A 139,349-nucleotide genomic window follows, 5' to 3' on the forward strand; every position below is an offset into this window, starting at 1 on the left:
AATCATGTCAGACTTGATTTTCGGGTGGGATTGTGGAATGTATAAACTTGGGATTTTCTCATACGAACTTAGGCTAATCTTTGAACTAATGATTGATAGTTCGTAAGTGGCCTATGCTCGTACTTATATGATTGATTAAGATTGAATTGTAGGATTTCAAACTTGAATAAGTTGCCTAGCTTTGAAAATTATCAATGTTGGCCATTTGCCACATGATTTGGATTTTTGTTGGAAATGTTTCTTGAGCCAATTGTCTTGTGAGTTATTGTGATTATTCTTATATGACTAAGTGAAGTTGTATGAATGAATGATTGTATTGGATATGATGATTATCATGAGATATGTATGTTATCTTACTTGGAATATGAGAATGCTTGAAATGGTTAAACTATATGTGATAGTTGATGTTGAATGACATTGTTGATTATTGATAATCATGTTAATGTGGTGATGATGAATGCTATGATTTATTTGTGTATGGGCATGTTTTCTTGATAATGCAAATGTTGTGGAGATAATCAATATAATTGGGTGTTGTCCTATATATTGAGGTGAAAATTGTGATTGTTGTCGCATTATCGAGTCCTTATACATGTCCATGCATCATAGTCGTGTTGAGATGATGTTTTATTCATCATAGGGCTTCGGCCTGGCAGAGATCTTTTGAGATCTGGATACGATGTTTTATTCGTTATAGGGCTTCGGCCTGGCAGAGATCTTTTTGAGATCTGGATATGGGTGACGACCCTGAGGTGATTTGGTACCACATGCATATATGTGTCAATATGTGCATATCATGACATGAGTCTTATTGATAAATGTGGTTGGTGGTTGTTCATAAAATGTGATTAATGATTGTTCATGAAATATGATTGAGGATTGTTCATGATATATGTGATTGGTGATTGTGTATGAATAATTGTGAATTGATATTTGTTCATGACACATGTGATTGATGATTATTGATGTGAGATATTGGGGTTTTGATGTAAGTATATCTATGAGAATATTATTATTGATCAAGTGCATGATGTTTAAATTGAGATATTCATGTTAACTGTTATTTGGATTATGATGATGTAATACTTACCCCCAGTGGATCTGTGATGGACCGCCTGCTTATCTGTATGGATGGGTAGACGTTGTGCAGGTGTAGATGCTTGGTGAGTTTTGCGCTTGGTGGATATCAGGAGCTTTCTCCGATATCGGTGGTTAGATGTTTAGTCGGCTCTGATCTAGGCTTGTGTTGTCGGTCTAGATTAGTTTATTTTGGATTTTGTTATGTTTGGAGATTACTCGTTTGTTGGGATTTTTGAGATGCATCATGTTGATGTAATTATTGATTCATAACATGTATATGTTGATTACTCTGGTTTATATTCCGCTGCAACTGTTGAGGTTTGTATACATGTTTATTGTTTTTTGAATTTTGAATGTGGCGTAGCCTCTATTTCTTGAATAAATGTATTATTCGCATGTTTAATTGCTTTAATAGAAATAGGAGTGTTACAGTTTGCTCTACATGTCCTCAACTATCAGGATAGGGGTCATCCAGTTCCGGATAACCAGTTGTAGGCTCATACTAGGGGGTACATGAGATGGTTCATTAGAGTATCATATCCTATTGTGAACCCCCCTACGGCCATTCCTGACTATGCAGCTACTGCCCCTCCTCGTCCTGTCCCTCCTTACGAGGAGGTTATTGTTGAGCAGTAGTGGGCCAGACATCCTCCAGCCCATAAATCATCAGCAACATCAGAGCCAGAGTGGACGGTGCAATGGGACATCCTGCTGTGTTTCATAATCCAGAGGAGGTTATGACTTGTGTAGTTTTTTTTGTTTGACATTTTGTTGGGATTTGGTTGTAATCCTATAACACTTGCGCTTTTTAGCGTTTTTATGATATTATTCGTTATTTTATTCCGTTGTTTTATTCCGTTATTTTTCGTAATATACTTATGAGTTAATGCTTGATTGAATGAATGTTTGAATGAATGATGAAAAATGTTTGCTTGAATGAATGTATGAAAGAAGGATTGAAAAAATAGGGAAAATAGAGGTTTCTGCCTCTTCTGGTTGTATGCACAGATTGTGCGTGAGTTAACTCACGCATGTGCTAATGGTTGTGTGAGTTAGTTCACGCAGTGTTTTACACTTGTGCTCTTTAAGTTGCGCAGCGTTAGTTAAATAACGCATAGTTTTACACTTGCGTGAGTTAACTAGTGCGAGGGTAAATTTGGAACGGCTGCAGGACGCGAGCAAAATGTGTTGGGTGAAGAGCAGAATTCTAAGAATTCACCTCCATCCTAATGGCCGATCGTGAGAGGGTCCAAACTCCAAAAAGCAGGTTCATCTAAACGTGAGAACTTTCGTTAATTTTTTTTATTGGGTGCTTGTACAAAGTTCTCCCAAAGTATGGCATTTGGTTTGTACCACTAAATAGAATGCCTCAACTTACACCACTAAAATAACCCTTTGTAGCAGCTTTTTCATCATAAGATCCGATCCGTTAGAATAAATTTAAAATATATCAATGGCTTATATTGAAATTGAGTAAGTTAGAGTAATGTAAAGTCAAAACTTGACTTTACCGATCTTGGTGAAACAACTTAAGATGGTTGTTTGTATAGCAATCTCTGAGGCTTACTAAGCTTTTATAAAGGATAGAGAAGTTCTAAAAGAGATCTTAATAACAAATGAAATGATGGTGGAATCAAAATAGCTAAAGATAAGAATTATTGTTTTTTAAGGTTAATTTTAAAAGGCATGACTTTATGTTGGAACATTGGTGTTTTTGACGTAATTCAAGGCCAAATCATGGAAATTGACAAAGCAAAGCATCATGCGAGGATTTGAGAAGATAACGAATGAAAATTCAAGACGCCTCTAAAAACATTTCAAAGAGGGGAAATTCTATTCCAAGTTCCATGACAAGTTTCATGGAAGAAAACACTCGAAAAGACGAAGACACGACATTTATGCGCGACAAAAACACAGTGACATGCGCCCTTGGGTGTGAGCTAGGCGGCTCGGGAGCGGTCTATGCACCCTCGTGCCAAGAAAAACCTCGGTAGTTAACTGCCGAAAAATATGTTATAATAACATAACAGACATCGGAGTTTCCAAAACTCCATTGTTGCGTTTTTGATTCTCCTTGGTGCGATTTTGAGCAATTTGAAGTCATTCCAAGCCAATTTCAATCACAAAAACAAGTAAGTTTTTTGAATCCTATTGCATTGTTGTTTTGTGGTCAAATTGTTTGTATTTTTTTGTTAAATTTCAATTACATAGGTTCGATTATATAGGTTTTATTGATTTTATGATTTAATGATATGTTAGGATAGTTTAGGTTAGAATGGTTAGAATTGTTAGGTTTAGGTTTTGATGAATCGTTGTAGAATTGTTAGAATTGTTTAGGTTTAGGTGTAGGTTTTGATGATAGTTTAGATTTAGGTTTAGGTTTAGTTTTTGATTTTACGATTTTATGGTATGGTTGTTTAGTTAGGTTTTGATCACCATTTTTTTTTAATGTAGATATGTCTCAGAATCAGGGTAACGTTCAGGGTGATGAGAAGAACAAAGAAAAATCACCTATGACGTGGCACATAATTGTTTGTGATGGTTCCGGAAAAAAAAATGTTCGACGGTTCCGGTGTAAAATCACTCGAGGTTGAGGAGGAGCGGGAGGAGCGGGAGGACATGTTATTTCGGTCCTCAACCAAAACAAGGTGCCCTAGGGACTGTAGTGGCAACCCGATTGACTTGTGTGACGAGGAAGAATGAATGTAATGGTTTTTAATGCCTAATTGTTTTGGATTTTTTTATGTTTTATTTTCGAGTCGTCCACATTTTGTTTGACATTATGGTACCTAGAATAAAATCGCATTTGCAATAATTTTGATTAAAGTCGCATTTTGAATAATGCGTATTCGAATAAAATCTTATTAAATCTAACGTGAATCCAACTAATTAAAATTGCGTAATGAATAAATAAATTCGAAAAGTGAATAAATAAGATAATTATTGTTCCATTCAAAACAAAATATATGTTATCACATTACATTGCATTACATTACATTCCGGAATGTACCTTCCAACTGCAACAATTATCTTACCACTGAATGGGGAAAATTCAAACTTGCTAAACAGCAGGACTCCGGCATCCGATGAGCATCTGCAACGATGGTATTCAAGTGTTAAAAGAATGAGGTGCATTCCTTGACGCTTGAATACCATTGTTCAAGATGCACATCGCATGCTGGATTCCTGCCGTTTAACAAGTTTGAATTGCCCCATTCTGAGGAAGACAATTGTTGCAGTTGGACGTTTGTACCTCCCAACTACAACAATTGTGTTACCTTTGAATGGGGTAAATTCAAACTTGACAAGCAGCAGGACTCCAATATTCGACCGGCATTCCCAATGTTCCATTCAAAAGATTAAATTCTTGTTAGGTTGGGATTAAATTACGGTATTCAAATGTCAAAAGAAAGAGGTCCATTCGTTGACACTTCAATACCTTCATTTAAACCAGCCTAACAAGAATTTAATCTTTTGACAGGAACAATGGGAATGCCGGTCGAATATTGGAGACCTGCCGTTTGACAAGTTTGAATTACCCCATTCAAAGGAAGACAATTGTTGTAGCTAAAAGGTGCATTCATTCCGTACTTAATGACGATCTTCTGGCGGAATCAAACTTTTGATGATATCTTCAGTTTTCCTCGGCAGTTAACTGCAGCCGGTTTTTGAATTCTTCCGCATTTAACTGCCGAGGGGGCAAAAGTGTATTTTACTCGTGTTTCTCAGCCATATAAAATGTGTCAACAATAATTCTCATTTGTATTTACTAATGAGAAGGTGACGAAAGAGTCTTTTGCCTCCTCTTTGTGATAATACAACTCTTTGCAATAATACAACTCTTCACGAAATTTGTAAGTAGAATTTGTGATAATACAACTCTTTGCAATAATACAACTCTTCACGAAATTTGTAAGTAGAATTTATGGAGAAAAAATTACTTTAACACGTTTAATAAACACTAAATCATATAATTTTTTTTATCTAGTTGGTGATGGATATGTCAGTCTACAACATCTTCAATTTACTTGGTCTGAAATTCAAGAAGCAACCAATAACTTTTCAAGGGAGAATGTTATAGGCAAGGGCGGGTTTGGAGATGTTTACAAGGTGAGTAAATGCAAGATAGCTTAGTGTGTATTTACTTATATATAATATGATAATTCTTGTTTTTATTTTCAAAGATAAACTAAACAATAAAGAACAGGTTATAAAAGTTTTTGAAAAATGCATTTGAAAAATAGATTAAATATTTCTGAAATTTTTGAAAAAGTTAGAAATTGTTATAGTGTTTTTGAAAATGCATTTTTTTCTAGCTAATTAGCACGCTTCTTCACTTTGTCACATAGAGTAAAATTTGAAATTTTTGTTTAAAATTTAATGAATTCTTATTTTTTATAATCTCATTTTGTTTAACAATTCTATTTGCTTCTGGTTAAGCCGTTGCAATAAAGAGAATGACAAGACCTCGCATGAATGGTGACAATTAACTTATATATGAGACCACAACGATAGGATTAGGGTATAAGGTTTAAGATTTAGGAAATCTCCATCACCGCAATTTTGTGAAATTAGTTGGCTTTTCTATTATAGAAACGAAAAAGGTTTTAATTTATGAGTTTCTATTTAGGTAGAAGATTTCCCTTTAAATTCTTTCATTTGTCAATATTTAGTTAGATTCACACATATAGCTTTTTTTATGTGAACTTAATTTTATTTCATTAACAACCATTAACTTGGCTTCAAAGAGTCAAGGCGTGTGTATATATATATATATATATATATATATATATATATATATATATATATATATATATATATATATATATGTGTGTGTGTGTTTTTTTTTTGTATTTGTGTATGTGTGTTGCCCACGTCACTCGTGCATGTTGAAAATAATATTTAATATAGACATTATCATACCCTAATTTTTGACCTAAGATCCCATTTCATTTGTCTTTTGGCCCGGAATATTTTTTTCCTTAAAAAAAAAATAAAATTGGCAGAGGGATTTTGAAATACCTCATTTTTGGTTTTTTTTTTCCACCTTTTTTAGTCATTTTATTTTAGTCCTTTTTCTTTATTTTTATTATTATTATTTTCTTTTTTATCTTGTCTTTTTTTAATTTTTTATTAAATAAAAAAAAGGAAACACAAAATGAAATTTTGTCAAGAATGATCTGGAGGGTATAGAACGTTCTGGTCATACTACAAATAAAATAAGATGACATCATCAAAGTGACATAACCAAGATGACATCTGATAATTCATCAATAGTTAGTATTTTTACAGTCATTTTTATGTAGTTTTAAGTTAAGTTGAATCAATTCAGAGTCTTTTTGAAAGTCAAATTGATATAAAAGAGGATTTTAAAAATACTTGATTGTGTTGGTTATTCTTGTTCTAATCATTTTTAACCAAACAAATTCTTGAAGTTTTTGTTCTCTATTCGTTTTTGACAGGTTGAGTTAATAAAGTAAACTTAATTTTGAGAAGTCATCAATGGTTAATTCAAGCACATAATCAAAGTTGTGAAGCATGAAAGATCAATGAACAATGTTCAACAAGAGAGTTAATTTCCAACGTTGGGCTGAACCTGTCTCTCTACAACACTTTTGGTGAACTCAATCAGCTTGATGTGGTCCCCACATTTTAAAATACATACCCAAAATTACTCACCTCATATTACCAATGTGGCAGGTTACATCTAATTTTAATTATTTGGTCCCACTATAACAAATTACCTTGAGATGAATGAATCAAAGCACGTGACTTGGAGGATGCGATATGGGCTTCTAAAATGTGGTATAAAAAGCCAACGCAAAACAAGAAGAGGGGGAGGAAGTTGGAACCGAGAGGAGAAAAGAGGGTTACGACACAAGGGTTACGGCTGCACTTTTGGGAGATCAATTGGAGGTGATTCAATTGACTTTGATCATCATTCAACTGTAATTCTATGTGCAATTCTCAATTCTTTTTTAACTTTTGACAAACATCATGAGTAGCTAATTTTTTTGTTGTTAGGGATGAGATTATCTAGATGATAACTTTTGTTCTATGACTTTCTTTTGATTATTGAATAAGTTTATTGAATCATTTTTCTTATCTCTGTTCTTAATGCTTTTATTGCTTGGCCGCCTTTAAATTGATTTACAGTTTATATTGTGAAACGGAAGTTGAATTTATAAATGCTTGAGATAAGAAATTATTGCCTTTGTAATCTAGGAATAGATGCAAACCCTTGAAACCAATTACGAATTCTTGTTCCATCATGCTTAATTCTAATCTTAAATTCACAAAGGAATTAGGGATTATTTTAGGATTAATGATTTTGTCACTAAGGAATTAGGGCAAGAATAAATTAGAGAATTCGGTAATGATTTGATAAGTCCATTCAATGATCATATTCAAGTTGTTAACTCAAGATAGTCATCTAGTGAAACTCATCCCTGACAATTTTCTTATTATAGTTCAATCCAATTTTACTTTACTTAACTTTCATTATTGCAATCACACACAAATTCAGTAACTTTTTGTTCAATTAAATCACAAATATTATTCGACAGTATAACGCGATCCTCGAGTTCGACACTCGGTCTTACCGTTTTAATTTTACTACTTGCACGATTTCGTACACTTGCGAAAATCGCTATCAACATCACATGCCAACTTTCTTCTATTTGCTTCAAACTTAATCTCCAAGCTACAATTTTGCCTTGAGCTCCAAGTGTCCCAACTTCTATAAATAAAGGGAGTTTTGGAGAGAAAAGGGGGAGAAAAAAAATGAAAAAGTTTTAGATAGAGAAAAAAATCAGCAACACACCACTACAATTTTTTTTTAGTCTTAGCATCTTTCTTTTCTTCATCATCAACAACACAACCACCATTAACAAAAACCACCATTAAAACCACACAAAAAAAAAAAACCACATAAAACCACAAAAAAATCACACATTCATCACTACAAATCAACATAAAACCACCGTAAATCAACACAAAAAAACACCATCACTACCAAAAATAAAACAACCCTCATCTTTTTGTCTTTCTCTTTTCTTTTTTTTTGGTACAATTTTATCTTTCTCTTATTCTCCTCATAAAAGGTATATCATCTTCCCTTTTTCTCTTTCCTCTTTCTTCTCCTTTTCTCTTCCTCCTCTCCTGTTTCCCCTCTCTATTTTTTTTTTCATTTATTTTACATTAAATACACACATCTTAATCCAGAGTGCTCAGGTCTTAAACTAACTTTTAATATTATATTGTTGTTTAATTTATTTATTCTCCAGAACAATATGGTCCTTATTAATTAAATAAATCCAGAGTACTCTGGTCCTAACCAAATCTTAATATTAGCTTGCAATTAAGTTAAATCACTCTCCAGAATAATCTGGTCCTAATTAATAATTAAATTAATCCAGAGTTCTCTGGTCCAAAATATATCAGTGATATTGTTCTACTTTTTTTTATCTTTATATTTCTCCAGAATATTCTTGTCCGTGTTAAAATAACTTCATAATTCAGCTTAATATCATTTTTTTCATTCTGCTTATATAATCGTTCTCCAAAATATTTTGGTCCTATATATTTTGGTCCTATATATATAAAATACTATTTATTTGTTGGACTAACATTAACCAAAATTCTTTTTTTTGACGCCCGTGTTCGTTTAATTTTTTCTCAAATGGATACCGTCGCACAAGTGTGAGTCCGCCCCTTTTTAAGCAAAACTTTTTTCACGCCCATGTGCGTTCAATCTTTTTCTCAAACGGATACCACCGCCAAGTGCGAGTCCGTCTCTCTCTCTTTTTAAGCAAATTTTTTCGCCCAAGCACGACTAAATCATTTTCATAAATAAAATCAATCAACACACAAACATTTTTTACCCAGAACTACGTAGCTTTGATTTCTCCATCGCACCTGGAGATACGTAGGAGCAAGATGAAACTCTTTTCAAGCACAATAATAAATCAATAAAAATGTAAAAAACAATTTTTCTGTTTTTAAACAATGTAAAAAACATTTTTTTCCCTCTATTTTTAAACATTGCATGTATAAATCAATAAAAATGTAAAAAAAACAAATTTTCTGTTTTTTTTTAATTCACTATTCTTAAATTCCTTCTTTGTCGATAAAAAAAAACAAGCAAGTTTAAGCACAAAAAGTTAAATAAAATCAAGAGGTTCTCGTAGAGTACTACGAATATTTAGGATGCTAACACCTTCCCTAAATATAACCAACTCCTGAACCCTCAATCTTTAAAAATGTGGTATTTGAACCTTTTTTCATTTTCTTTTGAAAAGAATTAAAAGTTCAGTCGTGAATAAAAATAGTGACTCTATGCTAATAAAATACCTTGATCTCCGAAAAATGATGCGACAAACATTATTTACTAATTGTTAGAGATCTTAAAATAACAAAATAATATTGAAATGATACAAATATAAATTAATTTTTTACTTTTACAAACTTTGATTACACACTACTTGTCCTAATATATTTAGAACAACCGACATCGAATTAGATTGATATTAAATCTGAAGACAAAAAGAATTCGAAGTTTAAATAACCAATAAAATAGTTAGGATTGAAATCGATGTTGGAATATGATATTATTAAAAATATCATATTCGATGTTGTTTACTGAGTAGTATATATATATATATATATATATATATATATATATATATATATATATATATATATATATATATATATATATATATATCCAAACATGGATATTTAATCACTCCTAAGCAGTGGGGGCCAAGGATTTTACAAAATGATGCATTGAGAATCTACAGACCCTCATTATCACAAACCATTAATTATCGAGTGCATTTAGATTACATGTAAAATATGAGATTTGAGGTCATTTTTTTTTTCTCTGGAGGGAATACTAGATTGAAATTATGAGATTAACAAATGTTATTTGTTTTGTGTAGAGAAGAGAAAAACTATCCTAATTGTTGTTCCTCTTGTTGGTTTGGCGATGCTATTGGCTATCTATTTTTATTTACTAGTGAGAAGGCGACAAAAGAGTCTTTTACCTCCTCTTTGCGATAATATTATAACTCCTCTTTCACATACCACTTGAGCTTCGAGTGAACATGTTTACAAAATTTGACGTACGAAATATGAAGCCTAATACAAAACCTAAAAAACTCAGGGGCTTAAAACCCTTGCTTTAGTGGCAGACCCCTTAGGTCGGCCCTGTCGTCGCTCACAACCAAACATGCTTGTTTAAGAATATAAACCTCTATTATGGTTCGTATCCTTAGGTCGGCCCCTTCGTCGCTCACAAAGTTCGTATCCACAAGGAACGTTGTTAATTTCTACTTAACAAGTTCGTTAAAATAAAGGATGTATTAAATTTATGGGTTGCCCTAGGCAGTTGGATTTGGTTGCAATAAAAAGTAATAACGGAAAATAAAATGGTTTGATAATTGGATTAAAACAGATGATCAAGCCTTTCGAATCCTCTATTGCTCACTATGAGTAATTTGCCTCTCTTCTCTCTCAAAGAAATTAACCTAGCTTTACGACAGATTAACTAAGTGGTTTTGATCAATCTCTTGACTCAAAACCCTTTCCTAAGTTATAACCTTTTAATCTCTTAAACCGATTGAATAACCGCGGAACCATGGTGAGAACGTTAATTCATAAGTCATAATCGTCAATTTCCTATCTCTAGGTTCCTATGTTGAATTAAACAGAATTACTATTTCAGGATTAAAAGCTAGGGTTAGTAGTCATTCAATTCCTAAGATCAATTTATGTGATTGAAAGAAGCTAGGGTTAGTAGTCATATAAACAATCATAAGAAAAGCATTAAGCACAAATAATTCTGAATAAAGACTAGGTTTTCATTGAAGTCAAAGAGAGTTCTTAACAAATTACATGGTTCACAGATCACAAAGATTCATCTCATGGCTTAATCAATCTAAGAGCTTAGCTACTCATAACTAAACAATCAAACACATAGAAAATAGCGAACATACATAAACCAGAACCAACTATGAGATGGGTGAGATCCACTGCGTGTTCTTCAGCTTCCTGGTGCCGTCTATGCTCTGTTTAGGTCTCCAAAATCGCAGCTTCTGGTCGCATCTGACTTTTATAGACAAAGAATTAGGGTTTCAGAAAAGCCCACCATCGTGCCACGTTTCACGTCCATCGTGGCAAGATTCCTTCATTAATCTGACGTGGCAGCAAATTTACTAAATCATCGTGGCACGTTACATATCCATCGTGCCACGATTTTTCCAGTATCTTCAAGTAAATTCTACGCTTCAAACGTGCCACGATTCAAGTCCATCGAATCTTGAGCAAAACTTCTCTTTTATGAATCTTGAGCTGATTTAACCATGTATACAAGTATTGGACTCTCAAAACATTACAAAAAAGACACAAATATGACTAAAAAAACTAGTAATGATGTACTGTCATCATATAGTATCTATCATAGTGCATGTTGCAGCAATTTGCATTTATCAACTTGACAACAAGCGACAATTTTTGAGATCATGTATTGGCCACTGAGGACCTATTACATCATGTGTTGCTCGAGTGGGATACATCAACGAGTTACATGAAGTGGTATATCAGGATATATATATATGATACATTTGTATGTTTTACTGACTCTTTAAGTAATCCCTCCTAGACAACAGTAGAAAAAGTACTTGTAGAGATTACGAATACCTGCATGTAGACTTAGCACCACATTTAGATTTCATTAGGACATTAGAATCTGAGTTAATGAAAAATGGTCATGTGGAGTCGGTGACTTTGATCTGAGAAGTTTTTTAGCAGATATTTAGAAAGTACCGAGGAGGGATGTTGTACCATCGTAAGAGGAGGGATGTTATGTGTTATATGTTGATGTATGTCTATAATATGTTTTGGTGTGTGTTGCAAGTAGGTATAAAGTTGCAAACATGTGTACTCTATATGTTGATACATTTTAGATTATATAGACTGAACTCATATTTTACACATTCGATTTATATATTCCTAAATAATTCAAAGTAAATATGATTTACCAACAAACTTTTGGTGTTTTGGATTTTGATTGATTTTGGATTATATAATCCAAAATTTCGTAAATATGCTTCAAATTATATAACCCGAATAAATGCAAAATGAAAAAACTTGAGGGTCACAAAACACAGAAAGGGTGGGGGTAAGAAATTCCCTTTTGGCCGCCATGTCTTATTACCTTTATCTCTTAATATGGCCGCATACGAAATTGCATAATCCTTAAGCCAGGACAATGTGTTCTTTTTTGCGTTGACTCCCAACATTCACTCTAACAATCACTCTCTTATCAATATATATTTCAAAACATAAATTATACTCCTTTCATCACATAATAAAAGACTTGTTTGACTATTTCACACATATTATAAAAATGAATAAAATAAAGAGATTACAATTTACTTACTATATTATTCTTATCAAATCTTTTTATAAGTATTGAGTTTCTACAACTGTTTAATTGTGACCGATCTCCATCAAAAAATTGGACACACAAGAAGCTCTCCTCACTCATTTTGTTGTTTTGATTATTATTACTACCATAAATGCAAAATAAAAAATATTAACCTGAGAGTTGTATATCTATATATTGTTATATAGAGGATATAATTTAAAAATATAATTGTTCTTAACTTAAAAATTGAAAATGTCATTCTTGAAAAATTATTTTTCAAAATAATTTTCTAAGAACTTTATCCAGACTAAATTTTTATTACTGACACCTTTATTAGCATCATATAGCACTCAAATTGCTACATTGCGTGGAAGTGGAATAAATTTTTCACACATTTAAATTTCCTTGGTCATTTTAAGATAATTTGTACATTGGTTACAAGTGATATGAAATCGATCATAGATCACACATTTGTGTGAAATCAGAGTTGATGTTGGGTAGAATTGATATTCAAGAATCAGAGAAGTTTCCATGGATTACCCGCATCCGTGTTGAATTTCTTGAGTCTTCCAAGCAACATAACAAGTATAAGAATGATCTTACCCTCATCACTCCATTTTCCAACAAATCCAATCCACTTGTTTTCACAATTTGCCTCTCGATGCAACTGTCGTTCACAACTGTATCCCATAGTAAATCCTACGTTCTGATATGCACTGTCACACAAAACATGCGTTAGTGTTTATATTATCCGTGCAACATTTAAAAAGTGTATTACATCCAACATTATTAACGTTCAAAAAATGTTTATGGCATCAAATATTATTACTTACATACATCTTCTTTTTATTGTTTTTCAATTCAATATTAATTTTACAGATAAATATTTCATCAACAACGTTATAAATAAATTAATTGATCCAATTTTTTTTAAATTAAGACAGGGTAATAAATCTATGAACCTTAGTTTCAAGAGCAGTGAATTTCGACTTACCAACTTTGAAATAGACATCCACATACACACTTTTAACTGAGTTTGATGAAAAAAGGATAATGGTGCATATATATCATGATCTAAAGGACTAGGTGTACACTTTTAATGACTTAATAGACCAATTTAAACTAAAAAAACCAATATGATACAAATGTTAAACTTAATAGACCAATTTAAGGGAGCTTCTATGATCAACACACAAATTAAAAGTATATATTTGACCTATATTATAAAGATACATATGAGTTAGTTTTAATCTTTATATCCTTGTTTATAGTTTATGTTATACTATCTCTGTCGCAAATTATAAATCGCTCTATAAAAAACAAATTGTCCCAAATTAAAAGCTGTTTTACAATTCCAATGAAATATCAATGTTACTTTTCCTATTATACCATTAATTATTTATTACTCTCTTTACTTTCAATTCTTTAATTTATCTCTCACATACCATGTATTAATGAAAATTTCATAAAATAACTCATAATATATATTTCTCATACGTAATTAATTACATTTTTTAATATGTGTAAAATGTCCAAAATATCGTATAATTTAGAACGAAGGAAGTACTTTCTTAGATTTACCTTTGTCTCTGGTATAATAATTATCTTCCATGTAATCTCACTTTTCATTACAATATCTAAAATACAACAAAATATAAGAGAGAAAATATGGATAGATGGACATGTAGAACTTGACTTTTTCGATGGTAGTAATAATTACTATAATAATCCCTCTATTCTAAATTACATTTCATTTTAGCAAAATTTATTTGTTCAGAATTATATGTCATTTTACTATATCATGATTAATTAATGTTTATTTTTCTATTATGTCATTTACTATTTATTACTTTTATTTTCACATTCTTTAAATTTGTGTTTTTCATACCATCAGTGAATTATATTTTTGTAAAATAATTGATAATTACTTTTTTTTATACTTCCTCCGGTCCTATTTATAAGAGAATTTTGGGTCAACAAAAATTGATGTATCTAGTTAAAAATTCAGTCCAAATACATTCACTTTTGTTGACCTAAATTTTTCTTATAAATAGGACCGGAGGTAGTATAAAATTAATTTTATTTCTCAATATATGTGAAATTATTAGAATGATATATAATTTAGAACGGCGAGGAGTAATTATTATAAGAAGTTTTTTTTACCAAATTATTATAAGAACCGTTTCCTTACAAGAAAAAGCGTTAATATCGTGACATCCATCTTTTTTGTTTTGCTAAATAAATTATGTCATCAATCATTTTCGTTGTTGTATTATTAGTGATTTTTTTCCTAAAAATATTAAGGGGTGTTGTGATTTGTAGTCCAACAAGTAGCTAGCAAGATAATCTTTATATTTTGTAAAAGAAAAAGCATGAGAATCTCAATAAAAAAACAAGTAACATGATATCTTGATGTTTTTCTTTAATATATTAGACACACTTATATTCTAACATATTCTTCATGAGATCTTTAAAGTTGCTCTTCTCCTTTTGTTTTTAATGCTCTATTACTATTAGCAGATTCTACATGTATTCATTTTTCTAGAAAACTTCTTTGTAAAATACAAGATCATTGAGATTACTCTCTTGGAGCGACAACCTTATTATTTTTTTACAATAATACGTTCATGCATGTAATTAATTATTTAAACTATTAATTTTTAATGAATACATTATAATAGTCAACCTTTCAATTATGATAATTACCGTGTAAAAAGTAAAAACAACTTATAAATCAAAATTAGGTTGTTTTATCCTTCTAAACAAAACCAGGCTACATGGATTAGAATGTATGGATATAAATGACACAAAGTGGGCATATGCATGAGTTGTAATCCTAGTTGTCTTGTTTTGGTTGATATAACTCTTGTCTGCTAAGATGAATATCGTACACGCACTTGATATATATTCGACTCGATATTTGCCATGTTGATTTTAATCATATTTTGTTTTGGTGTAAATGGTATCTTCTGTGTGTGCAACTGCAAAGATTAATCATTTAAATTTTGTATGAGTTAAATAGACTGCAAACTCTCCACTTAACCTGAATTCGAACTCAGGTTAAACTAGAATGATTTAAATCATATTTAATTAAGAATACCCGCACTTTTTAATAGTCGTATATTCTTATGAATATCTGCTATGTGGATTTTAAATAGATTTTGTGATATATCAATGTTATATGTTAACTATCCTCCCGATTATCTAGAAACCAAATTTTAGTTTTGCTGAATGATTCTTCTCAGAAAAATTTATTTGAGTTCAATCACTTTATTAAAAATTCTAATGAAAATACAAATTTGGTTGAAGGATTTGTCTTAGAAAAATTATATTTATGGTGTCACCTATCATTATAATTTTTTAACATACCCACTTCGATCATAATTATTAATAAAAGTTTACTTTTCACCAGTTTAATTGGATAATTAATGTATATAGTCTACAATACATATTAGATACATAAATTACTTAATAAATTTAAGAAGTAAATTTTATAGTAATAATAATAGTAATAATCGGAGGAAGTATATCTCATTTAAAGTGAAGACAAAACAAAGTAACTTGAATAATTATAAACCCAAAAAAGATTTTTTTTTTTTTTTAATGTTGGAATTAAAGAGGTGATATTTAATATAAATCTAACCTGACAACTTCAACAGCAATATTGAAGACATTGAAATTGAGTGGATCGTCCTTCAATTGTTTCCTCTCAGTTATGCAAACTAGTATGATGAAAATGACTAAATAAGATATTCGAGATAATATTTTATTCTCTGTTACTTTTTCTCTTCTCTTATTCTGCTTTCTCTCACTGCTTTCCGACATTTTCCCATTGTCTTCCCAAGGGAGGAATGAGGTGTAAGGTGGAAGGTACCTGTACAAATTATCATGATGGTTATTATTTGCTTATTTATTAATAACTCAGTAAACAGTATTATATACTATGCTAAATTTTATTTTGGTCATCTAAATTATACTATTTAGATTTTACTTTTGTTGTTTGGAGTCTCACATCGAGTTGATTAAAAAGTTTGATATGATATTTAAGTGAGGAGGTTCTCTCATCTAACAGACTAGTTTTTGGGTTGGACTCTCATCATTGACTTTAAGTCCTAACAATTGGTGCTTTCGTTGAGAGTTGGACCATAGAAATGACTATCTATAGGCTAATTTAAGGTGTTCCACCGAATACTAACATGTGAGTGAAGCCTTCAAAAAGGAAAGAGCTACGATCAGGTCAGTGTCTCGATAGAGTGAAAGCATCCGTGAACGTCGGCTCTTAAAGGGCGCGACAATGTTAGGAGTCTCACATTGAGTAGATTAAAGTGCTTGATGTGGTATTTTTTTCTCTCTCCATTCATGTTTATTAATTACAAACACTACACACTTTAAAAGTCTCCTAACTTGTTTCTTTTTATTTTTAAGGAAATGTTAACTTGTGTCCTCAAGGCACATGTTAAGGAACTTAAAATAGAAATTTTATCAAGGAAATTGTGCCAATTTATTCTTCTAGAGATTAAAAATTAATGTTTTGTAATACATATTTACTGTTTATAAAATCTTTAACATGTGCCTTAAAGTCACAGGTTAGCATGATCCTTATTTTAATCCCTTAAATTATACACATTATACACTTTTCAGCTCTTAAAATTTAAAGATTAGAAAACTATATAGTGCTCTAAGTTAAATGTTAGACATTTTGATCCCTTAGTTACAAACAAACATAAATGACTAGTCAAGCTAAGGACTTAGATGCTCCTAAGAGAATCCACATATAATTCTCTACATTTGTGTATTTTAGTGGGTCACACAAATGAATATCCTTCAATTGTAATTTTTTTGATATTATCATGTAGAAACATTCAATCTCTTCAATTCAATCCCTCAATTTTTTTAATTAAATCTTTCTATGAAACTCTATATCATTATAATTGAAATAAAAAAGTATTTTAATGTAAAAAATATGTGGATATGAAAAGAAATATAGTAGTGTGTGTGTTTATTAGTGTTGTACATTTGGAGTGCCTACCTATTCAACACACTTATTGTGTTAGGTATTCCCATTCAAAATGGCCTAATAATAATAATAATAATAATAATTAGTGGTTTAAAAGAAAGAGAGAGTGAGAGAAACTAACATCATGAGGACAAATAGTACCAAGATTGCTTGTGATATAATTGAGAGGTCCACAATAGTTTCTCCAGCGTGTCTTGAATTTATGCTTTGGAATAACACACCAATCAATTTTTGATAATAATTCAACTCTTTCAAACCTTCTGAATTCCAATCCATTAGACAAAACAAAGTAACTTGAATAATAATAAACCCAAAAACAGTAGCCATAAGATAAAGAGTGTGTTTCCAATGTAACAAGTGTTTGTAACCAACCTCCTCTACATTGTTCAAAAGATACCTACACTCTTTCTTCTTATAGAATTTCCCCAATACCCATATACAAAATCTCAAGCATGGAGGGTATAATGTGTTCCCAAGAAGTAGTTGTGGAATGAGGATAAGAAGAAGACCTGAATTCTTTCTAAAAACAACCATGTTTTCATTTGTTGGAATAAATCCACAACTTGAAAATGTTGAAACTATAGTAAAAAGAGAAAATGTGAACATTTTTAGACCCTTGTTTTCTAGTACTTGTTTAGCACTAGGAATCATTGCAAGGTAAAGAGACACCCCAAATACACCTATAATATGTAGAATTATAATGTAACCAAGAACTATATAACCCAAATATTTCATAGACAAATACCTCAAATTTTCACTTGTGGTACTCAATGGTTCATGTGATTTAATGTTTGGATTTGATAAGGAAGTTATGTGAGGGTTAGAATTTGTGACCATTTCAACTTCAATCTGAATTTGATCAACAATGATGGGGTTTGCAAAAGCAAAACGTGCATGAGAAGAATCGATTTTACCTAGATCAGTTTTGAGCTTTAATCTAATGAAATAAAGCCCTAACATGGAGGTAAAGATTTCACCACCTATGAACATTAAGATGGTAATGATGATTAATTGAGGGTTAGAAAAAAATTCCATTTCAACCGTGGACATGCTTGAAACTGTGGTGGATGAAACGGATGTGAAGAACAAATCTAAGTTTTTAGGTGATGTTTGATATAAAGGGTTTAGAGCTTTGAGAAATCCAAACCCAAAAAAGGAAATAGAGATGAAATATAGAATTTGAACACATAATGGATTTGCTCTTAGGAGGATGAAGCGATAAAAACATATTCCTAAGAAAAAAAATGATTTGGTTAGACAAGCAAATTTTTGAAATGAAGTGTTACAAAGGAGTTGAAACTTTTTCATATAACAACCTAAGATCTCCATCTTGATTTGTTGCAATGATTGATTTCCAATGCAAGAGTGTGTGTGTATTTAAAGAATAATTTCCGTGTGGGTAATGCTACACTTTATGTGGCTATCATGTGTTTATTTAAATGTCTTTTTATTTATTTTTATAATAATTTGTATAGACTTTTGTCTTTTCCTATAATAATTAATTTGTATGGAGTTTTGTCTTAGTATATCTGATATTTAAGGTCCAACACTGAACCATCATCCATTTTTACCTACTATAGCTGGTTAGTTTGATGCCCTAGAGTTTTAATGAGTATGTATTAAACATTCAATCATTTAGAGTGGCAAAGAATTTTTCATATTAGAATAAAAGTATATATGCGTCAAAAAAAAATTAGGATATAATCCCTCTCAAAAATATGCAATTGTAATATAACCATCCCGTGTAAAACCCGTGTCCAGTTATTGGTTATACTATTAGTTATGCACTGAGTCTGACTTAAAGAATAAAAGAACAAGACCAAGAATAAGTAGTTTTTCTACCAAATAAAAATAAATAAATAGTTTTGGCTTTTTCATATATAACAGATTTTGAGTACTTCTTTTCTCTTCAGAATTGAATAATAAACATTTACATATGTACTATGGGTGCATAATGCTTCTATGTCGCACATGGGCATGAGAATAGCCAGACAGAGCAGAATTTTTTTAAAAATAATGACACTATTAAAATTGTTTCTGGCGTTTGAAAATTGTAAAGAATTTCTCCAAAGTCTTTGTGCGCTATTGATTTTAACAGAATAAGGACACTTATAAAATTGCAGAAGTTAGGTTCTCATATGAGAGAAAATCTAAGAGTCGTTACTGAAGAAGCGCCAACGCATCAAATTAGTCATCGAGAAGCTTGATCCGAGACGTTGAGTCTTTACTCAAATGGATAATGTCGTTGAGTATCATTCGATATTCATTTGCTTATAATTGAATGATTCATTACATTATCTTTGCCTTTAAATTTCTTTGTTTGTTTTTGCACGTGATCAAAAGTAGACAACTGTGGTACTCTGAGTCCGAAAGTAACCTTCCTTCAGAAGATGACAAACTGAGTCAGAGTCTTCATATGCTGATGTGGTCTTCAAATGCATAATGTCTTTAGAGTCTTCATTCCTTCAGATGCTTCTAAACGAAAATTCTCTTCTGATCAAGATGTTGACTATCTGGTTGACCTTTAATTTCTTCAAATCTTGTTCTAAGTCTTAGTAGCTTCTCATATATGCTTCGGATGCACTCTTATGTGTTCAGAGTCTTCACATTTCAGGATGCACTCTTATGGTCCTGCACACTTGAAAGTTTTTCTCTACGGGTTTGACGAAAAAGCCCAATTGAAAATTAGAATGAAACAGCTCAAGAAGAAAGCAAGCACTAGGAGCTTCAAGGTAGGAGTCTTTTTCCTCAAGTCTCTAGGGTATGTTTTATTCTTTAGTAATTTTGTCTTTAGTTACCATATATGAGTGACTAAACCTTGATTCAGTAGGATTCTAAGATGAACCTCTATTCAAAGTTTTAAAAACTAGACCGATCATCGAACCGGTAAGGGTAGTGGGCCACTGGGTCATTTGTTGAACCACTGGATCATTGGTCGAATCGCATGAAAAAATTGGATTAAATCGGATGAGTCAGTCATATAACTCGGTCGCTATAAAGTTTTTATCTTTATATTTAGATAGGATCACCCAGGCTATACAAAATAAATAGGCTTAATTGGTTTTTTGGTCCTCTAATTAATTTTCAGTTTTCATTTTGGTCTCATAACTCATAAAATCAACGTTTTGATCAAATCACATAGATTTGTTAGAAATTAGTATTATGGAATGACTGCTCAATTATATTTGAAGCATAAATATTAAAAAATAAAAAAAAAATTAAATTAACTAAGAAATAGTGTTAAAAAATGAAAAACAACAAATAATATATTTACACAATATATCATACTAATAAAATAAATAAGAACTAACATATTTGCATGTGGTTTGATTCAATTTAATTGGTTTGTTTGGTTTTAAAAAATGAATCCAAAATTCAATTTGAATAGATTTTCACAAAATAACATCCAAAACTTGTACTTACATATATAAATGATGAGTTAAAAAAAAAAAAAACTTAAATCAAGTGGCAAGAAGGGAAATTCTATGGTACACTCAATAATTGAGTGCACTGATACAACAAATACTTAAATTAATAGTTAAATGAGTTGTTTTTTCAAAAAAAAAAAAAAATCTATCATTTATAATTATAATAACAAATCATCTCGTCGATAAAAAAAAATTAATTAAATTTGTAATCCCTATAAATATTCACTCCTTAAAAAGAAATCTCTATAAATATTCACAGTTTTGTTTTTAGTCCTACAAAATAAAATCACACTTCTTTCCTATAAAGTCCAAGTTTTTGGTTGGAGACTTCTTTCAAAACTTCCTATACCATATATCAATTAATCAATGAGTTTTATGGGGCCCATAGAATGTGTGTGCTCTTTACTTAAAAAAAAACAATAAATCATCTTCTTAGTGAATTTAGGGCGGGAAAGTCATCATGACATTAACATAATTTTGAGTGTTTTATGAGAGAAATAATCTCATCGTCTATTGTTGTTATGAGGTGAAGTTGTGACAACGTGTATTTGCATTGACGTGGTCTGTTTTTTGTTGTATATGTTGACAATATTTTCCTTTCTTTGCAATACAATGAATTGCTCACAAATCGACAAGGTTAAACATCTAATTTGGTTGGCAATTCCATACATATGAATTGACAACAAATCAAATTTGATTTTTTCAAATTTATTTTCTAAATCACAGTGTTCACATTGAGGTTTTTATCTTCCATATAAAAGAATTGAAGTATTCCTTAAGCTCTCCTATTTCATTTTGTTCATAAAAAAAAGGTTTTATTAATAAGTTTTTTAGCCTTTCATTTTAGAATCTTTTTAATACAACTAAAATACATAATAAGAATTAATTACTAATTAAAAGTGATTATTTTATATTAAAAAAAAAGTTGTAAAGATGACATGCTTTTACTAACAAGGAAATATTCTGATTTGGAAATTTAAATTCATGTCTAGTTCATGGTGTTGATAGTTTTACAACTTTCTCTCTTTTTCCTTTCTCAAAACCTAGTCGTCACAACTTTTCTTTTTCTTGTTCTACAAAAGAGGGGTGATTGTCAATTTTGACTTGAAATCACTTCTCTGAATTGTTTTTTTTTTTTTTGGTCTAGTAGTGTAGTGGTTGGAGCTCGCACAATTAAATGTAGAGAAATGGGGTGTCCGGGGTTCGAACCCCGGCCCCTGCATAAATTACTTTTAGTTGAATAAATGATTTTCACATATTTTCAGTTTTTGTTTGTTTTAGTGATTCTCTCGTCTCACACGACTTTGTTTATTTAGATTTTCCGTCTTTGTGCGGTGTAAGTATTTTTTATTTTTCGTCTTAGTCGGTGTTTATTTCATTCAGGTTGAAATATTAGCTTTGAACAAATCAATGATTTTTGCATCGTCAACATTGAAGATCCGAAAACATAGTATTTCAATGGCTTGAATATATATAGCCGTATTTGTAAGCATATATATATTTTGTTGTTTTATGCTATTAACATGGATGTTGTGAGTTTGTTCGCAGATTTATCATTTTTGTTTTTAACGACTTTGAATTTGTATCTACTTACTATATTATAAAATTAAATGCCTATGATATTACCATTTTGCCCCTAAAAGGGGCATTTTTGTAATTTCCTATTGATGGGGTGTGGTTAGTGCCACCTAATCATTTTTAAGGTGCATTTCCCATTTTGCCCCTCACCATTTTTTTTAATTATTTTATAATTTTTATATTTTTAATAACTTTTAACTATTTTTCAATTTTTTCACCCTAATTCAGTTGCTTCTACATTGTCGTTGTGAGAGATTAATGTATCGTTTGATCCGGCTTTTTTTTCCAACTTCTCTACATTTTTAAGGAGAAGTCAGGTCAAACTAGGGGTGTTCAAAACCGAACCAACCCAATAGAAAAACCGCAAACCAAACCAATCCAAACCAAAACTGCAAAAAACCGCACTTGGTTCGGATGAATTCGGATGACTTTTGCGCTGAACCGCGCGGTTTGGTTCGGTTTGCGGTTTGCATCTCAACAACCAAACCAAACCAAACCAAACCGCAAGAATAATGAATGTTACTTAAACATGTACTAGCCCAATTACATAGCCCAAGAATAATCTCTTTTGATTCGATTTTTCCATTGTTGCACCATCAAATTCAATTCTAATTCCTTTCCATCTCTTTTAATTCATTTCCAGTGATGAATTTGTTTCCTTTTCTTCCCAATAATTTGTTTCATGCTTATGTTTCTTCTTAATTTTACCTATTTTGATATAAGTTTTACCTAATATTTTATCATATACTCCCTCCGTCCCAAATTGTATGACGTTTTGGGCATTTCACACATATTAAGAAATGTAATTAATTTTGTGTGGGAAAGAAATATTATGAGTTGTTTTACAAAATTATCCTTAATAAATGATATGTGAAAGATAAATGAATGACTTGGAAGTAGAGAATGCAATAAATAGTGAAGGATATAATAGGAAATGTAACATTAATGATTCATTGGTATTGTAAAGCGACATACAATTTGGGACAATTTTTTTTTTCAAAGTGACATACAATTTGGGACGGAGGGAGTAAACAACAAAATAAAATGCCCTATGTTTATTTTGTAATAAGTTGGCAATATTAGAGTCAATGTAATATTTTTTATCTCGCGATAAACCGCACAAACCGAACCAATCCAAACCGCATTGGTTTGGATGACTTTTTAAAAATCAACCAAACCAAACCAAACCGCATGCTTTTTTATCTCGCGGTTTGGATGACTTTTATGCTCAAAACCGAACCAAACCGCACCGCGAACACCCCTAGGTCAAACACACTATCAATTATTTTAATTTCAATATTATTTAATCATCACAACCTCACAAATATTTTTATTCACGCTGTCATTTAATGATACCAAATATTTTTATTTCCTTTCTTCAACCTCGTGAATATACACACACGCACATTAACGTTTAAAGTAATATTTTATGTCTGTCTCTCTGTTTTTTGTTATGCTAATGCATATTTTTTTTTTAGTATTGCTTGGTTGAGTGCTACCTCTCCGATTTTTTTTTTTTTAACTATTTTCATATTTTTTAAAACTTTTGACTATTTTCCAATTTTTTTATTTTTAACTATTTTCTAATTTTTTTTCTCTCCCAATTTCAGTTGCTTCTACACTACCGTTGTAGGAGATTAAGATACCGTTTAACCCGGTTTTTTTTCAATTTCTCTACATTTTTAAGGAGAAGTTAGGCCAAGTACAATATCAATTAAGTACTTACTAAAAAAGGTATTTTTTTTTAATGCATAAAATTGAATGGAATGAGCTTTGGCCAAAAGTTGTTGAATGCTACTTCAAAAACCTACTTCTCGACAATTTATTTCACAAGCATCTCTCTTCAAATAACGAGTGATGGAAGAAGGTGGTAAGCTCATATTTGATCTCGAAAAGTCAGAGAAGAACTTGCAAATCCGAGTTGTTCCAAAGTAGATCTTTGTTGTTGAACTATTTGAACTTCTACTATTTTGACATACCGCTTTGGACTGTAGTCGCAAACTATCTTGACTTTGGGATGTCATTTGTTCTTTTCATTTTGTCTAATGTAAATATTGGCAAAAATCCCTTTTTGGTTAGTCAATGAAACTTGCAATCTCTTTTATAAACCTAACTATTATGTAACGTTAATTTGCACATTGATTTCAATTAGTATCATGTTAATTGTAATGTTGTTTTCCTAATCTCTTGAACAAAATAAAACATGCTCTTTTCCTACAATAAATCTTTATAATGCTTTGGTAATTGTTAAATGTACATATATATAACTTCTAATTGACACTGCAATTTGTTTTGTACCTTGCACTTCTCAAATGAGATATCAATGACATTTCTAAAAGGAATACGGAAACAATCACACTCATCGACAAACAAGCTCAAAAAATGTATAAGTTTCACTTGATAACGGCAAAGAGAGCAAGTTACAAAAAATACTTAGGTGGCCAATGGTTCAAATTTTGTCGTGAACATATGTTAGAGGTGGGTGATAAGTTAATTTTTGATCTAGAGAAGCCACCTAAAAATATGCACGTTCAAATCGTTTCCAAATAAAGATTTGGTGTTCATGATTCGCACTTTCAACAGATCACCTTAACTCTAATCCTAGACTAGATTATCTTCACTTACCAATGTTACTTCTTTGTTTGATTTCATTTGATGTGAATATGGGTATCAATTATTTTTTAGTAACTCTATAATAACAACACTCTTTTTTATAATTTTGGATAATATGTAAATTCACACATCATTGGTTCCTTTATTGGTTCCAATTGTTTCATCCTAAATATTATGTCAATTTCTAATCTCATAAACTGATTATATGCTCTCTTAATCAGCACATACATATTTTATGATGAATCACAATCTTCCGTCGTTTTAACATCTCTTCTTTCAAAGAATTTTTTTTATCAAATACGTTATTGAACCCGTGCGAAACACGGGTTTGTAACTAGTTATATTATTAAAATAAATATCATTTATTTTTGTAAAAGAAGAAACTAGTTCATGGTTTACAATGGTTCATGGATCACCCATGTAGGGTCTCTGCAGTACTTCACTAACATAAAACTGAACCACAAAAACATATATATAGATACACAGGATCTACATGGTCCATGCATGTGTAGCTTCTATGACCATATCTTGTCTTGATTAATTCTAGAACTACCTTATTATACAAGCACATGGAGCTGTTGGAGCACAAACATGGGTCCCAATTTTAACTTGGGTGCCACCAATTTCATATTTATGTGATTGGAGCCTAAGAAATATAGAGGATCTTGATCTATCATTCTTCAAATAAAAGTGTATATTAAATGGAGAGAATTTTGACCCTGTTAGCTAGGACAGGTGCCATGCCTTGCCACCATTCATATTGAATTTCTTGAGTCTCCCAAAGAACATTACCAAGATAAGAATAAGCTTCCCTTCTGTACTCCATCTACCTGAAAATCCAATCCATGAATCTCTGCACATTAAATTAGGTTTCAATTGTCTTGAGCAGCTATATCCTGTTGACAACCCTACGTTCCCATAAGCACTGCACAATTTAATCATCATAATGTTACCCATTAGTACGTAATATACCTTGCATTTAATCCATAATATAGTAACTTGCAACTCAAGTGAACGGTTGGATTGAACTCATCGAATTAATCGTTTCTTAGATAGATATTGATTTACATCAAATCTGAACCGTTGTAATTCTTTGATCCCCCAACAAAATAAAATTATTGAAGGATCACACCTGATCCACTTGAGAAAACAGACACGTTTCTTTGTTTAACACAACTCATGATTTACATTTTTGTGACTTATAACAATTTGTCGTTTTCAATAATTAATTGAATAATCATGCTGCAGTTTTGTGAGAGTCAGTCAATTCTTATATATATCCTAATTGGTTGGGGATCTTAATCTCGCAAGCCACTGAGAACATTTACCATAACTAATTCGCAGGGCTTTGTCACTAAATAATCCCAATTGTATATAGGGATCTTGATTTCAACTCATTGAACATAGCTTTCTTATAAGCATTATGAATGCATAAGTTACACCTAATAATGTTTCTAAATAATGAAAATTAAAGGATAGCAAGAAACGATAAATGATTTTAATGTAAATACGAAGCGAGAAAGAATCAGGTGTGATCCTTCAATAATTTTATTTTGTTGGGATAATAGGAGTAATTGGATCAAAGAATTACAACGGTTTAAATTTGGTGTAAGTCAATTCACTTACAACTGGTGTTAACAGAATCTGCCTATATATATATATATATATATATATATATAAACATCGTTGTTTTTTTATTTTATTATTTCATCTATGTGAGACTTCTTAATTTTTAACAAATACAACAACAACCAAGCCTTATCTCTTTAAGTGGGATCAGCTACATTGATCAAATGACGTCATAGTGTTCTATCAAAAACCATATTTGGATCCAACACATTGACCTCTAAATCCTTTCTAATGGTTTCTCTAATGGTTTTCTTAGGTCTTCATCTACTTCTTTTAACCTGACTCTCGTCCATTTGATCTACTTTTCTTACAACGGCATCTACGGGTATTCTCTCTACATGTCCAAACAATCTAAGCCTATTTTCAACCAACTTTTCTACTTTAGGTACTACCCTCACTCTCCCTCTAATGGTGTCATTCATAATCCTATCATGTCTAATCTTACCAATCATCCAGCGCAACATCTTCATCTCCGCTACACTTACTTGACTCTCATGTTGGCTCTTAACCGTCCAACACTCCGTACCATTTGATAGAAAATGTTTTGTATAAAAAAAATATGGGAAATGCTAACTGGTGTCCACGGGACACTGGTTAAGGATATGAAAAAAGAAATTATATAGTAGTTAATTCATTGAAATTGTGTATTAATTTATAATAAAGTCAAAAACAGTTTTCTTTTATGGTAATAATTCTCTTTTATGGTATGCTTAACCAGTGCCCCGGGGCACCGGTTAACATGACCCAAAAAATATTATAGATATATATACGAGTTTAACATTGTTGGTGTAAATTAATTTTTAAACGGACGTTGAATGACATCCAATAAGAATTCATGATATTGCCACATAATTTGAGAGAGAGAGAGAGAGAGAGAGAGAGAGAGAGAGAGAGAGAGAGAGAGAGAGAGAGAGAGAGAGAGGAGAGAGAGAGAGAGAGAGAGAGAGAGAGAGAGAGAGAGAGAGAGAGAGAGAGAGAGAGAGAGAGAAGAGAGAGAGAGAGAGGAGAGAGAGAGAGAGAGAGAGAGAGAGAGAGAGAGAGAGAGAGAGAGAAGAGAGAGAGAGAGAGAGAGAGAGAGAGAGAGAGAGAGAGAGAGAGAGAGAGAGAGAGAGAGAGAGAGAGAGAGAGAGAGATACTTGCCTTATGACTTCAAGAGTTATGGTCAAGACGTTGAAGTTGAGGGGATCATCTTTTAAGCTTTGTCTCTCAGTGATGCAAATGAGAATAATGAAAATAACCAAATAAGATAGCTGAGAGAATATAATACGATCCACTAGGCTATTTTGGTCTTTTTTCACATCATTTTGGTCCCTTACTGGTAAAAATGTTGTGTACGGTGGAAGATACCTGTTGGAAGGAAATTTCAAACTAAGCTTTTTTGGACCATCAAAAGAATAATTATATTATATGTATAATATGTAAAGAAAAAAGGTTAAAAGGAGTACCAAAAAATTCCAATTATATTTGAACACATATTATTTTCAAATATTCATTGAACACTTTTTTTTTTCTCTTTATCTTTTTATTTTTATCACATCATTAACATATCACATTTGAAGAAATCGGTGGAATACACGAGTACGCAACCTTGAACAAAATAAAACATCAATTTCCATTAACAGTTGATGCCCATGAATAACTGATTTGATTCTAGGATAACATATTTTTATATAGAAAGTTGCTTGATCTCATAAAGTAAAGTAGCATAATTAAACTTTTGATTATTATTATACAAGGAAGATATTCCATAATTCGTATTTTGCATTCACACATACGTACAACTTTAAAATTCCAAGCTACTGAGAACACATAAATCAGAAATTAGAATTTATTTTTGTGAGTAGTCAAATCTATTATCATATTCTAGTTCCGTGCACCATGTAAAGTGGTAAAACGGAATTTATGCAAAGCAAATTTTGGTTAATGCATATTGAAAGAGAAATTATAAATTATACTATATAGAAAGAAAAGAAAAGGGAAAAAGAAAAAAAAAAAAAAAAAAAAAAAAAAAAAAAGAGCTAACAAAGGTCTAGACATAAATGGTTAATGCATTTTAATTAAGGCTATTGTTTGGAAAGTATTAGTTTGATCTCTAAGTTAAATAATATGTAATTAGGTTTATCTTTCAAAAAAATATATTTAATTAGGTTTAAATTATGTCTCAACCAAATTTTGAGTTAATTAGCAAGGTATTTTCATTAGGAACAATAGCATGAAAAAATGTTTTGTTAACAAATGTCGCAAGTGCAAATGTTTTTTCCTTAAAATGGAAATGTTTTAAACTTTTAAAAAGTTAAATAGACCACTTCCATAATTGTATTTCTACCTTCGATTCATTAACATATGCTCTTGAGATATTTATAAGCATTTTTTTTCCTTAAAAAAACATTTAGATGATGAATTTATGGGAATTAATGTTGTCAAAGACAAAAACCAGGAGAAATGTAAGCAATGACGATAAAAAAAAGACTAGTGCTGAATAGTATGAGACGAAAGCCAACCCCCGTATATATATAACCGTACAATGTGTAGTGGATTTATTTTTGAAGGGTGCAATGTATAGTGGATTGTCTACTAAGAAAGAAAAAAAAATATGCATGCATATTGTCATGAAAAACCAATAAGCTTTGTCGCCATCAAGGGTACGATAATATTTGCTATTTCTTCAAACTCGGAAAACAAAATAAAAAGAGCATGTAGCGGTTAAGGACCACAAGAAGCTTACACAATACATGATGTTTTATTGAGTAATTTTTTTTTTTTTTTGGTAGATTTTTATTGAGTAATTTAATTTACTAACAAATTGAGAACTAGTTTTATTTAAGTAACAAATTATATTATGGTGCTCCCTGAAATAAGTGGGTTTAATTAAGTATAATATTTACATCGGTAGTGAGATCAACCATTGGAATGTTTATGGGTTAATGGTGGCTAGTCTTTTTTTTATTTTTTTATTTTCGATCCTACATGTACTTTGAATAGATTGTGAATATATTGTTAACCGTATAAAAAGGTTTGTAAACCAAAACAACTCATTTATATATTTTTCAACATCCCTAGTTGCATCGTTCCATTTTTATTCACACTTGACACTAACAATATATTCTTACTCAAGGATAAGTTTTTTCATGAAACTTTTGATATATGGTGCCAATCACAAATTTATAGTCATTATTAACTCTGATACCACCGTTGGATCAGATTGGATCGGATCGCGGGGATCTTAAATCAACATGGGGAACCATATAAATAAATGTTTGGACTCTACATATTTTATATATGACCTAGCAACCATATTAATAGCAACTATTTAATAAATGTTATAGATACAACGTAGCATTAGGGAAGAAAGATAGTAACTTACATCATGACAATGAAGAGCACCAATATGGCAGAAGAGATGGAGTATGTATCAAAAACAGATTCACCAGAATGTCTAACATTTGTAACTTGAAACAAAGATGCAACTAATTTCTGATAGATATTTAGTCCCTCCATAATCTTAGAACTCCACTCCATACAACAGAACAATATAAATTGTATCACATTGAAACCAAAGACAGTGCCAACAAGGTGCCAACAATGAAGAGTAGAGAGCAAATGATCATAACCCATTTCCTTTGAATTATTCAGCAAGTAAGAGAATTCTTCTCTTTTAGTAATACTTTTCAAAAAAGTTATTATTAGCCTCAAACATGGTGCATATAGAGCATTACCTAAAAGTACATGTGGAAGAACAAGAAGAAGAAGTCCTGAATTCTTCTTGAAAACCATCATGTTCTCATTGGTAGGGATATAACCACAACTTGCAAATGTTGAAACTATTGTAAATAAAGAAAATGTTTCAATATTGATGCCTTTATTTTGGAGAATATTTTTAGCACTTGGTATATAGGTTATGTACAAAGTGACCAAACTAAAACCAAAAAAATGAACCACAGTAAGATAACACAAAACTACATAACTTAAATACCTAAGAGAATTATACTTAAGTTTATCTTTATCGTTAATATTATTTTTTTCAATTTGATCATGATTTTCTGATTGAGGCATAGAAACCGAACCAAGTTCCATTTGATGGATTTTATGTGAGAGAGATGTACTACTAACACAACTACTACATTCATTTTTGACACAATCTTTTTGGGTGAAATTGAACCTATCAAGAAAAAGTTGAAGCATGGAAGTAAAAACTTCACCACCAACTAACATAAGAAAAGTAAGAAGAATAAGTTGGGAATTAGAGAAAACTTCCATTTCTATTGATGTCATGCTAGAAACAGTGGAAGCAGAAACAGAAGTGTAAAATAGATCAAAGTCTTTTGGTTTAACAGAAGTTTTTGGCTTAGAAAACTTGAGACCCAAGTAACCAAAAAAAGAAAGGATAATGAAATAACATAGTTGAATGAAAAAGTTGTTGAATTGGAATTGGAATTGGAATTGGAATTGGAAGGATAGAGCATGAGGCAAGGAACCATGGAAGAATTTTTTTCTTATGAACAAGAAACCATGAAAAATGTTGCGAAAGAAAATACAAAGATTTTGTAACTTTATACCAAAGTTCTTCATTCTTGTGTTTAGTTTAATTAATTCAACAACAATCTTGGCTTGAATGTAGATCAAGTGGAAAGGCATTTATATAGTAAAGCAATAGTGAGTGGTATATGCACATCAACTTCATAGGAACATATAAAGAATATAAAAAGTTTTGTTCCACTTTTAGTACTACGGCCATATTGCCAATATTGTTCTTTGGATTAAATAATATTATTTCTATAAATATACTATTTTTTATCTTTCCATCCTTCAAAAATATTCTTTCCCCCCATACATTTCTCCTGATAAATTTTAGTCGTGATTCTCACTCTCCATGCCTTATGCGAGATGAGTCACTAGTAGTTCTTAATATATTTTATTTTGGCTTGCTAAACAAAATAAAAATCGTCACTTTTTAGTATAGCAACATTTGTCTCAATTTTTTTTTTGCAAGTATTTTTTATTACAGGAACACATTCTGAGCGTGCTCAGCTGATTTGAGTTAAATGTAAAAAATTTAAATGAGTCAAAGATCTAATAAAAAACCAAAAAAAATGAGAATTTGTAATAAACTAACATCTAATTACTATTTACTAACATTTGTCTATCTTACTAACAACATACTTTTTAATACATAAATTTTCAACACACCATTTTTATTGATTAGATCTCACTAAATTTATGTGACTCATATGATTTGAGAGGTCAATATCAATGTTAAAGAAAGAGTTTTTCAAAACATGTGTTAGAAAGAAAAAAAATCGAGTGGATTAATCCTCAAAAATATATTCAACTATCTTCCTCTTGTGTATGATTGTAAATTTAAGTCTACAAATAATTTATTTGTGCATAACACAATACTTCAGAGACCAAAGTCATACTTGATCTCGTTATTATTGCATAAAGGAGAAAATGATATAGCCAATTAGTCATAGTAAACAAAAAGTAGAATAGAACTAAGAAAAATATAGTGAGATTTATGGGGAAGAATCTAGAGAATAAAATATTCCTCTTAGCTGATACACATACGTGTTTGTATTAATTATAAATTATTTATAAATGCTGAAAGTAAGCATTTTGTGTTTCTTCCTCTTTTGACCCACTAATTGGACGTATACCTTTAGTGTTTGTCCTCTCATGCTTAGATTTGAAGGCTTGGACTCTTTCTCCCCATTTTTGTCTTTATCGTGGTAGTTTTCATTAAATAAGATATTCAATTATATATTATTTGTGTGGCATCGTGGTAAGTAAGAGATGAGTTAGAAATTTACTATTCAAATTTTTGTGGAAAGAAATTTAACATTAAATAAAAAATTAAATGTTGAACAATGTTTAACTCAATGTTTTAAGATTTGAAAATTATTATATAAGTCCTTAGATTGTTCATGGGTCCCCTCGAAAATCCCCAAATACTCTCCTCAAGTCCTATAACTCCGTAACCTATCGAGGCCTAACTTCCGATCATTGTAGAACGAAAATTATGATATGAAAGTTACCGAAACTTATGCTTCATTTGAGTTTTAGTTAAATCAAAATTTTCCAAACATTTTCCTTAATCCAGCAAGTGATTTCATCGAACGATATCAAAGATATTGCATTTGTTGTGGCATCCTTTTAGGTTAGGGTTTTTGTGGAATGTAGATGTAGTTTAGAAACTTTGTAGTTGTTGATTAAGCAAAATGTGATTGTGAAGTATATGTATTAGTGTAATGTGGTATTGAAATAATAATTACAAAAGTGAATGTTATTTTTGTGATCGTCGAGTTTGATGAAATACGTACTACAATAAATTATTGATAAATTTGCCTTTTCTTGTTGGTTGTTCTAGATATAGTTGACGATGTTGGTAAGACGAGACTCGGTAGGGAGGTATTGCACAACCCCGTACATAGACGGTGTACATTAAATAATCCTCATAAAAAGGTCCACCGTATGAGGGTTAGGGATGACGCTAGAGCCTTCACTACAGGTTTTATTTTTTAATGGATATGTATTATCAAGTGAACCAAACCCAAAAGTACAAATATAACACAATTAAAATACAGTGAAGGACGCTGATATAAGATGTGGTGGTGGTCTTCGGATAGCATTTGAGTGACATTGCGGTTGGTGATGTTGACCAACCACAATATTACAAGTGGCTTTTCTTCTTTTTCTTTCATAAGGTTCTTTTATTTTTTGTACACTTGTGACATTGTGGTTGGTAAACGTCACCAATGTCACCTATGTATTATCCGTGGTCATTCTAATATGTCACAACGTCGAATTTGTGTAAGCACATTGTAGGAAGCATAGGGGTTGGAGAATTAAGTATATTTGTATAATTGCTTTCTTTACATTAATGTTTGTAAATTTGTATTTATTTTTTTATTTTTTTCAGGGACGTGAGAAATAACTCAAATGTATCAACAATGAAAAGAGGGTAATCGACATGAATAAAGACACCTTTTAGATGGTTTTTGGATGTAGTACATGATTCCAGTATTTCACCCATTCTTGATATCACAATTGTTTTAGATCAATGCAAGTAGAGAAATGATATTTGTACACAATAATTTTGATACTTTTGTATAATTTTCTCTTTCATATTTACATTATATTTTTATTTTCTCTCTCTATTATTTTTAACCAATGTGAAGATAGAACAACAAAATTATCTCAAAAGTTTTACCAAAATAGTTGTCAAAATACCACTACTCATACAAGTATGTGTGTACGACATTGACACTGGCATACAAAGATTAGTAGCTTTCATTTTCTCTCTAGTGAGATGACATCACATCAGATCAGATGATGTCTCATGTATGTTACATTTGTCTATCCACGATGATTTTTATGACAAATATAACTTGTGAAACAAATGATAGCATGAAATCAAAAATGGGGTAATGAGAAATATATTTTAAATATATAATAATTTTTTGGTTAAATTACACTAGATCCTTTAAGTTTGAAGTTCGTAAGAGATTAGTCCTTTAAGTTATTTTTGTCACACATAAATCTTTTAAGTTTATAAACGTTTTCGATTTAGTCCTTCTGCCACATCATCTTAAAGGACCAATCTGTTACAAATCTCAAACTTAAAGAACTTATGTGTGATCGAAATAACTTAAAGGACCAATCTGTTACAAACCTTAAACTTAAAGGCGTGTTACCTAAATAACTTAAAGGACCAATCTGTTACAAACTTTAAACTTAAAGGACTTATGCGTGACCTAAATAACTTAAAGGATCAATTTATTACAAACCTCAAACTTAAAGGTTCCCGGATGTAATTTAGCTTTTTTTTTTTTATGGTGTTAGGTTTAATGGAATTAAATTGTATATTGTGTCATAATTAAGAGAGGAAAGGAGCAAAATAGTGGAATCTATCAAATGAGAAGAATGAGGTTTACTCTTATATTTATGGAAAGGTACCATATAACATTCACATGCTTATGGTAGTCTATATATGGAGCTCGTAAAAAGGATCCAAAGTAGACCACTACAACTTTTAGTAAAAAGCGATTTTATAAAATAAAAAAACCTTATTCAAGAAAATATAATAAAAAACAAGAAGTGATTTAATAATTTATTAAATTTTACTAAAATAGTAGGTTTAATTTTGGACCAAATTTTTAGAGGTTCATATCAATTCGACTTAAGTCCTCGTTTGATGTTCCTCTATTTTATGATGTCGTAATAACACAACTTGGAGCAAATTATTTATTTGATTTCAACAAAGGATGATCGTGGGTATTTATTCAACAACCAATCACAATTAATAACATAAATAAATAAATTAGCAAGTGGTATTTACTCCCACAAACTAATTTTCATTACAATTGTAAATTTGTGTTTATGGTTAATGTTGATTGGTTGATGTTTGATGGGTAAGTTACTCACAATTATTCAAAAGTAGAAAAAAAGATCTTATTTATTTATTTATTTTTATTTTTTTTGAGAGAAGGATCTATACTTCTATACCTTGGCATTTTGATTCCCATTCTGCATCCACCTTAGTTATGTATGTGTACGTGGCTCTATCTTAACCAATAAAAGAATCAAAATAATTTTCATTTTTTTGGATAATAACATCAAAATTAAATTATATTTTTTTAGGAGACAATAAAATTTTGGCTTAAGTGCAGTTTTGTCCCCCTATTTTGACTGAATCGGAATTTTACCCCCCTATTTTAAAACTTGGAATTTTACCCTCCCAATTTAATATTTTTCGGAATTTTGGCCCCCCTATTTTTAAAAATCTGAATTCTACCCCTTCAATTTAATATTTTTCAGGAGTTGGCTGATGTGGCTTAAACAATATTAAAATAATATCCACCTATTTAAATTATTTATATTAAATATTCTGAATTAAAAAAAAAAAAAAATAGTTTAATATTTTTTTAACTCAAGGGTCACAACATCCTCCTCCAACCCAAGATTCCAGAGGATAATAGTTTATTAATTAGGGGATTGTTTTTTGATTCAACTGTTAGACATATATTATTGCAACATTCAGCTGTTATGCTTGTTTTTTTCACTCAATTATTAGGTGTATTATTGCACTCGTATAGAGCCGTTGTGGCTCTTTTAAGTATGTTTCTTTGATTAAGTTGTTAGGATTATGAACAACTTTTAGCCTTGTATTTTGGGATATAACTATGCTAATGATCATCCAAATATTTACAGGTGCATTATATTTTTTTCATTTTTTAATGGGATTTTTTTTTTTCCGTTTATATTGTTTTTCCAAGTACTTTTAATGGAATTTTTTTCTTTTATTCTGGTTTATTTCCTATATTTTATCTTTATTTTCTAGAATTTTTCTGCATTTTAAGGTATTTTTTAAAGTTTTTTTGATTTTTTTAAAAGTTATTTATTTTTTGTAATTAAAAATTATTTAATTTAAATAATTAATTAGGTGGATAATAAGATAATATTTTAAAATTCAAATCACCACTGCCACATCAGTCAAAATGCACTCAAATGTGGTGGGGGAAATTCCGAAAAACATTAAATTAGAGAGATAAAAATCCAAATTTTAAAATAGGAGGATAAAATTCCAATTCAGTCAAAACACCTAAGACTTAAATTTCTTATGATCATATCTTTCTTTACGAGATATTAGTTTAGAATTGTAAGAGACTAGTCTTACGAGATAAAGTTCAAATTTTGTCATGAATAGTTGTAAAATGATTAAGTTTAGTTAATAATGATTTCTTTTTTCTTATCTTTCTTATGACCATAAAGATCATATGATAAAATCAACAAATATCAAATATATCTATCAAAAGATATTAGACGATCACAATGTGACTTATATGAATATCAACCAATAGATGTATAATGTTAGTCATATTTTAAATATGATTACATTTAGTAGAGGGAGCCTAAGAAAAAACAGATGACAATACCATATTTTTCTATATAAAAAAGAATCAACATAATTTGGAAGATGTATATTTTATCATGCGTAAACGCTGCAAGTTGGAGCCCCACTGCACTTATTATATATAACCTATAGATATTTCCACGGACCATATTTCCTAACAGCTCGGGTCTTGAATAATTAATGCACACATTATACGTGTTAAATTTCTTTTGGTTTTGGAAACAAACAAGAGGGTCCAAGTAGCAAACAAGCTACAAGAATAATTGAAGACGAATTTACTGATGTAGCTATCTCTGTTCATTGTGTCACTCTCATGCTACTCCATCTTCAATTGGTATGGACAAAATAGTATTGCTATTCCTAAAGTAAATATTTAAAATGCCTCTGCGTATGTTAAAATGCGTTAGTGTATTCTGAGCATGAGTTAATCTAAGCTACGTGACTTAACTTGCGCTAGTGTATTCTGAGCGTGAGTTAACTCGATCATGCTAGTTGGCCAATGCAGAACTGAAGAACAAACGTTTGTTGGTCTGTGGTCAGTTTTTCAACATTCAATCCACACGTTTTTAACACTATTTTACACGTTTTTTGACCATATTAATGGTGTTTACAACCTATACTACCATTCCCACCTATAAATACCCCTCCATACTTCCCTAATTGCTCACACCATATCACTTTCTCCCTCTCTTCACTCTCTCCCTCTATTGCTCTTCTTTCTTTCTTTTTCAATATTCTCTTTGGGGGCAAAGGTGATCAAACTTCTTTGGGGTAAAATAGTGAAAAGCCGACATGGGGAAGTGATCGACCCTTGAGTTAAGTTTAAATTTATTTTTTTGTACTCCATAAACTTTTTACCGTGGGTAAAAAGATTCTTCTTGGGGTGTAAAAAAAATCAAATTTAAATTTAGCCCAAGAGTTGATGATGTATTTTCCCATGAAGGCTGCTCACTATTTTACCCCAAGATGATTGGACACCTTATACCCCAAAGAAGATGAAAATAAGTAGTGAATTTGAATAAATTATTGTAAGAATTATTGTATTGTATGAATTATTAATAAAATGAGATATTGTTATATGCCTCAATTTTGTTCACTCCTTTTTATTTTATACTTGCTTTTATATTCTAATTTTGTATTTAATGAATAAATATTAATTTAGTTCATTTAATTTTATTTATATTTGTATTTATTTAATGAATAATATCGAATCAATATTTATTTTAAGTGCATAAATAAATTAGAATAATGTAAATCAAATAATTTGAATATAGTAAATAAAATAATTTAGAATAAAGCAAATAAAATAATATAGAATAAAGTAAATAAAATAATTTAGAATAAAGTTAATAAAATAATTTAGAATAAAGTAAATAAAGTAATTTAGAATAAAGTTAATAAAAAAATTAGAATAAAGTTAATAAAAAAATTAGAATAAAGGCCTAAATGTAACCAAAAATTAAGAATAAAGTGTTGAATAATCAAACAAAGTTCAAAAAACGTGTTCTTGACCACCGGCTAAACTGGCGTAAGTTAACTCACGCTCGTGTTAACATGGGCGTGACTTAACTCGCGCTAGTGTTAACCTGGACGTGAGTTAACTCACGCTAGTGTTAATCCTGGCCTCAAGAACACACTTTTTTTGACTTTGTTCAATGCATTTTTATTGTTTTTACACGTTTTTGTTAAGATTTAACACGTTTTTTTACCTTATTTATGGTAGATATAACCTATGTTACAATCTCTCCCTATAAATACACCTCTAAACTTCCCCATTTCCTCACACCAACTCACATTCTCACTCTCCTCACTCTCTCCCCCCATGAATCTTCTTCCTTTCCTTCTTTTTTTCCTTCTTTATTTTGGTGTAAAAAGAGAACGAATGATAAGTACTGGGAATGCTGGGGAAAAGATAAGTAGTGAGCAGCTTTCCTGGAAAAAGAATCAGATTGGGTAAAACTAAATGTGCAGATTTAGTTTTACCCCAGGAAGCTAGGTTTTCTGGTGGTTTTCTTTTAGTTTTACCCCAGGGAGGTCGGTTTTCTAATGGTTTTCTTTTAGTTTTACACCAGGGAGGTAGGTTTTCTGGTGGTTTTTATTTTTTCGCAGATTTAGTTTTACCCCATTGTAAATGTAATAAGAATTATATTAATAAAATGATATTTTATATCTATTATTTTTGTTTCTTTAGTTTTGTTAATTGTTGCATTTATTTTATGATTGATTGCGTGCGTACTGAATTAAAAATTCGAGTAAAGTCAATAAATAAATTAGAATAAATTCATCGTGAATTCGACTAAAAATGCGACAGCGTGAATTCGAATAAAAATTGCGACAGCGTGAATTCGAATAAAAATTGCGACAGCGTGAATTCGAATAAAAATTGGGAAAGCGTGAATTCGAATAAAAAGTCTAATTAAGGTCGTTACATTACATAAACAACATGTATGTCAACAATTACATTACATTACATGTGTAACACCCCGTTTTCCCAACATATAAATAATATAAAATAAATCATAGTTCATTGCAAACAGGATGTCACATTTCGTTCTTCAAAATAATATTTAACACAAATAGAGTTAAATTCACTATTTATTTAAACAACTGCTTTTAAAAATTCAAAATAATGTCGCAGCGGAAATATTTAATCTTTAAGCATTACTTGGCACTAAGGCCTCAACGTCATCAACATAATTAATTCCATCTAAAAATGGTTCAACAATAAGTTCATAAAAAGAATATATAACAATGGAAAATAAAATACAATTAATCCACATCCCGTTACGTATCAGAGCGACTCCTAAGACGACACGAGGAATCAACTCACATCAGCGGTTACTCCTGGTTATCTGCACGTTACCCACGTAGAGGCAACATTCAAACAGAAGGGGTGAGATTTCACATTCAATAATAATAAGCATATAATTCTATAAAAGAATTTAACAACATGAGACAACAACAATTTGTCATCAACAATACTAATAAACAATGAGTCCAAGTAAGAGAATTTAACAATACAAAACAACAGTAATTCATCATCAACAATACTAATAAACAATGAGTCAAGTAAGAGAATTTAACAACACAAAGCAACAATAATTCATCATCAACAATACTTCACATAATTTCAACTACAAATCATCAATTAATTTTGCTCAACAATATAGCAACAACGACCCAACAATGCACAACGGCAAACTCAAGGATGCAACAACAACGACAACTCAACGATGCAAAAACAACGACAACTCAACAGCTACAATATGCATGTGGTACCATCAAAGCATCAAGCCCTCTTCGTTTAAAATCAACAGAGCATCAATCCCTCTTCGTTTAAAATTAATAGAGCATCAAGCCCTCTTCACTTAGAATTAACAGAGCACCAAGCCCTCTTTGTTTAAAATTAATAGAGCATCAAGCTCCTTTCGATTAAATAACAGAGCATCAAGCCCTCTTCACTTAGTATTGACAGAGCATCAAGCCCTCTTCTTTTAAAATTATTATGCACTGACACTACCAATGCAACAACGACGACGACTTCGCATTATGACTTCATAATTCATCAATCATGAACAACATCATATAACATCATATTCATCAACATATACATTCATATAATAATTCATCAATCATGAACAACATCATATAACATCATAATCATCAACATATACATTCATATAATAATTCATCAATCATGAACAACATCATAATCATCAACATATACATTCATATAATAATTCATCAATCATGAACAACATCATATAACATCATATTTATCAACGTAATACATTCATTCTTAGATCTTCGTAAAAACATATTCAATCATCCACAAGAGAATTTCACAATTTAACAACATTAATCTTCGCAAATAAACAATGATTTCATTCACACACTTATAATTACGAAACTCAAGCATGCATACCTTAATTAAACTCCTAATGCTCAAGTTTCGGAGTTTGGGAACAAACCATAAGTTTTTGGTTGACTTGGAAATAGTTATGCCAAGTTTCCTTAAAATTTCTCCAAGACCTACTTGGAGTGTTTTCATCATAACTCAAAATCCATAAAACATTTTCAAGTCAAACTAAAGCCATTGGAAAGCTAACAAAATTATCTAAAACTTTCATGTTTACACCAAAGGCCAATTCAAAACAGAAACGTGTGAAAAAGACGCAAGAACATGAAACAGGGTATGCTGTCACTGTGCAATTTTGCTAATGGCGAAAATCTGGCTATTAGTGAAATTGTTACAGAGGATTTCGCCAATAGCGAACTTCTAGCGAGTTTTCCCCTGCTGTTACAATTTCTAAACACTTTTTCACCCAAAAATCCAAATTTCATCTACCCAAATCCCAAATTTGATAGAAAACTTAACTTAAGATTATTCTACAACCTGAATAACAATTTTCACCATGATTCATTGGATTACCTACACTTTCAACAATCAAATTGAAATTCAAAACCTAATTTCATTAACATCATAATTTCAACAACAACAATGGTAAACCCCTTTTCAGAATTATGAAACTTATGATTATAGAAGATTAGTCCCACCATTACCTTAGATTGATTGAATTTGGACTCTACAAGTTTGCTCCTCTTCTCTTCTCTGACTTCTCACTTTCTCCCTTTTTCTCCCAAAAAAACAGTTTGCACGTATTCTAATTCGGACTCTCCCCTTTTTATAAATCCTTAACCTACTTATTTTTCCTTATTTCCAATTCTGCCCCCCAAGCCTCATTATTCTAATTAATTATATTCTTCCACTAAATAATAAAATAGGGGCTACTAATAAATATCAATACGCAACAAAAATATCACTCATTAAATAAATCATAAATTATAAAAAGACTCTAAACTCAATCAAATAAATAAATAATAAAATAGGGTGTTACAACATGCACCTTCCAGAGTAAGAATAAAAAGTCTAATTAAGGTTTCGTTACATTACATAAACAACATGTATGTAATAAAAATCTAACACAAATAGAGTTAAATTCACTATTTATTTTCGAATAAAAATTGCGACAGCGTGAATTCGAATAAAAAGTCTAATTAAGGTTTCGTTACATTACATAAACAACATGTATGTCAACAATTACATTACATTACATTACATGCACCTTCCAACTACAACAATTTTCTTGCCCCTGAATGGGACAAATTCAAACTTGCTAAGCAGCACGACTCCAACATACGATCAGCATCTTGAATGATGGTATTCAAGTGTCAAAAGAATGATGTGCATTCCTTGACACTTGAATACCAGCATTCAAGATGCTTATCGAATGTTAGAGTCTTGCCGAGTAACAAGTTTGAATTGCCTCATCCAGAGTAAGACATTTGTTGTAGTTGGAATGTGCATTCCAACTACAACAATTGTCTTACCTTTGAATGGGGTAAATTCAAACTCTCCAAACAACAGGACTCAGGCATTTCACCCCGCATTCATGTTTTTCTTTGAAAAGAATAAATTTTTGTTAGGCTTGCTTTAGATGATGGTATTCAAGTGCCAACGAAATGAGGTTCATTCCTTGACACTTAATACCTTCATCTAAACCAGCATAACAAGAATTTAATCTTTTCAAAGGAAAAACATGAATGTCGAGCGAAATGCTAGAGCCCTGGCCGTTTGGCAAGTTTGAATTACCCAATTTGAGAGGTAAGACAATTGTTGTAGTTGGAATGTACCTTACCCTAACTAATGACGATCTTCTTGTGGAATTAAGATGTTGATGATATCTTTAGTTGATCTCAGCAACGTTACCCGCATATCGATCCACTGGAACATGTTGTGCTCCCAAAACATGCTCGTAACGTTTTCGTCGTTCTTTAACTCCACCCAAGTGAATGATACTCTCCCCTCGTCGAGCGTTGGACGTTTATAACGAACGTATTCCTGATGAGTCATTTATTGACTATTTTAATATGCTTTTTAGTTTAGTTTTATTTAGATTTTATTTGATTTTATATTAGTATTATTTCCTTTTTAGGATAGTTTACTTTAAATTGCATTTTATTATATTTCAGGAATGAATATTGGATGGATTGAGTCTTGGAGCAAAAGAAAGGAACTTGGAGCCGATTGGATGCAAAAATATGAAGATTGAGAGACAAAAATATGTCTCCCACAAGTCAGAAGCTTGGCACGGCCCGTGCTAGCCTTGGCACGGCCGTGCCACCCTCCAGAGTCGCTTTTGCTGCTTTTGCTTAGATTTTAAGCTACTCTATTTTTAGCCCAAATGTAATAGCTTAGATTTTAAGTCGATTGAATGCTATAAATAGAGTAGCCATCCATCACAAACATTCATCTTTTCTGGGAATACAATATGTGACAATTGTATTTCTAATAAAAGTTCATTTACTTTATTGTTATTTACTTTTATGTTTTCTCTCTTCTTCTCCTTGTCTACGATGAACATTAGTGAGTAGACTTCTCTTGTCTTGGGATTGTTGGATAAGTCTAATAACATAATCCTAATCAAACCAAGCTTTAAACATTAATCTTATGTAACCCTAATTCCTTATTTGAATTCACCGCTTTAACATGGATCAACCATTATCAAACTGTGGAAACGAAAGTGGAGGGTTTGATAATTGTTTATCCATCATCTCAAATATCAATTCATAAAACGAAAGTGGAGCTTTGATATTCGAACAAGTGAATTTAGACAAAGATTGTAAAGGCAGCGAAATAGTCTTTACAATCTTTGAGACATATAGTTTCGATCTTCAAGGGAACTAATAATGATCAAGTCAGCGAAATAGGCTTGGTTGTTAGAGGAACCAAAATCTAATAGTAATCAAGTCAGCGAAATAGGCTTGGTTGCTAGAGGAACAAAAGAGAAACTGTCTTGAGAAATTAGGTCTAACATAAGGTTATAAGTTTAATAGTTTGGTTTGTGAAGGACTTGTCATTAGGATGAACCAATAATTCCAAGACTTTTATCTTTTCTTTTATTATTTGCTTTTAATTAAAAATACAAACCTTTCTACCTTATAAAATCTTCAGTCTAATCATTATCTAAAGTTAATTGAATTCATAACTCCTTGTCGGAACGATACTCATATTTTTACTACTTCGGTAAGACCGTGCACTTGCGGTTTTATCCCATCAATTCCACCCTCCTTGCGTCTCTGGGGTTAACTCGTTGGTTGAATTCATTCAGTTGATCCTTGAGACCTCTTAACGTTACATCAAGACACCGAACCTTCAACCTATGAGGTTCTCCGCCGTTGAATTCTGCATGAACATCGATCCACCCGACCATTGCTTCAAATCTACACAATAAGAAATTAAACACAATCAATGAAAAACTCATTCCAACATTTTATCAAACACTTGGAGTGCAACTTATACATAAACCCTAAAAATGATAACTACAACATAAACATGCAAACATCTAAATAATTAAGCAATATTACTCATTTGCATGGTCATATCTTGCAACAAAAAAAAAATTAAACAAACCCTAAATCTCAAAAAATCTAATCTAAGTGTAAAAAATCTAACATAGTATCTAAACATCATAACAATTAAGCACTATAAGTCATTTGCATGTAACATTTTATCATTTCTTGCAAAAAATATTAAAATTTTAACAAAACAATAAACCTAAAAAATTCTAGATTAAGTTAAAAAATCTATCATACCAACATAATTTAAGTGAAAGTTTACTTGTTCTTGTTGTTGGAGTGTTGGAGTGTTGTTTGATTTGAAGTTGAAGGAATTATGGAGTTGGGTAATTTGAGAGAAAATTGAGATTTGTGTGTGTGTTGTGTTTGAAAATGATGCAGAATGAGGTTCTGCTTGGGCTAATAACAGCATGTAGCGTGACTTAAGTCACGCTACGCATGTTAACATGCGTAGGGGCATTTTGGACATTTACTTTGGAAATGAGCGGAATCATTTGGGTAATGAGCAGAATTCAAAACATAATATGTATATATATATATATATATATATATATATATATATATATATATAGAGAGAGAGAGAGAGAGACTGAGATTCAAACTCGTACACTCTATTTCTCCATATTAAAATGTATGAGCTCCAGCCACCAGACTACTTGATCAAAAAACTCGCGCACTACTCCAAAATAAAGTCATACTAAGGTCGAAAAACATTCAAGTTGAAAATCATGCATCTTAAAATAATTTTTCATTAATGGAGTGTCTAATATATATGAAGCTAGTCCATAAATGAATCTTACTATTTTTAATAAATTTTAAAAAAAAATTATGGAATAAAATATTATATTTGTTTTTCTCAAGGATTATATTTCTTAATCATTATAAAATTGAGTTTTTACTAAAAATAATAAGATTCGTTTTTAGACCATTTTTAATAAGTTCATATTTGATGTAATATATCCTCGTAAACTTAGCTCAATTGGTAGGAACAATACATGATATATATAAGGTCGGGGTTCAAACCTCAATCACCACCAAAAATAATATATTTGATGCACCATTTCATCAATATGAAGCATAAACACCATAAATTATACTTTTCTCTCCCTTCAAATTAAAAATGATTTTCATTTTCAACATAAAAATAATTTTTTTCAAAAAAAGTTTAAAAAGCACCTACACAAACATAACTCCAATTTCAAAAACATTTTTTATGAACCTATAACAAACAAGTCGTTAATTCATTCCCACCCTGAAAATGATTTTGCGAACTAAACTAACAAACTAACGGCATAGACTTGTACAAAGAATAATTTTAACAACACACTTTTTAACACAAACACATTTTTATGATTGATTAAAATTTACATATACTGTTAAATTTATATGAGATCTACGTGAATTTATGGGATTAAAATGTTAAAAAGTGTCTTGCTCACACATCTCACAATGAGACATCTTTCAACAATTACTCTCCTCTTTGAATCCTTTTTGCCAAGCAAAATCAGTGCCAATAAGTATATGACACATTTTTGCCTAAAAGCGTCACAATTGTCCAATCTCTAGAAAGCCTTTGGTCCAAGCATTAGCCCCCAAATATTGAAAATATTAGTGAACAGTTGTTAATGAAGTTACTACATATAAACAACATATTGTTATAAAATAAAATTGACTTTTTAAAACAACAAAAATTGGTTGAATATTTTAGTGGCAAGATTCGCACGCCTTATTATAAAGGAAGATTCATACATCTTAAATAAAAAGAAATGAGAAATTTCAAATTCAACTTAAACGTCTGTATATCAACGTCATTGCAGATATATATATCATCTTTTTAAAAGCAGATGTATATCATGTACTTACATAAAGTTTTATTATTTATAAATTTTATTAAAAAAAAATAAAAAAAATACTCATTTACTACCATATTAACCAACAAAAACAGAAATTTGAAAATCAAATCAAGCATTGGTCACAAGGACCAGATGGTAAAATCATAATCGACTAGTGTAAAATCAGTTGATGGCAAACAAATATTTTGATAGTTCATATTCCTAATTGCGATCAAAGTATTTATTTTATCATATCTATATATAAACGCATATATTTCAATCGTTCAACTAAACAACATTGCAATACACTTTGATAAAATTCACAAATAATTAGACGTGGGAGATTATGTTTCATTAGTTACTTACTCTTGATCTATAATAATGTGTTTTGGCGTGTTGGCTAATGGGGATGTGGTCATTTATTCAACCAAAACTTTAATTGAAAGATAATTGTAGAAAATTAGTACTACAAGGACATATTTTATTACTAGTGTGACAAGTGAATGGACAAATTGGGTGGCCTTGAACCAATCATATACAAAACTCTTAGTAACTAAACATATATTTGTTTTAATAGCAATATTATGTATGCCTCCACTATCATTGACACTACCAATTTGAAGATCAATTGCATGGCTAAATGACTCCAATTATAAAGATGATCACTGGTTGAATGTGTTGTCAGTTATTCACTCAACAAGCTCATTTGGTGTTTTCTTCTTTATAAGTCAATCTAGACCATATATACGTTGCATTTTATTTTATTTTATGATAATATTAATGTATCAAGAAAAAAAAATGGCACTTTCACTATCATTACTCCCATCAATTAATCAAGGCCATATATATAAACGATGCCTTTTATTTAATTTATATATGTATGATAATAACATATCAAGAAAAAAACTATACTACCACTATATCATTTCCCTATCAATTCATCACTTATCACTTATCTTCAACCCTAGACATTCTCTCATTTAAAGTAGTGGGAGTCTTTATCTATCAATGTAAATTAGTGCTATTCTTAAAATAAAATAAAAAATGTAAATTAGTGGTTGCATTAGATTTTCTAAAGGGTCTTGTTAATAAGTGTCCCGTGACATTTTTTAAGAATCGTAAATTTAAAAAATATTTCATAAAAAAATCATATGTTGCAAATTTCAACGGCCCGAGCGACCAGACTTAACATAAATGTAGCCACTGGAGCCATTCTAAAAAGGGAGAAATTATTACACATATTTTCGTAAAAATTTACTATTAAAGGTGCTTGAAGAGTGTCCTAGAGGCATTCGTTAACATTTCTCTTTCTTAAAATAGCATAAAATATAATTGTGGATATCCCATTTAATTAAGGGTCGTGGATATCTCCCATGAAGTGGGCGGCTTTACTTCAACTTATTTTGTTTCAAGCGTCTAACACATGCTCAAATTATAAGTGACATTTAAAGAAGTGATGATCAATTTCTAGACCTCTTGAGAAAACACTTTTTCTCTTTCCTTTTTTGATGGAAAATAATTTTAATTATGGTAGTCACGGTCGGTTCAATGGTTAACGATAATCATAGTCTATGTTGGAATTTACATATATACTATAAACATATAAATTTTAAATTCTCTCTAAAAAAAAATATATAAATTTTAAATTTAAATCCAAATAACTATTACTGCTAGGCGCTAGCAGAGTATCTATCAATTTGTCATGTGAACTTAGGGAGATTACATAATATATACAAAGACCGGCATTCGAACATGAGACATCCTACTTTTCCATATTTAAAATGTGTGAGTTCGGCTTGACAAAAAAAGAGTTTCTATCAATTTGTGACAATTTGTTGGCTATCATTTTGGAGAAAACTCTTGACAAAACGATAAACCCCTCATAAATAATCAAAGCCAAACTTAAAATTATTGTTCAATTGTTTTTTTTTTGGGATTTTGTGTCGATTTATATAACTTTTTACAATAAGTGTTGATTCTAGAATCTGAAGCATAAAAACTTGTTTAGATTATAAATTCCGAACTATGTCGATATAGAAAACAAGTTCAACTTCTTTCCTAATTTCTCCATTTATGTTTTTTAACCTAAAAATTCTCAAAAAATAAGACTCAAACAATTGAATCTTCCTACATTACGTCATCTTCCAACTTAAGTTGCTCAACGTTTCTAATTACTACTCAAGATGTTTTTTTTGAACAAACAAAAATTACTACTCAAGATGTTAGTACATATTTACTCAAATCTTTGATGTTTGATTTATGTTTGATTTTCTTCTGAAATTTTGGTTTTGTTTGGATTTTAGAAGATATTTGTTCTTCATCCTTTCGTATTCTAAAATCTGAATTGTTCAAAGATTGCAAAGTTTTAAATTCTCTATGATTTTGTCATTGTTTCATATGTTGATTGCCTTCAAGGACCAAGAAGCCCCCTATCATCAAGAACGACGTTCACATCCCATCAGTTGAGCATCTTGATCATTTGGTAGTAGGTCCTTCAATCGGAGCTAAGAACCCGAAGGTCAATCGAAAATACCATAATATGATGAAACCTGCTACACTCCATCTTCCACCCCCTCTTTTGAAGGTGGGTCGTTTCTCCTGTCTTGAGAAAGTAAAACCAATTTCCCTTTGATTTTCAATACTTTCTTATGTTGAGGATAATATTGTTTTCAATCATCTTCCATTTATGCTCCTATTTACTAGTTGATATGCTCCTCCATCATTAGCTTAATTTAACGATAAAGACAATCATATTTGAAATAAGGAAGCAACGATTGAAAATCAAGCAATCATATGTGAAACAATGCTAATATATTGAAAGATTTGATGCATTTCGGATTATAGAATCTAAAAGGCTTAAAACACGATTCAAATTTTGGAATCCAATCATAAGTAAAATAGGTAAAACGTAGTAGGGTGCGTGAGAAATTTGGAATGAAGGAAATAATTTCACTCAATTTATTTAGCTAAAGCCCAACCCAATTTTTTGTATTTTAGAAAAATGTTAAATGTATGTTATTATTTTTATTTTGGTAATTAAAAATAAAGAAACCCCTCAAAAAAAAAAATAAAGAAAAGAAAAAAAAAAAAGCTTCCTCCAAATGCTGAAGGACTCTTGATTTCAAGTGTAACTTGCACCTCTCTCTGCTCTTCATTTTTTTTTTTTTTTTTTTTGTCAAGCAGCTTAGCGGCTAGAGAAATTCACTTTAAATGTGAATAAGTAGAGTGTCCGTGGTTCGAACCCGGCCCCTACATAAATTATGCATTATCCCTTACCAAATTAATGAGCTAAGCTCACGGAGAACATTTCTTCTATTTTTTATCTCTTAATCTTTTGCTCATTTTTATGTCGACTGTGTGTGTATTAGTTTTAGAGATTTTATATATTGTTTCCTTTTGTTTTTGTTTCGTTTATCTCTTAACTTTTTGTTAAAGGCATAAACCCATCTTTTATTCAGTTTCATTAAACTAAACCTCTTTATTTTCTTCTTGCAATTTTTTTACGTAAATCAAAATTTCTTTGTTGCCATAACTATTTTAATACTAAACTTAACATCTTGTTAACTCTTAGTCTTTAGGACACCTCAACTGTAACAGTTTGGTGAGCCTAAGAATCGCAAAGATATTTCAACAATAAAAAAGAGAATAGCTTAGATGTTACATCTTGTTTAAAGCATGAAACATATAAGTATTTTCTATTTAGAACTACATAGCTTTAATTTCTTTATTGCATTGTGAGTACACGTAGAAATAGGGAAGCACCATCTTAAGCTTAATAATGGAGCAAGAATTAAGCACCATCTTAATTCTTACACCATCTTTATTGCATTGATGGAGCAAGAATTTAGCTAAGGCTCAACTGATGTCTTTAAATATAATTCTTGTTTCTTCGAGTGATTAATTTTGAGCAAGAAACTTTGTCCCTCAAGGTTTCCTAGTTTCACCAAGAGAGTGTTAGATACGGTTGTTTTTTGGGTTTGTTGAGCTACACTAAGAAATGTGTAAAAAAAAGGTAAAGGCATAATGATAAAATGGATAAAAATGTGAAATAAACTTGATTAATTGATTGGATGTGTCAAATACAAAGTACGAATTGAGTATTTAGAGCAAAAACTACGTCTATTAACCAAATGACGTGGCTTACAATGTCAAGTCTTTGTTCTTCTAATTTTGGACGTAGTGTGTGGTTTCCCTCCTTGAGGGGATTGTGGCACCCCCTCGTTCAGATGTCGGTATCATTGTTAACAAGATGATTCATTGATACAATTCTTTGTGCCTAGCTCCACAAAGATTGTGTTTCATCCATCATCTCTATTTGCAGTTAGTGGTGCTACAAACATGGATTGTTCTAACGCTCGCCTAACCTTCCATCAACTGAGAGGTTTCCTCACCTAAAGTTCAATTGTCTATTTGTCGATGTTGGCTAACATGATATTCATTTAGAGGTGTAAACACTCCTATATATTTTATATTATTTTCCTTAAAAAAAATATTTTATATTATTTTGTAAATAAATTATCTTTTTATTTTAATATTAATTTTCATAATAAGGGGTAAAATAAATACTTTAAAGTTGCAATAACGTGTGTGTGTGTAGTTAGAGGTACCGTTTTTTAACAACGTTGTTGGATTCTAATACATTCTCTATGCATAGTCGACTCTCGAACTCATTATATGATGATTTCATAAACCTTTCATTCTTTTAGGGGGTTTTTCAACGTTTTTCCTAACAAATAAACAATGATGGCGATCAATGGTTGCCTTCTTTTGATTTATGACTCTCGAACTAAGAATATTGATCGAGACCCTTAATTATGAATGAATCTTATGCAAGAAAAAATGTAAGAAAAAAGATATTCAAATAATTAAAATAACATAATTTTATTGATTCGCCAAAGACGCCAAAAATCTTAAGAATATGGACTAAATTAGGATCTTTGAGGAGGACCCGAATGAGATGTTGGAGTCCGAGGATCTATGGTGGAGCCACAAGGCTAGGTCTCTATGTTTACAACATGTGATAATAATACGTTCTTTTAACTAAAAGTTAATCGGAAGAGAAATATGAATAAAATATCTTCTGTTATGCTCAATGATAGAAACGTCTATGATAATTTCGATCATATTGATATAAATTTCATTAACTATTTCTCCAATATTTTTTTCCCTACACCCTTGTATTAGTCTATCTTTGTTTGTCTCAAGCAGAGACGAGGAAAAGTCTCTCCATGACCCTTTACAAGGTTTGCCAGATTGGAGCAGTTTTTTCTTAATCAAGTAGTCTAGTAGCTAGATTAATAAAGTGTGGAGAAAATCTTATTCGGAAAGATATTCCGCAGCTCAAAAGAAAAATCATGGCGTTAATGTATTCCAGGCCAGACCTATGGTTCCTACATCCGACGATTTCACGCTATTACTTTGATATTCTATCAAAACAAGACTTGTGAGATATGCATAAAGGAGCCATTGCCATCTTTTCTTATTTGGTTTGGGAACAATATTGTAATGCTAATCTTCCTCGTGTACATGCTTCCCTGTATTTTTATAATTGTGTGAATCCAAGAATTAAATCAAACACATGTTGAACGATCCCAAATCCCTTTTTAATCAAACGTATTCTTGGTAGATGGTACTATTAGTAGCATGCTCTAGTCATATACAAGTTCCAAGATAAGAGGCGAGTTTTCTACGTACACTTTTTTCCTCAAATTCTACATATTAAAAAGCATCTCTGATAAACCCTCTTTTCCATAATTATTTTTGTTTCACAACTACATTATAATCCCATGTAAACTGGTCAATATAAAAGTAGTACTACTACCTCAAATTTCCTAGTGAATAGTGATATGCCTGTTCATAGTAAACAGAATTCTTTCACTATTATGAAGAAGACACGATATGGAACCAGATATCAAACCCTAATCGGTTCATTGCTCAACAATTGAAACACACACACACCTTTACACGGTATCCATACTTGATTTATCATTACTTAGTGATTAGAAGTGTTTCCAAGTTCAAGATTTCTTTCTTATAATATTTTCTTGTGTTTTACACAATCAAAATCAAAGCATTTCATTGCTGATATGAGTAATACAGCAAAAAAATATAACAAAAGTCGCAGCAAAGAGCATAAGGTAGCTACTCTTGCAAGAGTATAAACAGTACCATTAGATTTTCACCTAGCAAATTCTCAAACTCATGCATTTGCTTTCCATATATATTATTAATTTTGAACCATGGTTGCAATTTAAAATCACAGAAATATCAACGAAGACAGCCAAACATGGAGTGGTTTGATAGAACCAAACTACATAAACAAACAACCCTTGGTGGGTTAAGAAAAAATACATGTTGTAGCCTCGTATTAAGGTCTAACTTTCATAACCCCGGCTTATTACAAAACATCTTACTTACTTAAGGCTTGAACTTCCTGTATGGTCGGCCATTGTCTTCATCTTGCATATGCTGTAATCATAAAATCATGTCTAAGTGCAAATAAAAACATTCATACATACATACATGAAAAAAGGTAAAAGTGAAAACAGAATGGTTTAAAAACCATATCACATCATTTAACAATTAAAGATTAAAAATACATTACAACTAAATGATCAGACAGATTTAAACTGAATCAAAAGGAATTCATCAACAAACAACAAAATGAATCATGGAGCGACACAAGAAAGTAAGGTCCAATTGCTTGTTTGGATTCTCATTTTCCTAGCTTCGCTCATGTTACAAAGCCATGGTTTGTGAGAAGCTGGAAATTTAAGCTTCATCTTGGATGTGTGTTCCGTCACTTTTGAACGTATAATGTGTGTTTGGTTGGTATCACGGTGGATTTATCAAAATCACATTGAGCCACTGTGATTTTGCAAAAGCTACACCATGATACCAAACATACACCTAGTAGTTCAAAAATCCAGTAACAAATAAATCATTATCATGTATGAGGACAAAAACATTCAATTTATTATAGATAACAAGGTTTGTGGACAGTGATGAGCAGCCATCTATGAGTCATCTTAAACTCCAACTTCACAATTTAGATATTGCAACAAAAAATTCAAGCAAGCATAGAAAATTACTGTCTGCTCATTTTGTTTAAATATAATAAACACAAACGTTAAATAGGCCCTGTTTTGATAAACAACTTATTTGCAGCTTATAGCACAAGCGTTTATCATGATAAGTGCTTATGCATAAGCTATTTATATAGCAAAAAAATAAAGGGCCTGTTTGTATTGGCTTATTTGAGCTTATCTACTGACATAAGTTTTGTAAGACTGTTCGGAAGAAACAATAATACATCATTTAAGTACAATACATTACTACTGAGTACTAAAAGATCAGACCGATTTTAAACTTAACCAAAAGGAATTCAGCAACAAACAACAAGACCAGGCATGAAGTGAGTCCGAAAAGTCTAGGGTTGTCAATTGCAAACTGCGGAAAATAGTGGTTTGTTCAAATTCCACAACGTTACACAATGCTTCAGCGACAATATCGTGGTTTGTTCAAATTCCACAACATTACACAGTGCTTCAGCGACGATATAGCCATTATTTAACAAAACTACAAACTAAATAGCATATAACGGAACAATGTGACTTGTTCTTATTTCGCTTGGGATAGTACTATAGCACCACTATTTGAGTTTGACAACCCATAGAAGGTCTAATTGCTTGCTTGGATTCTTGTTTTCTTAGTTTGGCTCGTGTTTCAAAGCCACAGTATGTACGAAGCTGGACATTGGAGCTTCATTTTGGACTTGCACATTTGGAACGCAAAAACAAACGTATATTAAGTTCAAGAATTCAGTGACATAAATTAATCATATTATCATGTATTAGGACTCAAACTTCCAATTTACTACAGCTAACAAGGTTTGTAGACAGAGCGGAGCACCCATCTATGCTCCAACATCTTAAACTTCAAATTCACAATTTAAACATTACAACCAATAATTCAAGCAAGCATTTAAAATTAATGTCTGCACGCATCTTTAAATAATCATACTCAATTTGTTTAGATCAAAACACACACAATCATTAACCGATTCCAAAAGCTGGAAAATCCAACTTTAGGACTTGTTTGGATTTTCTTATTTGAGCTTATCTACTAACATAAGCACTTGTGGGACTGTTTGGGAGAACAAATGAAAACAGCTTAAGGCAAGATCATAAGCTGTTTTCAACTTATTTTCATAAGCTCTCAAACATAGCTTACAAAAACAGCTTATAACTTGTACAAAAACAATTAAACTGTACTTTGGGCCTGTTTGGATTGGCTTATTTGAGCTTACCTACTGGCACAAGTCTTGTGAGACTGAGAGAACTTACGAAAACAGCTTATGACAATTTTCACAAGCTTTTTTGGGCTTGTTTTCATAAGTTCTCCAAAATAGCTTATAATAAAACAATTTTATTTTATTTTATCTTTTTCTATAAAAATAGCTTATGTAAGCTTATAGCATTAGTGCTTATCATGACAAGTGCTTGTGCTATAAGGTGCAAATGAAGTAGATTATGCAAACAGGACTTAATCAAAATCAAATTGTCCAAGTCAATGCATTCACAATAAAAAGCACTCAATCACACATTCAACATGTAGCAGCTTGTACATTAAAAAGAAGCACAATTCTCATGATGCAACATTGTGATGGCATAAATTGAAGTTGTAAATATGAAAGTTCAGCTAATCATCACAAACCTAATAAAACCCCTAAATTCATCTGAACTGTAGATAAATTGATCAATCATCACAAACCTCATAAAATCCCTAAATTCATCTGAACTGTAGATAAATTGATCAATCATCACAAACCTAATAAAATCCCTAAATTCTGAATTGTTAATAAATTGATCAATGATGGTAGACTGAGATAATCAAGTTTTATAGCATCTACAAAAATAGCTTATGCAAGCTTATATACAAGCGCTTATCATTATAAATGCTTGTGCGATAGCTCGCAAATCACGTGTTTATCCTAACAGACCCAAAATAAAGTTAAATTGTGTTTGTATAAGCTATCTAAGAGCCTGTTTGGATTGGCTTATTTTTTAGCTTATGAAAAATAGCTTATGCAAATAAATAAGCTTTTATGTTAATTCATAAGTTCTCACAAAAAAACATTGCATCTTCATAAGCTATTTTTTTCATAAACTACCTTGACAAGCTTGATTATTTGCATAAGCTAAAAAATAAGTCAATCCAAAAGGTCTCAGAACTTTTGAAAATAAGTTGAAAACAGATTATGAGCAATGTAATAAGTTGTTTTTTCATAAGCTATTCCAATCAAGGTCACAAAACTTATGGCAGTATATAAGCTGAAATAAGTCAATCCAAATTCCAAACAGCCTATATTCCCTAAAATCTGAAATGTGGATGAATCAATCATATAGTAAAATTGAAAAAGAGAGAAGAAGATGAAAATGGAAGTGGCTTACGAATTCTTTGACGATGCCTTTGTAGACGAGAACAGGAAGAGCGATACCGAAGATACCAACGAGAAGAAGATTGCGACGACTCCAACGGAAATTGTGTTCAAGATTCTCTCTAGCAGTTCCCCAATCTTCAATGTATTTGTTTTTCTTTGCTTCCATTCCTCCACCCATTTTCGATGATGATGATGATTCTTCTTCTTCCTTCAGATCTCTCTCTCTCTCTCTCTTGTTCTCTTTCTCTCACACCTCACTCACTGTATTTACCTCTCTCTGAATGGGCCTGGGCTTGGGCCTAACCCACCCAACTCTATCATCTGAGTCTAAAAATATATATTTTAATACATACAAAATTTTCAAAAAAATAAAAGGATACGATGCAAACGTACCTGGAAATTAAAATGGGTCAATTTTTTTTATTTTTTTTTGGAAAGAAAATGAGTAAAATATCAGATTTTTCTGTCTTTGTACCAAATTTTCAATTTGATCACTGACTCTATTAATAAATCAAAACGATCTATGTCTTTACCAAACGTTTCTCAGTTAGGTCCCTCCGTTAGTTTCCTTCAACACCGAGTCAGTCGGGCCTGCGTCCTCCAACACATAATCAGCTGGGCATGCGTCCTCCAACTCCAAATCAGCCTTGATTGCGATTAAAAATGGTAATTTTATTCTATTTTTTATAAACATTTGACAAAGATAGAGATCATTTTGAGCTATTAATAGAGTCAGGATCAAATTAAGAATAATTTGGTACAAAAATAAAGACCAATTTTGTGGTTCATTAGAAAAAAAATGGGTGAATTTATTATTGACTTGACTATATAGATGTATAAAAAAAATTAATTACATCAATTGTGAGGACTACAAACTGAAACGCAGTATCGATTTGGAAAAAAATAAATGAATGGAAAATAAACAAAAGGGTATGAAAAATTACATACATCTGTAAAGATTTGAGTGACAAATATTTATCTAGCATTCATCTCCAAAACAAAACAAAAACAATATATATATAGGTTAGGATCAAATGGCATCAAGGTGTCAAATTAAATATGACACCAAATCTCATCCATTCAATTTGTTTAATTCAAAGGCTTAAAACAAACACTAAAACAATTAATGTAATCAAATATTTCTTGATTTGTTTTTCTCTATCTTTCCTTTAATGGCGTATTTTTCATTTAAGTCTGAATTTATTTTCTCACATATGCCCTTCATTTCAATTTCAAAATTTTCTCTTGTGTCCATCATCACTTATATTATTTCTTGCCTTTTTTTTTATCACATAATTTTCTCAATTTCTGTATAGTTATAAGTGTCTGAATCTCACTGCAAATCGATGGATGGTAAAATTAAATTAAGTGATAAATAAATTTCAATCAATTTACTGGAAAAAACTTGTGTTATTAAAAAAGAACATTAGCATTGTTGCAAATAAAGTTTATACAAAATATCTATTTAAAAAAACTAAGTGTGGCAGCAACAGAAGTGATGAAGGAAAGCGAAATACTCAAAAATTGAAATGAAGGGCATATATGAGAAATGAATTTCATACATGAATGCAAAATCAAACATTAAAGAAAAGATATAGCAAGACAAATCAAGAAATATTTGATCGTTTTAATTGTTCTAGTGATTGTTTTAAGCCTTTGGGTTAAATAAATTAAATGGATAAGATTTGGTGTCACATTTAATTTGACACCTTGATGTCATTTGATCTTATCCCTATATATGTATATATATAGGGGATATTTTGACTCCAAGAGTAAATTTGTTCACTTACTCCAAATCTTAGTCTTTAATTGTATTTTCAATTAATGGTTTAGATTGATTAATAATAAGTTGTATGGTAGGCTATAAATTTCTTCTCTATTGAAATTAACTCTCATCACCCTAAAATGGCAAAACATTCAATGACTTTGAATTGATTTTTTTTTTTTTTTGACCAAAATTGATTTTTTTTTATTCTTTTCCCTTTGCTTTTTTTCTACACGCATGATAAACTGCATAGTTTTTCTTTTTGAAGGAAAAAATTGTATTTTATTAAAGGAAAAAGAAAAACTATATAGAGAGAGGGGATACATACACGTCCTTAGTGCTAATAATTTAAAATAAATTAATTAATAAAATGTAGTTGTATGTATCAATATCATATCGTAAACACACATATTTCTAATAATCCTACATGTTTTAGTGAAGAAAACATGTGATATATATATATATAATGAAGAAAGCAACCAATATATGTCCTCTTATCCATATGTGGTAGTTTTTTTTTTTCCTCTACACAACTATATACAACTTTATTGTTTGTTTTCCTTATAGAAAAATATACAATTTTTTTTTCCTTCAAAAAGAAAGACCAAGTAGTTTATTATGCGTGTAAAAAAAATGCAAAGAGAGAACAATAAAAAAAACAATCCATTCAAAGTCATTAATTGTTTTGCCATTTTGGGGTAATGAGAGTTAACTCCAATAGAGAAGAAAATTATAGTCTACCATACCATTTATTATTAATCAATCTAAACCTTTAATTGACAATACAATTAAAAATCAAGATTTGGAGTAAGTAAACAAACTTATTCTTGAAATCAAAATATCACCCCTCATATATATATAATATTTTATTTTATATTTATTAGCAATAAAAGCCACTGTTATAAGCGATAAAAGCCTCCCCCGTGCGTTGTTATATTTATCAGTTACAAATTGTAGGGTTATATTATCATTATGTTCCTTCAAAAAAAATCATTATGTCACTAGCTTAACCAAAGTCCTGAGTTCGAATCTAGCTTTAGATGTGCAACACCGTTCAAACTTTTAGGGAAAGTTTGTCGTCCATCTGGGTCCCACAAGGCTCAAGATTTTAAAAAAAAAAACTATATAACTGAAAAGGCCAGACTCTATGTCATACAAAAAGAATATGTACATTTTGTCAAACAAAAAAGCATATATACATGTGATTAAGGTTGGAATAAATTAAACCGAAAATCACGGATTTATGTCCAAACCTACATTAGATCTATGCCACGTTAGATTTCTTTTTAAATGGATAAGGCTAAGATTTTTTTACAAAACCTATATAACTGAAAAGGCCAGACTTTGTGCCACACAAAAAAGCATATATACTCGTGATTAAGGTTGGAATAAATCAGACAGACAATCAAGGATTTACGTTCAAGCCTACTTCAGACCTATGTCACATTAGACTTTTTAAAAAAAAAAAAAAAAAGATAGATAAGACTAAGATATTTTTCAAAAACCCATATAAATGAAAGGGCCGGACTTTATGGCACACAAAAAGCTTATATACATGTGATTAAGGTTGGAATAAATCAGACCGACAATTATGAATTTACGTCCAAGCCTACTTCAGACCTATGCCACGTTAGTTTTTTCTTAATAGATAAGGTTAAGATTTAAAAAAAAACTATTTAACTAAAAAGGCCAAGCTCTATGCCATACAAAAAGTCTATATACCCGTGATTAAGGTTGCAATAAATCAGACTGACAGTCATGGATTTACATCCAAGCCTACTTCAGACCTATGCCACGTTTGATTTCTGTGTAAATAGATAAGTCTAAGATTTTTTTTAAAAACTTATATAACTGAAAAGGCCAGACTCTCTGCCACACAAAAAGTTTATATACCTGTGATTAAGGTTGGAATAAATCAGACCGACAATCATGAATTTACGTCCAATCTTATTTCAGACCTATGCTACATTATATTATTTTTTTTATAAATAAAATAGATAAGGCTAAGATATTTTTTAAAAACCCATATAACTGAAAAGGTCAGACTTTATGCCACACAAAAAGCCTATAAATTCGTAATTAAGGTTGGAATAAATCAGATCGACAATCATGAATTTACGTCCAAGCCTATTTTAGACCTATGCCACGTTAGATTTTTTTTTTTAAATAGATAAGGTTAAGATTTAAAAATATATATATATATATATATATATATATATATATATATATAACTAAAAAGGCCAAGCTCAATGCCATACAAAAAACTTATATACATGTGATTAAAGTTGTGATTAAAGTTGGAATAAATCTAACCGACAATCATGGATTTACTTCAAAGTCTACTTCAGACCTACGCCACATTAGATTTCTTTTTTAAAAAAAAAAAAAAAAACTATATAACTGAAAAGACCAAACTCCATGCCACACAAAAAAGCCTTTTTAGGCCTAACAAACTATCATACTTTTTCAAGCAAGCAAACTTAAGACATTTTATTAATAATAGTAGCAGTATAACTTGGAGTTACATCAAACGTGATGCGAGAAACATGTGATGAAATTGCCATTGCAAAAGCATGAGTGCTTTCGTTTGATTGACGCCTAATAAACACAACTTCACGGTTGTTAACATTTTGAAGTAAAATTTTGCATTTATCAACAATTAAACCATACTTCGAATGATTCACCTTGTTAGAATGCACATCATCATCTAATAACATTTTGTACTTTATGTTAAACATTTCCATCTTTTTGTTTTATATAAAAGTATTTTTATTAATTTAAGCATACATCCTTGCATATATCATTGTAAAATGTAACTGAAATAAGTTGTTCTCCTCCACAAGAAAAACTCCTAAAAACACTAAAATAAGTTATTATATAAAATCATACTCTTTAACTCATCTAAAAAAAATAATTTACTCTCTAATTATCATGATAAATATCAAGATATAACTTAAATTTGTTGACATATTAATTCAAGTCTTTTTTTTTTTGGTAAAAAATTCAAAAGTCTTTTTAAATATGTGTAAGATTACATATTGAAAAATGTTGAAATGAAATAAGTTTTTAAGTAAATATACATGTCATATAGACGTTAAAAAATGTTAGACTCTTCCAAATAAAAAAAAGAAGAAGTCTATAATAGATAACAAGCCATACTTGTTTTTGAAATTTTCTATCATGCCACGTTTATGCCCTACATAGTTACATAGTATAATTCGGCCCGACATATTTTCATCCTTACATTTAACTAATTTATCTTAGAGTTTGTTTCAAACTACGTCAAAACCCGTTTCCTCAACGGATCAGATCACCTCTAATTATCAACCCACATAAGGACTATGATATGGATGTGCCCTAGAAAACACCAAATTAGGACCACTTTCGCTTATCTAGACCATTCATTTCATATCCAAAGCCAAGTTACTCTAATCTACATAGTGTGTCCTCCCACAACCAAATAGTAAGTGCTAGAGTCACCAAAAACCCTACTTCAACGCTATATGCTAACTCATAATATTCTCTTCGCATACATTTTTCTACCTTAAAAATATTATTTATCTTATTTTATCGCCCCTTCAAAAACAAGGAAGCTACTAATCAAAATCCGACAATCATAAATAAGAAATGATATTTGAACAACAATTTTTTGACAACTTTTATAACAACTTTATCTTTCATACTCACATTGTGTTTTTACTTTTTTCATTATTGTTTTAGTTTTCGTGCCAATATTATACTTTTTTTTTTTCTTTATCTTTGGTAATCTCAATGGTTGTCTCATGAATAGTTTGTTAAAATAACATACCTTATGCTAAATTACTCAAAATCTTCTTAGGTTTCACATTTATACTTTAACCTTAAATTAAATTTGATTAACCATTGTAACGATTTATGTGGGACCCTATGAGTAATATAAGGGACAACAAATAGAGTTAGAAGTGGAATGGAGAAAGAGAAGAGAAGCTCCTTCCTTACATTGATTTGTGTGACGAAATTCTAAGCAACAAACTCTCTGTCACATAAATCTTTCACTCTTTCGTACGTTTTTCTTCTTCAACCTTCAAAACCTTCTCTAGATCCCCTTTTTAGATCATACATAAATTTCATCATTATGCTTCAAAAATGTTAGATTTTGTTTCATGCAACCTTTTCTTTATTTAGATTTCATCAAAATCTTATCTTTATATGCTCAATTGTTGATCTGATTTTGTTACCACAGGTTTAAGCAACAAAGATCTTAACTTTGCCTCTCGCTGTGTTCTTTCATCTTCCTCCGACAAGGTTCGTCTCTGTTTCATGTCTACCTCGTACCCTACATTGTTTGTGTTTTTTCAATAAAGTTTGTTTTTTTCTTCATAGGGGATAGCCCTTTTACTGCCCTAGACCGTTATTTATTGTTGGGCTGTGTTTGGTTGAAATGGGTCATTTTGTTTTTGCCATGTGTTAATGGTAATCTAGCTAATTGCTACGAAAGGGTTAAACTTGAACCAAACCACCATAAAATTGATATTTTTTCATGTCATTTTCTATGTTATACCTTTTTTTTTTGTGTGTAAATTGCGTGCAACTGCAGAGAGTAATCCCTCGAGTTGGGTGGCAAAACTCTCTCTGAAGAGATTTATCTCTGCTGCATTCCTAGAGCTTGATTTGAACCCATGACCTTCTTGGGTCTATGTGATACCTTTTGTGCTATGGTCTTTATGATGTACATTTCTAATTTAGTAACTTGGTTTTATAATAATGATTAGAGCTAGGTATGAAACAAATCAAAATAGGTGAATCTAGGTCCTTTGCCACTTTCTTTATTTGGTTATGAGATAATAAATGATTTTGAATGTCTTTCTTGGCAAATTAAACTTGCATTCTGAGAGGGTTAAATTTACACTCCAAAACAGTATTTAATTTTTTGGCTATTTATGATTTGTTATGTGGAATCTTGTTTTGAGCTTGGTTTAGCTGCTTTTATACTGTTTCCAAGTTTGCCACCCAGTTTTTCAAGGTCCTAGATGGGGTTTCCTAACCTATGTCTAAAACTATTCATTTTCCTTCTTTGAGGGTTTTGGATGTTGTGCACAATGTTGTTACTATCGGGCTATTCGTGCGACTCGTGTCATGATTCGAAATGATATTAGATGCAATTGATACATATCGAAACAGTAATCTCCAAATTTTTCCGCTTCATGATTCAAAAGAAGATATGCATAGCTGTTGAGTCGGTCGATATACAGTCTCAAGAAACATGTCAATAACAATCTCTGGGTGTTGAATTTATTCAAGAATGTGATTTTGCCTGATTAAGTATATTTCATAATGTTTGTTGTTTAACAATATTAAGGTTTATTGTTTTATTATTTATTTGATCCGTTTTTTGAATGTATCAGGTGCTAGATTTCTAGGAAAATCAAATGCATCGTGCTTCATTTTCTCTTACACCTAAGAATCAAGTAAAGGACCAAACAGGTTCAAGTTTGCCCAATAATCAACATAGAAGTCTTCCAGATCCCATATATGTTTCTTCTTCAGATGATGAAAATAACCTCTCTAATGATGACGCATCTAAGCAGCTAGTGCTTTATGACCCTGAGACAAATGTAGACAATGCAAATCAACTTACCCCTGATCCTATTCAGTGTAGACCTCCACGTCCGCGAAGCAGACCTCCAGGCTCAGCTCCTAGAGTTTTGCCAGCAGTTGGTGCTTTCACTGTTCAATGTGCTAACTGTTTTAAATGGAGGTTGATTCCAACCAAGGAAAAATATGAAGAAATTCGTGAATATATCCTTCAAGAACCCTTTGTCTGTGACAAAGCTCGTGAGTGGCGACCTGATGTATCCTGTGATGATCCAGAGGATATCTCTCAGGATGGCAGTAGGATTTGGGCTATTGATAAGCCAAGCATTGCACAACCTCCAGATGGATGGCAGCGACTGCTACGAATCAGAGGTGAAGGAAGCAGCAAATTCGCAGACATGTATGTATCCATTATTATTGGTCATTCTTTTTTTCTGTTATTAGAAAATACATACAACCTTATAAAATGATACAACACCACTGCTCTCCCATTCATTATGAAATTTTTCTGCTAGAAAGTCTACCCTCATGGAATTTATAATTTGTTTATCATCATTTTGTCACTGTTCTGATTTTTTTAATATTTCAGATACTATGAAGCACCATCCGGAAAGAAACTGCGCTCAATGGTCGAGGTCCACAAGTATGTTCCTGCCGCTTCAGCTTTACTATCTCTGCAATGTGACCTTGAAAGCTACCTTGTCTTAATTGAATTATTGTTATCATCATTATTAATCATCGTCTTTCATCTTTCTTACATTTTGCTCCTGGTGCTTGTGTTTTAAGATTCTTGGCGGAACATCCTGAGTACATGACAGCTGGTGTAACTCCTGCACGGTTCTCATTCCAAATTCCTAAGCCATTGCAAGAAAACTATGTGAGGAAGCGCTCTCATGCTAAATCTATTGAACCTGAGCAAGGTACATAACATTTTAACCAAATCACAAGGGTTGTATGATGTTAAACTTGATGCACCAAAATTTTATCCATAGAAATTTTAGGGTGGTAAAGTGTAATTTGTACATTACTTTATATATATTTTTCACACTTACTCGTTCCCGCTTCTGTTTTTTGAAGACATCCATTTTATGTTACTTTTTAATTCATCTTCAGGTCCTTATAAAGTATTATACTATTGATATTCACCATGTATTTTTTTTCCAATAGCGAACTATGATTTGTACATGGTGTATAGCGTATCAAACAGTAAATGTTAATCTAGCACCCTCTTTTTGAATGAAATGTTGGTACTGAGGATTTTTGTGGATGGTGATATCTGTGATGCAGTGAGTCCTTTAGCTTGGGTAGGTCCAGAAGATGGTAATTCGAATGAGGAAACACTGGGGCTTCCTGATCCACGCATGGAATCACATGTTTCTGACCCTGCTAGCCGTCCTGCAAAGAAGCAAGCAACTGAGAGTTCCCTATATAAAGATGCAGTTTAGTAAGAACATTCGTTCATATGTTAAAGCAGAAGGAAGGACCTGATCAGATCTCTTAATCCCCTTTTTTTGCGTTACTTTTGGGTGTAATATTGCATCTCACTCTGTAATGTCTTGCAAATAGAGAAATGTATGATTTTTTGGATTAGTTAACCAAGTGTTGAAAATGAACTACTACAATGGATGGAAGGTATAGCTTGGCATGTATTTTGAGGTATGAACTGAGCATGCCAAAAACAATGTGTATAATGATATATTATCAGTTTGGGTTTAAAAGTATTTATCCTAGTCTTTTGAGTGCACTAGAAGTTAACTTAGAATATCAAATATCTAATCTATATGTTTGTTGTATTCTGCAAGGTAGTTAAACTCGCGATCCAACTCGTAGGATCGTCCGACTTTGTGATCTTGCCACCCTTTCGCGTGCTGGAACATGGCCGGAATCGAAATTTGGTGGGCGAGGCCAGGATCGCCGCGAAAAGTCGTAAATATGGTGAAATCGTACGTGTCCGCCGTTTTTGTTCTTGTTACGCAGAGTTGTTGCTCGCAGGTCGGATCCATGACCCGGTTCATTAAAACGACGATGTCAGTAATTGAACATGTGAAACGCAGTCGTTTCTTTATTTTTTTTGTTACACGCTGACGTTTACTTTTTTATTTCTTTCGCTTTGCCTTTTGTTTTTTTATACGCTGTCCTTGTTTTTTTGTCATACGCTGAGGTTTCTATCTTTTGCTAACACATTTTCTGTTTGTTTTCAATTATTAATTAATTTTTTAAGGTGGTTTCAATAATTAGTTAATATCCGATCATTTAAAAAAATTATACACACAAACAAAATAATATGAATAATAAGAGAATGTTTTCGGTCAAAAATAAATAAATAAATAAGAAAATATTGTATACATCTCAAAAAATAAGAAAATATTTAAGTTATATATATATATATAGGGGAATGATTTATTATTTAATTTATTTTTGAATTTATTCCCATACATACATAAATTTGTCCTCGATTTTTGTCAATTTGTGAATTTGGTAGGATCTTACGATCCTTCGATTCACGATCTTGTGACCCCTCTCCGATCTTGCCTAGGATCTCGATTTTCACTAACTTGGTATTCTGCTATATTCCGCTAGTATTTTGCCGGAATATTTGTTCCAGCAAATCAAAATTTGAGTTTGCCTGAATAGTTTTATTTGAATTTTTTTTGAATGAATTTGCTTTTCTGACAAACCCAAATTCAATTTTTATCACTTCTATTCTGTGATAAACTTTTTCAGAACCTATTTCTATTTGACAAACTTAAATTTTGAATTTTCTGGAAGAAATTTTGGTTGGACATTTTTCTGTGCAAATTTATCCATAACAGCACAGTTTATCTCCAAATTTAAATTTTGAATCACATGTTTGGAGCATCCCAACAAAGTTAGATGTGTATGAGAAGCCAGGACATGTTGTAATATTTGGTCAAGTTATTCTCAATGCTTTAGAATTATTTAATTCAGTGTATTATAGAAAGAAAGGTTTTACATGACTTGATAGTTTTGGTCTGCCTATAGATGTTACTGACTTTTTTCCTAGTTTACATGGTAATGCTTTGAAGATAATATCTTTTGAAAGTCTCAGATTATTTTCAGATTGCAATTTTCTTTTCTTCAATTATATCAAATAAATTAAAGGAAGTATTACTATATAGAATTGGGATCAATCATAGCCAGATGACAAAGTTTTACATTTATGTGACTTGCTATATAGAATCTGGATTTCATTTAGAGATAAAATTCCTGGTACAAGTATAGTATCTTTATTGAAATTTTGAAATATACATTCAAGTCAAGGGGGTTACAAATTTTGGCTGGATACTTAATTTTCCCAACGATGCATCAATCATGCATCCATTACAGTCTTCCCAGTGGTGATGACGTGCTTGAACGGCTTTCATATCCGGAGCTACCAGACAAAGAACTAGATTGACTCATAATGTCCTGCAACAAAACATACATATTTATAATTCAATGTTAATAATTTGATATTGTCGAAGTGATATTATTATATAATTAATGAAATCACATGAAATGCCTCACTTGATTTGTTGAAGAAGTTGAGGAGTTGATGAAATAATTGTTGTTACTTCTAGGATTGAATGCTGCTGCACCACCTCTAAACATCATCATAGGCATGTTTTCTTCGGCGAATATTCTGAGTTTGTTGAGCTCAGGAAGCACAATTTTTCCAAGATCAGGTCTATCTTTTCTCCTCATTTCAGCACACTGAAGGCAAAGTTTGGCGAAATGCAAGGTGTGTTCCATAGGCCAGTCTTGAACAGCAGGATCAAGCATGTCAAGAAAAGTTCCCTTTTCAATAGATCTACCAACATGATGAGTCAAACCCATTGGAGGTTTGGCGGTAATCACTTGTAAAAGCATGATTCCAAGTGAGTAAATATCAGATTTGATACCAAGCATGCCGGTTTGCTGGTATTCAGGGTCAATATAACAGAAAGTTCCAGCAGTCGAAGTCATGCGATACTGAGTGACAGTGTCTTGAACAGAAGGAGGAACAAGCCTTGCTAAACCAACATCACCAATCTTGCTCACATAGTTTCGGTCAAGCAAAATGTTTCCAGGTTTTAAGTCACGATGCACAATCGGTTCTGGTTTAGTCTGGTGAAGGAAAAGAAGCCCAGTGGCTATTTCAGCAGCAATTTGGAATCTCAACTGCCAAGGAAGAGGTGGTTGTTTACCTCTCCTAAACAAACAATCATCCAAACTTCCATTAGCCATGTACTCGTACACTATGCAACCAAATTCCGGACATGCTCCCAACAGAAGGACCATGTTTGGATGTCTTATACAACTCAACACTTCAACTTCCTGGTTAAATTGTTGCCTTCCTTGAGCTGCATCTGATTTCAACACTTTGATAGCAACCGGTGTATGATCAAGTTCACATTTGAAAACAGGACCATACCCTCCTTCACCAATTTTAAGACTATCGGAAAACCGGTTTGTTGCCTCTTCAATTTCCTCAATACTGTATCGTCTGTATCTAGCAGTGGTATAAGAATCTTCCGTCTTTTTCCTCTGACTTGCTTCCATTTCGCTTTTCTTCTCTACATACATTCGTTTTTGTGCTTCCAACGTTGCGATCTTCTGAGATGCTTCAGCTGCTTTTAGTGCAGCTTTACATTTTTCTTGCTCCATCTCTACCATAGCCATAGCTGCTCCTTCCCCTTCTCTTGCCTCTTCCAACTTCTTTTCTTCTTCGGATCTCCAACGTTGAAGCTCTATTGCCTTCTGCTTGGCTGTGAGTGCTTCCTTGCAAGCTGAACTATACATTTCCATAGTCTGTTTTAGTTCAAGCTTGAGCCTCCTCATCTCTGATTCGACTTCATCGGTGGCATCAGATAACCTTATTGAAGAAGGACCATTAGAGCCTTGGGAGCTGAATGAATAGTTATCCAAAGGAGACGACAAGTCAATCGACCTTGGTCCTCCACCAGAATAGGATGAAGCGAAGCTGTTTCTTGCATCGTATTCGGATGAAAGCCTACCAGTAGGATGTCCATTACTAATACTACTATTGGAGTCTAGATCATCATTGTTATACAATGAAGGAAATATTCGATCAATACTCGGTCTTCCACTGCTCACAAATGATATATCTGATTCATTAATCGATGACTCGTAAGCTTTGTTTCCTCTCCGGTTGAATGGTGATCTGATCAAACATGTCATCATCAACATCATTAATTAGTATCAACGAATGAAATTATTATTATTATTAGATTAAATTAAGTGAATGTATATTGTAACAACATACATCATTTCTTGGTCATCATCCAGCCCCTGCCTCATCCCATATGCTGCATGCCTCTCTGCTGAAGCTGTATATATATTTCATTCATACATACAATTAATCAAATTTGTTGTCACCATATATAAAACCAAATTATTAATTATTAAATTAATGTAGACATACGTCGTGGTGGGTAGTTACGCAACATTTGAGGATCTGATCGTTCGGGACTTCTCGTTGGCATTGCATGTGGCTGTTGAAATTGGTTGCCACGCTGCGGTATAGTTTGTGGCGTCGCCACGACCGCTGGTTTTGGAATTGGAGCTGTTGCAGATTTAACACTTGATATTTTGCCTTTAGATATAATATATATAGTGCAAAATGGTGGTGCTCCTTTTGAAACTGAGGTTGGAACATCTGTTGTCCTGAACCTTCTGTCATAAATTGTTCATCATATCACACCATTAAATTATATATACATCATTTAAATAAACAAAATCAAATTAATCAATAGTACTTTGTTACAAAATATATTCTTATATTAACAAAATATAAGAAAAAACGAGCCAAGGAAATTTGAACCAAATACGTCAACTTTCTTGGACTAATTTTTGTTTATATTTTGTTACAGATGAAATATTAACGTACCTAACAATACCGCCTTTTGAACATGCCCCAAGTACAAGAAGCTCAATAGAATGAGTGGAAATACATTCTGTTAATGCCTTTGGTATATCTGTATCTTCCAACAACAATTCATTGCATTGTATCTGCAATTTCAAATCATATTTTTTTAATTACCCTTATTATTGAATTAATTACAAAAATTAATAAAACATATATGATAATGTCCTTACATTTTTTCTATTGCAGAAGACACGAAATGAATCAAAAAGATCTCTGGATTCACTATCCATGACATCTTCGTCGTTGGCTGCACCATATTCATTCAAAAACTAAAATTAATAAAATACATTTTTATGGAAGAAGAATTAGATGATGCATTTCCGGGAATATAATGAAAAGCCAGGTACAGAAATAAATGAGGTTAATTAATTGCAACATATTTTTTTTTTTTTTTTTTTTTTGGTCAAGTTAATTGCAACATATTATGTATGTATGTTGATGAATGATTGAAGCAATATAATATAACATGATATATAAGGTAATAAGATGAAGGAAATTGAATTACATGGTGTGGAAGTGGAAGAATTAGATTTTTGTTTAACATGGATTAAAAAGAGGCATTGATCTTTGGGAAGAAGATTTTCAACAGCCCATTTAACTGCATGTTGGCTTGTTTTATTATTCTCAATTGCCACAGCCACAACACGTCCTGCACCATACTTTTTTTCTGCTCCATTCAACCTAGACATTTTGATTATTTATCTCTCTTTTATGATATGATGATATGATTAATTTAATCAATCAATGTTAGCTAGGTAGTATTTGAAAGAATGTTTGAGAAAAAGGAATTAACTAGTAATTTGAAATAACAAAAACCTTAACATGTAATTATTATGTCAGTTAATTTGTTAAAACTCCAACGCCAGTCTGTGAGAGTGGTTTTTCGTTGGAGTTTTAACAAAAAAACTCAAATGGAGAGTGCAAATTCTGTATTAGCTAGATCATTGTTGTTAGGTTCTAAATTTAGTCAATATATCATTTATATGCTCCATCACAGCGATATAATTGGAACGTTTCCAAAACAACCCTACAATTTTAGCTTGTTACGGTTGTAGTTTGATTTGATGCACATGATCTGAAATGGCAAAATAGAAACACAATCATTATCTTCTTTTTTTTTTTTGGTATAATATACATATATTTTTTGAAACAAAAAGACATTCAATCCATTCAAATTGATAGAGCACATCATTCGAAAATATGTATATTATACCCATCAAACAAACTCACAACATTTAAATTGCATACAACAACAAAATGCCTACAAATAATATGATACACTTAAAGTGACCGGAGTGCCCATGTTTCCATATTTTAGGGATGGGAAAGGGGGTCGGCCCGTCCCGTCTAAACCCGCTTAAAACAGGACGAGACGAACCGAGTCAAATTAGGTGACCGAGTCGAAAATCTCACCCCATCCTGTTTAGTGGCTCACAAAGCTCCAAGTTGGATAGGACCGCTGTGAATCACAAAGCTCGTCTTCAAGAAATTTAACATTGTTGCATTCTTAAGGCTGAATTTGAACACAATATTGCTAGTTAGAGATTTTTTTATCATCTCATCTACGTACTCTTGAATAAATAATTAAATAAAACCTAATTGTGAGAAAACTTGTATTTATATTTAATTGATTTTAATGTAAAGTGTTGGCTCATAAATATTGTCTTTTAAATGGTAATGTGATTGGTGTGTGTCTGTGTGTTGGGGCGGGGGGTCGGGAGTGAGTAGTTTAGATTCAATTTGGGGGAAGGATATTTGTAGTTTTGAGAGGTGATGAAGGAATGGAGGAAGCAGATTTGTTTAATGTTACTATAAAAATAGTTAATGGTAGTAACATGTTGTTTTGGCACGATATGCGGCTTAGTGGGGAGATGGTAAACCCGCATTTTAGTAATTTTTTAATTTATTATCATTGGAGAAAAATGTTAATGTGAAGGATATGATATTACGTATCAAGGTTGAGGTAGGTTGTTGGAGTTGGAGAAGAACTTTGTTTATTTGGGAGGCTGAGTTGATGACGAGTGTAAGATTTTATTGTCTAACATTTCTTTGCATGATAGCGTTGAGGACACTTGAATTTGGATTCATAATTTTAACCATATGTATTTAGTTAAAGAAGTTTATGCATTGATATCTAATTTTAAAATGTATTAGATTCCGTTAATTGGAACAATTTGGTTCTTCTAAAGATCTATTTGTTTGTGTGGAGAACTTTTCACAACCGACCTCCCACCAAAGATAATTTATAACGAAGAGAGATGCAAAATTTATAAGCACCTTTTTTTATGGCCGATTATGATATGAATGAAACATCTTTTTTTGCGTTACAATATGAATGCAACATCTACTCACTTATTCTTTTATTGTCTACTTTTCAAAAATTATGAATGAATGTTTTATCGTGTTTAAGAATTAGTTGTGTAATAAAAAATAACTGTTTTACCCATGTTATTTGATTGACATGTATTTGGATAATTTAGAATCATCACAATTATTTGATGTTTTCTTTCACCGGAGTACTCAACTTTTCGTATATTTATGAGTGACTTTGTATGTAATTTGATCATAATTTTTTTTTCTCTTGGTTCGAAGACACCAATGTTTGGTCATATTTTTGTAATTGATAATTTTGAGTCTCTTCGTTTTTTTTTTTTTAATCTCTTCAATCTTAACACTTCTTATACTTTAATTGTCTGTTTTTACGACTTTTTTTACCTTTTTAAAAAAAGGCATACATTCACTTAAGTACTTGTACATATATACATTTTTGTGTGCAAACACATTTTGTAAAAAATATTCAATCAAATAAATTATTAGACATTTTTTTTGGGAAAGATTGCTTATAACATTTCATTAATAATAATCGTTTCAATACAATTTGGGATTACATAATAAATGATGGAACTAGCTAAGTAGCCGAATTTGTTTGTTGCCTAACAACCCGGAAGTTTAGAAAAGAAAAATTATTAGACATGTTTATGGTAATATATTAAATTGTTTGTAAGCGTGTTTTTAATATTCAATCAAATAATTTAATGAGAAGATCAAAGCTATAATTATTATGGTTTTTCTTTATTTAGTAAAAATAAATTAGAGTAAAAAAATACACCTGATGTGGTTAAATGATATTTTGAGAGATCAAATCTATAATTCCTTTTTTTTTTTTTTTTTTTTTTTTTTATCTCTTCTTTTTCTTTCTTAATTGACCCTGTCTTTCCTTTTACATGAGTGATTTTAGTTATTATATTATTAAAAAACAATTATAACACATATTGATGATAGAAAAACGCGGAGTGAGTCATCCAACGGCTGTTGGTGGCCCAATCAACGGCCCTAATTAATCGGAAAATTTCTCTTTTAGTCATAAATGTGCATGATCATAGTGAAATCAAACTCCTATATAATAGTATCACTATAATCCTTTCATCATCACTCATCACATTGCAACTCAAAAAACAAAATAGTGTGATTTCAATTTTTCAAAATGGATCGTTATATTTATTTCTCTTTTGCATTCATCTGCATATGCATTGTTTTCGCCGAAGTTGGAGGTTATTCACCTTCGCCGTCACCACTTTCATCTCCAACACCATCCCCTTCTCCGTTCACTGCACCTGCCCCGACAACTAAACCACCGGTATCATCTCCAGCACCAGCTCCTGTTAGCCCTGCCCGGCACCGGTAATTCCGGTAGGATCTTCACCCACTCATGCTCCAGAAAACTCACCTCCACCAAAAAAGGAAGGTGGTTCAGCACCAACACCAACACCAACATTGTCGAATTCACCTGTTGAGGTGGATGATGTAAGTTTCTCATTCCTCTTTTCTTTGTCGTTCATAAATATAACATGCTGGTTTTGTACAACATTGTGCATGCTTTTAGATCTGTATTACATTACATATAATTGTTTTTACTTGTGTTGAGTTTTTGTATTTTTTTTTTTACCGTAAATGGAGTGTCTTGCGTCACATGTTTTAAATTCAAATCGATAAAACCATTGGTCTATAAAAAAAATCGATGTTTTGTAAAACGCAAATCGGATCATATTTTCAGAAATCGATCCAAAAAAATCAAACCGAATACTTATTTATTCTTTTATCAATCTTATATATTGTATTAGTCTATTGATAGTTTGTATTTTTAATCTTACATTGCGTTCATTTAACCTACTACTTCATATATTTTGAACATGAATCAATCATTTTAATATATTTGATATCCAAAATTATATCAAAATTAAACTAAATGTATTTGGATTTGATCTATTTTTTTTAGATAGTCATTCCAATCAAATGTCATGTGATTTTATTTTTGATCAGAAGATTTTTTTAGATAGTCATTCCATCAAATGTCATGTGATTTTATTTTTGATCGGAAGATTTTTTTATTTTTTTTTTACCTCAAAACCGATCCGAAATACCCTACCAAAGGATGATGTTTAACTCTCTCAGATAATTGAGGAAAGAAAAATTAAAAACAACATCTTAAGTTTGAAATAGAAAATATTTTTTTACCATAAAAACAAGAGATAGTGTTAAAAGATAAATAATGATCATATAATTTATTTATTGTTGTTATTAGTGTTTTTTGGTCTTAATTTGTTTTCTATATATAACTTTACCAGAAAAAAGGTAAGATCATAAAGATAAACCGCGTATCATCTGGCTTTTTTTTAGAAATATATTCAAGTTATTTTTTACACTCAAATGTATTCAAGGTTTTGTTCATATAATTGCGTTACTTTATGATGTTAATTAATTAATAATTAATAAATTACTGATTTTGTTACATTAATAAAATGTAGTTTTTATGTTAATTGGATCAAATAAATTCTGAAACTTATGCCTTCAATTATTTCATTTCCAGAATGGAGCAGAAAGCATGAGGAGTTTGAAGGTGCTAGGAGGTTTAGCTTTGAGCTCAATTGTTCTAGTCTTGATTTCCTAGTCAATTTCTAACTCTTAGTTATGTTTTACTTTTCTTCTTCTTATTTTTAGCTATCTTAATGTGTTATGAGTACACAGTACATTTACTTTCTTTTAAGCAACATGAAATTACCTTTATTTACGTTTGATATATATCTTCATACTTTTGGTATTGTTAATCAGTGCTTTAAGATATTTTTATTTTGGGACGTGCTCGTGATTTTCGGATATCAAACCATTAATTGATTTGAATCGTCAATCTTTGAACTCTCGATTTTTATTCGTGGGAAGGGAAAAAATGAGTAAAAACCCTTATCGAGACTTTGGATTCGGGGGTTGGTTATGCGAAGGGAAGGTGCTAGCACCCTAAGCATCTACGGTATTCCGTAGGAACCTCTTACCTAATTTATCTTGTGCTAAATTGATTTGCTTATTTGAAAATTATTACCTAAAAATCTAAGTGAAAGAATGGAGGAAGAAGAAGTATGTTTTTGGTTATTTTTATTTGATTTGGAAGGATAAAAATTTTATGCCTACATATCTTTAAAAAAAAGGGATCAAAACCAATGTAGTTCACCTCAAAAATTTCTTTGGTGGGTTAGGTTGATTTTAAGATTTTTGAAAATGGGTTTTAAGAAAAGAAAGAGGCCTCAAGGCATGAGAGAAAAAATAAGGTGAGGTTGTTCACATTTTAATTACAAGAAAATCAAGTCTAATATGAATATTAATTCAATTAAACATTTGATTAAGAAAATAAAAAGGAAAGACACTTGGGTTACAAACCAAGGTTTATTAAGAAAATATTTTTGGAGTTTTGCATGTTTTCGTTGTTTTTGAATAATAAATGAAAATTAAACTAACGGAGCAATAAAAATAAAAGCGCGTGGATTTTTGTAGTGGCGTTGGATCACCACAAAATCCCTAATCTACTTTTTTTGCATTTTTTGGATATATCTAAGGCGGTAAGGAAATAAAAGGACACACACACCCACACACTTTTCTCATTTATATTTACATTTGACCTAAATACATTCTAATTGATGGAAAATAAATAACAATAATTAAAGTGCTAAATAGAAATAAAATCAAATGTAAAAATGCTAAAAAGAAATAAAAATGCAAGAAAATAAAAGAAATGGACTACCGAAAGGATAAAATTCCGAAGGGACTTTTCCGAAGGGACAGAAAAAAAGGGAGAAGAAAAGAATAGCTCGTTAACACAAGCTAAATAGGGAGAAGAGAGAAAAGTTCTTTGACAACTCAAGAGAACTTTTTGGTGTGTGTAATTGTGTGGTATGAGGGCTCTATTTATAGGTGAGGAGGTTGATGAAAAAAGGAAAAATGGTTTAATGGAAATGATGGACAATTATGGTGAATTTTGGAAAAGGAATGTTAAAGTTGACACTTGACTTGAAATTTTTTTAGACCTTGTACATTTTATTTTGGACCTATCGACACTTTGTTTTTATTTTTTTATTTTTTTACACTAATTAATTAAAAAGAAATAAAATAAAAATAAAATAAATCTAATACGAAATAAAATAAAACAAATTAAACTAAATCATGTAAAGAAAAATAAAATTAAAAGATGGAAAATAAAAATTATTAAATATAAAAAAAGTAACTAATCTTAAAATTAAAATTAATAAAAGATGGAAAGAAAATAAAAAGAGAAAAGAGGGTCCGATTCGAAATAAAAAATGAGGTACTTCAAAGTAACCTCCTTGCCAAAATTTCGTCTGAAACGACGAAAATTTCCGACTTTAAAAATATGAATAAAATGGGTAAGAATAGAGAAAAGTGGTCAAAATTTGGGGTATGACATGGGAGAAAAGAGAAAACTAAACATAGATGATTTTAGGAGTTGTTATCTCGATAACATCAGCTAACACCAAAGAATTAAGCCTAATTGGACACTACTCATACACACGCAACTCAGTGATTTTTTTGATTGAGACGTCAACCAACAACACTTCCATCCTTAGTTGTGTGCAGGGTACACACCACCACACTCGAATCGACGTGCAACTCAACCTTCGCAAACCCCTCTCTCTAGCAATTCGAAGACCATCAAAGACTCCCCAAAGCTATGCTAAATACATATTACATCTACCCAAGTTACTGGAAAAACCACTAATCCACTTCCCTCCAGCATTTTGAAAAAGCCCCCCCACTACCAGCTGAAATATCTCTTTTACTAGCCTCATTTGCATTCAACCGAATCCAACCGTCTTATGATTTCTTCCACATAACATGAACTTTCATCCGATGCTTAGTATATATGCCCACCCCACAACACTATTATCCGCTTGCTTATATTGCTGCACCCAACACATAATGCTACGCAAGGGATGGTTAGGGCGAACTCGGGTGCTTTAAGATTCGTTTTTGGATGAAATTAAGTATAACTTGAGTTCATATTTATCACGTTAAACCTCAAAATTATACAACACATTTCATGTATAGATCTATGCATGTTTTACCTAAAAAAAATGTTTTAAAACGGCACAAGAACATTGTAATAACTTGATTTTTTATTTACCAAAAATAATTTACATATGTCCATGTCAAACATGTAAAAATATGACTACAAAATTTTGACAAATAAATAAATCAATTATAGGTTACATAAAAATATTAACTTATACATAGAATTTAAAAAATTTAGTTTCTAAAATTGTATTTTAACCATTCTCTTAGCCCTCTAAAATAGTATGGACTCAATCACATGAATTTGTTTCCCTCAACACACAATGGATGGTAGTAACCAATTATTATAATGTGGGAGAGTATAAATTTGGTACCCTTATTGTGGCTCAAGTATAAAATGAATAAACAGTAGCTATTTAGCAACTAATTTTGTGACTAAATTAAATTATTTTGTCTCTATATATAAAATTAAATCAATTTAGATTGGTCTCTAATTTAGTCTTTAATGTTAGTGACATAGTTGATACTTTCAATCTCTAAATCGGTCACTTTATGATATTATTGGGTAGCGAAAAACCATTGAAAACGCTATATATATATACGTTAATAAGAGCACCATTAATTGGCGATGTTCTTAAAACAAAAAAAAAAGGTATCGATTCAACCTCAATCAAGTGCACTTCAATATCTCAAATTCATTATTTACATTAAGCTCTTGTTCTCCTCAACTCTCCAATATACTAACCTCACCTCTTTAATTACACTGGGAATTAAAACATTGAAACTAACCCAGCAACGTAATAGAGATATTTGCATAGATATGAACACCATTGCTTTCCATCATTCATTCATTCATTCCATTGCCTTGCATTGCAAGCATTCATGCCAACTCATTTTTGTTGCCAACCCCTCATTCATGATCATATTTCATTTCATTTCATTTCATTTCTTCCTTCCCATGAATACAATTCTTTCTTAATTTTTGAAGACTCACTTCATCTATGTATAACTAAGAAGAATTCAAATCATCTTCATGATTATTCTCTTGTATCTCTTGAATTCTTTCACCAGCTTCTTTCAAATCCAATCTTTTATCAATATCCATATCACAACATTCCAATGCAATCTTCAAAAGCTTAACCATCTCCCCCTCATTATTACTTGTTAACTCCATATCTTTATCAAAAACCTCGCTACTCCACTCTTCCGGTACAACAGAATCCACCCAATTCGCTAAACTCAACTCGCTCCCTTTACCACTTTGTTGTAGGAAATTAGCAGGAAGTTTTCCGGTTAGAATTTCCAAAATGAGTATACCGAGACTCCACACATCAGTCTTCTTTGTTATCCTCCCGTGCTGTAAATACTCAGGTGACGCGTATATAACCATTATTTCATGAGCAACATCCTGGTTTATCACTGGTACTAATCCGTAGTCGGTTAGTATAGGCTCTAATGACTCGTTCAATAGAACATTTGAGGATTTAAGATGACCATGAGGCGCAATCAAGTTCGGCAACTCCTTGTATAGATATTCAATCCCTTTCGCTACACCTTTCACTATCTTCAACCTGCTTGGCCAGTCAAGGCTTTCCTGTCCTATAGAATGGTATCCTGTATTAGATGTAAAAGTTAGTTACACTAGTTAGTTGCTCTCATTGCCTATATAAGTCTTATTAGTTGTAAAAGGAAAAATGTGAGGAAAATATACAATACATTTTTTAACATTTAGATCTTTTTTCGGAAATTGTAAAAGGAAAAGGTGCGAAAAATATTAAACTTATATTCTCTGATGTTTATTAGTTGAAGTGAAAATGAAAATACCGTGAAGGCGAACGGCCAAGCTTCCATTGGGAACAAAGTCGGTGATGAAAAGTTTCTCGTCTCTTTTGTAGTAGTAAGCTACGAGAGGAAGGAGATTCGGATGATTCAACCTTCCTAGTCTTCTCATGTGCTCTTGAAACTCTGGCCTATTAACATTGTTCATTTGTTTGTATCTTTTGACGACAACAGTAGGGCCAGTCAACAAAGCAGCCTTATAGGATGAACTGTGACAACCACTTCCTAATATCTCAGCAGCGGCTCTCAAAAGATCTTGCAAATCAAATTGTGCTGATACTTCTTCCCTCACAAAGGACAACTTGCTATCTCCTTTTCTGCTACTGGTATTACTGCTTGTGCGTGATCTTACCGAACCCTCGTCTGTATTATTATTTGATGATGATCCTTTCTTTTGATTATTATTATCCCTGTTGCTGGTGTTTGCAGCTACTCCAGCTCCTTCTCCTAATTCTTCTTGTTGTTTAGTTTTTCTTCTTTTAACAAGGACATATAATATTACTGCTGCAATCACAAGCAGTGCAAGACTTACAAGAACCACGACCACGATACGGCTCAAATTTATTGATGATTTCTTATTCGACGAACATGCTCCTAAAGGGGCTCCACACAGCTTTTCATTACCTGCGCTGACCATCATTTCGTATCAATATGCATGTTTGGATCAACTAATTTGAGTTTTATCTACAGACAAAAATATTCGTAAGATTTTTTTGATAAAAACTTATAGAAAAAACTTAAGACATGTGTGTAGACTGTTTTCAACTTATTTTCATAAGCTCTCCACGATATCATACAAAAACAGCATATAACTTGTAAAAAAACAATTTGACATTATTTTATATTTTGTTATAGAAATGGTTTATACATAATTACTTATATGATAAACGTTTATATATGCTATAAGTGTTTAAACTGTTTATCCATAAAAGGTATTATATACATTGCTAAACTAGCTTATCTCTTTCTTTGATGAATGAAATCCACATTTATTCTTTGAATTCATGAGTCTATATACATATATATCTTACCAGAAAAAGATGAAGCTGGAATCTTGCTAAGGTTGGCAGGTATTTCACCCTCTAATTGATTATTCGCTACGCTGAATGATTTAAGCGTTTCTCTAAATTCAGGAACAGGACCGGTGAATTTGTTTCCATCCAACCGCAAAGATATCAACCTCGGCAATGAAGCAAGGGAAGTTGGAATAGGACCAGTGAACTGATTATTGTCGAGATAAATTTTCTTCAGCCACTGCATCGCTTGAAACGCCTCTGCTGGAATCTCGCCAGAGAATTTATTATTAGAAAGGTAAATGTTCTTAAGACCGGTGAGTTTGTTTAGGCCTGGCCATGTGGTATCGAATTGGTTGTTCATTAAGCTAATGGTTCTGATATACGGTAAATCCTTGATGGAATCGATGTCAATGTTGCCTTTAAGGTTCATGTTTTCGAGTTTAAATCCCCAAACATGTCCTTTGTAACAAAGAACGCCCGCCCAATTTGCATTATCAGCATTACATGGAGGCATGGATGTATTCCATGAAGATAATGCAACGTCGGTGTTTTGAAGAGAGTTTTTAAATTTAAGGAGAGAATCTATGTCAGAAATACAATAAGCAATGTTGATGAGATTAATAGAAAAGAAGAAAGTGATGAAGAATGATGGTGCCATAATAATAAAATATAGTGAAGGACACATGCATGCACATGCACATGGACACGCACACGCACACGCACTAGCACTTAAGGTGCGGCGTGCAGCGCTAGAAGGAAGATGAGATGTTACTGAGGTTGATCAAGAACAGCTATGGAAGGTGGAGAGAGATGGAATTGCATATTTTTGAGATGGAGGAGAAAGAGAAACAAACGCAAGGAGCAGAAAGAAACAAAGCTAATAATAGAGTAAGGTTGTTTTGTTTCAGGTTGGTTGGTTAAGGTTGTTTTGTTTTGTTTTGTTTAATTAATTCAGATAGAAATAGAGATCCATAGAGTGAGTGAGATTAATTAATCAATTGACCAAGTCCTTAATTTTATTTAATTTTTGTGTTTATCAAAGAAAATTCCTTCGCATACCAGAAATGCACGGCCAGCCTTTGAATACCAAGCATTACTAATTAACTAATATGGTTAGTCTAATCTAATTACTTGATTTTCTTCATGTAAAGCACACAGTTAACGTTGTAGATAACATAATAATACTAATGTAAGAAGCTTATTAGATTTAAACCATCCTATACAATTTATTTTTATGAGAGGGTGATATAGAACTCAAAAAATGAAGAACAAAGAAGAAATTGTATTATTTAATGAAAAGTGATTAGTAAGTCAAGAGCTCTATAAAGACTGTGATTGATTACTGATGAAACAGTCCTGAAGGTCATGTTTCGACATTTCTTCAATAAACTCAAAAGAAAAAAGAGTATTGTTGTTTACACATTTGGTTTGGTTGAGAAACACGAGTAAATTACTCAAATGCCCTTCGGTAGTTAACTGCCGAGGAAAACTTCGGCAGTTAACTGCCGAAGAATTTCAAACCTAAAATTAAATAAGAAAATACACCTAAATTTTCCTTAATTAAATTTAATTCTTTAATCCTTTTAAGGAATTAAACATAATTATTTTTATGATTTCATTCATATGATTTTGTTGCCATAAATGAAGAAATATGAGAGAGGAATAATATCTGCAATCGGTAGTTAATGGACCTAAAATGATGATTCAACAAAAAAAAATGCAACAAAAAAAACGTTACAAATGATAGAATAATTATATTTGACTAACCTATTATTATTTTATACTAATATTTCAGATATTATTACTTTAATTAACATGAAAAACGCAACAACAACAAACAAAAATGTTTGTCATCGGTAATTAATGAATCTAAAATGGTGATTCAATAAAAAAAAAAGCAACAACAAAAAAATTATAAATAAAAAGAGTATTTAAGTCCTCAAAAAACATTTTAGTAAGTGTAAAAATTAAACATTTGAATATTATTTTGCAAATTACTTAAATAAAAAAAAATCTTTGTGCACAATTATTTTAATGTAGAAAATATAACAACATCTTATACCTTAAAAAAATCGTTGTGCACAATTATTTTAACGATTTATTATTATTATTTTTATTTAAGTAATGTGCAAAACAATATTCAAATGCTTAATTTTTACATTAATTTAAATGCTATTCTTAATAAGATATATACGCATAAGTATAATATTGCAATTGTTTGAAACGTATCAAAATATTAAAACATTCAAAATCAATAAATATTATTAATGACAATTTATGTTTTTTGTCAAAAAAAAAAAAAACAGGTTTGAGGTTTCCTCGGCAGACTGCCGAAGTTTTCCTCAGCAGTTAACTCCGGCCGGTTCCATAATTCCGCAGTTAACTATCGAGGGGCATTTGAGTAAATTACTAATATTTTAGATAAATTAGTAGTGTTTCTCATCTAATGTCAATGTGTCAACATCAATTCTCAAGAAAAAATACACATAACTTTTTGAAGGACATAGCTTGTCATTCTTCTAAAGTTCAAAGGGTAATTTCGTAACAACAAAAACATTCATTCATATATTTTTTTTTTTACACTGGCACAAAAAACATAAACCCTTATTCGCTGAACCAAAACCCATTCATCACCATTTTCTTCATCTTCTCGAACACCGGCGGCGACATTCTAAGGGCAAAATGGGTATTTTCGAACCATACAGAGCCATCGGATGCATCTCCACCGGTGTCCCTTTCTCCGTTCAACGACTCAACACTGAAACTTTCGTCACTGTTTCCGTTGGTAAAGCTTTTCAGATTTTCAACTATGCTAAACTCACTTTAGTTCTTGTTTCTCCTCAACTTCCCAAGAAGATTACTTCTCTTGCTTCCTATCGTGATTTCACTTTCGCTTCTTATGGAAATCATATCGCTGTTTTTAAACGTGCTCATCAGGTAAAGTTAGAATTTGAATTAATGCTATAGTTTCAGTGTATGTTTGGTTATACAGTTAGTGTCAAAATTGTTCTAGAAGTCAGAAGCTAAGCTACAATTTCTAGCTTCAATTAGAATCAATTTTGTAGGCAAAATCAATTCTAGTTGAAAGCAACCAACATTTCAGAATCACTTCTTCATCTTTAGAATCAATTTTGGCCCCTCTAGTATGTTTGTTTATGCAATAACAAAAATTTATTTTGAGTCAGTTGATTCAGCAAAATTGATTTTGACTAAAAGTGAGTTGAAGGTAAAGTAATTCATGTTTGGATACATAATGGAAAAATTAGTTGAACAAAAGATTCTTAGTGTAAAAGTTATTTCTAGAATCAAAAGCTAAAAATCCCAGTATTAAGTAGAATCAATCCTGGAAGCAAAATCAATTCTACTCAAAAGTAACCAAACATGTCAAAATCAATGCTGCAAATTGGAAACAAACATACACAATTTATTTAGAGAATTTTAATGTTTGCTACATTTTCTTTCAGGTTGCAACTTGGAGCAGTCATACTGCTAAGGTGAAATCCTTATTGTTGTTTGGTGAACATATTCTCAGTCTTGATGCTCAGGGAAACATCTTCTTGTGGGCATTCAAGGATATCAAGGACAATCTTGTTCCTGTTGGCCACATTGTGTTAGATCAGAATTTTACCCCCACCTGTATTATGCATCCAGATACTTACCTTAATAAGGTGAACACATTTTTCTCCATGTCGAACATTCATAAATAGATATTGGCCCTGTTTGAATAAACAACTTATTTGCAACTTATAGCAGAAACATGCTTATGTATAAGCTTAAGTAAGCTATTTCTATAGGAAAAAAAATAAAAAATTGTTTAATTGTTTTTGTATATGTTATAAGTTGTTTTCATAAGCTATCTTAGAGTATTTTTGAAAATAAGTTGAAAAAACTTACGAAAAATGTCATTAGCTGTTTTCCTAAATTCTCCCAAACAGCCTCAGAAAACTTATACCGATGGATAGGCTCAAATAAGTCAATCCAAACAAGCTCGTTGTATTGTTTAAACTTAAAACAAAGACAGCGGTTTATAATTGACAAGTATATTAACAGGTTCTTATTGGGAGTGAACAAGGCACTATGCAACTTTGGAATATTAGCACAAAGAAAAAAATATTTGAGTTTAAGGGATGGGATTCACCTATCTCCTGTATTGTCTCATCCCCTGCTCTAGATGTTGTTGCTGTTGGCTGTACGGACGGAAAGATTCACGTTCACAACATCCGTTACGATGAAGAATTGGTTACTTTTACACATTCCACCCGTGGTTCTGTCACTGCTTTATCTTTCAGCACTGGTAGGACTGCTTTATCTTTTACTGCTTGCCAACTTTCCGCACTTTTGAATGAGTGGCCAATTTAATTAATAATTGTGTATGTATTTGTTTTGAAGTCTCCGATTCAAATGAACTGTGTTTATGTTTTCTATTGGAGGAATTGACAATTATACCAGTCAACACTCTTGAATTTATTTCATTTGCCATTAACCACTAGGTTGATAATTTTCATGTGAATGTCAAACTGATATGTTGACTTCTATCAATAAGCGGGGTTTGGTTACATGGATCAAAATACGCCATAATGTTCTATCATGAAAAATAAGAATAGATTACACATCACAAAATTAAATTTAACTGTTTCTCTTTGAGCTTTTCTGTGGTATTTATTGGTTTATTTATTTTATTATCTGATTTAGATGGACAGCCCCTTCTGGCTTCTGGAGGTTCATCTGGTGTTATTAGCATATGGAATCTGGAAAAGAAAAGGCTCCACTCAGTTGTAAGAGAGGCTCATGATGGTGTGATAACTTCACTGCATTTTTTTGCTAATGAGCCAGTGCTAATGAGCTCATCAGCAGACAACTCTATTAAAGTGAGTTTTTCTTTTGATAAAATAAATGCACACGTGCCTGCATGAACTTCAATTTCTTGAGGGAAATTAAAACCGACGATAATATTTTCTGGGTGTATTACTGATTTTTTTCTTCTTCTTCTTTTCTTTCTAATATGCAAAAAGAAGAAAGATAGTTGTTTGTAATTGAAGATAACTAGTAAGTTTGGATGTCTGCAATATCATACTGATTACTAGCGGTGGAACGTTTTTGTCTTTAAGGGCAATGTCATTTTCGTAGAACAGTAAAAATCTGTAGTGACAACAGTCACTTGTGCTAAGTCAGTTAGTAGCCTTTACTCTTTACTGAATAGCTGTGACTATTCTCTCTGGCATAAAGAGTTGGTTGTTACTATTGATACTCATGCTTATATTTTTTCCATTTTGATCTTTTTTCCTTTTAATGGAGTGAAATGTTCCACCTGAGATACTTTTTGTTTTATACAATTAAGGTAAACCATTTTAATCTATAAGATTTTTAAATTTTCATTTGTGGTGTCTGATTTTGTTTGGTGTGAATTTGTGTTTCTAATGTTTTTAATAACTGTTCTGTGGCTGCCTGAATATTAAAAAACGGCTATTTGTTTTTTCTCAGATGTGGATTTTTGACACAAGTGATGGTGACCCTCGTCTTTTGCGCTTTCGAAGTGGGCATAGTGCTCCTCCCCTCTGCATAAAGTAAGAATTATTTTCCAGGTCTTAGTTTATTAGGAGAAATATTTTTGATAAACTTTTTAGTGTAATGCTAACTATTGCGGAAATAACTCCTACTCCAATGTCTGTTCTATTTTATGTTCCATCTGTCAACCTTTCCTTCGATGCAAGTTTTCTCTCACTAATATGCTTTGAAACAATATCACTTTCATGGCCTCTGATTTTCAGCATATGAATTTTTTTGTTGAATCCCGTCTTGATTTTTCGAGTGGATGTAATGCTATTTTATATGAGGTTTTGCTCTGTTCCATTTTACTGGCTACTTTTCTCGACCTTTTTGTGAAGGATTAACTACCATTGTGCCTCCCTCCTTTTTTAACCGTTTTTTCTTCAAATTAAAGATCTTCATTCATACAGAAATATGCAACCATTTGGGTTAAACTGAGCTGTTTAGCTTATTTTTTTGGCATCGTCGCCGTTTTATAAGATGGTTGTAAATTTCACACTACCATTTTGCCATGTGCCATCATTTAAGTCACACCTGCAACTTATGTGACAGGTTTTATGCTAATGGAAGACACATTCTTTCTGCTGGCCAGGATCGAGCTTTTCGCCTTTTCTCTGTTGTACAGGTTGGTTGTAGTTCATTTACTTGACGTTTTCTCTAATCTAAAACTAACTTTGGTTTATTTGGAGAGTAATCTAAGAGTAACCTCATTTATTTTGACGGTCTATCCACCTAACTACTCTAATGTTGCTTCTTTCAGCCATTCCAATTTATGTAATGTTTTACTTTTACTTTTTTATTAGGATATTTTAGTCTTTAACACATCATTTTATTATAAAGGCAACATAACTAATCATTTTCTTAAAATACGTGCATTAACTTAAACAACACTTACAATGAGACGGATTTAATATTAATTATATACTTTTTTGGTCTATGGTCTTTGCTCGCTCCATGCCTGCTGGGATGCTTTTTTCCCCCCTATTTTATATTGGCTATATTTCATGGCTTCATATATTGTGTATGTTTGCTGTTCAAAACCATTTTCTACTCTATCTTTCCTCATATTTATTGCTGACGCACTTATTGAAATTGAAATGTTAATAGGATCAACAAAGTAGGGAACTTTCTCAACGCCATGTTTCTAAACGCGCTAAAAAGCTGAGAGTTAAGGTAATATCGGTGCTCTCTCATTCTGATTTTTTTTTTTTGTTGCCTAACAGATCTTTGAATGCATTGCTCCTTTATTTTTCATTTCCTGTTTAAATTTTGAAGATTTTGGTTACACATGCACACCCTGCAGAGTAATATCTGTTTCATTAAAAAAGAAATACATGATCCATGTAGACCAAGTTTGGAGTCTACTGTTAATCTGAGTTGCTATATTTTTTATTCTTGTACTGCAGCCATTCGCTTTAGTAGTTATTATTTTATTGGAATGACAAAATGTTTGTTCCTTCTATTTGCATGCACGATTGTACACATTACAGAATAACGCCTGTTTCACTGAAATAACCTTTTGTTGCGTAATCTGAGAGTCTTGTTATGGAAACTAGATGAAGAAGGTTGAGGATACCATTTTGGAAACTGGTTGAAGAATTCTAAAACTGTTTGCCAAAGAATTTGTTCGGTTTATGTTATTTAAGGGGAGCACTGGTTGCCTAGGTTCTCCGATGGATTGTGTTTTAAAGTTTTTCTTTCCTTTATTTTCTGTTGGGTTTTGGATTTTCAATTTATACTAGGCTAAAGTGCACTTTTCGCCCCCTATGTTTCAAAATGTTGCGATTTTAGCCCCCTATTAAAAAAAATGGCAATTTTGGCCCCCTTCATCCCAAAATTGCTGAGAAGACGCCACGTGTCCCAAAAAAGGGGCCATAATTGCAACTTTTTGTAAAGATAAGGGGTCAAAAAGCATATTTCCCTTATGTTAGGAGGTCAAAAGAGCATATTTCCCTAAACATAGGGGGGCCAAAATTGCAACATTTTGAAACTTAGAGGGCGAAAAGTGAAGTTGAGCCTTTATACTACTTCCCTCTAGTTAACATTTCAAATATCTGTAATAAAAAAAAATTCAAGTATCTGCGCGTGAGCTAAAAGTAACTTATAGAGTTTTAACATATATTCTTTTTATTCTCTTTCCCTGAAATAATATAACTCTCTTCCAAGCCTTAGATTTGTGTCCACTTTTTCACAAAGTTTATGGAGAGCGAAAAAATTGTAATATTTTGAAGTTGAATGATTTATTCAAATGCACATGATTGAAATACATCTGTGGGGTATGGGCAATGTATTGTATTCAATGAACAACAGGTACCAGTACTTCTTTGCTATTCTACTTTGTCAACAAACTTTTGAAGAGTAAAAATGTTAACTTTGAAATGTTACTTTAGATGCAAATTCATTTAATTTGTGGACATCTTGAATTTGTCTAGCATGTTTATTCATGGTTCTTGTATGTTGTGTTAAAATTTGGAAGTCGGTAAAAATAGAGTTTGTAATTGTTATTAGGCTGAGCGATAATGCCTTCTTTTGCGTTTGATGTCAACATGGATAAGGACTAGGGAGAGATTAAGAAATATATTTTACTCTGATTATATTTTTTTTTCTTTGTTGATGAAAAATCACATTCATTGAAAATATCTGCAGCTAGTGATATTCCCTCTTCAACCCGACCATATTCAATTAAATTATTATGGTGCACTTAGTTATAGCTGTGCTTATTTATAAATAATTGTTTTTTTTTTTTTGCAAATTCAAAATTTGTACATTGGCTTTTACATGCTTTAATCCAAATTATCCACTTATGTTTTCTCTGTATATTTGTGTTTGTACAGGAGGAAGAAATAAAGTTGAAGCCTGTGATTGCGTTTGATTGTGGTAAGTTCTTTTTATGACATTCATTCATTCTGGTGTAATTGTACTGTAGTTGTGATGATCAAACTTATGTATGGTTATTAATCCAATGACTTAATGTTATACTGATTGCATCTTTGAATTGATTTATCAGAAGAATGTCTGGTAAGTGGATGATGGGTATACTTACAAAGAAATGAATGATTAAATGATAAATATATTTGTTTTACCTTCTAGCTAGTTTGATTAAGATTTAGTATTTTGGTACAATTTTGGATAAGGAATACTCCATAACAAAAATGAAATAAACAAGGAAAAAGGGAAAACATCAATTTATCAATGTTGCTCAACCACTCCGCATATTGTTAAGGAAACCTCTTTTAAACGACTGTGTGATTTATGTCAAATAGAGTCCAATCACCAAATATTGTCCCAAATCAGCTGTTAAGCCAAGAATACTTGTTAAAAATTCATCTTTGCACAAACATCTGTATGCATGTAATTTGACTATTGTGTTGCACTTGAAGCATTTAGAATAATTGGTTTATAACAAAAAACACTGTCAGAAGTTTCACTTATTTTCTTGTGCAAACTTCAGCTGAAATTAGAGAACGTGATTGGTGTAATGTGGTTACCTGCCATACGGATACTGCCCAAGCATATGTGTGGAGACTTCAAAATTTTGTTCTTGGAGAGCATATATTGACTCCATGCCCTGAAAATCCAACGCCTGTAAAGGTTAGGACTTCCTCCTCGTTAAGTTTTTTTAATTTCTTACAATTACCGCTTCCACAGAAGATATGTGTGAAATGCTCTGCTTATTTTAGTAGGTCTCTCAATTTGTTGCTTCAACTTCCATTTTAGTAGGTCTCTATTAGGGTGTTACTTTTTTATATGCATTTTGAGAGAGTGTTGGATCCTAGCTGAGTACTGCTTTCATATTGAAACAGACTTGTGCCATCAGTGCTTGTGGCAATTTTGCCATTTTAGGGACAGCTGGTGGTTGGATCGAAAAGTTCAACCTTCAATCTGGAATTCACAGGGGTGCTTACATTGACATGTCAGAATCAAGAAGTTGTGCTCATGATAGTGAAGTGGTTGGAGTAGCTTGTGATGCAACAAATACTCTCATGATAAGTGTGGGATATCAAGGAGATATAAAGGTTCATATTTTTTGTTTGAAGGCACTCTATAACTGTCACCTGTTTACATCAAATAACAAGCAATCAAAACACTGGTTAGCATTGCTAATTATACTAGGAATCCTCATTTATGAGTTTCATTGCAGGTTTGGGATTTCAAAGAACGGAGTCTTAAATCCAAATTGGATGTTGGTTGTTCTGTTGTTAAGATTGTTTACCATCGTTATAATGGTAATCTGAATATTCATTACTTTTCATGCTTCTATATCCATGTGTTTGTAAATTACTAATTCCTTGTGTTAAAATAAAATAATAATATTAATGTGTATGAGCTATGATTATGAGTATTAGAAATTAGTTTTTACTGTATAATTCATATTCTTGAGCCATGAAGTTGATTGAAGGTTTATAATGAATTTCAGGTCTCCTGGCTACAGTAGCAGATGATTTAACAATTAGATTGTTTGATGTTGTGGCTCTCAGACTTGTTCGTAAATTTGAAGGTCACACAGATCGTATAACAGATTTGTGCTTCAGTGAGGATGGGAAATGGCTTCTTTCGTCCAGTATGGATGGAAGTCTTAGAATTTGGGACGTGATCTTAGCGAGACAGATAGATGCTATTCAAGTTGATGTGCCTATCACGGCATTATCACTGTCCCCAAACATGGATATATTAGCAACTACCCATGTTGATCAAAATGGGGTATACCTGTGGTAAGTTTCCAAATTTGTTTTCTCTGTTCATTAAACATAATTTTCTGCAAAATATTCCCCATTTTTCCAGTGTTTGTTGTGTCTGTTATGTAATCTTTTATGGTCTTTGCCAAATGATCCTGTAAGATGAGGAAACTGATTCCCTCTTGTAGGTGAAATTCATTTTCTAGAATGAAGTTACTGAGGCAACATTCTCTATATAATATTTTCACTATCATGTTAACAAATACTTATTTTGTTATGTTTCTGAAAGTTGCAAACAATCTTGAATTGGAGAAGCGTTCCCTTTGTAATTTAAATGACATTGATTGAATCTATGGTTCTATAAATTTCAGAATGTTAATACAAAACAATTTCTGATATTGAGAAATTTTACCAGGGTAAGCCAGGCAATGTTCTCTAGCAGTCCAAATGTCGATTCATATGCAAGTGGAAAAGAGGTTGTGAGTGTCAAGTTGCCATCTATCTCTTCCACAGGAGATACTCAAGTTGCACATTCTGGTGAGCCGGTGAATGACTCTCAACCTAAAGATGCTCCGGCTTTCCCAACTCAAGATAAGCAAATACCTGATTTAGTTACACTTTCATTGCTTCCCAAGAGCCAGTGGCAAAGCTTAATCAATTTAGACATTATAAAGGTCTTCTACTACTCAGATAATTCCTTCTCATTCTATGAACTTCTGATTGAACCTTATTTTCTTCTTTTTCTATTTTTGTTTTCTGTTATGCTTGTGAATGACATTTCGTATTTCTTCTTTGGTGAATGTTGAATTCTGAATTCCAGGTACGCAATAAACCTATTGAGCCTCCAAAAAAACCTGAAAAGGCTCCATTCTTCCTGCCTTCAGTTCCATTGCTCTCTGGGGAAATATTGTTTGAGCCTGGAAAGGTATCAGTAGAGAAGGATGGAATAGACAATGCAAAACAAATGAACAAGATAAAATTAGATACGCCATCATCCCGTTTTCTGTATCTTCTTCAATCCACAAAAGAGTCAGACAATTGTAAGAATCCAACACTTCATTCTTATTTACATTTTGTATTTAAATTACAGTCGATTAATTATAGCATGCTTGGAAACTATTTGCATCCTTCAAGATGATGTTTGATTGAAATAAAAGTGGTTGTCTTTGAGCCTCCGTTTATACGTGATTTTTTTTCCTTCACCGGTTCAATAAATATGCACTTGGGTTTATTTCAGACTTCCTTTTTAGAGTAAAAACATGTAAACGTATATTCATTTTTAACCATTTTTGGTGAGTGCTCATCCAAATACACTTATGATTTATTCATTTTTCTGAAAAACATGTTTTGTTAGGATCTAACATTCTATATTGCAGTTGCAGCATTCACTGATTATATCAAAGGATTATCTCCATCAACTCTGGATATGGAATTCCGAATGCTTCAGATCCTTGATGACGACAATGATGAGCAAGAAGATGAGAAGAGACCTGAGTTGGTACCGATTGAACAACTCATGGATTATTTTATTTTTGAGCTCTCCTCCAGAAATAATTTTGAGTTTCTACAAGCCGTCATCAGGCTATTTTTGAAGGTTTGTCACATCTCTCCTTGGCCAGTTCAGTTGTTTATAGAAGTTCAAAGGAATGTGATTTATTTTTTCCTGATTGTATATTTACTTTGTTTCTTTATCTTGCTAGATACATGGCGAGACAATTCGGCAACATAAACACTTACAAGAAAAAGCAAGGAAACTCCTAGATATTCAGTGCATGGTATGGCAGAGGGTAGATAAGTTGTTTCAAAGTACGAGGTGTGTGGTTGCTTTTCTTAGTAATTCCCAAATTCATGCTTGACAAGTTCTCAACTCTCTTAAGTGGAAGTTTAGGCAGAAAATGAAAACAAACATTGAATATGTGACTGGAATATATTTGTTCTCCACTTATACTAGTATTTGATGGAGAAATTAGAGCAGAAATCGGATTTAAAGCTTTTGGAGGAGGTTTCCTGTTTTCTATTATTAAATTTTTATGGAGAATCCAATGTACGAATTTTTGTAACGGGATAAAAATAGTATGATATACTCATCCTCATAGGAGGGAAAATTTTGTATCATTTCATTTGCAATTTATCCCACCAATGTTTCAAGAGAAACTTTGCAGCTCATAGATTACTTTTTCCTTTACTCGCTCGCATATTTTTTATTTTTGTAGGATATTCTTGAAGACTAAATTGTTGTGTTTTGTTTGTATTAGTTATAGATGAAAAAAGGTATCTGTTTCTTTTCTCTAGAAAAATTTAATCAATTTATTTTTGCACTCACTGAAATTTTCACTCTTAATTTTAGAGGACATGTCAGTTCAAGGATCAATGGTTCACCTATGGTCGAACCATGTCCATGTGGTTGAATAGTTGAATAACATTTGTAATATTTATTATATTATATGCAACAATATATTAAATAAAAATAATAAAATATACATGACACATAACAAGAAAACTAAAGAGGTTGGGTAGCTCAACTTGTCTCAGATACATGCTCAAATCCTAACAAGGAGAAAAAACTAATATAATAATTAACATACTAACATTTGTCATTAAAAAAAATTAAGCGAATGAACCTAATATTGGATTAAAAAAAACAATTTATAGAAAATAAATTGAGAATTGCCCTATCGATTATGTGAATTGCTCAAAAGTCTTTCGAATTTATTGTATTGTAACTCCCAATTGTACAAAACCTATTAAGAGTCGGCTTACTCTAGAAATTGAGCAATCCGCGGGTGAATAGAGCAATTCTTAAATAAATTTACTACAACATTTTAATACTTTTTGGATCAATCAATCAGATTTTGGAATTATGCTCTTCTTCCATCAAAAATTGCTCGCTTCCAACCAAACTTCTGAAAATACTCATGCGTGACTTAAGTCACGCAGCTTACGTGAGTTAACTCACGCATGATTCATAACTAGTCTCAGTTAACTCATACAACGTGACTTATGTCATACAGAGGTATTTTTCGGAAGTTTGGTTGGGAACGATCAATTTTTTACGGTAGAAGAGCATAATTCTAGATTTTGAACTGAATAAAGTTTGGGCCAAAGAATGAGTAACCCAAAAAAGAACTCTATATATAACTCTAATTCTCTTGCATTGAGTGTGCAGCGCCTCCATATCTAACATTTTCAGATCAATCTCTCCCAGCTTCTAGACTAGACTAGGATACGCATTAAACTCCTCTCATCATCATCATCATCCATGATGGAGCTCCTGCTACAATCTTTATTGCCAAAGTTCCAACTAAGTTTCAGTATAATGACTTACTTTTGTGTTCAACCGTGATTTCCTTGATTAATTAGGTATTAAATTTTTTCTTAAACTTTCATCAATTTATTGGGTTATGTTTATCAGTTATATGTTTCCATATTTCACTACCATCTTGCGTTATTTCTAGAAATACATTTCTTAACAAGTATGGGATGAAGCTAAAGTGGAAATTAGTATGGGTGTATATTGATTAATTAGTGAATAAGGGTTTTTGTTTTTCTTCTTGTTGGAGTAGCACTAAACCCTAACAAATAAAATAGAAATAAGACCTTTATCATAAAATTGAATGTGAAATTGAAGTTAGTCTAGGCTTTGTATGTCTATATCTCTTTTCCGGGTAACAAATTGCATATTTAAAAGCTATATATTGATATACTATTTTCATGTGTAGAGATGAAGAAAGAGTCTCTCATGAGGTCTGAGACAAGAAAAGAGAAAAAAAGAGTTGACTGAAGCATATGTGCCTGGATTCGGAATGTGTACCATTGCTACTTGGTTGTGCTAAGCCACCACCTCATTTCGATGGAAGGGATGTACATACGAGCACTTCAAGCGAAACTGAAGTAGATGTTGATCAGGACCGATGACTTAGGAGGTAGAATGTTGATAAGGGCAATCTAAGTTGAATTGAGGCGGCCTTGGCACTTGCTAGAAAGAATGCATTCACAAGGACATTCATGGTTCGGTAAATTTCACCCAAGAAGAAAGTCGTTGAATGCTTTAAAATTCTTCATGGTGATTGTAAAATAGAAGTGTTTCTCGGTGATGATCAATAAAATAGAAGTTTAAAATAGGTCCAATACACCAAGCAGCAACTTTAGCTACAAATATGGGAAATAGATGAGAGTCACTTAGGCATGTCTTGTAAACCATGAAATGAAATGAGAACACTTACTGGTGACAATAACATTAAATATATCACTCATTCTTTCTATATCCCTTTTGGAGGAAGGTTTCCTTTTTGTGGGGAATCATATGGTGTAATTTATGTACAAGAAAAAATAGTCTGGTTTAATTATCCTCATTACCAGGAAAATTTTGTATTTGTGTACTTCTTCTTTGCCTCCGTTTGTCTACTTTATTGGCAGTGTAGTCTGGAATTTTTGTCGAGACAAAGCAATACGCTACTTAAATATTCACAAAGCATGAATCCAATTTAATGGATATGATTTTTATCCGAATTTGATTTTTTGTAATCAAATTAGTTATTTTCGTGTAGTTTATATATCCAACATATGATTGTCTAATGAACCATTGAGATGTGGAAACTCACTTAAAAAAAGAAAGTTAAATCAGTTATGTGAGTTTAGCTCAATTGGTCAAGATAATGCATAATATATGTAAGGTTTGAGGTTCGAACCCCAAACACCACCAAAAAATTAAAAAGCTAAATCATAGTATTTAGTGAAATATTGACTATGCATAGAAAAAGAGGTTGGATTAAAGTGGTCAACCTAATTTGTCATTCTCTCGTTTTACTCTCTAAAATACGTATTGTTTTATGTTGTGTCTAAACAATAAGTAGTTTTTAAACCATTTTTATCCATCAAATTAGTCTATGAATTACCACTATCTTTTATATATTTAAAGAAACTTAAAAACTCATTTGATGTATTATTAATAGTTTAGAGGTTCTCGTCTCTAATCCTTAGACTACTTTACAAAAAAAAGTTTAGGGCCTACTCATTATATTTTTATAGTCGAATATATCATATATTAAAAGTTTATTTGTTTTATATCAAATGAGTCATGAGAAACAACATTAGAAAATATTTAGTCAAAAAGAAGGAAAAGAAATATCAATTTGTTTGTTAAAAATTTAAATATTGGTTAGGCACTTAAATGTAATAGAAAAATTGTCCTAAAGAGAACCGTTTGCAAGAGACTCTAAATAATTGTTTTTTTTTTTTTTTACTGAAATTTAATTTAATTTTTTTGAATGAAAAGAATAAATAACAATGAATTAATCAATTTCTCTCAAAAAAAAATTAAAATGAATTAATCAATTAAGACAACCTTAGCACATAGGTATCTCTGTCGAGTTGAGTGGGACGCGACACGACACACCATCACTGCTCCGTCCTCCGCCTCCGCCGCCGTCGCCCTTAACCTCGTCCTCCTTCTCTGACTATGGAAATTATGAACAATTCTTCGGAATCCGAAACAGCGATATGGAAAGAAATTGAGATTTCAGAGAGGTTGGTATTCTTGTTTTCTTCGTTTGCTATTACTATTGAAATTCAGATACTTTCAGCAAAGATATGTAAACATTGTTTGTTGTTTTGTTTTGTAGCTATCTTGTTTGTTCCATGTACGAAGAAGCTGAATCATTATCTTCTTCCATTTTGAAACAATTGCGCAATGATTATTATCATGATACACCCATTTCACCAACTCAAGATATGTTTGAATCAACTGCCATGGTTCTTGTTCAAGCTTTCAATCAACTTGGCAAGCAAGTCCCTTTTACATTTTTCTCAATATTTCATCATTATGGGTTCCTTTGGATTCACTTATTTTTTTAGCTTATGAAAAAAGAATAGATTATGTAAATAAATAAACTTTTATCTTAATTCGTAAGTTCTCGCTAACGAAAATTGTATCTTCATTAACTAACTTGATATGCTTATGAATATTACTTAAAAGCTTGTTTATTTGCATAAGCTGTTTTGCATAAGCTTAAAAATTAGCCAATCCAAACGGACCATATATATCAAATTGATAATTATCATGAACCTGTGTCGTCTGCTGCAGGACTGCAGAAATTCTTAATCAACTCAGAGAGTATTTCATTTCACTAAAAGCTATTCCTGCACAAGTTCTACTTACTGGGTATAATGCTTTTTGCTTAGTTTTACAGTTCACACTGATTGTATACCATAATATTGATTTACAAGATATGATATGATCATGTGTTTTTTCTAATTTTGTTCAGAGCTTGTTTACAAATTGGACAAGGTTCTACTTTGGGTGTTCGAGAATTTCTTGAGGAGTTTCTTGATGGATGGAGTCTTGGGGATGGACAATATGATGCTGTCATTGCAGAAGTAAATGAAGAGCGTGAAAGTCGTTTCGAAAGGAACTATGTTATAGGAATTGATGAGTATTTGGAAGTTGTTGAGGTCTATGCCATCATACTTCTCGCTACGGTTTTAAAAGAGGTAGACCTTGCAGTTTCCTGGGTTGAAAATGCTCCATTGCCTGAGAAAAATCGACAGGTAAGGGTGTTTTCTGTAAATTAAGTTTGTAAGTAATTCTGCCGACAAGATTAAACTTTTTTTTAAATGGAATTGAGAAACAGATTTATGGTGTGTTTTCCTGATACAAAATGCTCAATTTGCCACATGCACTTTGTGAACATCAAATCGACTTAATTTTCCTGTACGGTTAATGTGGTTAAGTAGCAACTGAGTATTAGGTTATCATTATGCACAAATTGGAAGAACCAATGTCAATATTTGTTTGTAATATTTTGCTATTCTTTGTTCTCATTGTTCTTTGTGCATATGTTTATTGAAGGCAAATTGCATTGAGTTGATTAATGAGTCAAAGTTTTACTTTTTTTGGGCGTGTGAAGTTTAAAATATGAAACACGGTAACAAATGTTACTCTAGGTAAAGTTACCAACTTTGTCCCAATCATCTATTCCAATATATCTTATGTTTGAGTCTGTAAATATTTGACCATTCTCTGCAATATGACGAAACTACTAGTTTTGAAAATTTAAAAATTCATCTTTTTCTAAATACCGTGTTTGTCTTAAGCTGTGAATTTCCATTTCATTTATTTTACTATAAATATTGGTATGCCACTGTATTCATAGGAACTGCTGAGAAGGTTACACTCTATACATTCTCTTAGAAGTACCACTTCATCTGAAGTTGCCTCTCTGCAATCACCTACAAATAACAATGAAACTTATTCTTCGAAAAAAATACACGAGTATAGAGGATCGCCTAGAGCCTTGACAAGCAAACATGCAGTTGTCTCAAAACTGTCTGAACGAATAGAGACATGTTCCTGGTGTTTCCGTGCTATTAACTTGAAGTTCGCTAATGCTAAGATTGTTGTACCTAGTGGGAAGATTATGCTTGGTTGTTTGATTTTGTTTGCCTGTTATATTTTGAGAAGAAAGCAAGCTACTTTGAAAAGGTAATCACTTGAATTCTTGGCTCCCTACTAGACTGTGTCTGTTTACACCTATAACCCATTGTCCATGTCCTCTCACTATATAAGAGCTGCCTATCAAAAGTCGCTTTGTTTAAATTATTTATTTTTCACTGTTGGTGGTGGTTGTTCTTTTCTGGGCCAAGTTTCCAGCCTTTTATGAAATTTTAACATATATGTATTGAAGGCTAGGGCACTGTCTTATATTTAACTTAACGTTATTTAACCTATACCAATAACTTGATAAAACCATGCATAACTTTTATGTACAATAAGGGGCTATTATTGTGAAGTTAAACTTGGATAGTGTTTTCGGGAAAATATAGGACTAATGGACTACTATATTAGGAATCGAGGCTTGTGAGTTGTTCTTGTTGGGGGCATGTTATACTGTATTAGAAAATAATGCTTTTGTAACCGTGCTTTTTTTACTGTAACCAAAACATGTTGAATTGACCAAAAGTGAATTCAACAATATTTGCTCTATTTTCTTAAGGGATTGTATTTTTCTGAACAATCACTATTCATGGTTTAGGATTGTAAGAAGACAGGTGATTGTGACGAAGAAGGCTTTGGTCGATTTGTGGGAGCTTGCATTTTCCCATCAAGTTAATCCTTTAGCAGCTGTTCAACCGCTCGCTACTGCAACACGTCAAGGTCAGTGATGGTGTTGTTGATCAAGCCTGACCTTCATGAGTATGCCGCAAGTAATCCTCCAAAGATCATTTTGACTATCCATATAGTTCTGGAAAGGCAATATATCGTTTAAACATAAAGAGTGCCGGCTTACGCTGATCAACAAAGCCTTGAGGTTTTAGTGCTTTGAATTTGTGTGAAAAGTTGCACATGATAAATGCATTATAATATTCTCTTTACAAGGAATGTTGATTTTAGGCAGCCGTAGGGGAGCACACCCAGCCGGCGCTTAATGCTATGTTGTAAACCTTTTGCTTGGAGTAGCTTTCCTGTACCCAACAACTAGGCTAAACTGAAGCAACCATCTACAAAACAAGATGTTTTGTTTTTGTTTTGCTGATGTGCATGCTACGGGCCTATATAATAGACTCATTTTCACAAATTCAAATCATCGATAAAATTTAAATTATTACAAGAATACTTGTCAATGTCGGGTATATACTGATAATCAATGGCGATTGGCGATATCTTCAAATGTTTCAGTTGGATTTATTTTCTATGACAGAAACCAATTCAATGTTAAATCATTTAGAAATTAAATATGCAAGGTTTCTCATTTAGTTAGAGAAAGCATGCATAAGATCTTGTGAGCTCATAGTCATAGGATGCAAATCCACCATTTCTACTTTGTAATATATTTCATGTGGAAGAGTCAGTTGAATTTGGTATTGGTGACTTGGTTGTGTTTCCTAAAGGCATGAGTTGTACTTGGGATGTGTCTGTTGCTGTGAACAAACACTATCACTTTGAATAAATCTTAAATGTGTTACCCCTAATGAGTGAAATAGTAGAACTTTCATGAAATAATTTACCATTAAAGTGAAATAAGAATTTTAAAGTAGTTTTTTTTTTTTGAAGGAAGAATTTTAAAGTGGTTGTTAGCTTTTATTGCTAATAGTGTCTTTTTTTTTTAGGGAACTAATAGTGTCTATCTTTGTTATTTTCTTCTCCAATTGTGTTATTTTGTTTAGAATATCATATATCATAAATTAATACATTGTGTTAATTTCTTTACAAATCTATCATTTTGCTTTTACAAATTCATCTTTTTGTCAACTAACAGAATGTATGATGTGTCATGTTAATTATAAGCATGTATAATATTCTGTTTAAAAAATAATGGACAAAAGAAATTATTAGTTATTAAATGCATTTTTGGTATTATGGTAGGTTTATCAGAGTCATGGTGAACCACCCTAATTTTGCAAAAGTTACAAGGTGTAGCTACCAAAAAATAAGGGTGAATCACTATGATTCTGATAAACCCACCGTAATACCAAACATCACTAAATTGCAAAAGTTACAATATCAATATCTTATCACTGAACTAACATCTTGTGGAGATTAACATGTATAGTCATGGCCTCAAGTGTCTTACAAGTTGTAGAATTAAATTTGCCTTATGAAATCACAAATTTTACCTGTTTGATGATAATTTGACCATTTAAGTTATATTTCAAAGTCTATTAGGTGAAGCATGAATATGTGCTTTGCTACCTTCACCTAATAGTTGATAACATGCGTAGACCGTGATGAATTTGGGTCCATAAGTTGTCATACATGGTCTATTTTACACTGCTATTGATTATTTATATCTAATAGTCGATATCATAAGTAGATCGTGATGAATTTGGGTCCATAAGTTGTTTATATGATTGACTACATCCCCTAAAAATAAGTTCTTTTTATGAATGACCACATATTACACATGTTTGTTATTTATAATAAGTAGTAAAATAACTTTTAAATTTGTATTATTTTAGGATATTATTGCCTAACATGTATGAGATTTTTTTTTTCTCACTTGTTGGGGTAGCTATAAAGTGTGTTTATTATTGACATTGTCAATCTAAAATGGAAATACTTTTTGTGAAATCTTGATTAGAGAATGGTTTAAGAAATAATGAGTTTTTCACTTTGATGAATAAGTTATGATAAATTTAAATTATTTTTCTGATGGAAAGTTATGATACATTTAATATTATATTTTTTGTAGATAGATATAATGACAAATAATCATACATATAAGTGGGTGAGTCGGGGTTCAAACCTTAGTCACAATATTCGCCTTATCAATTTCATCATTTTAATCAATTGAACTAGGAGTTATGAACATTTAATATCATACTTTATTTATTATAGAAACACACTTTTTACATTGTTATCAATTATTTATATCTTAGAATTATAGAAACTACTTGTGTTCTTCTTAAATTTTACACTCTTCTGTTATATAAATTTGTTCTACATTTTCTTTAGTTATCAAATATTCGCTTATAATAATAATAATATCTATATCATATATAAAAAAAAGTATAAGGGTTTAGGATTTTTTTTCCCTTTTCAATTTTACCCTTCATTAAAAGTAATTTATCATTTTTATAAATATTACTTTAATTATTAATTAAAAATAGTTTTTTTTATGAACAACCTCACTGTAGGAACAATATTATCTATATCAGTGTATCAAGAAAATAAGATATTTTAGGTTAGATTATTTATTATTCCAATTATACTAATTGGTTTGGAACCATGGCTTCCGGAGAATCAAGGTTTTCTCTTACTCATTGATTGTTAAAGTTGCTTAAAGATTCAATTGCAGGCCAATCTCCATAAGGCTCAACAGGCTATGAAATTCCAAGCCAACAAGAAAAGGCGACATGTCGAGTTTAACATTGGTGATCTAGTCCTAGTGAAGTTGCAACCATACCACCAATCTTTCTTAGCGCTTCGCAAACACCAAAAATTAGGCTTGCGTTATTTTGGTCCGTTTCCTATCACAGCGAAGGTTGGTACAATAGCTTATCGTTTGGAGTTCCAAACAAGTAGTTGGAGGATTGTGAGAAAATCACTTAATTTTACACCCTTGGGATCAAACCCTATAGGTGAGCTTACTGACCCCACACACAAAACAACAACACTTGAATACAAAGTACACAAAACACCTATCACTTGAACAAAAAATGTATAGAAAAACAATTCTTGAACACAATGTAAAAAGGTAGACTTACGCGAAGTGCGTCAACACTCATTTGGCCAAACATGGCGTGGGAAATCTTGGATCAGCCCTGATCCGTATACAATCACGTCTGTGAGAAAAAATTACCCGTGCCTCACGCAAACGATATTCTTCCTCTTGAGTCCATTGATGTTGATGGTTGTGATTGTTAATTAGCTGCTGTCATCTGCATTTACATTTACAAAAAAAAAAAAAAAAACCATGTACAGTTAACAATACATTAATATCATACTTTATTGATTGTAGAAACAAACTTTTTACATTGTTATCTATTATTTATATCTTAGAATTATAGTACTTGTGCTCTCCTTAAATTTTACACTCTTTCGCATTTTCTGTTATATAAACCTGTTCTACATTTTCTGTTATATCTATATTATATAAAAAAAAGTATAAGAGTTTAGGATGATTCTTTCCCTTTTCAATTTTACCCTTCATTAAAAGTATTTTATTTACTATTTTATCATTTTTATAAATAGGGTTAAATATGTTTTTGGTCCCTATAAATATATCAACTTTTCGTTTTAGTCCCTCTAAAATTTTCCTTCAACTTTTAGTCCCTATGAAATTTTCAATCACTACTTTTAGTCCCTATTTTTAAGTAAATATTTGTATTTTTTAATGAAATTGTGCAGAAATCCATTTACTCCCTCTGTTCCGCAATAAAGAACCCATTTGAAAATGTGCAATTTTAACATAACTTACTTTGACCATATTTTTCCACTAATATACAAAGATAAATAATATCACGATGTCGTTAGACTCGTCTCGATGAGTATTTTCAAAATATCAAATTTTCATAATTTTTTCTAATATATTATCCAAGATATTTAAGCTCAAAATTATGCATTAGTATGCGTAATTGGGTCAACTGTGTCATGTATTAAGTGACGGAGGGAGTATCATGCGCCACTTTTCACACGAATTCAAGGCACTGAAAACTCACGGCTTTGTTGACCAGCTTAAGTAAGCCCCTCTGCAAACAATATTTTGCCTTTTCGAATCTAAAAGGATAGTCAAATGGTATTTTGTGACGAAGTTGTTTAAGGGTATAATTTTTTTTTTTTGGTCAGATTTAAAGGTATAAATATATTCATCCAGTTTGTTACAACTTTTAAAAGATAATAGAAAAAACTGGACACACACACATATATAGGGGGCATATCACATGAGAATGAGTATCTTATGTGAGAATGATGAGAACAATTATAGACAGTTAGATTAAAATAAAGAGATCAGATTAAAAGCTCTATTCTAACTTACCATGTGACTCTCCTTATTCTATCCACTCCCAACTTTCTCGTCATCTTCCTTCTTCCAACTTCCACTTAAAACCAGTTTGCTATTCCATTCACACTTGTTTCATCAGCAGATTCAAATTTCTTTTATTTCCGGTTCTCCTTCGTTTTTATAACCACAAATTACTATAAAAAAAGCTAATTTTTAAAATCAATACTCAGATCCAAAATCAAGAACAACCTTGAAATCAATTTTTCACCATAAAATTCTAAAAAAGTATAGAAACCATAAGAAAATTAGGTGACACACTCAATTCACATGTGATTTCTTTAAAATTTAGTGTGTGGCTTCTTCACAATTTGGTGCATGAGAAATGCTATTTCGGTTGATAGCAAAAATATCAATCACTATAAATCTTTGTTTTATTAGTGTGCGAAGGGGTTTGGGAAATTAGATACCGTGATATTGATTTTAGAGGATGAAGATGAGACGAGGGAATATGAATAGTCCAGAACTTAATGAAATTGGAGAAACATCCAGCATACGAGTCAATAAAATAAAGGTTTTAATCTGATCCATTTATTTTAATCTAACGGTCTATAATTGTTCTCATCATTCTCACATAAGATACCCATTCTCATAAGATAATAGAAAAAAACTGGACACACACACACATATATATATATATATATATATATATATATATTAATAATTAGGTTAATTTAATCATATATTTTTTCCTTTTTCACATAATGCAATAAGGTACTTCAAAAACTTTTGAATCTTCTACCACCAAAAAAAACTTTCGAACCTATACAATAAAATTGAGTTGCTCGAATTTCTATATTTATAAATATTTGCTTCTAGCTAATATAATCTTTCAAAATAATATATTTGCTTCCAGCTTAATATACTTACTTCACACATTACGTTCTTGCGTTTTAAGATAAGTTTAAAATCATGTTAGATTTGAGATAATAATAATAATAATCACAATAACAATAACAACAATTGTTTCATCTTATGCTAAATTGCATTTTTGGTCCCTTAACTATTCTTTTCGTTAGTTTTAATTTAAAAATGTTAGGTTTTCTTCATTTTCTTATGAAATTTTTATGGGATTCTTGTTGTTGAAGGTTGATGGAGATGATATGAAGATGAAAAAGATGAAGATAACCTAACGTTTTTGAATTAAAATTAACAGAAAGGACCAAAATGTGTAACGGAGAGAAATTAATGGACCAAAATAAATCGAATTTTAATTAAGGGACCAAAGCGATACTACCTAAATAGTTAAAGGATCCAAAATGAAATTTAGCCTTGTTTTTAGAACAAATATTTTGCAATGCATACAAGTAGAGGGCAAAAGTTATGGTGCATAAGTCCTTATGCACCGTGCATAAACACTTCACAACCATCAGATCTAGTGTACATGTAACACCCCGTTTTTCCAATATGAAAATTTCTAAACATTTATCAGAGTAAACAACAATAACGGGATATCACATTATAACATAATCCAAGATCAGTTAAATAACAATTTAACTTTCAACAAATTACTTAAACAATGCAGCGGAAAATTATTTCATAATCCATAAATCGTTTTGGCACGTAGGCCCCATCAAAATACTTCAACAGTTAATCAACATTATAAAAATAACATAAATGTTCACGTAAGAGAATGAAGCATGCATATTCAAAACCCCATCCCGTTACGTATCAGAGCGACCTAGACGACTCAGTGAGGCAAGGCCACTCACGACAGCAAACTGCACACTAAGCACGATCACCTGCAAGTTACTCATACGAAGAGCAACATTTTCAAGCAGAAGGGGTGAGATTTCATAACACAATAACATTAATCAATATAATTCGAAATCATAGTTAACATCATAATCAGTCTTAATCAACATTGCATCTTTGATAAACAATTATCACAACTTCAATCATCATCAATAACATAAACATCTTTAAAACTTGACAAATGCGACAATGCAACTTAGACACTTATATGCATGTGGTACCAATCGTCATCATAGTATTGATATACTTTAATCGTGTGGAGGACAAGCTCCGATCATGGTGAGGACAAAGCTCAATGAATGCTAATGCATGGACTCTATCAAGAAAACATCTTAATCAACTTACCACTTATACATCCAATAATTTGGAGTTCATCATCAACTTAATTCAGACTCATGCAACTTAGTTAAATAACATTTGCAGCATAATCAAATCACATCAAGCTTAATAACAATTCATTTTCAACAATTCCTTGATCATTCAATAATAATTCAAGTAAATACAATCAATCCATAATTCACTTTATATTCACTTAACATTTCATAAAAGCTTCAAAGTTCTCAGTCAATATCTTTAATAGGTCTCATTAGTACCTAAAGTTCCTTTCCTAACCAATCCAAACAACTCAGGTCTCACAATCCTCAAAAGCACTCAGTTCTGGAAGTGCTCGCGAGGCGAGAGCATCAGCTTGCCATGGCGAGTACAAGCCAGATTCTCAACTAAGGTTGTTCCAGGTTCAATCTCGTTTTAAATCATTCTCTAATCAATAGTAGGCACCTAAAGGTACTCAAAGACATCTAAGGTTCAACTCAAAAGTTAAAAACTCAGAAAATGACATGCTCTCTGGTCAAGCTCGCTATGGCGAGTAGGGTTGCTCGCTGTGGCGAGCTACGACTTGTAACTCGCGAGGAGAAGGGAAATGGCTCGCGTGGCGAGCGATGAACATTCATCACTCGCGAGGCAAGGATCATAGCTCGCTATGGCGAGCGATGAACTTTGGCTCGGACATAATGCAGTTCCTACATAAATTTCATCAACTAACATGGTTCTAAGCCTAATTTCAATTCCAGAATTCATCCTAAACATATTCTAAGGTTATAGGACGGTTTCTACATCAATCTAAACAACTTTTACCATTTGATCATCAATTTTAGGGATTTGACCTAATTTCAAAACTTTTCTAAATCAATCCTAACTTTGTCAATTAATCATCAGAATTATAACAATTAACATTACTGAATTATTAGTCTCACCCTTACCTTGTATTGAAGAAATCGCAGCCCTCTCTCCAGCTCTTCTCTTGGTTTTCCTTCTTTTTCAAAAACAGTCGTACGTGCAATGTTTTTTCTAAAACTAGGTCTATCTCTTTTATACCTCTTCCTAATATCTTATCTTATCTCACTTTCTCCCCAAAAACTCTCTAAAATCTCAAAACAGCCCTCAACTAAATATTTTTATTTTCTTATCAAATCTTATTTTATTTAACAATAAAATAAGTCTCATAATCTTATCAAATCATCAAAACACATCAAATCATCCAAATCAACTTAAATCATCTTAAATCAACAAAACTCACACATATATTATAAAAATATAATATAATTGCCTAAACTCGATTAAATAATTAATTAAAATGAAAGTGGGCGTTACAGTGTTGATGATGAGATTGAAGATTATGGAAACCATTTCCACAGCAAAATGGGTTTGGAGTACAACTCACAGAAACCATTTCCACAGATAAATGGTTTTGGCATTCCGGTACGGTGATGATGATGAACGACAGTGTTGATAATGAGATTGAAGATTCCAATGATGATGATGATGAACGACGGTGATGATTCAGTTTGTTTCCGCGTTTGGTTCGTTTTGTTTTGTTTTGTTTGATTTCCTTTGGGGGTGTAGAAGCAATTATGTTGGGATTTATGCACGGTGCATAAGGATCGATCCCCAAGTAGAGTAGCGACGAACTCCTAAAGAAATAGTTATTGCTTTTAGGTTTTAAGAATCGTGATCCTTTTAAGAAGTTTGGCAGCTAATATCTAGTGTTAATCATCAATATTTATTCAGCTTGACATCTTGGAAAACATGGTTACAAACTATGTCTATTTGGTGACATAGTTTGCAATAACTATTTAGTGGATCTGGCGCTTCAGGAATAATCATATTCTTGGCGACAAGCAACGGAAAATTCAAAATGTCATTCATTTTATAGACATTATGTTTACCGACCTAACTTCTATAAATATTCACTACTCTGAGCACCAGGGCCAGCCCTAAGATTTTTGGTGCCCTGGACGAAACAATAAATTATGCCCTTTTAATTATTCAAATATTTTTCTTCTAGCATTTTTGTTGCAAAATATTCATTTATAATCAAAGTTATCTAAAAATATATTTTCAATAGAATTAATCAAAGCGAATTAAATATATATATATATATATATATATATATAACTACTAAGTAAAAATAATAATTTTGGTGCCCCTAATTAAATGGTGCCTTGTGCTGCCGCCCCTCAAGCCCGCCCTCAGGGCTACCCCTGCTGAGCACCACATTAATTGTCACATGGTTAATTGGACCCCACCTTCAGATGGATGTGTTAAGTTGAATATTGATGGAAGTTGTGGTGCTTCTGGCAATATTGGTTCTGGAGGTTTAATTCGTGATAACAAGGGAAATTGGATAGTTGGATTCTCTTCTAATGATGGGCAAGAGATGCGCTTTTTTTCTGAGCTATTTGGGGTTTACCATGGTTTGATGTTGGTAATCAACGACTCTATTCAACGAGTTATTTGTGAAACAGATTCTTTAGAAGCATTTCGTCTTCTTCAAGAGCCAGATCACTCTCATATGTATGTGTACGCCTCTTTGTTGGTGAAGATTTTTGGGTTAAAGGAGTATATTCGTAACATTTCTTTCTAACATGTGCTTCGAGAGGGCAACCATTGCGCATATTTCTTGGTCAAGTTCGGACGCTCTTCAAGATTAAGTGTGACATTTTGGCATGCTCCTCCATCAGAGTTGAAGTCAGTCTTGAGGCTTGATGCCCCAGGCTGAACCCTGGTTTTAGGTTTTTTTTTTTCTCTTTTTTCTTTTTCTTTTGTCACTTTACCAAAAAAAAAAAATACAAGTAACTAGGCTAACTGAAATAACCAACGAGGATTACTTTTGTTTTGCGTGAAAGTTGTAGCCATTTATTGAATTGATTGATTGATGGAGAAATGACAACAGCAAATTGATTAAATGTTTGAGGAATTCTTGTAGTAGGGTCCAATTTTTTGTATCATTTAAATTGCAATTGACACGTCACATGTATTCAACATAAAGTTTGAAACTTAGTGCACTTTGTTTTGCCTCCTGCTCCATTTGCTGGCAGTTTTGTAGCTGAAAAGGTATGAGATTAGTTAAATATAAGAGGATTCAGGTGAATTACTTTATGACAAGGAAAACAATTAATATAGACATTTGTTTATAACCTGATTATGATGCAATTTCTCTGGACTCTTTGTCGGGATAAATTAAAGGAGTACTCGACTTCGATATTCACCAAGAGCCCATATGGGAAAAATGTTTCTGTATGCTGAGTAATTGATAGTGCAATTCTTGTTGAAGACTCCTATCATTTCCTATATATTAGGTACTCCTTTTTGTTAAAAAGAGCTTGTTTAACGTACCAAAAGAGTTTTTCTTCTGTCATCTGCATAACAATTGTTACCTGTTGAGGAAACTCCCCGTTTTCCATTTGTGAATTTATCAAAACCTTTGCGGCATGATGCAATGGAGTTGGATCTCTTTCGGCCTATACCGTAAAATAATGAATATCGAGTTTATTTATTATTATGTTCTAATTCTATCTATAATTGGCGTTGAGCTTAGTTGGTTTAACTTGTCATAATATGCTACATTATACCTGTCCTGCTTCAATGAGTGCCAGCATAGCCCATGCAGTGTTCACTACATTAGATTTGTTTCCTTCCAGGTTTGTGTATACCTGTTAATTTGTTACAAGTTATTATTAGTGTCCGTGTCGTGTCCAGTATCCGTGTCCGTGCTTGATAGATGCTGAAAGGGATAGAATATAACTTTTAAAGTTCATACTATATACCTTGTGTTGGCATGAGAGATAGCTCTCACCCCACCCACCTGAAAGCTTGTGCTGTTTTGAAAGTAAAAACTCACATCCCTTTCTTATGCTTATACTATCTTTGTAGCTCTTACCTGCAGCTATCAACCCTTTTATTCCAAACCATGTCCCATATGTAAAGCAGATTCCCCATGATCCATACCTATTTGGTTAAGTAATTATAATTCTTTAAACTCATATTAAGAAATTAATTAATATCATTTTTTAAACCTCTTTTGGCCAATAATTAAGTTTATCGACTAGTAATAAAGCAAACCATGAACCATCTGCCCATTGTATGCTTTCGATATAGTTTGCAGCCTTAACAATGCAAATATCTATTTCCATCTTCCTGTGCCGCGGATTTTGTTGAGTGAATAAGGCGAGACCTTGTATCGCTGCTGATGTGCATTCCACGTACCTATAGATAATGGACTCATTTTTCATAAATTCAAATGATAGACGACATAAAAATAATTACAAGGAAACATGTCGATGTCAGGTACATACTGATAATCAATGGTGATATCTTCAAATGTTTCAGTTGGATTTATTTTCTGTTACATAAACAAATTCGGTGTTAAAAGATTTAATAATTGAATCTACATTCCTCATTTAATTGAAGAAGAAAAGGTTTACCTCCAACCATGTATAAGATCTTGTGAGCTCATAGGATGCAAACCCACCATTTCTATTCTGTAGTATTTAATGTGGAAGAGAAAATTGGTTACCGCGTGGTTGAAGTTATATCTAATTAAATTTGAACAAAATCATCTTTTTATTCTTGAATCGTGAGTACTTAAAGAAAACGCAAAAATAAAATAGTTCTCGTCCATTTTTGTTTACTTCTTCGAACTTTATAAACGACTGCGTCTACTAGTAGTCTAGTGGCATTAACTTGTATTTGAGTGAAAGATCAGTTTAGAGTACCTGCAGGGATAAAATCAAATTAACTGCATTGCATAGTTGTTCTGTTTCCACTGCTTTTCCAACACTCTCGATTGGCAAGTTTGATAACAAAATGGCTGCCTGAAAATAGTCAAACAGATTAAGAAAATATAATTTGTTTAGCTGATCCAAATCAGTGTTTTGGTAAAATTAATGACCTTCAAGCCTTCTGCAGTGCAATCAGAAACAGGCCAACCATTGTCTTGAGTCGAGAAAGGCCAACCGCCTTTAGAAATGTGGCGATACCAGCAACTAGTATTACCAGAGCTGTTCATTGTAACCTTCAAAACCAAAATACAATAGTGTTTATCATATTCAATACTTCTGACTGTAAATATTTATCTTTTTTTCTTTGAAGAAGTTGTAAATATTTATCTTAATCTATGAACAAGGATACAGACACCATACTGACACGCCGACCTGGTAATAATTTGAGAAAATCACATAACTCAATGGAATCATATGTGTTGGTGTCAGATATCGACGTGTGTCCGACACTGGGACACGTCTAGTCTGAGAAGTGTCCTTCATAGATCTTAATTACTTTCTTCCTTGGCATTAATGTTTCATAATTATGTAACTTCCAGTCAAAATATTTATTACCTGTGAGAGTTTTATGAAATTGTTAGCTTTCTTAAGCATTGAACCATATTCATCATCAAGATTGGTAGCCAAGATAGCTTGAACAGATAAAGCAACATCCCAACATTGAGAACCATTGTATCCTTGCATTTTCATTCCATCCTCAGCCAACCATAGATAGTCTTTGATTCTTAAAATGTGACACTTAAATGCCTCAGAATTTGGGTTCTCCAACCAACAACAAACCATGTTTAGTACCTGTTTTAGAGTCATTTTTCATCTAATTTATCATCACATGTTGTCTTATTGAGTTAAAATCAGTTGACTATGATATTTACAGCTACCTATGAAGTACGGATACGGACACCGGACACAACACAAACACAGACACGCCGACACCGTTGATAATTTAAAAAAATCACATATTTTACTGTAATTATAAGTGTCATTGTCGTGCCGGTGTCGGACAGGACACATGTATGACATCAAGACACACCTAATCTAAGAAATTCAAAGAATGTCCGTGCTTGATAGCAGCTAGCACATAATAATGATATATAATTAACCACCTTATTAACTGGACCAAGGCAGATATAGTTAGTGTTTTCATCCTCATAGTGTATATGCTTCATAACATGATTGAGTGCTTTATTCCTTAGTTTAGAGTAAGGCCAATGCATGAGAAGAGGTTCCCCAACATTATCAAGAAAACCCCATAAAATATTCTGTATCATTGGACATGGATGGTACAAATCTTCCTGCAATTATTACTCATTATTAATTGGAAATATTATAGGTATATGTGACACAATTAATTAAGACAAGAACCTTAGCACAATGATATTTAGCGTGGTCCCAATTTAGTATATGATAAGGTAAGGTATAGATCTCTCTTCTGATAGATAAAACAATAGCACTGAATGGACCCACAAATCTTCTACCGTACAAATATGACATTGGTAGATATACAAGTCTAGTGTGACACCACATCCTTCCTGCAAATTTTTAAATTAGTAACATATGTATTATATCATATAATACATGGATAGTAACATATGTAATCATATAAAAAAATACATGGTACCACATAATATCATATGTATTATATCATATCATATCTTATAAATAAGTATATGGTACCACATAGTAGGATATATTTGACTTAGACCGAATAAGAAATAATGAGAACATGCCTGGATGCAAAGGAACAAAGTAGGGAAGAAGCCATATCTCTGGAGGGATTGCCTTCATTCCACTCCATTCATATACTCCAAGTACCTAATATATATTTATACACTTGTATCATTTGATTAAATTAAACTATTATAAAAAACAATTGCAACGTATATTAAACTATAGTATAACAATCAAAACCTTAAATAAAGAAATAAATACACACACACTTACAGAAAGCCAGAGTTTGCCCCATGAAGGAATAGAAGTGGCACCCCCACGATCAAGAATCCACTTTCTTGCTTTTTGCATGGCTCCATCTCCACTGTCTATATCTTCTCCAAGCAATCTCAAGGTCACATAGCTCATAGCTGTACCAAACATTGTGCTGGGCCCTTCTATATGCAATCCCCACCCTCCATCTTCGTTCTTATCATTATCATATGTATTAACGATTAATGTCATATTCATCACAATAGCTGGCTAACATTATTTCTCACCAGCATAGCTCAGTTGATAAGAACATTGTATTATATTATAAAATTAATTCCCCACTTATGCATTTTAAGGTTGGAGTTCTAGATAGTAAGTTACTTACAAAAAATTACCTGATGATTAAACAGATAGCGTCGCATCTCACTTTGATGCTCCGGTGTTAACACTGCATTAACAGCCCCAGTCACCCATAGTCCTATTACCTATCACATAATTAATCCAACAATTGATGATTAATTTTTTTTAAAACAATATAACAAATGCAACAAAAGAGAAAAACAAAAGCAAGAAAACCAAGAGGCTATATAATACTTTGATTGAATCAATTATACTTTTTTTTGTTGAAGAGTTGAATCAATTATGCGTACCTTTTTAGAATTTAAATATTCATCTTAAATATTTCAGTTACTCATATATTGATAAATTTATGAAGTTTATAATAAATAATATATAATATACTGTAAGGAGAAAACAACATAGTATAAGATGGTTGAAATATAACAATTATTTTATATCTCCTAGTTTTTTTTTAAAAAAAAAAAAACTTGACACCTAATCTAAGGACAGACTAATTTGAGGGGTCTAAACTTCAATCTCACCGTCTAATTGCGAATCTCCTAATAATTTAAGTTGAATGTTAAATTAATTATTAATTTTTAGAGAAAATTGGAGAGGTGAAAAATTATTATAAATTAAAGTGGCACTAGTGACAATTTTACTATAATCTTTAATTGGATTTGAACTTTGTTTGTTTAGATTGCAATCTCAAACTCTTGTTTACTGAACTCCACCTCACAGACAAGATATAAAACTATTAAAACAAACTAATTTTTTTTTATTATCAATCACATATAATGTGTTAAAATTGATGCCATCACGTTGACAAGCACTAGTTAAAATATATTTGGGTGTACTATCAAGAAATTTCTTGTTTTTTTTTTTTAAGATGCTATATCTAGAAATTGCTGACAATGTACTCCTTCTAATACATTTTTATAAAGAATTTTAAATACTTTTTTTCTTTCAGAAAATACATTAATCTTTAAAGATACTTATTAGTCATTCATGTTTTTTTTTTCTGGTGTAATTAGTCATTCATGTTTGAAGAAGTAACCTAAAGAAGTAAATTCAATTATATTGACCACTTTTAAATGACATAATTTTTTTCCCTTTAAAACAACCACATCATGCAAAATATGTTCAAGAGCCGAAATTGTTTACTTACTATAAACTTCAACAAATATTTTTTTTTGAGGTTAATTTCTATGAAACATTTTTACGCATTCAAATCACATGAAGAAGATATTTATAGAGATATTTTATGAACCAACTTAAAAATGTCTGTGAAAAAGTTTTACAGTGTCTTTGATACAAATTAAACCAGTATAATTTTCTTACACTAATACACGCTGAAAGTTTATCATACTCTTGCATGCATGATCCGTCGAAGGCTTCTGTGTTTGTGTGGTGACTTCTAAAAATTTCAACAAAGGACAATTTGGTCCAACATGGAATTTTACACTTTGGCTCTCTTTTATGTGCAAGAGGTTGTGGGGAAAATGAAACGGTTAATTATGTGAATTTTTCAATGATCTAAATTGGTTTCATTTCTCCTATGTTCTTCATTAGAACATGCTCTTCAATTTGGCTGTTATGTTTTCCTCTTTGCATTTGATTTGATTGGCTTGTTGAATTATTTAGAAGGAGAGAAATTCTCGTATTTTCCAACATAAGAAGTTAGAAGAATGCTAACAACACTCTCTTTTGAGCTCTCTAACACTCATTTTTTTATTGGGTGAAATCAATGTAGGACCTACACTTTGAAAATGGAACCCACATAAAGTGGTGGGACATACATTGATTTTACCCAATAAAAGAGTGACTGCTAGAGAGAGTGTTCAAAAGAGAGTGTTGCTAGCACTTCTCAAGAAGTTATTAGTTGTGCAATTAAATTTATCTTTCAAATTGAATTCTTGACGGGGACTAGAGAGAGTGTTTAAAAGAGAATGTTGCTAACACTTCTCAAGTACTCCCTCCGTCTCAAATTATAAGCAAAAAAACAAAAATCACACTTATTAAGAAAACTAAAACATAAGAATTTGGAGTATAGTTTTTTGTGTTTTCTTTGGAAAAAGTTTTATAGGAAGATGTAATAAACAATTTTCATTGGTTATTGGTTATGGAAAAAATGAAAGAAAGAGAAAATTGAATGTAATTTGCATTTAATTTTACGAGAATAACAAAAAAAAATCTTGGAAAAGATAAAAGTTTGTCTTTTTTGCTTGTATTTTGGGACAAAGAAAATGTGTTTTTTTTGCTTATATTATGGGACGGAGGAAATATGTAAAAAATCATTAAAAAATTTAAAATTTTAAGCATAATTAAACAAATTTTAATTTGACAGGGACTAAAAACACTAACAGAAAATTTTGTAGGGACTAAAAACTGTGATTTATTTTTATAGGGACTAAAAACAAAACTGCAGATATTTATAGGGACCAAAAACTTAATTAACCCTAAAAATAATGGGTTTATTTTTTTCCACAAACAAAAATAACAACTACTTAATTAGTGACATTTGTAATTGTTGGAACAATAGTCAAAATTAGTTAAAAATATTTTCCGTCATCGAAAAGATTACTATACTGAGTCGCAGACTAGGTCGCTCTCTTTAAGACGTTTCATGGCACTGCCCAAAATTGTGCAAGCAGACTATCAACCACGACATCATCAGGATAAAACAGTCCAGCTACAACTGTATCAGAGTCCTTTTGCACTATAGGATCTGTTCTAGAAATACACCTTCAAATATGGTGCTAAGACCATTCTAATATGGTATTGATACCACTCTATTATGGTACTAAGACTATTCTTATATGGTACTAAGACCACTCTAATATGGTGTTTCCACCACTCTAACCTCTAACTTCTCCAAGGGCATATAACATAAAAAGGGGTTATATTCTTAAGATCATTCTTATTTTTCGAAGGGACACTTTATCTCGAAAGGGACTTTGATCTTAAGAATACTCTTATTTTCGAAGGACAAAATTTACCGAAGAGACTATGTTCTTAAGACCATTCTTAATTCCGAATGGACATTATAAACCGAAGGGACTATGACCTTAAGAACATTCTTTAAATCCGAAGGGACAGAAAAAGAGGGAGAGGAAAAGAATAGATTGTCAACCCAAGCTAAAGGAGGGAGAAGAGAGAAAAAAAATTTGACAACTCAAGAGAACTTTTGGGATGAGTAGAAGTGAGGGAGAGGAGCTCTATTTATAGGTGAAGAGTCAAAGATGAGTTACAAATCCAATGACTAGGATTAGTTGACATCTACAAATCAATGACATGATTTCTCCTCATAAATGAGCACTCAATGAGATAGTTGACGTGAGAATTTTGTAATTCACAAATTAACACTCATAATGTTCCAACAGTAATTTAAAAAAATTAAGTAAAAAATAAAAATGTCAACAAATATGCTAAGGACATGTTTTTGTGTGGAATCAAATGACCTTAATTAGGGTTTTGTCAAAAAAAAAAAAAAGTGCTTAGGACATTGTATTGTATAAGAGAAAAAGAGGGAAATGATATTAAACATACCAAAGAAGGCAAAAGAAACAAAGGACCACCATAGTCACCAGGCCAGAAACCATCCTCAGTTTGCAATGTTGAGTAACATCTCAATGCTCTTTTTAGTGTCTTTCCCACTTTTTCCTCACTAATTATATATCCTTCTTCCTTCTCCATTTTCACCTTATTATTATTCTTCTCTGATTTCATATTTAAAACACCTTTTTCCCTTTCAAACTACAAAACCAAAATTAAGTATTTATACCTTGTGCTAGAGGATATATATTCCTTTAGCTTTTTGGAAGAAAAAAAAAACAAAAAAATCAATAGTCAAATATGTTATAATATTTATGCATGTATTTACCTGGAGTCTCATTAAGAGATCAGAACTGTTCTTAGTTTTGAAGCGATTGACATGAAATTGTTTGCGAGCATGTTCCACTTGAGCTCGTTCTTGTTCATTTCCAAGATTCGGATCATACTCCCAAAATTGTCTTCCAATGTTCTTATTCACACTTCTAACCAATTCTTCAGTACCATCCTTGTTTTTTGAAAATTTCAGCTTCCACATCTTTATCTAGAAATTTTCTTAGCTAGATAAATTTAAAATAATACAACTGAAATTTAAAAGTTAGAGAATATATATAATTTTTAGAAATTGACACATACCTTGATGTTAAACAAAGATCAATTACTTTTGTTTGAAGTAAAAAAGAGTATATTCTAAATAGCTAGAGTACATAAATTGAGTTTAGTGTTTAGTTTCTGCATGTAATGTATGAAGGGGGAGTCAGGCCTTTTATTCACACAACACAAGTTAGGGATGCCAATAATTTTATATTGTGAGTTTAGGTTATCTTGAGGAGTATATTCTAAATAACCAATGTGAATTAGCTCATAAAGATCCTACCCTTATTTTATATGATTTTATTTATTTATTAATAGACATGGCATTGTGGTTTATTTATTTCTAATGTCGTTGTTGGTAATAATATTATCTTTGAGAAAAGAGCTTTTTACTGTACCATACCATGATGTAGACTTGAATCAGGCTCGCAAAATTATGTGCAAATGTTAGTGAAACTACGTAACTGCTCGTCTGCTCCTATGAAAACGTTGTAATCAAATATATATGATGCTGTAAATGTCATTATCTCATTAGAGGTAGTCATAATTCAAATCAGATTATCTGAATACAAGCCCTAGCAAATAAATCATGGTTATTATTTTATGCTATTTGTTCCGCTCCTACTAACATACATAAATCACGGTTCTTTTGAATATTTTAACTCTATTTTTTAAGGGTCTCCCATCATCTTCTCCCGACCATCGTCATTTGAATCATCTTTACTCGAAATCTTTCTTTTTGGTGGAACCTCATCATTCTCTTTATATCCGCCTTCATCTTCTTCGATCCCATTTCTTACACTATAAAAACAGTGAGAAGAAATTTCCCCATAAAATATTTGAAGTATAATGCTATAATTTATTAAAAAAATATATTAGTTTTAACTGCAACTTGAGATGATTATCAATTTGATTCGTATAAAACTAAGTTTATGTGTTAAATGTATTTATTTTTCCAATCACTACAGAATGAAGATGGTGGCCTTGCAACATATGAGCTTACACGGTCTTATAGCTGGTTGGAGGTAGCCTTCTCTCATTTAGTTGCTCTGCTGATTTTGCCGACTCTTACGGCTAATTTGACCAATAAAAACATATCAAGTTGTTGTCAAACTAGAGATTTAGTGGAGGTCTTTGACTGATAGCTCTCAATCTATGAAGCTCGGATTTTCCAAACACGGAAATGATATCAGATACATAGCAAATATCAATATTTTACGGATACTCGCATATATGTATCCACGAAGTATCGAAATTAGTTATTTTAATTTAAAAAATAATAATTTTAGATATTTATATGCTACTCCACATATACACAAATGATACTTATAAAATATTTCACATACGTGTATCCTAAAAAAGAAGCAGGTAAAAAAGTAAGACAATGTTGTGAAAATTATATTTTTTTATCAAGGCTAAATTGCATTTTTGGTCCATTAACTATTTAGGTAGTATCGCTTTGGTCCCATAATTAAAATTAGATTTATTTTGGTCCTTTAACTTCTCTCTGTTGCACATTTTGATCCTTTCTGTTAGTTTTAATTCAAAAACGTTAGGTTTTCTTCATCTTCGTCTCCTCTTTTTCATCTTCATATCATCTCCATCAACCTTCAAGAACAAGAATCTCTGAAAAATTCCAAAAGAAAATGAAGAAAACCTAACGTTTTTGAATTAAAACTAATAGAAAGGACCAAAATGTATAACGGAGAGAAGTTAAGGGACCAAAATAAATTAAGGGACCAAAGCGGTACTACCTAAATAGTTAAGGGACCGAAAATACAATTTAGCCTTTTATGAATGAAGAAAAACGTAGAGGAAGAATGGGAACGGTGAAATCTCCGCCTCATCTCTCCCTTATCGTGTCGCCGTAGTGCCTCATCCCACGTTATGTTGCGAAAGACAGGTGTTTTGTTATTGAGCTACAAGAGTCTTGTCTTATTCACCTATATCATCCTTACTTTTGTATTATTAGTATACTTCATTTTATCTATATACAAATAAGAAAATCCATGTCCTTTAAATTTACCATTTTGCCTCTATAAGGGCAATTTGATAATCTACTAATTGGTTGAGTTTTTATTTTAACAATGGTCTATGAATTTCCATTTTGCCCCTAACCAATTTTTTTTTAATTATTTTCTAATTTTTATATTTTTTAATAACTTTTAATTATTTTCCAATTTTTATATTTTTAACTATTTTTCAATTTTTTCTCCCAAATTCAGTTGTTTCTACATTGCCGCTGTGGGAGATTAAGGTATCGTTTGACCCGACTTTTTCAAACTTCTCTACATTTTTAAGGAGAAGTTAGGCCAAACACAATATCAATTAAGTACTTACTAAAAAAAGAACTTTTTTGAACGCATAAAATTGAATGGAATGAGCTTTGACCAGAAGCTGTTGAATGTTACTTTAAAAAACTATTTCTCGACAATTTATTTCACAAACACCTCTTTTCAACTCACACTGGGAACCTTTTCTTTATTTTTTAATATTATATTTCAACATGTTTTTTTCTTTCATTTAACTTTATTTTTTTCAACCGTTCCATTTAATTTTTTAAGGAGGTTCCATTTAATTTTATCTTTTTTTCAAAGAAAATTTATTATCTTTTTATCACTTATATATTTAATTTCAATATCGTTTAACCATCACAACCTCACAAATATTTTTATTCACGCTGTCAATTTTTTCTTCCAAATTCAGTTGCTTCTACACTGCTGTTGTAGGTGAATAAGATACCGTCTGACCCATTTTTTTTCAACTTCTCTACATTTTTAAAGAGAAGTTAGGTCAAATACAATATCAGTTAAGTACTTACTAAAAAATATACTTTTTTTAATGTATAAAATTGAACGGTATAAGCTTTGGCCAAAAGTTGTTGAATGCTACTTCAAAAAACTACTTCTCAACAATTTATTTCACAAGTATCTCTCTTCAATTCACATTGGGATCATTTTCTTTTATTTTTTAATATTATATTTCAATACGTTTTTTTCTTCCATTTAATTTTTTTTTTGAACCGTTGCATTTAATTTTTTGTAAGGAGGTCCCATTTAATTTTATTACCTTTTTTCAAAGGAATTTTATTATCTTTTTATCATTTATATATTTAATTTCAATATCGTTTAATCATCACAACCTCACAAATATTTTTACTCACGTTGTCATTTAATGATACCAAATATTTTTATTTTCTTTCTTCAACCTCACAAATACACACACACACATTAGTGTTTAGAGTAATACTTTATGTGTGTCTGGTTTTTTGTTACGCTATTGCGTATAATATTTTCTGGCGTTGTATAATGCGTATGATTATTTTTATAAAATTTTGATTTTAATTAAAAGTAAAATTGTAGATGTCTTTTCTTCAGAAAATGTCTAAATGCCTAAAAAAAAAAAATATATATATTGCATAAGGCATAAGTGACTGCTCTTTTTACCTCTTCTATGTATTGTTCTTCCTTGATTTTTCTCTCTATAGAAAGGATCTCTTCAACGTTCTTCTGTTCCTTTCTTTCCTCTCCCTCAATTTAGGTTCAATAGAAAGAAAATATAATAAGATTTTGTTAAAGAAAATAAAGATTATGATAGCTTTGGGAGAGAAATTCCAATTAGTTAGAGTAATTTCGTAGAAAACTAACAAATAATCACAAGCTGATTTGATTAAGAGTGAAATTATAGTTTAGTTCTACTATTGTTCAAATCCAACCTTAAATTAACCCTTTTTAAAAAATTTAATCAATTGATAAGAAACGGGTCACAAAAATAGAAAATAGAAAGAAAGAAAAAACAGTCAATTGGGGTATGTATGATTTAGGTGGCCATAGAAATCTTCTAACAAAAGCAGTAAGCATCGCCATCGCCAGCTAAAGGGTTTTGTACAAGTTGCATTGAGAAGCGTGTGCAGAGAAAGACGAAGAGTTGTGTTTTTTTGTTTAATTGACTGCATAGCTATTGATGAAGTAACATGATTAGTTTAGATCCAATGGTTATTATTAAGTCCTCTCATTTGAAATGCCCTATATATATATATATATATATATATATTGCACTTTTATATTGTAACAAATTATGCATATATTGTCGTGACCTTAACACTTCTCAAGCTCAGAGTCAAAGCATGAGTCAGAACTTAAATCAGAGTTCGGTGTAACAGCCCGATTTTCGTTAGATTTATTTTTATTTGTTTTATTATGTGTTTATATGTGCTTATGTATGATCATTATTCATTGGGTGCATTTTCATGGGTTTTCGTGTTAGAAGGGTAATATAGTCATTTTGGAATTAGGGGTATTTTGGTCATTTTGAGTGTAAGAGTAAATCAGTAACTTTTGGTGAGAATTACTTTTAGTAGTTAGTGAGAACCGTTATTTTTGCTAAGTTACTATCCTAGTGATTAGTTATTAGAATTTTACCGTTAAGAGACTGTTGTAGTGTTTTACCGTTAGAGTGTGGAAACATTTTAGAATTGAGTTGGAGTGGGTTAAGTCCACTAAGTTTTAGGGTTAGGCCCATTAAGGGGACATCCTATATAAACATTGTCTTATAGGAAATTTCGTCACACTTTCATTTACATAGATATTTTGAGAGAGTTAGAGAGAGAAAGTGGGAGCAAAGAAGAAAAGGGTTAGAGAGGAGAGGAACTTGAAGATTCAAGGATTGGAAGAGAGCTAGGAGCTAAAGTGAAGCTTGAGCTAGGGAATTAATCTAACTAAGGTAAGGGGGTTAGAATTCATCATAATCATTTTAGTGTAATTTTTTCAATTATTGTATGAATAAGTGATTAATTAGATAATTGATTAATTGTTCATAGATGTTAAAATTCGTGCTCTAACTAGGATGATATGTTTGTATGCATGAAATTGATGATAATTGAATTGTTGTTGTGAATTTGCATGTTCAAAGTGTGTATAAGTGCTAACTTGTGAATTATGCTCAATTGGATGAATTATGCTATATTGTGGTTGAATTATGATGAGAACCATGTTCAATTGATGTTGTTATTGCTAAGTGATGTTGTTGTTGATGATTCATGGCTTGGGTATTCATAATTCATGAATTGGTGATGAGAAATGAGTTGTTGTTGTTGAAATGGGTTGATTGGTGAATTGTACTCATATGTCCTTAGTTTCCATTTGATTGTGTATTTGGGAACCCTTTTTGTTATATTGACCTATAAACAATTTCTTGAAACACATTTGGCCATCAGGTGATCAAAATTGGGGGTTTTGGGTGAAAAAGAGGTGAAACCCGTAACATTTTTCTGTAGAATTATGAATGGTCGCTTAAGCGAACGCCAAGCGAGTACTCATAAGACTGGTCGCTTACGAGAGTCAGAAGCGACCAGGTAAGCGAGCAAAACTGAGCTCACTAGAACTCGTTCGCTTAAGCGACCTGCCTTTTTCCAGCACTTCTCTATTTTTTGTTCCGGGTCTTAGAGGGCCAACCCGAGCTTTGTAAAATGATTCTTTCAACTTATTAAACATCTGTTTGGGCTCCTAATTCTACTGGAACAAGTTTTGCTCATTCGAAATTGGGATTCTTCATTTTGGTTTGGAACTTGAAATTTTGGAAAATGTCGGATTTTGTCGAAACGAACTTTTGCGAACTAACTAAGGTTACAAGTTGGGTCTACAGTTCCTATAGACTTAGACAAAGCTTGTAATGTTGGTTGATTGTCTTAATCATGTCAAACTTGGATTTCGGGTGGAAATGTGAAAAATGTAAATTTGGGTTTTCTCACACGGACTTAAGCTATACTTTGAACTAATGTCTAATAGTTTGTAAGTGGCTTAAGCTTATGATTACATGATTGATTAGGTTTATCTTGTGAGCTTCAAACTTGAACAATTTATTTTATCTTGGGTATTATCAATGTTAGCCAGTTGCTACTTGATACAAATTTCACCAAAAATGATTCTTTTAGCCAATTGTCTTATAATCTTTCGTGACTAGCCTTATGTGTCTAAATGAAGGTGTGTGATGAATTGTAGATGTTGAATATGATACTTATCCTGAGATGTTGTATTTTCTCTTACTTGGAATATGAGAAATATTTGAAATGGTGAAACTATATGATGTATGGAATGTTGACTCTTAATTGTTTATGACCGGAATGTTGTATGGACGTAATTTCTTGATAATGCGAATGTTGTGGAGATGATCAATATATTTGGAAGATGTCCTTTATATTGTTGTGAAAATTGGAGGTGATTGCATTATTGAGTCCTTACTGTATGTCCATGCATCATAGTCATGTTGAGTTTTGCAGTTGTAAAAGGGTTGAGCTCTTTTACTACGAAGATTATGTAAGATGGGTGTGAAATCTTACATACGATGTTTTTGTTGCATCGAAGGTGACGACCTTGAGGTTGTAACACCCCGTTTTCCCAACTTTAAAATTTCTCGTAAAAATCAGAGTAAAACACCTTAAACGGAATGTTAAACTTCATAAAATCAAAAATAAGTCAATTAACTAATTTATCCTTCAACATATTAATTCAAACTTTGCAGCGGATTAAATTCATTAACATAAAAAGTCTTGGCACGAAGGCCTCATCAAAACATCTCATAAAAATCCAATTAACAACTTAATCATGTAAATTTATAAACAATACGTAAGGAATAGAAAAGCATGCAACAAAGTTCCCATCCCGTTACGTATTAGAGCACCTAAACGACTCAGTGAGGGATAGCCACTCACGACAGCAAAAACACAGCAACCTACTCTCGATCACCTGCAAGTTACTCATACGAAGAGCAACATTTTCAAGCAGAAGGGGTGAGATTCACAATCAATAATAATAATGTATAATTCATCAAATGCAACTAACAACTTAAACTCCATCAATTAGTAATAGTAATTCTTTTAACGACTCCTAAACCATATCATGTACTCATCATATCAACAGTCATAACTCGATATCATAAACAACATCATAACAGCATCATTTAACTTCATAATCAACATCTTAATCATAATCATATAACATCATACTCATAATTCGTATACAACATGACAACTTCATAATCAATGACATAAACAACGTAACAACATCATATTCATAATTCATATACAACATAACTACATCATTAATTCGTATTAACATTCTCCACCAAGCACCTTATTAACAACTCATGAATAGAGGACAACTTAGCAACTATACGTAACATCATCATTCCACAATAATAATTATTCATCAAACATTCCATTAGCAATACATGAATAAAAGACAACTTATCAACTTAACATAACCATCATCACAACATTCATAATCATCATCACGTAACATCCTAACAACCTCATATTCAACACCATAAACAGTCATCATAACATTATAATCAATATCATAATAATATAAACACTTGCTAATTCAACCAACAACGACGACGACAACAAGATTCAACGACAACGACAACAAATCTCTCAAGAACAACGGCAACTACAATTATCCAATATATGTATATATTTCATAATCAACAATATCATCAATAATAGATATCCAATTCATCAATTAAATCTAACACCCTGTCATAATAATAATTCATCAATATATAAGTATATTATCATTAACAACATCAACAACAAATGGTAATTAAAACCAACAACAACGACTCATGCAACAACTCGAAACCACCACTAAGACTCATGCAAGACATGACCTCCCCCCTAATACTCCTCAATAAATGCAACTATGCATGTGGTACCATAATTCAGGGCCGTGACCCACACCGCTGTCGAATGGTTAAAGCATTCTCAACAGGACCTAAGTCCTCACCGCTCCACACCGCTTTGAACAACTATTGTTCCACCGCTTTGAACGACAAGGCGTTCCAGAGCCGAAGTTCTCCCACATTGATGTTTATGCAACTACCCAACATGTGTATCTCTACATACAACTCAACAACATCAACGACAACCACTACTCATCAATGCATATATGTAAATATGACTTCACCTCGACAATCCAATTAATAATACTTCAACCTTTGAAAAGAATTCAGCAACATGTATAATTTATTTAAATATAAATATACATCACAGTCAACAATAATCCATCATAATTGATCCAACGATTCCAGAAAATACACAATTAATCATAATCAAACTAATGCATAAAGTTCATTCAACATAGTATATGTTCACTTGGTTTCATACTCAATCATCTCCAAATTCACTAAACTCAACAACGGCAACATCAACGACAACGTAGACAACGACAACTGTGCATAAATAATTATGACTTACTCCACAACTTGGTCAACATCAACAATACTATAATCAACCTTCATTCCTACCCCAAGGGTCAACTCACAACATGGGTTAAATACTCTTAAACACCTTAATTGCACTCATATTACTTCTAGTTTTGAGCCTTGGAATTATCCCATAGGTTTTGGATTAACTTGGAAATGGTTGTGCTGAATTTTCATAAGATTTCCCTAAGACCTTCTTGGAGTATTTTCATCATAACTCCTAAACCAAAAATCATTCTAGAGTCAAACCAAATCCATTGGAAAGCTAACAAAATTATCTACAACTTTCATGTTTACACCAAAGGCCAATTCAAAACAGAAACGTGTGAAAAAGACACAAGAACGCGACATTAGAAATACTGTCAAAAGGCACTTCGCTTAAGCGAACGAGTGTTCGCTTAAGCGAACTACTCACAGTAGCTGTTCGCTTACGGCTCGCTTCCGGCTCGCTTAAGCGAAAAGTCATCGTTTCTGCATAATTTTTCACGGGTTTAAACCATTTTTCACTCCAAAACTCCCAATTTTGATCTCCCAATGCCCAAACATGTTTCCAAAGATTGTTTATAGGTTCATTATACAATTAGGCATCTAAAGGAACATAAAACATGCATCAACAACAACAAATACAGATCACTCCACCATCATACAAATCTTCATCAATTCATCCAATCAATCATAATTTTAATCAATTTATGATCACAACAACAATATAGATTAAGTTTTCATTCTGAACATTACATTACAACAGAATTAACATGATCAATACCCATTCCCCTCAGAATCATCATCAAACCCTAACCCTCAATTTATCTTCCAAAAAACTATGCAATTAGGTCAATTTTCAGAAATTATAGATTATGATTATTGAGAGATAGTCTCACCCTTACCTTAATTTAGATGAACAAAAGCACAACAATCGGATTCTCTGACTCCACTTGTTCTTCCCACCCTTGTTCTTGATTTTCTCTCCCAAAACTTGTTTCACGTAAAACTGCTTCTGACCTTTTCTTTTCCTCACTCCTAAAACTATAACTCCCCTTTTATTTCATTAAACTCCCTTAATTTTTATGAAATCCTAATTAACTCCCACACTCCAAAATAATTCTATTTCTCCACTATTCTATTAAATAATGAAAATAACCATTTAATAAAATACACCACACCACAAAATCAACATAAATCATTTAAAATCATATAAAAGACTTTAAATCAACTAAAAATAATTAAATAACAATTAGGGCGTTACAGAGGTGATTCGGTACCAAATGCATTTATGTGTCATGATTAGGGACATATCATTGTTGCATGAGTCCCAATTGTGGAATGATTGACATATTTGTGGTTGTGAGTGATTGATTGTGATATTTAGATTTGTTATCATGTATGATTATTATGACATACTTGTGATTGTGGGTGATTGTTGTGATACTTGGAATTGTTATCATGTATTATTAACATCATTGATTAAGTATATGAAATTTGAATTAAATTATTCATGTTAACTGTTATGTGGATTATGATGATGTAATACTTACCCTAGTGGTTTTGACCGCCTACCTGTCTGTATGGATGGGTAAACGTTGTGTAGGATTTGTTGCTCTGGTGAGTTCTTGTGGCTTGGTGGATATCGGGAGTTATCTCCGGTATCGGTGTTTGTAGAGTCTAGGATGACTCTGATCTAGGCGTCTGTTGTGTCTGTCTAGATTATCTTTTGTTTGGATTATTTATTCATGTTGGAGATTTATCCATTGTTGGGATTTGGAGATTCATTTATGTTGATGTATTATTTGATTCATGACATGTATGCTTCGATGTATTCTGGTTTATATTCGCTGCAACTATTGAGATTTTTATGCTTGCATGTTGAATATTGAATTTTGTATGATGACGTAGCATTTATTTCTTGAATAAATGTATTATTCGCATGTTTTATTGCTTTAATAGAAATAGGGTGTTTCATTCGGCTTCTTCTCAATGTATTTCGTACAACGAATTTTCCAATCTGTCTAATGTTAGGCCAGTTGTTGAATTTATAAACTTAGTCAAGGTCTGCTTTTTTTATGCACAAACATGCTTTGAATTTTTTTACGCACAAATTAAAAATACATATTGCATTATTCTTTATTTCATGTGCATAATTTGTGTTAGGATATATATTGCATCACTATTTGGAAAGCAATTAAATTCAATCCTAACCAGTTTGGATGATATTATGAAAGTTGTACCAAATGTTCGAAGACATCAATGTCAAATGGTGCTAGCTATAGATGCACATGCGGAAGCGATGCTTAATTTCCATTTGTTTCAACAATGTTAATTGGTCAACGGGGTTCATATAATGCACATGAATGCATTTATCTAGCCTTTTTAGGAAGATAATAGGAAGATAAATTAGAAGTCATGATACATTTTCTTTAGCTTAAAATCAGTTATGCTACCTTTATTTTATAAATTATATGTAACTATATCTGCATACGTCTTATCCATGTTAATATGCATTAGACTAATATTGTTGTTATTTCCCTATTTAGCATTTCCCAAACGAGGTGTCAAGAACAATTCTAAAAGGAAAGCGCAAAACAATCACTCTCATTGATGACCGGATACAGAGAAAATATAAGTGTCGCCTCATCACCGCCGAATGAGAAAGCTATGAAAAATACTTGGGTGGGCATTGGTTCAATTTCTGCAAAGAACGTGTGATGGAAGAAGGTGAGAAGTTCATCTTTGATCTCGAGAAGTCACCGAAGAACTTGCATGTTCAAGTTGTTCCAAAGTAGATCTTTATTGCTGAACTATTTGAACTTCTACTATTTTGACGCACCGCTTTGGACTGTAATCATAAACTATCTTGAGTTTGGGATGTCATTTGTTCTTTTCATTTTGTCTGATGTAAATATTGACAAAAATCCCTTTTTGGTTAGTCAATGACACTTGCAGTCTTTTATATTAACCTAACTATTATGTAACGTTAATCTGCACATTGTTGGTTCCTTCATTGATTCCAATTAGTATCAAGTTAATTATAATGTTGTTTTTCCTAATCTCTTGAACAAAATTGAACATGTTCTTTTCCTACAGCAAATCTTTATAATGCTTTGGTATGTTTTAGAAATGTACTTATATATATAACATCTAATTAACACTGCAATTTGTTTTGTACCTAGCACTTCCCAAATGAGATATCAAGGACATTTCTAAAAGGAACTGGGAAAAAAAATCACACTCTTCGACAAACAAACTCAAAAAAGGTATAAATGTCGCTTGATAACGGCAAAGAGAGCAAGTTACGAAAAATACTTAGGCGGTCAATGGTTCAACTTTTGCCGAGAACATATGTTAGAGGTAGGTGATAAGCTAATTTTTGATCTAGAGAAGCCACCTAAAAATATGCACGTTCAAGTCGTTCCCAAATAAAGATTTGGTGTTCATGATCCGCACTTTCAACAGATCACCTTAACTTTAATCCTAGACAAGATTATCTTCACTCACCGATGCTACTTCTTTGCTTGATTTCATCTGATATAAATATGGGTATCAATCCTTTTTTGGTAACTCTACAACAACAACACTCTTTTTTATAATTTTGGATAATATTGTTGGAATAAGCCCTAATAGCCAATCTATATTGATTGGGTTTGGCTTTGTATCATGATATTGATATAAATATATATTGTGAATATATAATAACAAGGCATTTCTTTATTGATTTTGTTTTGTTTCAAAATAATAAAGTCCCTAGAATAGTTAGTCCGTTTAATGGAACATTAAGTATAACTTAATTGTGAGACCCCATTAAACATAAGGAAACTATTCTCAAAGTATCCGTAGTCAAGCTTTGTTGAGAAGTGGGATATCATTAAAGCATAGAGACTATTATGTAGGTAGACTGATGATCACATCTCACAGATCATGGATAAAGAGTTATCAAGTCTTTACATAGATATAAATATTAGGAGTAATATTTATATTGGATTGATCCGCCATGAGAATACTACATAGTAAAAGTTATGAAAAGTGTCATAAGATATTCTCATAGTGATAGTGGTGTATTCCACCCTTCGACCTGAAACCACTATGTACCCTAGATGTTGGAGTCGAGTGCTTTGTCACCATTCAAACGTTGTCCGTAACAGGATGACTATAAAGTTGGTTGATGGGTACCCCATGAATCATGCTGAGGGACATGAGTGACCTAGATGGAATTTTCCCCTCCTACATAACAGGAGAAATGTCTACGGGCCCAATATTGAACTAGACAAGGATGACACGGTCTATGCCTTATGTTCAATATAGACATGAGGGCAAAAGGGTAATTATACACATGATCACTATCACAGAAAGGTTTCGTCAGATCACATGACATTCTCGTCACTTGGGTAGCAGTGATGTGTTGCTAGATACCGCTCACTGTTTATAATATTAAATATGTGATTTAATATTATTGCCAACGTTACGGGAACCTATAGGGTCACACACAAAGGACAGATAGATGAGAGAAATAAATAAGTAAGACTTATTTATAAAATAATAAGTGAGACTTATTATTAATTAAATAATTAAATATGACTTTATTATTTAATTTACGAAAAATAGAGAAACGCGGTCCACCGTAAGGTATGGTGTATTTAAGTGTTGTCTTGTTGTCCACACAAGTGATTCTATAAATAGAACCCTTGTGTTGAAACATTACTAACTTTTTGTGAGTGCTTAACCTAATTCACAAAAGTTGTGAAACCCTAGCCGCCGCTCTCTAAACCTTGTTCTCTCTGAATCTTCGTTGGAATTGGCTAGCACCGGTCATCGGAGAAGTTCTGTTCGTGTGGACTGAGTAGAGGCATCGCTGCTTTGCTTTGCTCGTGATCAGAAAGATTTCTGCTACAAAGGTTCTGCTCTTCAAGAGGTAAACACATGAATCTTAAAGTGTTTAAGTTTCTGTTTGATTTGTGATTAATGATTTAATCAAGATCCGTTTCAATGGGATTTCTTCCGCAAAGAGGATTAAAATTTTGAAAAACCCCTCTTAAAATCCCTTCAGTGGTATCAGAGCTTTGGTTGTGATTAAATCATTCAATTCGAATCAATTTGATGTAATATAATTATGTTTATATGATGATGCATTCATAGTTATAAACGCCTCTTTGATTAAATGTGTTTAATCATGTTTTTGAAATCTCATCGTTATCGATATTTTGGCTTTTCTGTATATATGTATGTGATACAATATATACATTTTCAATATCGACACTGTGTTTGATTCAAAAGGCTGGTTTTATTTGCATATATGTGATGTATTGTGTGCATTCATAATTTTGATTATGATCGTTGAAATATTTTAGTTTGTTTCGATTTAGATCATATGCTATACGATTTTCGTTTCGTTTTGCTCGGGATCAATTTTGCTTTGTGTATATTTGATATACATCGATACATATGACTTTTGCTTTTGAATATGATTCAGATTTTATATTCATATGTGTTTGTACCTACTAGAATCAAAAGGGAAAATTGTTTTTGGAATTTCACGGTTATTAGTTTTCTGAAATTGTTTTGACTTTTGTTTGGAGTAATATTGTTTGGTTCTGAGAATCAAATTTTGATTTCAAATTTAATACCTGTTCTCTTTTATTAAATTTGATTTGATAAAGGTATTTTTTAAAGGAAATTTGATAAAGGTATTATTTCTTGGAACAATTCATGAATTAAATACACCGTGAAATCAGTTTTGATTTGGCAATTAGAGTAACAAACGGATGGCATACTTTGTTTTGATTTCAGTTTAAATAGCCACGAATATAGTGAACACTTTTGAATATGATTCAAATTTTATCTCCTGTAAGCATGAGTTGTTCACGGTTCTGTATACATAAGATGTATACATGATTTATTTGTCTCGATCTGTTTTGGTTCATAGCAATTCGCCTATTGGTCACCGTAAATGTGAATTTGGAAATAGTTGATTTTGAAATTCATGTTAGCGTGATTTTGTTTAATAATTAATAACTTTGTTTTTAAATTGATATGATATCAATTTAAAAGAAGAACTATATAAAAGAAGAACTATATCTCTTAGAATCATGGCTATACTTTTGCATGCTATCACACTTGATTTATGCAAAATTTTGTTTTAGGAGATTTGCTTAGATTTTTAAATTAAATCAGCATACCGTGATGATCAATTAAGGCGATATTGTTTTGAACCAAATGACGTGGCATCATACTTTTATTCATGACATTAATTTGTTTTGGAAACAAATCGACCACTCTAATAATAGAGATTTAGTTCTAATAATAATTGAGTGTTCATATAATTGAATTATTTTATTGGTATATGGTTATGACCTTAGTTTATTTTGGCGTTTGTTCATTTATTTAAATATGACCTGCGTGTCATGATTTATTTTATTTAAATACGGCCTGCGTGTCGTGATTTATTTAAATACGACCTGTGTGTCGTGATTTGCTTTTATTTATTTTATTTAAGTATTAAATAATGTAAATGCTCAATTTGAAGAGAAGACAACGCCAAAAGATGATTTCGATGGAGAAACTTTTGAAGCTTGCTCGTGGGCCAAAGAATTGTAATAAAGTAGTTTATTTAATTCTTACGCGTTAGGAGGTCATAATCATACTACCTAGTTTATTATTTTATGTATGTGATGCATGAAATGTGTGTTTAGATTAGTGCATGTATATTTTAAATATTTTATATATACTTGCTATCTATGAACATGAATGTCATGTATAATATTAGATGTGTGTATAAGATACACATGTTAGTGAGATCAACTTAATTAAAAATCCTTCAAATAGAATATGAAGTAAATTATTTTCCAAAGTATAACACACTTCAAGACTAATATCGAAATGTGTAGATTTCGCCTCCGCGAGGTGCACTTTCTATACTAGTAAGTTGTGGTGCGGTAATTCTATTTACCGACTGTTATTTTGGATCTAAGTTAACTATATTATTTTAATAAGATTAAAATATATATATTTACTTCAAAAGAATATTAAGTTAATTGCTTTCCAAAGGATGACACCCTTCAAGACTAATATCGAAATGTGTAGGTTTCGCCTCCGCGAGGTGCACTTTCTATACTAGTAAGTTGCGGTGCGGTAATTCCATTTACCCGACTGTTATTCTTTGGGTCCAACTTAACTAAATTATTTTAATATGATTAAAATAAATTTAGAAGCAATGTTTGGGAACACCTATATGATAGGTTAGAGTAAGGAGTTATTCACTCAAATGATTTGAAAGTTGTATGAGATACAATTGGAAGGAGTTCCTACCTAAATAATTGAGTTTTGAGTGCAGCCCCCGTTGACTTAAAACAAGGTAAAATATGGATTTCAACCCATTAGAAAATCTTCCAATAAGATTTTCCAATTCAAATGTTGAAGGTCATTTGATTTGAGTAAAATAGTGGGAGCAAAATTAATTAAAGACCTAATTAATTATGTTCTTAAATTATGATACATTTATTTTATTTATTTTCTGTATTTAGAATTTCTTCGGCATATACATTTTATTATACTGTTAAATGTTCTTATGAAGAACAAAATCTTCAGAAAGGTGTTTCTGAATTGGTACAAAGTTAAGAATTGTTCTTAAGAATGAGAAAAACTGTTAATATTATGAAAGAGTCAAAATAGAAGTAAGACTTCTTATTTGGCCATATAGTTATAGAAAGTTAAATTTCTACTTCTGCATCATAAGTATATGATACTTGATGGTTAATCTCATATTTGTTGAAATATAGAGAGTTTTAAAGAAGCGGGACATTAACTATAAGCGAAGTCCACTTACGTCTAGAATGAGACAAATTGTTTCATTGACATAGGAGCTAATGCTTGGACTTAAATTAAACTTAATATGGAACAAAATAATTGTTATTAAATTCCATATAAAATAGAAGCATTAAATCATAAATCTTGTATTGACAAGAAAATGATTGTATAGTTGAATAAAAAGATAAATGTTGTCCTATTATCCAAATAATGTTTTCTATACAAGTGTGCTAATCAAGTAATGGAATTGAGTTCCATGATCTTGATAAGCTGGTCTATAACTTATGAGAAAAGGATCAAATGAGATTAGAACCTTTTGTATATCATTGGCATCCCTGTTTAGTACAAACAAGTGTGAATCACATTTCTAAAATCCATAGATATGGAATATTAGACTCATTTGATTTTATATCATTTGAAGGATCTGAGTCCCACCTTTCAAAATAGATTAGTATACCGGTCACCAACAAAGGTGAAAGGACACGTAATTTATTTGAGTTTATATACATATGAGATGTATACGGATAACTAAACATATTTGCTAGATATTGTTTCTATTACTTCATCTGACATTACTAAATCATTTAGTAGATAAGAAAAGTGTATTTGACACGATTCATGAAAAACTTTGAAATTGTTCAATGATTTCAACAATGAAGTAAAAGGAATAAGTTTGAAAAGTATAAAGACTATACGAGTAAGTCGTGATGGTAAATGCTTGATTAATGAGTATAATGATTATTTATATCGTTTCATTTTTGACATGACTCGATCTAAAATAGTTTGATTATAACTCAAAGACTCTTAAAATTAATTAAATTACAGTTATTCTTCACGCACAACAAGTTCTGATTGAGTAATCATAAATGCACCATATTAGATATGGAGGTAAGAGTACCTATTTTGACTTTATGATAATTTGAGGTTATATGGTTTACTAGATAAACTAAACTTCAAATTAAATGAATGTATACTTGTGGAGGTTCCCTTAGGAAACTAGAGGATACTATTTCTACATCTTCTTCCTTGACAAAAGTTGTTTGTCGCTAGAACTAGAGTATTCCTTTTCAAGGAGTATAGCTTTGCAAAAGCTAGTGGGACTGATGTAGAACTTGAATTAAGTCAAGTACCACAAAATACATGTTTCTCTAAGAATGGAACATGAATTGATTCAACAAAGGGTTGTTGGTAATTCGCTAGTTCGAGTAGCACATGATCTAGATGAGTCTGATATGTCATAACACTAGGATGAGAAACATGATTTTGTCATGACTCAACAAGGTGATATGATGCTCATGGAAGATGAGTACATGACTTACTAGAAGGTCGCAATGGCCTGATTTTGAGAAGTGGCTAGATGCCATGAGATCTTATAAAGAATCCATGTACACAAACCATATATGGATATTGGTTATATCATCCAAATGAGTATGACTCATAAGATGAATGTGAGTTTTCTTGTAGAAAACTGACATGGATGGTATTATGAATACCTTTAAGATGTGATTGATTGTAGAAAGTTTCATGCAACTCATGATGCAAATCATGACGAAACTATTACATCATCGTAATGCTTAAATCTAAAGATCCCAATTGTCTTTGTTGTATAATACGAATTCTAGGAGATGGATAACGATGTTGCATTCTTTAATTAGAATGACCTTATATATGTATTTGACATATATGTAGGGTTCCGTTAATCCAAAGGATACTAGAAGGTAAATGTATTACAAAATTTATTTATTAGAGAAATCTTCTCAAAGTTAAATTGTTTATTTTATTAACGAAGTTTTATGAAAACTTTGATTAATAAAGAAATCTTGTGCACATAAGGAGATTAGTGGGAGCATTGAAATTAGTTTGGTGGAGTATGTAGATGACATACTAGTCACCAAAATAATTTATCTACACATGTAAGACATGGTTAGAAAATTATTTTCAATATGTACCAAAATTGATTATAGTGTTCGACACTATAATACCTTCAAGAATATCCATGGATGTCTTAAAGGACTATAGATTGTTTCTTGAACACAGATGAAAGAAACATTGTAAATGAGTTACAATGATGTTGACTTTCATATCAGTGTACAGTATATCCAGATCGTAACTTGGAATAAATGTTATGCTAGGATATCAACTATGAAATTTGTAAAAGTACAAGCTTCAAATAGTTGTTGTTTCTATTACAGATGTCAAATATATATGATTTGGATTGTTTAGCTCATAACTCAGTGAAAACATGTGTTTCTTGCGTTGCGGATTCCATTGATCTCGTATGAGGTAAAATTGGTTTAAATCTTGCGAGCAATGAAAACTTGATCTCACCAATGATCCAAATGTATACTTTGACACTTCAATTTCTTTTCGATAGAAGATTGATAGTGGAAATTGAAAGAAGTATAACCTACCAACATAGGAAAGAGTTCCTTATCTGCTAGTATAGTATCTTGTCAAGAGTGTGCTTGATGCTAACACTTGACCAATAGATATTGAGTTAATATTTGATTGGCTTTTAGTGCTAGTGGGAGATTGTTGGAATAAGCCCTAATAGCCAATCTATATTGATTGGGTTTGGCTTTGTATCATGATATTGATATAAATATATATTGTGAATATATAATAACAAGGCATTTCTTTATTGATTTTGTTTTGTTTCAAAATAATAAAGTCCCTAGAATAGTTAGTCCGTTTAATGGAACATTAAGTATAACTTAATTGTGAGACCCCATTAAACATAAGGAAACTATTCTCAAAGTATCTGTAGTCAAGCTTTGTTGAGAAGTGGGATATCATTAAAGCATAGAGACTATTATGTAGGTAGACTGATGATCACATCTCACAGATCATGGATAAAGAGTTATCAAGTCTTTACATAGATATAAATATTAGGAGTAATATTTATATTGGATTGATCCGCCATGAGAATACTACATAGTAAAAGTTATGAAAAGTGTCATAAGATATTCTCATAGTGATAGTGGTGTATTCCACCCTTCGACCTGAAACCACTATGTACCCTAGATGTTGGAGTCGAGTGCTTTGTCACCATTCAAACGTTGTCCGTAACAGGATGACTATAAAGTTGGTTGATGGGTACCCCATGAATCATGCTGAGGGACATGAGTGACCTAGATGGAATTTTCCCCTCCTACATAACAGGAGAAATGTCTACGGGCCCAATATTGAACTAGACAAGGATGACACGGTCTATGCCTTATGTTCAATATAGACATGAGGGCAAAAGGGTAATTATACACATGATCACTATCACAGAAAGGTTTCGTCAGATCACATGACATTCTCGTCACTTGGGTAGCAGTGATGTGTTGCTAGATACCGCTCACTGTTTATAATATTAAATATGTGATTTAATATTATTGCCAACGTTACGGGAACCTATAGGGTCACACACAAAGGACAGATAGATGAGAGAAATAAATAAGTAAGACTTATTTATAAAATAATAAGTGAGACTTATTATTAATTAAATAATTAAATATGACTTTATTATTTAATTTACGAAAAATAGAGAAACGCGGTCCACCGTAAGGTATGGTGTATTTAAGTGTTGTCTTGTTGTCCACACAAGTGATTCTATAAATAGAACCCTTGTGTTGAAACATTACTAACTTTTTGTGAGTGCTTAACCTAATTCACAAAAGTTGTGAAACCCTAGCCACCGCTCTCTAAACCTTGTTCTCTCTGAATCTTCGTTGGAATTGGCTAGCACCGGTCATCGGAGAAGTTCTGTTCGTGTGGACTGAGTAGAGGCATCGCTGCTTTGCTTTGCTCGTGATCAGAAAGATTTCTGCTACAAAGGTTCTGCTCTTCAAGAGGTAAACACATGAATCTTAAAGTGTTTAAGTTTCTGTTTGATTTGTGATTAATGATTTAATCAAGATCCGTTTCAATGGGATTTCTTCCGCAAAGAGGATTAAAATTTTGAAAAACCCCTCTTAAAATCCCTTCAAATATATAATCATCATTCACACATCATTGGTTCCTTTTTGGTTCCAATTGTTTTCATCCTAAATATTATGTCAATTCCTAATCTCATAAACTGATTATATGATCTCTAAATCAGTCCATACAGATTTTATGATGAATCACAATGTTCCGTCGTTTTAACATATTTTCTTTCGAAGAATTGTTTTTATGCCGTGATTATCTAAGGTTATTATTTTACCTTAGATAAACATTAAATGTAAAAGTGTGGAGGGAAAAATTAGGTTAAAATTAGAGCTGACATTTTGCATAAATTAAATCTAGGGTTAATATAGTAAAGTCACACGAAAAAATAGGTTAAATCTAGGGTTCATATTGCGTCACGGGTTAACATTTACAAATAAGAGATGTCATTTTACATAAATTAAATCTAGGGTTAATATAATTTGTTTAGTAAAATTAAAGAGAAAAATTAGGAGCGATTTGTTTATTTTGATTTCCCTAAAAATTAACGTTAACATTTTGATTAAATTAAACAGAGTAAATTAAATAGGGTTAATACAGTAAAATTAAGCAAAGAAGTTAGGTTAAATCTAGGGCAAAACTTTGCGTTCGGGTTAACTTTAAGAAATAAAATAGGTTAAGTATAGCAAGACGGGTTAACATTTATAAGTAAGAGATTAGGTTAAGTATAGCGAGACGGGTTAACATTTATAAGTAATAGATTAGGTTAAGTATAGCGAGACGGGTTAACGGTTATTACTTTCCAAAAAAACTGCATATAATTGGGAACATAATTTTATTTTACTTTAGATAAACATTAAATGCAAAAGTGTGGATGGAAAAATTAGGTTAAAATTAGATATGACATTTTACATAAATTGAATCTAGGGTTAATATAGTAAAGTCACGCAAAAATAGGTTACATTTAGGGTTAATATTGCGTCACGAGTTAACATTTAGAAATAAGAGATGACATTTTGCATACATTAAATCTAGGGTTAATATAGTAAAGTCACACGAAAAAAATTAGTTAAATCTAGGGTTAATATTGCGTCACGCGGGTTAACGTTTATAAATAAGAGATGACATTTTGCATAAATTAAATTTATGGTTAATATAATTTGTTTAGTAAAATTAAGGAGAAAAATTAGGAGCGATTTATTTATTTTGATTTCCCTAACAATTAACGTTAACATTTTCATTAAATTAAATAGGGTTGATACAGTAAAACTAAGTAAAGAAGTTAGGTTAAATTTAGGGCAAAATTTTGCGATTGAGTTAACTTTAAGGAATATAAGAGATTACAATAGTTGATATGTTATTTTTTATGTTGTGTTTTAGGCTCTGTGTTGCAAAATTTTGGTTTACGCAGCTTTGATTTTCACATTTATAAATGACAATCATTTTCCGTAATTTATAAGATTTCTTCTTCGAAACTAAATTTTTAAAAAATACGTTATTCAACCCGTGCGAAGCACGGATTTGTAACTAGTTTTTTTAAAAATTAAGTACGTTGTGCATGTATTAAAGTTGTGATGACATGCATCAGCATGCTAGTCTAAACCATATATCGTTAATTTTTTTTTTTTTTTTTTTAGGGATATATCGTTAATTTTTTTTAGGGAATGACTTTTTCTCAATAGAATGAGATAAGACCAATAAACAAATTGATTTTTGTTGGAACTAGTGAGTTTGAGTGGAAGTTGGCAAGAATAAACACATGTCCCTTAGGAAAGAATTAGTGTTGTCCTTTAAGAAAGAACTAGTGTTAGTATAAATTGAAAAATGTTCCACATTATATAGACATATCTTCTAACAAGTAACAAGTGTTTATATAAAGGAGAAGGATCTTCAAAAGTGTGCCCTTGGCGTACCCATTTTTGCAAACGGGTATATATATATATTTATGGAGCTGATAATTTACACTCGCGTGTAAGTTAGCAAATTACATCCATTAGTTTTTTACTAAAAAAAACCAACACTATCATTTTGCCAAGTGCCAACTACTCAAATATGGGGTATTAATGTAATTTGATATATAGATTTAGTTTTTGAATTTATATCACCTGCATTTATTATCTTCTTCCCCAGCAATGTTTGTCTCTTTTTCTTCTTCTTATTCTAGAACAAATTGAGCATAAATGCTTCCCATGATAATTATGAAAGAAAGAACTTGAACATCAATAATATAGAAACGTGATGATTTAGCAAATCCATTAAATCATTCACGAGTAATGATTCAGTAAAGCATTTTAAAACATTATTCAATTTATAAATGTTTGTAACAAAAAGATAACAGTGAGGATTGGGGAGATGATGCAAAGAAGGAGTTCAAAAAAGAACCAGGTGGGCGAAAGGCAAAGATAAATTATTATTTTTAAATAAAATAGAATAGCCAAATTACAATAATACCCATTCATATAAGTAATATTTCTGAAGAGATAATGAGTTTTTAGTAAAAAAAACAAGTGGGTGTAGCTTGCTAACTCGCACCTTAGTGTTTTGGGGATACCATGCACGACGACGACGCCGTCCATCCAGCTGGGCTGGGCTGGGGTCAAAAAGAAATATATTTCTTAAAACTTATGTGAGAAGTACCATGAGTGTGCCTCTTTTGTGTCTTTTAATGTTATGGGTGATACGAAAGTCTCAAATGAAAATTTTCGGAGTCAAAATAATTGTGGTTACTCCTTTGAAAAGAAAAAAAAAAGGGTAAATGCATCATTAATTAAGTTGACTCGCGAATTTCGGTCAAGTTTTTGAAATCTCTCAAAACTTAACAAGAGAAGTACCATGACCATGTCTCTTTTAGGTGTCTTGTAATGTTATGATGGGATAAAATAATTACAAATAATAATTTTAACACTCATAAAATTTGTGGTTACCCCTTTAGATAAAAAGTGGATAAATGCTTCAGAAATTTGGTTCCTTCATGAATTTTTGTTAATTTTTTTAAATTCCTCAAAACTTATCTAAAAAATTCCATGAGTGTTCCCCTTTGACATGTCTTTTAATGTAATTAGTGATAAGAAAGTATAAGATCCTCTAAAAATATCACAAATGATACCACTCAAAAATGTTGCACTGCTAACTTAGACCTTATAATATTTTAGACCAGTCTAAAAATATTAAGTTCTAAGTTTGCAAGGATGCACTTTTTTATTTGGACAAAAAAAAATCCACTTGCCCTCATCCACATGACCGTACTCTTGCATGATCTCATGAAACACCGTGTCTTAGACCGATTTGCAATATAACTATACAATCTCATAACATGACTAATGTTCAAAGATCGTTTACTTCTTATGATTCTTGCACTTTACATCCCCATGTCACTATTAGAAGCAAAAATTGACATTTTAGATTCATTTATGTGGTTTTTTAATATAAATCACATACATCATTTATTGAATGAATCTACAATTATAAATTTTGTTTATAATAGTGATCAGAAGGTGTATATAACTATTCGTACACTGATATTCTTGCACTAGAGGAGAAAACCGTTCAAAATCATTAAAAGGCACATCTAAAAAAATAATATGAATAGTAAACCAATATTTGACAAAAGTTTGGATGGACATGTATAAGCATCTTTTATGTGTCCTTTCCCAACATGCATAAGCTCATGTGTTGTACAATTTTCTGAATTTAATAATTAAATTAATCTTGTGTTCATTGTTTCTGAATTTAATAAGGGAAACATTATCAATATTATAATTCTCATATTGTCATTAACCACATCATGTATAAGCAATTTATGGATCGATGGATCATGCAAAAGCATTTATTTTGTCTATAAATTGATGCATGCAAGAAAGAACTAATGCAATACTACAAGGCTAACTAAGCTCATAAGTAACAAAATAAACAGTTCTTTCTTTTGATCAAACAATGGCTTCTGTTAAGCTTGCTCCTTTCGTTGTCTTCTTACTCGCTGCATTCTGTATGTATTTTTTTTTAATCAACATTCTTTTTGTATTTTAAACATCTTTGTCATAGGATGCATTTCTATTTATATATATTTTTTAACTCATCAGAAATTAATCTATAATGGTAGAACCTAATCATTAATTTACCGTGTATATTTTGAACTTTGAAACCACATCATATGTAGCATGTAAATGCTTGCATCTGTCCACGGCTAAAACATTTGAATAACCGACAAAATTTACAGTTAGTTCTCTATATTTTAACACAAAATTAAAAAAATAAACAAATAATTGTATGAAAAATGTTAATTTGTGCCCTTAAAGCACATGTTAAAAAATCTAAAATGAAAATTTTATCTAAAAAATTATGCCAATTTATATTTCTAGAGATTGAAATATTTATGGAATGCTTAATATATACCCTAAAGGCACAAGTTAGCATGAACTTAATCTTATACGTTTAGCATAATTTTTATGTATCATGTTACACTATTCATAATTATGTCAAATTTTCATAAAAATCCGTTTAAATATGATTTCAGTAACTATAAT

The 139,349-nt window shown here is 31.6% G+C and overlaps 9 protein-coding genes across 14 annotated transcripts; 3 read left to right on the forward strand and 6 right to left on the reverse strand.

Annotated features, from left to right (window-relative positions):
* Nucleotides 1-12,815: 12,815 nt before the first annotated feature.
* Nucleotides 12,816-18,891, reverse strand: LOC25497021 (probable cation transporter HKT6). The gene is made up of 3 exons (XM_013597791.3): nucleotides 17,650-18,891; nucleotides 16,155-16,385; nucleotides 12,816-13,227 (listed from the first exon to the last, which is right to left on the reverse strand). Exons 1-3 carry the CDS (start codon nucleotides 18,855-18,857, stop codon nucleotides 13,029-13,031), a joined length of 1,638 nt encoding a protein of 545 aa, XP_013453245.1. The 5' UTR covers nucleotides 18,858-18,891; the 3' UTR covers nucleotides 12,816-13,028.
* A 6,594-nt stretch (nucleotides 18,892-25,485) lies between these two features.
* LOC25497022 (sodium transporter HKT1) lies at nucleotides 25,486-31,367 on the reverse strand. Its single transcript, XM_024785691.2, is given in 4 exon segments — nucleotides 25,486-25,924; nucleotides 25,927-26,072; nucleotides 27,917-28,123; nucleotides 30,141-31,367. Coding segments are annotated over 4 exon segments (1,638 nt in total). The 5' UTR covers nucleotides 31,346-31,367; the 3' UTR covers nucleotides 25,486-25,844.
* A 20,745-nt stretch (nucleotides 31,368-52,112) lies between these two features.
* Nucleotides 52,113-55,688, reverse strand: LOC25497023 (uncharacterized). Its single transcript, XM_013597793.2, has 2 exons — nucleotides 55,390-55,688; nucleotides 52,113-52,405 (listed from the first exon to the last, which is right to left on the reverse strand). The coding sequence occupies exons 1-2, from the start codon at nucleotides 55,555-55,557 to the stop codon at nucleotides 52,355-52,357; spliced, it is 219 nt and encodes a 72-aa protein (XP_013453247.2). The 5' UTR covers nucleotides 55,558-55,688; the 3' UTR covers nucleotides 52,113-52,354.
* A 5,344-nt stretch (nucleotides 55,689-61,032) lies between these two features.
* Nucleotides 61,033-64,448, forward strand: LOC25497024 (methyl-CpG-binding domain-containing protein 2). Of its 2 annotated transcripts, none has more exons than XM_013597794.3 (6): nucleotides 61,033-61,185; nucleotides 61,367-61,428; nucleotides 62,529-63,118; nucleotides 63,308-63,361; nucleotides 63,505-63,638; nucleotides 64,006-64,448. In XM_013597794.3, exons 3-6 carry the CDS (start codon nucleotides 62,553-62,555, stop codon nucleotides 64,161-64,163), a joined length of 912 nt encoding a protein of 303 aa, XP_013453248.1. In that variant the 5' UTR covers nucleotides 61,033-61,185; nucleotides 61,367-61,428; nucleotides 62,529-62,552; the 3' UTR covers nucleotides 64,164-64,448. The 2 variants fall into 2 exon arrangements, with proteins under 2 accessions (XP_013453248.1, XP_024642426.1); XM_024786658.2 differs by having other exon boundaries at nucleotides 61,075-61,271.
* A 1,532-nt stretch (nucleotides 64,449-65,980) lies between these two features.
* On the reverse strand, nucleotides 65,981-69,336 carry LOC25497025 (U-box domain-containing protein 52). Its single transcript, XM_039827135.1, has 7 exons — nucleotides 69,153-69,336; nucleotides 68,818-68,894; nucleotides 68,609-68,730; nucleotides 68,144-68,391; nucleotides 67,985-68,048; nucleotides 66,247-67,882; nucleotides 65,981-66,147 (listed from the first exon to the last, which is right to left on the reverse strand). The coding sequence occupies exons 1-7, from the start codon at nucleotides 69,334-69,336 to the stop codon at nucleotides 66,061-66,063; spliced, it is 2,418 nt and encodes an 805-aa protein (XP_039683069.1). The 3' UTR covers nucleotides 65,981-66,060.
* Nucleotides 69,337-77,012: 7,676 nt separating this feature from the next.
* LOC25497026 (pollen receptor-like kinase 1) lies at nucleotides 77,013-79,516 on the reverse strand. Its single transcript, XM_013597797.1, has 3 exons — nucleotides 78,874-79,516; nucleotides 77,828-78,466; nucleotides 77,013-77,617 (listed from the first exon to the last, which is right to left on the reverse strand). Exons 1-3 carry the CDS (start codon nucleotides 79,514-79,516, stop codon nucleotides 77,013-77,015), a joined length of 1,887 nt encoding a protein of 628 aa, XP_013453251.1.
* Nucleotides 79,517-81,455: 1,939 nt separating this feature from the next.
* On the forward strand, nucleotides 81,456-91,266 carry LOC25497027 (U3 small nucleolar RNA-associated protein 21 homolog). Its single transcript, XM_024785311.2, has 16 exons — nucleotides 81,456-81,795; nucleotides 82,323-82,526; nucleotides 82,909-83,152; nucleotides 83,551-83,726; nucleotides 84,340-84,422; nucleotides 84,958-85,030; nucleotides 85,513-85,578; nucleotides 87,240-87,282; nucleotides 87,857-87,996; nucleotides 88,209-88,421; nucleotides 88,547-88,631; nucleotides 88,823-89,117; nucleotides 89,497-89,755; nucleotides 89,902-90,121; nucleotides 90,458-90,675; nucleotides 90,782-91,266. The coding sequence occupies exons 1-16, from the start codon at nucleotides 81,541-81,543 to the stop codon at nucleotides 90,935-90,937; spliced, it is 2,730 nt and encodes a 909-aa protein (XP_024641079.1). The 5' UTR covers nucleotides 81,456-81,540; the 3' UTR covers nucleotides 90,938-91,266.
* Nucleotides 91,267-94,396: 3,130 nt separating this feature from the next.
* Nucleotides 94,397-97,754, forward strand: LOC25497028 (protein APEM9). Of its 2 annotated transcripts, XM_013597799.3 has the most exons (6): nucleotides 94,398-94,607; nucleotides 94,703-94,864; nucleotides 95,164-95,241; nucleotides 95,345-95,627; nucleotides 96,233-96,561; nucleotides 97,112-97,754. In XM_013597799.3, exons 1-6 carry the CDS (start codon nucleotides 94,540-94,542, stop codon nucleotides 97,239-97,241), a joined length of 1,050 nt encoding a protein of 349 aa, XP_013453253.1. In that variant the 5' UTR covers nucleotides 94,398-94,539; the 3' UTR covers nucleotides 97,242-97,754. The 2 variants fall into 2 exon arrangements, with proteins under 2 accessions (XP_039682599.1, XP_013453253.1); XM_039826665.1 differs by lacking the exon at nucleotides 94,703-94,864 and having other exon boundaries at nucleotides 94,397-94,607.
* Nucleotides 97,755-106,505: 8,751 nt separating this feature from the next.
* On the reverse strand, nucleotides 106,506-115,047 carry LOC25497029 (cycloartenol synthase). Of its 4 annotated transcripts, none has more exons than XM_039835033.1 (19): nucleotides 114,901-115,047; nucleotides 114,596-114,808; nucleotides 114,262-114,468; nucleotides 110,769-110,858; nucleotides 110,395-110,589; nucleotides 110,181-110,265; nucleotides 109,816-109,982; nucleotides 109,557-109,745; nucleotides 109,009-109,245; nucleotides 108,564-108,686; nucleotides 108,388-108,486; nucleotides 108,097-108,153; nucleotides 107,968-108,014; nucleotides 107,735-107,878; nucleotides 107,440-107,620; nucleotides 107,245-107,325; nucleotides 107,050-107,133; nucleotides 106,811-106,950; nucleotides 106,506-106,718 (listed from the first exon to the last, which is right to left on the reverse strand). In XM_039835033.1, the coding sequence occupies exons 2-19, from the start codon at nucleotides 114,800-114,802 to the stop codon at nucleotides 106,670-106,672; spliced, it is 2,382 nt and encodes a 793-aa protein (XP_039690967.1). In that variant the 5' UTR covers nucleotides 114,803-114,808; nucleotides 114,901-115,047; the 3' UTR covers nucleotides 106,506-106,669. The 4 variants fall into 4 exon arrangements, with proteins under 4 accessions (XP_039690967.1, XP_039690968.1, XP_024641898.2 ...); XM_039835034.1 differs by having other exon boundaries at nucleotides 114,596-114,824; nucleotides 114,901-115,014; XM_024786130.2 differs by lacking the exon at nucleotides 114,901-115,047 and having other exon boundaries at nucleotides 106,811-106,960; nucleotides 114,596-114,802.
* Nucleotides 115,048-139,349: the final 24,302 nt, after the last annotated feature.

The sequence above is a fragment of the Medicago truncatula genome, chromosome 6 (genome assembly GCF_003473485.1).
Source record: "Medicago truncatula cultivar Jemalong A17 chromosome 6, MtrunA17r5.0-ANR, whole genome shotgun sequence".
Classification (NCBI taxonomy): domain Eukaryota; kingdom Viridiplantae; phylum Streptophyta; class Magnoliopsida; order Fabales; family Fabaceae; genus Medicago; species Medicago truncatula.

Coding starts and splice junctions, on each gene's coding strand:
- LOC25497021 (XM_013597791.3), bottom strand. CDS start 18,857: ATGGAGATCTTAGGTTGTTATATGAAAAAGTTTCAACTCCTTTGTAAC. Junction 16,386..17,649: donor GTACTATTTGTCCTCATGAT/GTTAGTTTCTCT, acceptor TAATTTGTACAG/GTACCTTCCACCTTACACCT. Junction 13,228..16,154: donor ATTGCTGTTGAAGTTGTCAG/GTTAGATTTATA, acceptor TTTGTGTGACAG/TGCATATCAGAACGTAGGAT.
- LOC25497023 (XM_013597793.2), bottom strand. CDS start 55,557: ATGGGTGGAGGAATGGAAGCAAAGAAAAACAAATACATTGAAGATTGG. Junction 52,406..55,389: donor AAGGCATCGTCAAAGAATTC/GTAAGCCACTTC, acceptor TTATGATTACAG/CATATGCAAGATGAAGACAA.
- LOC25497024 (XM_013597794.3), top strand. CDS start 62,553: ATGCATCGTGCTTCATTTTCTCTTACACCTAAGAATCAAGTAAAGGAC. Junction 63,362..63,504: donor TCAATGGTCGAGGTCCACAA/GTATGTTCCTGC, acceptor TTGTGTTTTAAG/ATTCTTGGCGGAACATCCTG. Junction 63,639..64,005: donor ATCTATTGAACCTGAGCAAG/GTACATAACATT, acceptor TCTGTGATGCAG/TGAGTCCTTTAGCTTGGGTA.
- LOC25497025 (XM_039827135.1), bottom strand. CDS start 69,336: ATGTCTAGGTTGAATGGAGCAGAAAAAAAGTATGGTGCAGGACGTGTT. Junction 68,392..68,608: donor TCAAAAGGCGGTATTGTTAG/GTACGTTAATAT, acceptor TTATGACAGAAG/GTTCAGGACAACAGATGTTC. Junction 68,049..68,143: donor GCGTAACTACCCACCACGAC/GTATGTCTACAT, acceptor ATATATATACAG/CTTCAGCAGAGAGGCATGCA.
- LOC25497026 (XM_013597797.1), bottom strand. CDS start 79,516: ATGGCACCATCATTCTTCATCACTTTCTTCTTTTCTATTAATCTCATC. Junction 78,467..78,873: donor TCCAGCTTCATCTTTTTCTG/GTAAGATATATA, acceptor TGGTCAGCGCAG/GTAATGAAAAGCTGTGTGGA. Junction 77,618..77,827: donor CTTGGCCGTTCGCCTTCACG/GTATTTTCATTT, acceptor CATCTAATACAG/GATACCATTCTATAGGACAG.
- LOC25497027 (XM_024785311.2), top strand. CDS start 81,541: ATGGGTATTTTCGAACCATACAGAGCCATCGGATGCATCTCCACCGGT. Junction 82,527..82,908: donor CAGATACTTACCTTAATAAG/GTGAACACATTT, acceptor GTATATTAACAG/GTTCTTATTGGGAGTGAACA. Junction 87,997..88,208: donor AAAATCCAACGCCTGTAAAG/GTTAGGACTTCC, acceptor ATATTGAAACAG/ACTTGTGCCATCAGTGCTTG.
- LOC25497028 (XM_013597799.3), top strand. CDS start 94,540: ATGGAAATTATGAACAATTCTTCGGAATCCGAAACAGCGATATGGAAA. Junction 95,242..95,344: donor GCACAAGTTCTACTTACTGG/GTATAATGCTTT, acceptor AATTTTGTTCAG/AGCTTGTTTACAAATTGGAC. Junction 95,628..96,232: donor TGCCTGAGAAAAATCGACAG/GTAAGGGTGTTT, acceptor CTGTATTCATAG/GAACTGCTGAGAAGGTTACA.
- LOC25497029 (XM_039835033.1), bottom strand. CDS start 114,802: ATGTGGAAGCTGAAATTTTCAAAAAACAAGGATGGTACTGAAGAATTG. Junction 114,469..114,595: donor ATCTCTTAATGAGACTCCAG/GTAAATACATGC, acceptor TTGGTTTTGTAG/TTTGAAAGGGAAAAAGGTGT. Junction 110,266..110,394: donor GGGGCAAACTCTGGCTTTCT/GTAAGTGTGTGT, acceptor AATATATATTAG/GTACTTGGAGTATATGAATG.